The sequence below is a fragment of the Ranitomeya imitator genome, chromosome 3 (genome assembly GCF_032444005.1).
Source record: "Ranitomeya imitator isolate aRanImi1 chromosome 3, aRanImi1.pri, whole genome shotgun sequence".
NCBI lineage: Eukaryota > Metazoa > Chordata > Amphibia > Anura > Dendrobatidae > Ranitomeya > Ranitomeya imitator.
Window position 1 is genome coordinate 728,373,719 of NC_091284.1, and position 144,179 is coordinate 728,517,897.

The following is a 144,179-nucleotide window of genomic DNA, read 5'->3' on the forward strand; positions in this document are numbered from 1 at the left end:
GCTTAGGTCAGGAAAACTTTGGATTCTTGCCCTTTTACATTGACCACTGTGCCTATTCTAGACTGTGCAAATTGCCTCTTTTGAGAAAAAGAGGACTTAAGCTCTATAGCGCCACCTGTTGGAAGTAGCGATCCTACAAGTCACAATCAACCCTTTAAACGACTCGTTTAAAGGGTTGATTGTGACTTGAAGGATCGCTACTTCCAACAGGTGACGCTATAGAGTTTAAGTCCTCTTTTTCTCAAAAGAGGCAATTTGCATATTATATTTCCCAGAGGAGCATTGCACGGCGAATAAGCCTCCTTACCTTGACAAGCCAGAGATGGTATGTCACTCTCCATAAGGAGAAACGATATTCTAGACTGTTAGTTCTGCTCATTCAGGAAATCCTCGTGCACATTAGCAGCAGATAGTCTCAGAACTCATTTTTCGTATTGAAGCATCTAGTAATCCAGTCAATGATGATATTGAGGCTGCTGAAAAGTCTTCTGTATAAAATAAGAAGTATGGCCCATATTCATCAAGACTGGCATTCTTCGCGTTGATCTTGATGAGGGGGCAAGGTGGAGTGCGAGGTTCCCGATTCATTAAGAGGCGTGTACCTCTTCAGCTTGTGGTGAATCAGGAGTATGTGACAAGTGACGTGATTCTCAACACAAATCTTATTCCAGTCCCTGTTGGAGTAAGATTTGTACTGCGTCATTAGTTTGACAAGACTCGTCACCACGTGTTTACTCCAGAGATGACTATGCTAAAAGTCATAAAATTTTAGCAGCACCTAGAGTTGAGCCAAAATTGTAATACTTTTCAAAGCCATTTACTTCAGAATTCTAACATAAAATCAGCTGTGATGCATCGGCCCAGAGAGTGTAAAACAGCCCAGTGGCCATAATACAGAATAACATAAATAAAAGACAAAACTTTGTTACAAAATTTATTTAAACCACAAAAAACCTTAATCAATGTCATTTTCTGAGAATACGTTCCCTGGAATGCATCCATGGCATACTGTATGTACCCACCTATGTCTCAACTCCCTGAACCATTCCATGAAGTATCCAGAATATTTCTCGTCTTTCACAACAATTGGTTATCAGAAATGTTATTGTCATGATACATTTTCTACATCGCTGTAAAACAGGAGGAATATCCAGTGTAATGTCATCAATTTAGGCTTTCAGATCTCAGTTAAATTGGAGTAAACGTTCCTAAATCAGGAAATACAGGTTATAAGAACAGTCTGTGGTCTTCACAATCCAGACATTTGGAGATAGAGATTCTGCACATTTCCAGCAACTTCCCAAGTCTCTCCAATCACAAAGGACATGACCATGAGCGCGGGGTGATCAGTCCCCAGAATGTTTTCTGCAAAAACAGAAAAAACAGGTTGTAAAATATAGTTGAATGGTTTGTGTAATGAAAGTGACCTCCATCCATATGCTCTATGAAGTGCAAAAACCTTAGTAGAGGGAGGCCCAAAGCAGGAGACATCGCTCCCCTATATAGGGTTATAAGGGACAGTCGACGTGGTGCAGGGGTGCCACATCGAATTATAGGGTGCCACATCGAATTATAGGGTGCCAACCTCCACTGTCAGTAAGGTGAACAGTGTAACAGGGACCTACTAGGGTTAGTATAGGATTGTGATACTATACCGCCAAACTGTCCCATCCCTGGAGTATTCCCCTATGTGGAAAAGACCCGAGAGGTGTTTGCAATATTTTGTAATTTTTAAAAAATATATATATATTTTTGAGATTTTTAATGAGAAATAGTAAGGTTAATTTTAAGGGTTGTTTTTTTTTTCTCTGTTGGTTGGCAAATCGAAGTACACCCTATCTATATTGCTTTGTGGTTTGTTACTAGGTTGTATTCTGAAATACTTTGACAACTCAGACAAAACATAGTTGCAGACTGTAACAACCCTGCCGGCATCACTGCATGGCCTTTCATTCCCCACCTGCCTGTCACATCAACTCACTCACCCAGTGCCATGCTGTGAGATCTGTCTGCTGCCGGCTCCATGCCATGTGGTCCATGGCCGCTTGCTCTGTGTACACTTCCTGGCTGTGTGCATAGGGGGGGTGGCGCCAGCAACTCCGGATTCTTATTGAGACTGTGTGCACCTCCCTAAGGTGTCCCCGGCCAATGGCCTAGAGGCCCCTGATACTTAAGGCATCCTCACCCATTGGAGGATGCCTGAGCAAACTATTTCCCTCAGACATGACCTGGCAGCTCAGTAGCAAGTGCTGTTTCCTATCTCTGAGGGCTGCAATTTGCAGGCCTTTATCTGTGTTCCGTTACTTCTGTGTCTGTACTCTGGTCTATGTCCGTTCCTGTTCCTTCTTTGTTTGTTTACCATTCTCACTCAGCTGTGTTTTCCTCTGCGTTACCTCTCTGCTCTGTTTGCCACTATCAGTGGCTCTGCACCTCTCTGCTCTGTTCGCCACTACCTGTGGCTCTGTGCTTTTCTGCTCAGTTCTGCCACAACCTGTGGTTCTGTGCCTCTCAGCTTTGCTCGCCACAATCTGTGGCTCTGCACCTTCTCTGCTCTTATCTCTACCTTCTCCTTCTCTGCTCTTAGCTCCACCTCCTGCTCTTACTCCGCCTCCTGTGATCCTGGTTTGCATTCGCTCTTGCTCTACCTCTGTTCAGCAACTTGCCGTACAGGTCTCTACCTGTTTATTTATGTTCTCCAGTCTGAACAGGTTCTTACCTGTTTCCATACACCCGCCTGTATATCAGTTCCTACCAGATTATCAGCCCTGTCTGCCAGAGTGCCAGCCAGAGTGCCAGCCGTGCCCGTCTGCTTTCCTGTATCTCCAGTAAGCCAGTCTGCCCGTCAGGGCCTCTGCCGTACCCGTCCTTCAGCCAGTGTCACAACCGTGCCTGCCTGCCCATGTCTTGTCCCCGGTGGGATCAGCATCCACAGTCCGACTCCACCCTGGAGTGGTACCTGGTAGCTTCCTACTGCACAAGTCTGACCTCACCATCAGAGGCTCCAGCGAACACCTAGGAAGTTACGTAGTTACGCCCCTTCCAGGGAAGGTTTGTCTGTGGTCCAGTGGGGCCACACCCTCAGACGCCCGCGCCAACCAGTCTCGGCATGAGCGTTACAGAGACGGTAACAAGGATGACTAATCCCATAGGTACAGTATGTTTTTGACAACCTTTCCCTGACCGGTCGCACCGTATACACACAGGGAGAGACTTGTCAATCTAGGCAAGTGGTGGACACTAGACGAGAGCGCGGCCCTGCTTCTTGGATAAAGAAAAAAGAAAAGTAACATCGCTTCCCAATTGTTATTGATGGAAGAGTTTCTTTTTTCTATATCTCATGTCCAAGCAATATTTCAACAGACATGAAGATCCTATCAAACTCACCGTCGCCTCGTTCCCTTCCGCCATTTCAAACTATGTTTTCTCGGAAAAGCACCAAAGTTTTACAGTAGAACATACAGGTCTACAATAACAGAGCCCGACTGATGATCTGAATCCTAATTCGGTCATCTCGAATCTCCTAATAGGTTCCAGATTTACCTCTGTGAGGGGGCAGTGGATCTGGGCGTACCACTCCTGACAGTACAAGCACAGCTGGATTCCCTGGCCAATGAAGAGGAAGGTCCACATCATCACGTTCCACACCGGGCTGGTCCGACTATCATTCATCATGAAATTAAAACATACTGGAAAGATACAAGAAGCATGAGAGAAGTCTGTAATAAAAGCACCGCCACTGGTTCCCATAAACATGCATGCTAACATGGACTGAGCATGCCCGCTTGCTTCAATGGGAAAGAATAGATAAATGGCTTTCAAATACCGAGATCACAATGAAATTAAATGTCTGCTATTGAGGCTGCCTTCTTATACATTAGTTGGGGATAGATCATACCAAAACTGACAATGTTTACCTAAATTGTGTGGCCTAAAGAGGGATCCATCATATGCACAGAACTACTGAGAGCATGAAAAGCTCCATATTTCACAGAGCTAGTTTATTCTGAAACTTTGTAGTATTTCAGATAAAATATACTGAAGTTTGAAAAACTAGGTGGGAACAAGACAAAAGGGTGCGTGCTTCTCATGTATGGCACCTGGCTGACCATGGAAGGTGCCTCCTGACTGTGGGGTGGGAGCTGCAGGCACCTGGTTGTGTGATGCTCACAATGCATTGCCCCACCTGGCTCAGTTTGACCGAGCTGGTTATAACTTATAAGTAAAGGGAAAAAGTGAGACATGATGAATATTATATAAAGTGGAAGATGTCTAATAATAATAATAAGAGTCTTACAGAAACGGTTAGGTGCCTTCCTCCTGAAAGACGATGTTTCCCAAAATGTGAGGTTACTGTATTTTAATAGGTGTGATGACGTGGTTTTATTGTATTATATGAGTAATGTAATTGTGAAAATACATAGGATTTCATAGGCACTAATGTAAGTTATTGTGGATGTAAAATCCATTTCATGCAAGACATTTAAGGATAAGTTTAGGTATGGCATAGAATATAGGACCTAAGGTATAGCAGAAGTTTGATTGTTAGATTTAAGAAAGGAAAAGTGCAGTTTTGAGCACACTAGATATAGGAAGTTATACAGGTTTAGGATCAGTTAAATGTTTGGGAACAGCCCTAATATGGGAGGGGGCAGGGTTTAGATAAAAGATGGTTATAATACTTCCTGATTAGAGACAGACTAGAGAGATACACAGTAGTGTAATTATGCTGTGCGGGAATTCACTGTGTGGGTATCAGTGTTTTGTGGGCACTTTTGTTGGCATCATACTTTATGGGGGCAATGAAAGGAGAATCTATAGGAGAAAAAATACCCTGTAAGGGCGGCAAAGTTATGAAATCTGCTCTTCTGTGCCACATCAATTTTATTTTTTTGAGCAGATGTTATTAGAGCTCCTGATATGGAGCCTCATGACTTATGTATGACCCTGCACGTCCATGGTATTTATTATTGATTGACCGTCCATTGCATCTGAACATACTGTAATAGCAGCCAAAGGGAAACTGTGAAATTTAGGTGTAAGTAATACCTAAACATTGAAGATTACAGTTTAGCAAAACGATTGGCAGGACACAGGTCCAGAGACCATGTCAGTAGTCCATGGCATGATGGTGTGGTGGCCTGTCAATCAGAAGAGACACCCAGAATGCCGGAAAGTAGTAAAAAGTTCAAAGTGCTCTGACCCATCAGCGACAGAGAACTGAGATGGTCACTGGATCAGGGTCTTGTGGGAAGTTTTGCTCAACTCTACGAAACAAAGAACGGATAGTATTTTTAGCTAACCATAAGCATATAACATAAAAGCAGATCATCCCACTAGTTCGCTGCTCTTGGAAAGAGGAACCTGGCCCTGGTTGGTCCCATTGTGTTTGCTATTGGGTTGTGAGAATCTCCAAGGAGAATAGCAATGATTGTGAATAAGTGAGTGAGAGGAAGGGTAACCCTGGCTGCCCGCTCACCTCCTCTTCATGCCCAATTTGTCCGAAGCCGGGGAGAGTGAAGCCAGCACTGATTATGTCACGTGATCCCTGTGCCCAATGTGAATCGAGCCTCAGGAGAGCCAGTGATGATTGGGCACAGAGATCACGTGACATAATGTGAATTAAGCCTCGGGACAGCCAGTGATGATTGGGTACAGAGATCACGTGACATAATGTGAATCAAGCCTCGGGAGAGCCAGTGATGATTGGGCACAGAGATCACGTGACATAATGTGAATCGAGCCTCGGGAGAGGCAGTGATGATTGGGCACAGAGATCACGTGACATAATGTGAATCGAGCTTCGGGAGAGCCAGTGCCGACACCACTGGAATGGAGCCAGCACCGGCGGTGAGAAGAGGAGTTTTTTTTACTGTTGGCAAGCATACAGATTCAGATGGGGGTTGTCTCAGCAGTGGAAAACCCCTTTAATAGGGTCATGCGTTCATGTGTGCCCCCTTTCTTCTCTTTATACAACTGCAGCTAACACCACAATTATGAAGGAAAAACAAACAAACATGGATTTATATACCTCCAAAAATAGCAAAAAGGCAGAACATGACTGGGTAAAAGAAACCAAGCGACAATGTCAAAACAAATTCATGTACAGAGGCGGAGATGAGGAACACTGACAGCATCACTGCTGTGCGGAAACGCTTCTTCAACAGCTGAAAAACAGGAATCCGTCACTTGCTGAGTACAGGCTCACATCTCCAGACGTTCCTAATAGTCCCATGCTATAGTCCTTACCCACAGCAGATCCTGATAGACATAGCAATACAGCCAGTCATGGACGACCACATTCCACGTGCGGTAGTAGTTAGAGAAGGATGTGGAGTTCCACCAGTCCTGCAGAAAAAGAGAACAGGAGCTTTATCATAAGGCCATACCATGCACAAACCACTGCGTCCGAAGAAAAGTGCAGTCACCTTATAAAACATACGATCTGCAAAGCGGAGCATCTCGGCGAAGGCGTTCAGCCAACAGTGCAGAAATGCAAAGAAGGTGATTAGCAGCACAAAGGTGCCTGAAAAACAGAACCATGACGGTAAAATCTGCGTGAGGCTGCTGAATATTATACTGCATACATTTCATTGTGTCCATATCTATTATTGTATGTATCGTAAGTTAACTACTGTCATCATCATGAAAGTAATTGGGAGATGGTCACAGTCCTTATATTGTCATCACCATCAAATAATAGGCTTTTACTTACGGTCCAATCATAGAACAGTTTAGAATTTAAAGGGAATATTTCATCAGAAAATTACCTACTTTTTAAATCAGGTTTAGTGTTCTATATTTGTTTTTTTTTCATATTCAGCTTTATAATAAAATTCTTTAGAAATACCCTGGTTTAGCGAAAGAGGCGGCGCTTCACCTGAGCATAATACGTTTTAACAATAGTAAAAAAAATCTATTTTAGTTGTGGTTATTCTCACCTTCATTCGGTAAGAAATGCACTTCCAGATTCTCAAGGAATCAATTCTTTAGGCAACTCTTCCCTGTATCTTGTATAATCCAATAAAGTGTGCAGCTCACTTTGGAGAACTATATGTGTTGATCCTGCTTCGGATCCACGTGAATTCAAAGGGAAAATAAACTCCAAGCAAATGTGGCACTAAGCACCTTAGGATTTTATGAATATATCCACTTCCATTGAAAAAATGTTAATAAAAGTTCATTTATTTTCTCAAAACAAAAAAAAGGAAAAAAATATATTTTATATATATATTTTTTAAATACAGCAACACACGTTTCGGATGCTATTTTTACAGTGCAGCCTTCATTAGGTGCAAAAAAAAACAAACAAACATACAAAAGCACTATAAAGTGATGTGATTATAGTGCTTTTGTATGTTTGTTTATTTTGTTTTTTTTTTTCAAAAAATCCTAATCCTAAAGTGATTAGCGCCACATTCGCTTGGAGTTTATTTTCCCTTTGAATTATAATAAAATTGCAAGATATCTAAATTTCTTTTCTCAGGTTCAAGTTCTCCCAAGATGACGAACAAAAACTAAATCAAAATGTTCTTAAAAAAAGAAAATTTATATTATATATATATATATATATATATATATATATATATATATATACACTAGATGGTATTCTAGAATTCTAGAATATGTATGTATGTATATAGCGCCCACATAGTATATAGCACAGGCCACGACATATTCTTGAATACCCGATGCGTTAATAAAGGCCATGCAGTATATAACACAACCCAAACAGTATATAACACAGCCCACGCAGTATATAACACAGCCCACGCAGTATATAACACTGCCCACGCAGTATATAACACTGCCCAAACAGTATACAACACTGCCCACGCAGTATATAACATTGCCCACATAGTATATAACACAGCCCACGTAGTATATAGCAGCCATGCAGTATATAACTCAGCCCACACAGTATATAACATTGCCCACATAGTATATAATACTGCCCACGTAGTATATAGCAGCCATGTAGTATATAACGCAGCCCACGCAGTTTATAACACAGCCCACGTAGTATACAGCAGTGTGGGCACCATATCCCTGTTAACAATAATTAAAATAAAAAATAGTTATATACTCACCCTCCGGCGTCCAGCGAAGCTGTGTCCATGCGCGCGCGGCTGCCGCCAGCTTCCGTTCCCAGGATGCATTGCGAAATTACCCAGATGGTGTAGTTTTCCATGAAATCTCATACTTTTATTAATCAAAAGAGTTTCCAAATGAATTGACCTTTGGCATTCTAGCACTTAATTTGCTGAGGTAATCTGGAGAAATTTTGCCCCATGCTTCCAGAAGCCCCTCCCACAAGTTGGTTTGGTTGATGGGCACTTTTTGCACCATACGGTCAAGCTGCTCCCACAACAGCTCAATGGGGTTGAGATCTGGTGACTGCGCTGGCCACTCCATTAAAGATAGAATACCAGCTGCTTGCTTCTTCCCTAAATAGTTCTTGCATAATTTGGAGGTGTGCTTTGGGTCATTGTCCTGTTGTAGGATGAAATTGGCTCCAGTCAAGCGCTGTCCACAGGGTATGGCATGGCATTGCAAAATGGAGTGATAGCCTTCCTTATTCAACATCCCTTTTACCTTGTACAAATCTCCAACTTTACCAGCACCAAAGCAACTCCAGACCATCACATTACCTCCACCATGCTTGACAGATGGCGTCACGCACTCTTCCAGCATCTTTTCAGTTGTTCTGCATCTCACAAATGTTCTTCTGTGTGATCCAAACACCTCAAACTTGGATTTGTCTGTCCATAACACATTTTTACAACCTTCCTCTGTCCAATGCCCGTGTTCTTTTGCCCATATTAATATTTTTCTTTTATTAGCCTGTCTCAGATATGGCTTTTTCTTTACCACTCTGCCTTGAAGGCCAGCATCCCAGAGTCACCTCTTCACTGTAGACGTTGACACTGATATTTTGCGTGTACTATTTAATGAAGCTGCCAGTTGAGGACCTGTGAGGCGTCCATTTCTCAAACTACAGATTCTAATGGACTTGTCTGGTTGCTCAGTTGTGCAGCGGGGCCTCCCACTTCTCTTTCTACTCTAGTTAGAGCCGGTTTGTGCTCTCCTCTGAAGGGAGTAGTACACACCGTTGTAGGAAATCTTCAGTTTCTTGGCAATTTCTCACATGTAATATCCTTCATTTCTAAGAACAAGAATAGACTGTCGAGTTTCACATTGTAGCAATATGTTATATGTTCATGTGGCCTCTAGGGGTCTCACTACTTTTATGTGTGTTCTATATTCTTTGTTTGGAACTTGTTGGATGTTGTTGTACTCGGATTTCATGTAATGGAGGTTGAGACATGATGTGAATAAAGAGCTTGGAGAGTGTGATTTATGACAGGATTCATCAAACAGAACATGGTGGCAGCCGGGCACAGAACCTGCAAATTCTTAGAGCTTATATGAGGCTGGAACTGCACAGATCACTGCAACTGTAAGTACAGATTCCTTGACAGTACAGAAAAATGGAGACTGGTCTGAAGCCCCCTCAGAGACTGGATGTCACTTCATGTAATCTGTCCCAGACTTGGAGACATTGGAAGGAAGAGTTTACACTGTATGTGGATCTGACTGTGGGCCCCACTGATGACAAACGGAAAGTAAAGCTGTTTTATTACCTAATTGGGGAAAATGGCAGAGAATTAGCCCACACCTTGCTCCCAGACACAGACAACCTCCTCCTAGCAGACATTGTGCAGGCATTTGATAAACACTGTGACCCAAAGAAGAATGAGACAGTGGAAAGATATAAGTTTTTCACAAGACATCAGGAGGATGGTGAAAATGTGGATAGATATCTGACAGAGCTGAGGAGACTTGCAGAAACATGTGGCTTTGGAGAGATCAGGGACAGTCTAATCAAGGACAGAATGGTGTGTGGCATAAAGGACAGTCATCTCAAAGAAAGATTACTGAGAGAGGAAGGCATGACTTTAGAGAAATGTATGCAAATCTGCAGGGCTGCTGAGCTCACAAAGCACAGCCTGAAGATGATGGCAGGCACCAGTGAGAATGATGATGACAAGGTACATGCAGTATCTATGAAAGGAAAGACAGGACCAGACTACCCTATAAACACTGTCCACTGCAAGTATTGTGGGAAAAGACATGAGAGAGACAAAACCAAGTTTCCAGCATATGGGGAAACCTGCAGGTCATGTGGCAAGAAGAATCATTCCTCTGCTGTCTGCAGGCAAGGAAGAGGCAAACAGTACAGACAGCTCCACACTGTGACACCAGACACTGACACTGCAGAGGACATTACATAGCTACAAATGCAGTCTACAACAGAGAAAGTCAATGTAGTCGGGCAATCAGTAGTGAAGGATGCCAAGCAGCTTTATGCAACATTCTTGTTGGATGAGAAGCCCATTTCAGCTGGATTGTGGAGCAAGCTGCAATGTAATTTCATTTGATCTGCTAAACAAACAGGTTTCTGTTGAGCCAACTGACAAGGTACTGGTGATGTACAACAAAAGTGTTCTGAAACCAATGGGGACATGTAAGCTAAAAATACGAAACCCATGTAACAGAAAGAGTTATAGAGTTGAATTTACCATGTTACGGGGTGGTAACCATGTACCATTACTGGGAGTAAAAGCAGTTCAGGCAATGGACTTAATAAAAGTACAGTCTCAGAACATTATGTCTGTTGAAGTTGCCCAGGATATACAAAATCCAAAACTAGGGGGCGTGTCCTGGCTGCTGCAATGTGAGGAAGCAGGAGTCTTAAGCTCTCACAGAAACCCTGACAACAAAGCGTCAAGTGACTTTGAGACCTTTTTTTGCCAAGATTTTGCCTTCAATCAAAAGCCTAACTTCTAAAGCTTAAAATGAGACCAAAACCAGGTCTCTAGGCAAAGCAGAAACCGAGATAGGAACATCTGAACTTTCTGTGCTAGAAGCACCTCATGGTGACACTGCCATTGTGAGAAGTCTTTGTCTCCCCTCCTGAAGGATTACAACATCTACAGGCTCTCACACACTGGAGCTGAGCAGTGACAAGCAGCTGAAGAAAGAGCCTGTTGCTGGGGATATCCCCAGACACCTCCGGCTGCCAGGAGGATTGCAGTTCGATTATTGCGGCGCAGGACCGTGGGGGCCGCTCCAGAGCCCCCCTCATCACAGCTGAGGGGCCGCTCCGGACCGCTGCAGCGGCAGGAGGGAGACCTTTTGCCGCTGCGGCCGTCGCTGGAGAGGACACCTCCGCGCCAGATGTGAAGCCGCGACCTGCCGCTAATTACTAGAGGACACAGCAAACTAGGACGCGAGCACCGCAGCACCGCCTTCTCAGGCCAGGATCCGGAGATCTACAGCTGGTCCAGGAGCAACCGTCACCGCAGCCTGAGAGGACGGCACACTGTAGCAGAACCCCTGCAAAAGTATCACAGCATTACAGTAGCGGCCGCAGGAACTGGTGCCGGGGACACAGCAGCACCGCCTTAATAGGCAGAAGGTAAGACTGCTACAGAAATCACCCCTAGTACCGACGAGCATATTTAAAGCTGGGAGCACGCAGCTATGGAACACTGATAACTTTATTAGCGGAAGCCGCGCTGTGGTATAAATCTGTGTACTGTTTGCCGGAAAATACTGCAATAATGTGCGGGTAGCAAAGCTGTGGAATATAAATGATTATCTCTGCTGGCAAGGAGCAGCGCGCTGTTAAAGAATTGTGCACTGTGATCCGGAAGGTACTGCAATAGTGAGCGGGCAGTAAAGCTGTGGAATAAACAACTGCTTTCATATAAAGTAAGGGGTATAAATCCTGAGAGGCTAAGACTATATAACAGAGGGGACTTTGGAGCTGTGTACCACCAAAATAACATCAATTAGTGTGCATATAGGCACAAACAAGTTAGAGTGATTATCACATACTGTGGCAGAGCTGGGCAGTGGCAGCAGAGCGGGGAGGTGCACTTAGCCTTGCATAGTGGTAACCTGAGTACAGAAACCTAACATATGTGAAGATACTATTATCACTGTACAAAATAATTCTGGGGAGATCCCACAAAAAGTAACCTATAAAGGGATTGTGGTCACATTATAATCGTAATACTTATTAAATGGAGCAAAGAACCGGAATAAAAAAACACGCTTCCAGATCATATGTGGACATACCTAATTTGCTGAGCCCAGACAAGTCTAGTTGCCCACAAAAAGGGGACGATTATAAATCAAATAAAGCAACAGGGTTGCAATCAAATAACATAAAAATGGCTTTGCAAAAAAGTGTGCCTGCAACACGGTCCAACAGCACAAAAACAAACACAGAAGTGAAAGTTAAAGGTGCCCCTTCTCCACCTGTTGTTATCCCAGCTGGGGTACAGGCGATGGATACTTCCTTGTCAGCAAAAAGATCCGCTTCTGAGGAGCCATTAGTACCTATAGGTAACACTAAAAGGGATCGTCCGGACTCGGACATAGGGGCAGTTAAACCAAATATTCAAGAAGAATTTTTTCAAACCATCATATCATTAATAGATGACAAACTAAACGCCGGATTTGCTAAACACAATTCAATATTTGAAGAAGTATGTGAAGGTTTTGCAAAAAAACTGGAACTGCAAGACTCTAGAATATTCGAATTAGAACAGAAAACGGAGTCCCTAACTACCCAAAACATGGCACTAAAAAAGGAAATAAATGACATGAGGCTTAAAATAGCGGACATTGAAGATAGGAGTCGCAGGAATAATCTAAAAATAAGGGGTATACCGGAGGAAGTAAAACAGTCAGACCTTCCGGACTTTGTAAAAACAGTGTTCAAAAAAGCTTTGCCCGATATCTCAAATCTGGAACTTTGCATTGACAGAGCCCATAGATTGCCTAAACCAAAAGGAATATCAGAGGAGAAGCCTAGGGACACTATTCTCCGCTTACATTTTTACGGGACTAAAGAAAAAATACAGAATTTTGTCAAAGATAAGGGATCCCTACCGGAACCTTATGATAGGTTGAAAATCTTCATAGACCTTTCTAAACATACATTGGATACGCGCAGGTCCATTAAACCTCTGACTGATATTCTCAAGGAGGAACATATCCAATACAAGTGGGGTTTCCCTACAAAGCTTATATTCCATTATAAGGACAAATTCAAGATCATTAACTCAGTAGAGGAGGGTCTGAACCTCTTTAGATCTCAAAATTGACAGAACTGGGTAGTTTTTCTAACCTTTTCTCTCCTTTATAATAGGCTTTAGTTAAAAGATGGTCTCTAATTAAGGGGGTATTGTGGGAGTTTTATAATACACAAACTTTTCCCCCATTGGATCAAAGGTCCCTTTACGGACGAAGATCGGTCGATTGAACTGGATTATTTGAAGTTAAACAACACAACTGGTTTTTCTTTTCTTTTTTTTCTCTTTTATTTTCTATATTTCTAGTTCAATCTTGATATTCTTTAGGTATTAAATTTGTTTAAAGTTTTTTCTTGCAGCATCGTCAACGGTCCACAACATGCAACTGAAATTCATGTCCTACAACGTCAGGGGACTCAACAGTCCGTGGAAGAGGTGTGCCGTCTGGAAGGAGATTAAACAACTGCAGGCAGAAATTGTATGCCTGCAGGAAACAAAGCTCCGAGAAGGTAATCACCCCACATTCTCAAATAAAAACTTCTCACACTGCTTTTCTTCATTGACCAAAGGAAGGAAGGCAGGAGTGATTACATTGGTTAAAAACACTGTTCCATTCCAACTTATAGAAGAGGTTAAAGACACAAATGGCAGATTTCATATTTTAATTTGTCAAATTAACGCGGTAATTTGTACCATCGTAAATATATATGCCCCTAATACAAAACAACTAAGCTTCCTAAATAAGGTTATGAGGAAAATCCATAAATGTAAACAAGGAGAATTATACATTATGGGAGATTTTAATATGGTCCCCGATGGGAAACTTGACTCTACTTCTGCCTCACGTAGTTCCTCTATTAATCTCGACAAATGGATTACCAGTAACGAGTTATTTGACACTTTCAGATGTTTAAACTCTACCTCGAGGGAGTTTTCCTTCTTCTCACTGGTACATAAAACGGAGTCCAGGATTGACCTGTTTCTAACAGAAATATATACTATAACTAAAATAAAAAAAGCCACTATTCTGGACAGGTCAATATCTGATCACTCACCCATAGTAACTGAAGTCATGATTGGACCATATCTTAAAAATTCTGCTTTGTGGAAATGCAATAGTTACCTGCTGAACGTTCCAGAATACAGAGAGGAAATTAAAACCTCATTGCAAAATTATTTCAAAGAAAACATAAATGGTGAAACACACCCATTTGTGATATGGAACGCCCACAAAGCAGTAATTAGGGGAAAATTAATTCAGATCTCAGCGAGACATAACGCAAAACAAAGAGAAAAAATTATGAATATTCAGAAAAAAATCAGAGAAAAAGAAAATAATCTTAATAACCCAAATAATGACGCACAAAGCGTTTACAAAGACATACTCGCACTGAGACAACAATTAAATAAAGCTATTATGGAGGACTATGAAAAAATAATTAAGGCATCAAAATTTAAGAACTATTCCGAGACTAATAAACCGACGAAATACATGCTAGCCAAACTTAAAAGAGACAGGATAAATAAAAGAGTAAATAAAATAAAAAATAGTTCGGGGGATATGATCCACCATCCAACAAACATAGCAGAAGAATTTGCTACATTCTACCACAAATTATATAACTTAAAGGATGATCCTTTAACCCCCATTTCAGATCCAAAAGAAATTAGGTCATTTCTTAGTAAATTACACCTTCCAACAGTGGAATCATCAGATCTAGATAATTTAACAAAGGCCATCACAGTATCTGAAGTCAGAGATACAATAAAATCCCTTAAACTCCAAAAATCACCAGGACCAGATGGGTTGGTTAATGAATATTACAGGATCTTCTCAGATCTATTGGCCCCTCACATGACTAATATTTTCAACACTGCATCAAGCTTAGGTGTTTTTCCCAAAGAAATGCTGGAGGCAACTTTGATAATGATCCCAAAACCACAGAGCAACATCGACGAAATAAAAAACTATAGGCCTATTTCGCTTATAAACACAGACGTTAAAGTTTATTCGAAAATCTTAGCTAATAGGTTAAAAGAAATCTTACCAAAAGTGATAAAACATGACCAATCTGGGTTTATCGAGGGGAGACAAACCTCCGATGCCACCAGGAGATTACTCAACATTCTCAGCAAAATTAACGCCAATGGTACTTCATCTGTCCTGTTGACACTTGATGCCGAAAAGGCGTTTGATCGAATAAATTGGCAGTATCTTAAAATGGTGATGGAGAAATTCGGTTTTGATGATAAATGGCTCACATCGGTATTTGCGCTTTACTCGATACCCAGTGCAAAAATATACATTAACAACAACTTATCAAAATCCTTCCCAATAAGTAATGGAACTAGACAGGGTTGCCCACTGTCCCCCCTGTTGTTTGCCCTGGCAATTGAACCCTTAGCAGAAATGATTCGTATTAACAAGAATGTTCTAGGAGTGGACATCGGTAACAACCAATATAAAATATCCCTGTTTGCAGACGATATGTTACTAACTCTAACAGACCCCCACAATTCCATTAAAAACCTCCTGGAAATACTTGAGGAATTTTCTAAAATTTCTCTATTTAAGATAAACAATATTAAATCAAAGATACTCCAACTCAACTTACAAGAAGAAACCATTAATTCAATAAAACAAATGGTAGATTTTACCTGGGAGGAGGAACAGATTTCATATTTAGGAATTACTTTTTCAAAAAGGGTTAGCGAATTGGCCAAGACTAATGGGGAGAACATTCTTTCAGTAATTAATAAAGATTTTCAATCATGGGGTAAAGTGGGGTTATCGTTGATGGGTAGGGTTCTAGCAGTCAAATCAATGATACTTCCAAAAATTCTGTACATCTTTAGAACATTACCTTTGAAGTTTTCTTCAGAATTTTTCAAAAACTGTCAAAAAAAAATACTGTCTTTTGTCTGGAGGGGGAAAAAAGCCAGAATATCTAGGGACATCCTTTACAAAAGTAAAAGAAATGGTGGATTAGGTCTCCCGAACTTACAAGCATACCACAAAATTAATTTAATAAAACATAGCCAGGGATGGTTCAATAAAAAAGATAACCCGGTGTGGCTCGATATGGAGTTGTCTTTAAATAAATCTGATTCTTTGGGAAACCTTCTCATTAAACATACCCTAAATTTAGACAAATATAAACGTAGTCATCCGATTATCTCAGCCATTCTTCAAGCATGGGATAAATTAGCTAAAATCCCAGGGGGAAAAAATAAAACAACAATTGGGGAAATTCTACCAATTTCATTAATAACCTCTCTATTCGGACAAAAATTTCCAACATTATGGGAACAAAAGGGAGTAAAAAAATTAGGAGACTTGTTGGCAAACAATAAACTACTAAATTTCTCAGAAATCAAACAAAAATTTAATATCCCTTCATCAGAATTTAATCAGTACCTCATTGTTAAAGAATGCCTTCAGATCTTCATTTCTAAGGCTTCTCCTAAATTCGAACCAATATATTTATTGCTTAGAAATCTTGATCATAAAGTTTTCTGGAGCACTAAGTTCCTATATAATATTTTCAATAAAGACTATACATTTAAAAAGAACAAATACATGAAAAAAATGGGGGAAAACACTAGGCCTACAAATAGATGACGAGCAGTGCGAAGAAGCATTAAAAAACACTTATGCCTCTAATATCTCGCTTCCACTCCACGAGACATATTACAAATTAGTTACAAGGTGGTATCTTACACCAGATAGAATTACTCATTTCGGCGGAAGCTCCTCACCGTTGTGTTGGAGGGGATGTGGAAACAAGGGGGACTTACTTCACATATTTTGGTCATGTCCAAAATTAACAAACCTGTGGAAGCAGGTCTCCAAATACATTAGTAGTCTGCTCAATGAGGACTTTGTCCTGACTCCCCAGACGGCTCTTCTGTCAGTGGACATCGAAAAATTACATTACTCAATGAGGTTTGTAATAATCCATATCTTGTTGATAGTTAAAAACAAAATTGCAGCGATGTGGAAGAGCTCTGAGGCTCCGAGTTTCCCTGACGTTGTGGACAATCTTAATCTTCACAATTCCTTAGATCTTAAATTCGCTATAGCGAATGGATGTTTACAAAAATATGAAAAAAAATGGAATAAATGGAACTTCAGATTCCAAAATCAGTAATCTTTTCTGTGGATTGTGGTGTTGTTGACGATCAAATTAAGACGAGTAACTAAGTTAAAAGTTTTCTTTCTTTATTAGGGCAATTTGTTTCTGGCCTAACTAGGTCAGTGGCCCAAAAAGCAAGGTTATTGCTTATCTGTTAGTTTTGTTCTTTCTTGTTTTGTTATTATGTTTCCCCTGTCCCTTCCTCTTCCCCTCCTGTTCCCCTTTTCCCCTTCCCCCCTTCTCCCAACCACTTCCTTTTCTTTAATGTAGATGCATACTAATATTTCACAAATGCATTATATTGGTTTTGTTTAAAAAAAAAAAATTGTTAATAAATATTATTTGAAAAAAAAAAAAAAAATCCAAAACTAATTGCAGAGCACAACTTGGACATGCAGAAAATAAAAGCAGAGTATGCTGATGTATTTGAAGGTGATGGATGCTTTGAAGGTAAATATAGGCTAGAAATTGACAACACAGTGCAGCCCACCAGATTACCTACAAGAAGAGTGCCTGTAGCGTTAATGCAACCGCTGAAAGTAGAACTGCAAGATCTACAGAGAAGAGGCATGATAGCACCAATCCATAAGAGCACAGATTGGATCAGCAGTTTGGTCATAGTGCAGAAACCATCGGGCAAGTTAAGAATACGTATTGATCCTAAGCCACTCAACAAGGCGCTGAAACTAAATCATTACCCAATGCCAACATTAGATGATGTTCTACCAGATTTATCAAAGGCTAAAATATTTTCTGTATGTGATGTAAAAAATGGATTCTGGCATGTGGCCCTGACTGAAGATTCAAGTTTATTGACAACATTTTCTTCACCATTTGGACGCTTTAAATGGCTGAAAATGCCCATGGGACTAAAACCTGCTCCAGAGATATTCCAGCAGAAATTGATGCAGGATTTGGAAGGACTTACTGGAGTGAAGACAATAGCGGATGATATCCTAGTAGTGGGAGAAGGTGAAAATATGGAATCTGCAATCAAGGATCACGATCAGAAGATGATACAATTTTTGGACAGATGCAGAGAAAAAAACATAAAGCTGAATTTGGACAAATTCAAATTGAAAATGACAGAAGTGGCCTATTGTCATGCCCTCAGCCGCAGGTTCGGTCTCCGCTGTGCAGGGAGACCGGCACCTATCACACAGCCTTACTCACCCTGTCCGTGGCTCCAGACGATCTGCGGCTTTCTCTGCTAAGAACCTGCATCCTCTTGGCAGGTCTCCTGGAAATGCTCTTAGGAGCCGCGCCCCGCTTCCTGCACATGCTTGAAACAGCAAGACACCTGTTCGCTATTAGGGCGGTCTGTGTTATGATGCTCTGTGCATAAAAAGCACCCTCCCCTTTAGGGAGGTGCCTGGGCTATGTGTTCATTCTTTGGATTGTTGCCGCAGCTTCAGGCCACGCTCTGCTGTGCTCTGCACTTTACTTATATCTCTATTTCCACAGAGTCCTCTTCTGGTGAATCCCATTCTGGACTTCTCTGGTCTCTCCGGTTCTCACTCCAGGTTGTCTTGCCTCTCCTCACGGAATCCTCCAGACCCTGCTACCAGTGGAAACTACCTTGCTGGATTTCATGGAGCTTCTGGGATTGTCCCCACCAGCTAGCTCAAGTATTCTACTGTGTTGCTAGTTTGTCAGTATGGGTCGTCCTCTGGTCCTGGATTCGTAGCATTCAGGCCACCTGGTGTTGTGATGGGGGAATCCCTGTATAGGGGTACACCTTGCCCGGTGCTCCACTACGTGGTACAGTGCTGTGATCCAGAGGTTCTCTCCCTCTGACACCTGTTTCCTTTTTGTTAATAAATATCTTTTGGTTTATGAGATCTACTCTCCTGTCTTTTGAGTATCGGGTATACAGCCGCCACTGCACCATCAGTGGTCTAGTGAGTCCACTTTACCTTGTCACACCCTGTGGGCGTAACAGTTAGCCCAGGCCATGGACTCCGCTGATACCCGATTCTCAGTCCAGAGAGAGCTAGCTGCGCTTTGTCAAAGCCAGGATCAGCTAGTTTCCTTCATGCAAACTCTGGATACCCGCTTATCTACTCTACAGGCTACCGAGTCCACCAACGTGACCCAGCTAGCAGAGCTCCGTCTGGAATTCAATCGCCAACATGAGACGCAGGCCCGCTTGTTGGATTACATGACCTCTGTGGATGACCGGTTAACTAAGGTACAGCATCCTACGCTTGAGCCCACCATGAGAGACTATCCTCCTCGTCTCTGCAAGCCTCCTCGTTACTATGGTGACCCCAAGTTGTGCAGAGGATTTCTTAACCTATGCTTGCTGCATTTTCGTTTTTTGCCTCAGCATTTTCAGACAGACATGGCCAAGGTGGCTTTCCTTGCCGCTCATCTGGAGGGACAGGGTTTAGCTTGGTTCAACCCCCTAATGGAGCGGAATGATCCCATTGTGTCTGATCTGCAGGTATTCTTGGACACGTTCCGCAAGATATTTGATGAACCTGGTCGTGTCACATCTGCCATGGAGTCTCTCTTTGATTTGCAACAGGGCTCTCTCTCTGTCGGTCAGTATGCCATCCGTTTCCGTACCTTGGCTTCGGAGCTCCAGTGGACCACTGATCCCCTGGTCGGAGTCTTCCGGCGAGGGTTGTCTGGAAGAGTCAAGGACGAATTGGCAGGCAGGGACCTACCCGAGACCCTGGATGATCTCATATCCCTCGCCATTCGGATTGACATGCGTCTTCAGCAGCGCTCCAGAGAGAGGCTTCTCGAGAAGCAATTTCCTCATCCAGCGTCTTCTTCACCGAAACCTCGGTTTCCGTGTCCTGCTCCGGTCTTTAAGGATGTGCCCATGGAGCTTGACCGCGTGAGGGTGAAGAGGAATCAGCAGGAGGAAATTCCCACTAGGAATCCATATCGTTATGGTGGACACTCCACTTTCGGTCAATGCAGTGGAACTGAGAGGTCAGAAGAACTCTTCCGCCTAGGACAGGTAAAGGAGACCTCCCTAGGTGAAAATGACTCTTCTCTCCCGCTAACCATATCCATACAGGTAATCTTCGGGAAGGTGCGGTTCTCCGAGACGGCCTATCTGGACTCTGGATCTGGTGGAAATTTCATCCAGCAAGCTGTGGCCAGGCAGTTCGGGATTCCAATTGTTCCACTGCAGCGGTCCTGGCGCATCATCTCCGTAGATGATAGACCCCTGAAAGATGCCATTATCGGTATCACCGAAGAGGTGGAGCTTCAAATCGGAGCACTACACAGGGAAAAGATTACCTTCTATGTGTTACCGAATCTTTCTCCATCATTCCTTCTAGGTCTTCCGTGGCTGCGCCTCCACGAACCTGTTCTGGATTGGCGGTCTGGAGATGTCCTTCGATGGGGTCAGTCTTGTCACGAACACTGCCTCATACCAGTACGGCCTGGTTCTACCCCACGGCCTCCGGCAGCTTTACCCGGGCTACCGTCTGCCTACTGGTCCTTCGCAGATGTATTCAACAAGAGGGAAGCCGAGACACTTCCACCGCACAGGCCTTACGATTGCCCCATCGATCTTATCCCTGGAACTACTCCGCCTCGAGGTAGGATCTACCCTCTTTCTCCTACTGAGACTCAAGCCATGTCCGATTACATCAAGGAGAATTTGGCTCGAGGGTTTATCCAGAAGTCCTCCTCCCCAGCTGGAGCTGGGTTCTTTTTCGTCAAGAAGAAAGATGGGTCTCTTCGCCCATGCATCGACTACCATGGTCTCAACCTAATAACGGTAAAGAACAGATACCCACTTCCCTTAATTCCTGAGCTCTTTGATCGGCTTCGAGGTTCCAGGATTTTCACCAAGTTGGATCTCAGTGGGGCTTACAACCGCGTCAGGATACGATCCGGGGATGAGTGGAAAACCGCCTTCAACACGCGAGATGGTCATTACGAATATCTAGTCATGCCTTTCGGGTTAAGCAATGCTCCCGCCATTTTTCAGGAGTTTGTCAATGATGTATTTCGTGACCTGCTCTATGTTTGTGTGGTGGTGTATCTGGATGACATCCTGGTGTTTTCTCCTGACTTACCAACTCACAGGAGGAATGTTCGTCTCGTTCTTCAAAGATTGAGGGAGAATCGTCTCTACGCGAAGTTTGAGAAATGTCTGTTTGAACGGAGGTCTTTACCCTTTCTTGGCTATATTATTTCCGATACAGGTCTCGAGATGGATCCAGAGAAGGTTTCTGCCGTGTTAAAGTGGCCAAAACCTGAGGGAATCAAGGCCATTCAGCGGTTCCTAGGATTCGCCAACTACTATCGGCAATTCATTCCACAATTCTCCTCTCTGGTAAGACCACTCACTGCCCTGACTTGTAAAGGAGGCAAACTGTTATGTTTGCTAATGACAGGTGTTATGAAGGCAATCCAGAAACACAGTGTGCTTAGCGATCAGAGCGCACACAGTGATCTGACAAATACCCAAAAATACAAGAACGAGCTCTGAGACGTGGAAACTCTGTAGACTGCACACCTGATCCTATCCTAAACACAACTAAAAGCGGCTGTGGATTGCGCCTAACAACTACCTAGGCAACTCGGCACAGCCTAAGAAACTAGCTAGCCTGAAGATAGAAAAATAGGCCTGACTTGCCCCAGAGAAATTCCCCAAAGGAAAAGGCAGCCCCCCACATATAATGACTGTGAGTAAGATGAAAAGACAAAACGTAGGGATGAAATAGATTCAGCAAAGTGGGGCCCGATATTCTAGGACAGAGCGAGGATAGTAAAGCGAACTTTGCAGTCTACAAAAAACCCTAAAGCAAAACCACGCAAAGGGGGCAAAAAAAACCCCACCGTGCCGAACTAACGGCACGGCGGTACACCCTTTGCGTCTCAGAGCTTCCAGCAAAACAAAAGACAAGCTGGACAGAAAAAAAGCAACAAAAAAGCAAAAAGCACTTAGCTATACAGAGCAGCAGGTCACAGGAACAATCAGGAGAAGCTCAGATCCAACACTGAAACATTGACAAGGAGCAAGGATAGCAGCATCAGGCGGAGTTAAGTAATGAAGCAGTTAACGAGCTCACCAGAACACCTGAGGGAGGAAGCTCAGAAGCTGCAGTACCACTTGTGACCACAGGAGTGAATTCAGCCACAGAATTCACAACAGTACCCCCCCATTGAGGAGGGGTCACCGAACCCTCACCAGAGCCCCCAGGCCGACCAGGATGAGCCGCATGAAAGGCACGAACAAGATCGGAAGCATGAACATCAGAGGCAAAAACCCAGGAATTATCTTCCTGAGCATAACCCTTCCATTTAACCAGATACTGGAGTTTCCGTCTAGAAACACGAGAATCCAAAATCTTCTCCACAATATACTCCAATTCCCCCTCCACCAAAACCGGGGCAGGAGGCTCAACAGATGGAACCATAGGTGCCACGTATCTCCGCAACAACGACCTATGGAATACATTATGTATGGAAAAGGAGTCTGGGAGGGTCAAACGAAAAGACACAGGATTGAGAACCTCAGAAATCCTATACGGACCAATAAAACGAGGTTTAAATTTAGGAGAGGAAACCTTCATAGGAATATGACGAGAAGATAACCAAACCAGATCCCCAACACGAAGTCGGGGACCCACACGGCGTCTGCGATTAGCGAAAAGTTGAGCTTTCTCCTGGGACAAGATCAAATTGTCCACTACCTGAGTCCAGATCTGCTGCAACCTATCCACCACAGAATCCACACCAGGACAGTCCGAAGACTCAACCTGTCCTGAAGAGAAACGAGGATGGAACCCAGAATTGCAAAAAAATGGAGAAACCAAGGTAGCCGAGCTGGCCCGATTATTAAGGGCGAACTCAGCCAACGGCAAAAAGGACACCCAATCATCCTGGTCAGCAGAAACAAAACATCTCAGATATGTTTCCAAGGTCTGATTGGTTTGTTCGGTCTGGCCATTAGTCTGAGGATGGAAAGCCGAGGAAAAGGATAGGTCAATGCCCATCCTACCACAAAAGGCTCGCCAAAACCTTGAAACAAACTGGGAACCTCTGTCAGAAACAATATTCTCAGGAATGCCATGCAACCGAACCACATGCTGAAATAACAAAGGTACCAAATCAGATGAGGAAGGCAATTTAGCCAAGGGCACCAGATGGACCATCTTAGAAAAGCGATCACAGACCACCCAAATGACTGACATCTTTTGAGAAACGGGAAGGTCAGAAATGAAATCCATCGAAATATGTGTCCAAGGCCTCTTTGGGACCGGCAAGGGCAAAAGCAACCCACTGGCACGAGAACAGCAGGGCTTAGCCCTAGCACAAATCCCACAGGACTGCACAAAAGTACGTACATCCCGTGACAGAGATGGCCACCAGAAGGATCTAGCCACTAACTCTCTGGTACCAAAGATTCCAGGATGACCAGCCAACACCGAACAATGAAGTTCAGAGATAAGTTTATTAGTCCACCTATCAGGGACGAACAGTTTCTCTGCTGGACAACGATCAGGTTTATTCGCCTGAAATTTTTGCAGCACCCGCCGCAAATCAGGGGAGATGGCAGACACAATGACTCCTTCCTTGAGGATACCCGCTGGCTCAGATAAACCCGGAGAGTCGGGCACAAAACTCCTAGACAGAGCATCCGCCTTCACATTTTTAGAGCCCGGAAGGTACGAAATCACAAAGTCGAAGCGGGCAAAAAATAACGACCAACGGGCCTGTCTAGGATTCAAGCGCTTGGCAGACTCGAGATAAGTCAAGTTCTTATGATCAGTCAATACCACCACGCGATGCTTAGCTCCTTCAAGCCAATGACGCCACTCCTCGAATGCCCACTTCATGGCCAGCAACTCTCGATTGCCCACATCATAATTACGCTCAGCGGGCGAAAACTTCCTGGAAAAGAAAGCACGGTTTCATCACTGAGCAATCAGAACCTCTCTGTGACAAAACCGCCCCTGCTCCAATCTCAGAAGCATCAACCTCGACCTGGAACGGAAGAGAAACATCTGGCTGACAACACAGGGGCAGAACAAAAACGACGCTTCAACTCCTGAAAAGCTTCCACAGCAGCAGAAGACCAATTAACCAAATCAGCACCCTTCTTGGTCAAATCGGTCAATGGTTTGGCAATGCTAGAAAAATTACAGATGAAGCGACGATAAAAATTAGCAAAGCCCAGGAACTTTTGCAGACTTTTCAGAGATGTCGGCTGAATCCAATCCTGGATGGCTTGGACCTTAACTGGATCCATCTCGATAGTAGAAGGGGTAAAGATGAACCCCAAAAATGAAACTTTCTGCACACCGAAGAGACACTTTGATCCCTTCACAAACAAAGAGTTAGCACGCAGGACCTGAAAAACCATTCTGACCTGCTTCACATGAGACTCCCAATCATCTGAGAAGATCAAAATGTCATCCAAGTAAACAATCAGGAATTTATCCAGATACTCACGGAAGATGTCATGCATAAAAGACTGAAACACAGATGGAGCATTGGCAAGTCCGAACGGCATCACTAGATACTCAAAATGACCCTCGGGCGTATTGAATGCAGTTTTCCATTCATCTCCTTGCCTGATTCTCACCAGATTATACGCACCACGAAGATCTATCTTAGTGAACCAACTAGCCCCCTTAATCCGAGCAAACAAGTCAGATAACAATGGCAAGGGATACTGAAATTTAACAGTGATCTCATTAAGAAGGCGGTAATCAATACACGGTCTCAGCGAACCATCCTTCTTGGCTACAAAGAAGAACCCTGCTCCCAGTGGTGATGACGATGGGCGAATATGTCCCTTCTCCAGGGATTCCTTCACATAACTGCGCATAGCGGCGTGTTCGGGCACGGATAAATTAAATAATCGACCTTTAGGGAATTTACTACCAGGAATCAAATTGATAGCACAATCACAATCCCTATGCGGAGGTAGAGCATCGGACTTGGGCTCTTCAAATACATCCTGATAATCAGACAAGAACTCTGGGACCTCAGAAGGGGTGGATGACGAAATCGACAAAAATGGAACATCACCATGTACCCCCTGACAACCCCAGCTGGATACCGACATGGAATTCCAATCCAATACTGGATTATGGGTTTGTAGCCATGGCAACCCCAACACGACCACATCATGCAGATTATGCAACACCAGAAAGCGAATAACTTCCTGATGTGCAGGAGCCATGCACATGGTCAGCTGGGCCCAGTATTGAGGTTTGTTCTTGGCCAAAGGTGTAGCATCAATTCCTCTCAATGGAATAGGACACCGCAAAGGCTCCAAGAAAAACCCACAACGTTTAGCATAATCCAAATCCATCAGATTCAGGGCAGCGCCCGAATCCACAAACGCCATGACAGAAAACGACGACAAAGAGCATATCAAGGTAATGGACAGAAGGAATTTGGACTGTACAGTACCAATGACGGCAGACCTAGCGGACCGCTTAGTGCGCTTAGGACAATCAGAAATAGCATGAGTGGAATCACCACAGTAGAAACACAGACCATTCAGACGTCTGTATTCCTGCCGTTCAACTCTAGTCATAGTCCTATCGCACTGCATAGGCTCAGGTTTAACCTCAGGCAGTACCGCCAAATGGTGCACAGATTTACGCTCGCGCAAGCGTCGACCGATCTGAATGGCCAAAGACAAAGACTCACTCAAACCAGCAGGCATAGGAAATCCCACCATGACATCCTTAAGAGCCTCAGAGAGACCCTTTCTGAACAAAGCTGCCAGCGCAGATTCATTCCACTGAGTGAGTACTGACCATTTCCTAAATTTCTGACAATATACTTCTATATCATCCTGACCCTGGCACAAAGCCAGCAAATTTTTCTCAGCCTGATCCACTGAATTAGGCTCATCGTACAGCAATCCGAGCGCCAGGAAAAACGCATCGACACTACTCAATGCAGGGTCTCCTGGCGCAAGAGAAAATGCCCAGTCTTGAGGGTCGCCGCGCAAAAAAGAAATAATAATCAAAACCTGTTGAATAGGATTACCAGAAGAATGAGGTTTCAAGGCCAGAAATAGCTTACAATTATTTTTGAAACTTAGAAACTTAGTTCTATCTCCAAAAAAACAAATCAGGAATAGGAATTCTTGGTTCTAACATAGATTTCTGATCAATAGTATCTTGAATTTTTTGTATATTTATAACGAGATTATCCATTGAAGAGCACAGACCCTGAATATCCATGTCCACACCTGTGTCCAGAATCACCCAAATGTCTAGGGGGAAAAAAAAAAAGTGAACACAGAGCAGAAAAAAAAAAAAAAAAAAAATTATGTCAGAACTTTTTCTTTCCCTCTATTGAGAATCATTAGTTAGGCTCCTTGTACTGTTATGTTTGCTAATGACAGGTGTTATGAAGGCAATCCAGAAACACAGTGTGCTTAGCGATCAGAGCGCACACAGTGATCTGACAAATACCCAAAAATACAAGAACGAGCTCTGAGACGTGGAAACTCTGTAGACTGCACACCTGATCCTATCCTAAACACAACTAAAAGCGGCTGTGGATTGCGCCTAACAACTACCTAGGCAACTCGGCACAGCCTAAGAAACTAGCTAGCCTGAAGATAGAAAAATAGGCCTGACTTGCCCCAGAGAAATTCCCCAAAGGAAAAGGCAGCCCCCCACATATAATGACTGTGAGTAAGATGAAAAGACAAAACGTAGGGATGAAATAGATTCAGCAAAGTGGGGCCCGATATTCTAGGACAGAGCGAGGATAGTAAAGCGAACTTTGCAGTCTACAAAAAACCCTAAAGCAAAACCACGCAAAGGGGGCAAAAAAAAAACCCACCGTGCCGAACTAACGGCACGGCGGTACACCCTTTGCGTCTCAGAGCTTCCAGCAAAACAAAAGACAAGCTGGACAGAAAAAAAGCAACAAAAAAGCAAAAAGCACTTAGCTATACAGAGCAGCAGGTCACAGGAACAATCAGGAGAAGCTCAGATCCAACACTGAAACATTGACAAGGAGCAAGGATAGCAGCATCAGGCGGAGTTAAGTAATGAAGCAGTTAACGAGCTCACCAGAACACCTGAGGGAGGAAGCTCAGAAGCTGCAGTACCACTTGTGACCACAGGAGTGAATTCAGCCACAGAATTCACAACAGCAAACCAATGGATTGGACTCCGGAGGCCGAATCAGCTTTCGCCTCCCTCAAACAAGCCTTCTCAACCGCACCAGCTCTTCATCGGCCTATGATCAACAAACAGTTTTTCCTTGAAGTGGACGCTTCGTCATCTGGATCCGGAGCAGTCCTCACACAAAAACTGCCTACTGGTAAGATGGTGACCTGTGGTTTCTTCTCCAAGGCATTTACACCCTGTGAACGTAACTACTCAATTGGTGATAGAGAGTTACTAGCAATTAAGCTAGCCTTAGAGGAATGGCGATATCTGCTTGAAGGCGCAGTTCATCCAGTCATCATTTACACTGATCATAAGAATCTGTCCTATCTTCAGTCTGCTCAAAGACTCAATCCTCGCCAGGCTCGTTGGTCATTGTTCTTTGCTCGGTTCCATTTCTCTCTCCATTTCCGTCCTGCAGAGAAGAATATCAAAGCCGATGCACTTTCCAGGTCCTTCTTGTCTGACGACCTTGAAGAGGAGCTTCAGCATATCATTGAACCGTCCAAGATGATCACGGTGGCTACAGTCAGGCTGTCGCAACTCCCTCCCGGTAAGACCCTTGTAACTGAAAGAGACAAGAAGCGAGTTTTACACTGGGGTCATTCTTCTAAGCTTGCCGGACACGCTGGTGAAAAGAAGACGTTACAATTAATTTCTCGACACTACTGGTGGTACACTTTGCGCCAAGATGTTCTGAACTTTGTTGCAGCCTGTTCCTCCTGTGCTCGTAATAAAACACCCAAGAAACTGCCAGCCGGTCACCTCCTCCCTCTCCCGATTCCGTCTGCTCCCTGGCAACACATTGCCATGGATTTCATCACAGATCTGCCAGCATCATCCAGTTGTACAGTAATCTGGGTTGTTGTAGACCGGTTCTCCAAGATGGGACATTTCACTCCACTGTCTGGTGTTCCTTCCTCTCCTAAACTCGCAAAGCTCTTCATTCAGCATGTCCTTCGGCTTCACGTACTTCCACTCCACATTGTTTCCGACAGAGGAGTCCAATTCATTTCCCGATTCTGGCGGTCCCTCTGTAAACTGTTGGATGTCACTCTGGACTTCTCCTCGGCCTATCACCCACAATCTAATGGCCAAGTGGAGAGAGTGAATCAAGTCCTCACCAACTATCTGCGACACTTCGTGAATGGTCACCACAGCGACTGGGCCGACCTGCTGCCATGGGCTGAGTTTTCCTACAATAATCATGTCGGTGAGTCCTCCTCTAACTCCCCATTTTTTATTGTTTATGGACAGCATCCTAAGATCCCGACTCCACTGCCTCTTGCTTCCAGCAATCCAGCAGCTGAGTCCCTGGCCAAGGACTTCACAAAAGTCTGGACCGAGACGAGGACCTCACTGGAGCAGGCATCTGTTCGAACCAAGGAACATGCGGATAAGAGACGTCTGGATCCTCCACCTTTCCATCCCGGAGATAAGGTATGGCTGTCTTCCAGGCACATCTGACTTAAAGTCCCTTCTTATAAGCTGGCTCCTCGTTTCATCGGTCCTTTTGAAGTACTCCACCGAATCAACGATGTGTGCTATCGTTTGAAATTGCCTGCCTCCTTACGGATCCATAACTCCTTCCATGTATCCCTGCTGAAACCAGTTGTCCTCAGCCGCTTCACTCAGGATCCTGGTAATTTTCCTCCTCCTGTCGGTTCCGGGGACGTTTATGAAGTGAAGGACATCCTGGCCATGAAGAAAAGAGGGGGCAGGTCCCTCTTTCTGGTTGACTGGAAGGGATACGGTCCTGAGGAGAGATCCTGGGAGCCTGTGGAGAACTTTAGTGCCCCAGTTCTTCTTAGAAGGTTCCTGACAGGTTTGAAGAAGGGGGGGCGTAAGGCGGGGGGTACTGTCATGCCCTCAGCCGCAGGTTCGGTCTCCGCTGTGCAGGGAGACCGGCACCTATCACACAGCCTTACTCACCCTGTCCGTGGCTCCAGACAATCTGCGGCTTTCTCTGCTAAGAACCTGCATCCTCTTGGCAGGTCTCCTGGAAATGCTCTTAGGAGCCGCGCCCCGCATCCTGCACATACTTGAAACAGCAGGACACCTGTTTGCTATTAGGGCGGTCTGTGTTATGATGCTCTGTGCATAAAAAGCACCCTCCCCTTTAGGGAGGTGCCTGGGCTATGTGTTCATTCTTTGGATTGTTGCCGCAGCTTCAGGCCACGCTCTGCTGTGCTCTGCACTTTACTTATATCTCTATTTCCACAGAGTCCTCTTCTGGTGAATCCCATTCTGGACTTCTCTGGTCTCTCCGGTTCTCACTCCAAGTTGTCTTGCCTCTCCTCACGGAATCCTCCAGACCCTGCTACCAGTGGAAACTACCTTGCTGGATTTCATGGAGCTTCTGGGATTGTCCCCACCAGCTGGCTCAAGTATTCTACTGTGTTGCTAGTTTGTCAGTATGGGTCGTCCTCTGGTCCTGGATTCGTAGCATTCAGGCCACCTTGTGTTGTGACGGGGGAATCCCTGTATAGGGGTACACCTTGCCCGGTGCTCCACTACGTGGTACAGTGCTGTGATCCAGAGGTTCTCTCCCTCTGACACCTGTTTCCTTTTTGTTAATAAATATCTTTTGGTTTATGAGATCTACTCTCCTGTCTTTTGAGTATCGGGTATACAGCCGCCACTGCACCATCAGTGGTTTAGTGAGTCCACTTTACCTTGTCACACCCTGTGGGCGTAACACCTATATTGGTCATCGACTGACTTCAACTGGGGTCAAAGTGGATCCTGAAAAGGTGAGAGCAATACAAGATTTGCCTACCCCTACTGATGTTTCTGGAGTACAACGATTTTTGGGCATGGTGAATTATCTCTCAAAATTTTGCAGACATCTGTCAGACATGTGTGAGCCACTGAGACAGCTAACCCACAAAGATGTGCGCTGGGAATGGACAGAAAGCCAGGAGACGGCTTTCCGAGCAGTAAAGAATGCCATTGCAGATACAGCAACCCTAAAATATTTCGATCCAGATCGAGAAGTGGTGGTACAATGTGATGCTTCGGAAAAAGGCCTTGGAGCCACATTAATGCAGAACAAACAGCCAATTACATTTGCAAGCAGAGCCCTTACAACAACAGAGCAGGGATATGCGCAGATTGAGAAGGAACTACTGGCTGTGGTATTTGGGATGGAGAAGTTTCACCAGTACACCTACGGTCGACGGGTAATAGTGCAGTCGGATCACAAACCATTGGAGAGCATTACAAAGAAACCATTACTAAATGCCCCAAAGAGACTACAGCGCATGCTGTTGCGACTTCAGAAATATGATGTTGACGTGGGGTACTGTCCAGGAAGAGACTTACTGATTGCAGATACGCTAAGCAGAGCTTACCTTCCTATCACAAATGATGAGGAGGAAGACATTGAAACCATCAATATGTGTAACTACCTTGCAGTGTCAAAAGAAAAGGTCAAGCAAATCCAGACTTTTACAGAGAAGGATAAAAGTCTCCAGAGTTTAAAGACTGTCATCTTGCAGGGCTGGCCAAAATACAAGCAGCATGCTCGAGGGAAGTCTCACCATTCTTCCACATAAGAGATGAATTGTCAGTGCAGCAAGGAATCATCTTTAAAGGAGACAGGGCTGTTATACCTGAAGTTCTCAGAAGAGGCATATTGAAGACATTGCACTCTTCTCACTTAGGCATGGAAGGATGCCTACGTCGTGCACGAGAATCAGTTTATTGGCCAGGAATGAATGACCACATAAAAAATTACATAGCACAATGTGAAATATGTGCATCCTGCAATGATAAGCAACCAAAGGAGACATTGCAACCTCATGAAATTCCACATAGGCCTTGGTCAAAAATAGGAACAGACTTGTTCACATGGAATGACAAAGAATACCTGATTACAGTGGACTATTTCTCTAACTTCTGGGAGGTTGATTTGGTGCAGGACACAAGGGCGAGAACAGTGATTAAAAAACTCAAGGCCCATTTTGCCAGGTATGGCATTCCAGATATCGTTTTCTCTGACAATGCGGCACAGTTTACGTCGGAAGAATTCAAAACTTTCAGTAAGAAATGGGAATTTGAACACCAGACGTCTTCTCCAAGATATCCTCAGAGTAATGGAAAAGCAGAGTCAGCAGTAAAAACAGCCAAAAGACTCATGCAAAAAGCAAACCAGGCGGGTGCTGATGTATATCTGTCTATACTGGATCATAGAAACACACCCACCCAAGGCCTAGACAGCAGTCCGGCACAGAGGCTCATGAGTAGGCGTACAAAGACACTAGTACCAACTGCGTGTCATCTGTTAGAGCCAAAGCTGCTGGGAAACATCGAAGCTAAATTACAGAAGAATCAAGCTAGGCAAGCTTTCTATTACAATAAATCTGCAAAGGATCTGCCTGAGCTCCAGAGAAATGACAACATTCGGCTGCAGCCAAGCACCACATTTGACAAACACTGGCAAAAGGCAAAGGTTGTCCAGAAACTGGGACCTCGGTCTTACAAAATTCTAACAGACAACGGAAGAAGACTAAGGAGGAATCGAAGATATTTGAGGAAAACGCAAGAAAGAGATGATTCATGGCCTTTTGAACAGTATCCAGACACCCAAGACAACGAGGCAGCAAGTACAAGTCAGGAACCAACAGTGACAGCTGACCATCAGGGTGAGGACTCTGGCCAGAGACAGACAATATCAGAAGAACTACCAGATGTACCAGATGTAGAAAGTGACACATCTTATATTACCAGAGCTGGCAGAATTAGCAAAAAGCCGGCGCACCTCAAAGATTATATCTAACTGGACGTACTAGGTTAATTTCTAACTTTGTCATAGTATACATTAGTTTAGTATCTTTTATTGTTCCTCTAGTTAAAAGAGAAAGGATGTAGCAATATGTTATATGTTCATGTGGCCTCTAGGGGTCTCACTACTTTTATGTGTGTTCTATATTCTTTGTTTGGAACTTGTTGGATGTTGTTGTACTCGGATTTCATGTAATGGAGGTTGAGACATGATGTGAATAAAGAGCCTGGAGATACTCACAGAGTGTGATTTATGACAGGATTCATCAAACAGAACACACATGAAAGTTCTTTTTTTCCGGGCATTTTGAATGTTTAATGGAACCAACAAATGTAATGCTCCAGATTCTCAACTAGCTCAAAGGAAGGTCAGGTTTATAGGTTCTCTAATCAGCCAAACTGTTTTCAGCTGTACTAACATACTTGCACAAGGGTTTTCAAGGGTATTCTAACCATCCATTAGCCTTCTTACACAGTCAGCAAAGACAAACATAAAAACATTGGGGTGATGGTTGATGGTTGTTCATACACCTATGAAGACATTGCATTACAAACCAGACATTTGCAGCTAGAATAGTGATTTACCACATTAACAATGTATAGAGTGTATTTTTGAATCATTTAATGTTATCTTCATTGGAAAAAACTGTGCTTTTCTTTCAAAAATGAGACATTTGAAAGGTAGTGTATATATGTTTTATATATGAGAATATATATATATATATATATATATATATATATATATATATATATATATATTTATACAGTGCAGACCAAAAGTTTGGACACACCTTCTCATTTAAAGATTTTTCTGTATTTTCATGACTCTGAAAATTGTAAATTCACACTGAAGGCATCAAAAATGTGAATTAACACATGTGGAATTATATATTTAACAAAAAAGTGTGAAACAACTGAAAATATGTCTTATATTCTAGGTTCTTCAAAGTAGCCACCTTTTGCTTTGATGACTGCTTTGCACACTCTTGGCATTCTCTTGATGCCAAGCACCTTGTGCTTTTTGTTACTCCAGTAACGTTGCAGCTCTGAAATATGGCAAAACTGGTGGCAAATGGCATCTTTGCAGCTTCACGCTTGATTTTCCTCAATTCATGGGCAGTTATATTGCGCCTTTTTTGCCCAACATGAGTCTTGCAACCCTGTTGGCTATTTGCCATCAAACGCTTGATTGTTCGGTGATCACGCTTCAAAAGTTTGGCAATTTCAAGACTGCTGCATCCCTCTGCAAGACATCTCACAATTTTGGACTTTTCAGAGCCCGTCAAATCTTTCTTCTGACCCATTTTGCCAAAGGAAAGAAAGTTGCCTAATAATTAAGCACACCTTATATAGGGTTTTGATGTCATTAGACAACACCCCTCCTCATTACAGAGATGCACATCACCTGATTTACTTGATTGGTAGTTGGCTCTCAAGCCTGAACAGCTTGGAGTTGGACAACATGTATAAAAAAGTATCATGTGATCCAAAAAACAACTTGCCTAATAATTCTGCACGCAGTGTATATATATAGTATATAGTAGTGTGGCTAATGGTCGCATAGTCGATGGGAGGTATGTGTCACAGAGATAGCTTGTCTCTGTGTTGTAACCCAGAGTATTTTCTGTAGTGCACATAAGCACTTAGGCTTCTTTCACACCTCCGTCTTTTTAGATCCGTCACAATGCGTCATTTTGGGAAAAAAACGCATCCTGCAAATGTGCCCGCAGGATGCGATTTTTTTCCTATAGATTTGTATTGCCGACGGATCGCGACGTATGGCCACACGTCGCGTCCGTCGTGCACTGGATGCGTCGGTATTTGGCGGACCGTCACAGCGAAAAAACGTTCAAGGGAATGTTTTTTCGTACTTCGTGTCCTGCATTTTAAACTGCGCATGCCCAGCCATAACTCCACTCCCTCCTCCCTGGGAGTTTACTATGGGCAGCGGACGCGTTGAAACACTGCGTCCGCTGCCCACATTGGGCAGAAAATCACCGCTGTCTGTCAGTACGTTGCGCCGACGCTTTGGGACAGCCCTGTACGGACGGAAGTGTGAAAGAAGCCTAAGAGGTTCGTTTCTTGCACCTGGGACCAGGTTGCGGGTAGTTATGAGAGGTGGGCGGGTCTAGCTACCCACATACCTCACCTCTGGTTTGGTTACAGCCTTTATAATGGAGGCTGTTTGGCACGTGGTCTGTGTATTGGGAGAGAGAAGGTCTCCTGTGTGTTTGGCTCCAGACCGAGCCTGAATATTGCATACTAACCCAGCCTGTGAGCCCACAGGCCTGGAGGAGCAGAGCCCTGCTAGGGACATTTGTACTTTATTTTTGCCTGATCGAAAGGCTGTTTACTTTCTGTTTGTGCTTCTGGGGTTTATGAAGCAATAAATTAAAGGAACGAGCCTCCTGTTATCCTCCTGTCGCACCCGAGTGAGTACAACCCCTACAATATAGATATTCAAATTATCCCCTTTCTGCCAAACCTATAAAAAATAAAAAAAATAAAATGTCCATTCTAAAAAAAAAAAAAAAAAAAAAAAAAAAGATGCATTCAAAACGTCATATGTGCCAAAATATGGAGAATCATACTGCCAGGTCATTTTTACTGCACAAAAAAATCATATAAAAACAAAATTAAAAACACAGTTTCAGAGCTGTAGGGGGGTTTTATTTGCAGTTTTGTTAAAATTGTTGGCAAAGTTCAAAACTACAACTCATCCTACAAAAAAAAGTAAAATCAAGCCCTCAGCTTGTCTGAAAGTGGAAAAAAGATGATGGGCCACGGAACGGGAAGTATAGAAAGCAAGCCCACCTCAGAGGTCATTTAGAGATTACTGTGGCACATTGTAATGTCTAGTAAAGTAATCTCCTGCCATAGTCACAATCCAGAAGCACAACTTCACCTGACATGTAACATTGAGCCTGGAGTTGAAGCACATCTCCAACATGTGTGCAAGACTGAGGGAAATATGGTAATCTTAACCCCATAATGTGCACCTAATGAATCAGACAACTACCACTAACTTTGTATCTTTGTATAAAATAAGTTAAATTATAAAAAGTATAATAAATTAAAAATCTCAAAATTATATATATATATATATATATATATATATATATATATATATATATATATATACACACACACATATATACACAGTACAGACCAAAAGTTTGGACACACCTTCTCATTTAAAGATTTTTCTGTATTTTCATGACTATGAAAATTGTACATTCACACTGAAGGCATCAAAACTATGAATTAACACATGTGGAATTATATACTTAACAAAAAATTGTGAAGCAACTGAAATTATGTCTTATATTCTAGGTTCTTCAAAGTAGCCACTTTTTGCTTTGATGTCTGCTTTGCACACTTTTCATAGTCATGGAAATACAGAAAAATCTTTACATGAGAAGGTGTGTCCAAACTTTTGGTCTGTACTGTATATATATATATATATACACACATACATGTACATACATGTTTACATTGTAAACATTACAAAAAGGGAAAATGGGCCACTGCAAAAGTTTGGGCATCCTTGGAGATTTGTGTACTCAGATAACTTTGACCAAGGTTTCACACCTTAGGTAACCTGTCACTTGTTCTCTATCATCATTAGGAAAAGGCCAGGTGATGCAAATTGCCTAGCTTCATAAAAACCCCGCCTCCTAACCTTGTGACAAAAAACATCTGCCTAGCACTCTGAAAATGGTGGAGACCCACAAAGCAGGTGGGATAAATGCTAGAATTTGTTTTGTTTTTGACCATCCGCCATCTTGTTGTGGTTTCTGGCTGCTGGTCTTTTTCCCCTGGTGCTGGGTTGTCTTAAGGTACTGTCACACTAGACGATATCGCTAGCGATCCGTGACGTTGCAGCGTCCTCGCTAGCGATATCGTCCAGTGTGACAGGCAGCAGCGATCAGGCCCCTGCTGTGCTGTCGCTGGTCGGGGAAGAAAGTCCAGAACTTTATTTCGTCGCTGGACTCCCCGTAGACATCGCTGAATCGGCGTGTGTGACACCGATTCAGCGATGTCTTTGCTGGTAACCAGGGTAAACATCGGGTAACTAAGCGCAGGGCCGCGCTTAGTAACCCGATGTTTACCCTGGTTACCATCGTTAAAGTAAAAAAACAAACAGTACATACTTACCTACAGCCGTCTGTCCTCCAGCGCTGCGCTCTGCTCTCCTCCTGCTCTGGCTGTGAGCGTCGGTCAGCCGGAAAGCAGAGCGGTGACGTCACCACTCTGCTTTCTGGCTGCCCGGCGCTCACAGCCAGACCAGAGAAGCAGAGCGCCGAGGACAGACAGCAGAAGGTAAGTATGTAGCGTTTGTTTTTTTACTTTTTAGGATGGTAACCAGGGTAAACATCGGGTTACTAAGCGCGGCCCTGCGCTTAGTTACCCGATGTTTACCCTGGTTACCGGGGACCTCGGATCGTTGGTCGCTGGAGAGCTGTCTGTGTGACAGCTCTCCAGCGACCAAACAGCGACGCTGCAGCGATCCGGATCGTTGTCGGTATCGCTGCAGCGTCGCTATGTGTGACGGTACCTTTAGGTCAGGTGATTGTATCACCCTTTATTATCCAGCACCTGCCTCCCAGTACTTGCTGGACAACAGTGTTAATCCACTAGAGTTCTGGCTAGGTGCTTTGATAGCTTTCTGTGTTTGATATTGTGTAGTTCTGGGACCTCCAGTTCTGCTATCCTTAGTTTCTGTTTTCGTTTTGGTTTCTGCAGCCTTCTCTGTATTTTCTATTAGGAGGTGACCTGTTTTTATACCCAGTCCTTAGATCTTTTAGGGACCTCCTTCCCCCTATCTATAGGTCTTCACTTGAGATTAACCTAGGATCGTCGGTGGGTCTATTCGCAAGGAATGGGTCGCCCACTCCATAGTAGGGTATCAGCCTAGTCTCAGTGCAGGGTCAGTTTTCCCCCCTTCTATTATAGTTCTGTGTTGCAGTTCCGTAACAAGAAGTCAATAAGAAGATAGCAAAGCGTTTTCAAGCTGCCCTTTCCTCAGTTCAAAACATAATTAAAAAAATGTCAGTTAACAGGAACAGTGGAGGTCAAAATAAGGTCCGGAAGACCAAGCAAAATTTCAGTCAGCTGCTCACAGGATTGCTAGAGAGGCAAATCAGAACCTTTGCTTGACTGCAAAAGATCTTCAGAAAGATTTAGCAGTCTCTGGAGTTGTGGTACATTGTCCTACTGTTCAGACACCTGCACAAATATGGCTTCCATGGAAGAGTCATCAGAATAAAACCTCTCCTCTGTCCTCACCATAAAAATTCAAGTCAGAAGTATGCAAAAAAAATCTCAAAATTAAACAATTTAACATCTAACAAAGTAGATACTAGCTACCAACTTTTGATAAAATAAGGCCTCAAATTTTATTAAAAGGAACCTGTCACCCCCCCCTCCCCCCCAGAGCATTTTTAAGTAAAAGAGCCACTTTCAGCAGCACTAAGGCTGCATTCTGTGAAGGTGGCTCTTATGTTTAGCATCTCTAGGAATGCGGAAATAATCAGTTTTATAAATTTGGCACCATACCTCTATTGAGTCAGGGAGGTATGATTTCTCTCTGACTCAAGCACCTCGCAACCGTCCATCATCCCACCGGGCGCCGCCTCCTCTCTGTCGTGACATCACTGGCGCCTTCGTGTAGCCGAGGCCCCAGATCCCGCCCCGGAGTGTGTTATGATGTATTCACCCTGCAGGGCTGGGAATCTGGCACCCGCGCAGTGGAGCGGGTCACTGTGCTCCATTGAAGATAGTGCCGAAGTCTCGCAAGATTTGTGTAATCCATAATAAGCCCAGTGGAGGTGGTCTAAAAGCAGTGAATGGAGGAGACCTAAATGGACCAGCAACCCTAACAGCATCCTTCCATAATTTTTCCCTACCTACATCAATAAACAAACTGACTTTGGTTAATAATCTAGACAGCAACCCGAACCTTAACTTCTTCCCGACATAGGACGTACCAGTATGTCATATCTTGTGGTATTTCCTGCAAAAGGATGTACAGGTACAGTACATCATGGTGATTGTGTTGGCAAAGGAGCTGTGTCAGCATGATCGCCGTCGGAAGATTGGCTTTAGAGATACAGCCGGAGCTTTGCTAAGAGCCCACACTGCACTGGCTCTTTAATCCTGTTTACTCAGGAGAACTTGTATAAAATGTCTCATTCATTTTCTCTTATCACTCCTTTTGAAAATTAAAAGCTTGGGGCCAAGGTAACATTGAGGGAGGGGGAATATGTTTTTAGAAAATTAATTCCAACGTTATACAATTCTGTGAATCACCTCAGTGTTAAACATGCTCATTACTCCGCTAGATGAATTCTGGAGAGGTGTAGATTTCAAAATAAGGTCCTTTGTGGGGAATTCTGCTGTTGTGGTATGGTTAGGGGCTCTTCGAACGTGACATGGTGTCCACAATCTATTCCAGACAAAATGGCACTCCAAAAATTCACATGGCGCACCTTCCCCTCCGAGCCTTGCAGTGCGACCAAACAGTAGTTTCCTCCACATATGGGGAATAGTCGTACACAGGAGCAATTGCACAACAAATTGTATGGCACAAATACTCCTATTTCTCTTGTAAAAAAAGGAAAAATTTGGTACTAAAGCAACATTTTTGTGGGAAAAAAATGTAATTTTTCATTTTCATCACATCCCACTTAGTCTTACCGGGCAGTGTAGCATGGAAGAAGGAAAGCACCAACATCTTCGTACTGAATGGCTCCTTGCTCATGTTTTTGAATACAGGGAAGCACAGCGTAACCAAGGTAAAGTACATAAAAAAGATACAGCCAAGAAACTAATGATAGAGAAAAAAAACAGATTAAACAGATTGCACTTGAAACCATAGATCAATTATCTTAGCACTTCTTAAACACCAATTGACATTGATGTGTTTAATGTACAAAAATAAATAAATCAAAACACCAACAGTTATATTTATACATAGGAGTAAATGAAAAAGAAAACCTGAAGCTCGAGACTGGAATCACAAGGGCAGTTTTTTGTGAAGTCTTTAAAACCAGCATCAATGTGCTATTATATGAATGGGAGATGTAAAGGAGCGCCCTGCTGGATTCACTTCTCGTGTTGGATCAATAAAGACTGCATCAAACTGCAGCTGTAATCTCAGAGTTTCCAACATCTAGTTTAGTTTTTCAGCTGTCGAACGCACTTACTTTTAAAGTGGATCTTTCACCAGACTTCAAAAAACAAACTACATACATACAACTACATACATAGTAACATAGTAACATAGTAACATAGTTAGTAAGGCCGAAAAAAGACATTTGTCCATCCAGTTCAGCCTATATTCCATCATAATAAATACCCAGATCTACGTCCTTCTACAGAACCTAGTAATTGTATGATACAATATTGTTCTGCTCCAGGAAGACATCCAGGCCTCTCTTGAACCCCTCGACTGAGTTCGCCATCACCACCTCCTCAGGCAAGCAATTCCAGATTCTCACTGCCCTAACAGTAAAGAATCCTCTTCTATGTTGGTGGAAAAACCTTCTCTCCTCCAGACGCAAAGAATGCCCCCTTGTGCCCGTCACCTTCCTTGGTATAAACAGATCCTCAGCGAGATATTTGTATTGTCCCCTTATATACTTATACATGGTTATTAGATCGCCCCTCAGTCGTCTTTTTTCTAGACTAAATAATCCTAATTTCGCTAATCTATCTGGGTATTGTAGTTCTCCCATCCCCTTTATTAATTTTGTTGCCCTCCTTTGTACTCTCTCTAGTTCCATTATATCCTTCCTGAGCACCGGTGCCCAAAACTGGACACAGTACTCCATGTGCGGTCTAACTAGGGATTTGTACAGAGGCAGTATAATGCTCTCATCATGTGTATCCAGACCTCTTTTAATGCACCCCATGATCCTGTTTGCCTTGGCAGCTGCTGCCTGGCACTGGCTGCTCCAGGTAAGTTTATCATTAACTAGGATCCCCAAGTCCTTCTCCCTGTCAGATTTACCCAGTGGTTTCCCGTTCAGTGTGTAATGGTGATATTGATTCCCTCTTCCCATGTGTATAACCTTACATTTATCATTGTTAAACCTCATCTGCCACCTTTCAGCCCAAGTTTCCAACTTATCCAGATCCATCTGTAGCAGAATACTATCTTCTCTTGTATTAACTGCTTTACATAGTTTTGTATCATCTGCAAATATCGATATTTTACTGTGTAAACCTTCTACCAGATCATTAATGAATATGTTGAACAATATTAACCACTTCCCGACATTTGACATACTGGTCCATCCTTTTTAGGAAGTTGTTTCTGGTTTTGGAAATACCAATACGTCATGATTAGTGTGCGATCACCACGATAGCTCGGCTTCACCAACAACCAAGCTCCTGAAGCAACCGCCAAGGTCAGTTGCAGTAGTGATCCTGGCAGTTTAGCCCTCTGGATGCTGCAGTAAATAGAAACCCCGGCATCTAGATTGTTGTTACAGTGAGGATGCTCCCTCTTTAACCATATTGGCTTCTCCGTGCTGTGATTACAGGATTCCGACAGTCATGACGACTAAGGCTACTTTCACACTTGCGTTGTGTGATGTACGTCGCAATGCGTAGTTTTGGGGAAAAAACCTCATCCTGCAAAGTTGCCCGCAGGATGCGTTTTTTCTCCATGGACTTGCATGACGGATGCGTCGTGTTTTGGCGGAACGTCGGCACAAAAAAAGTTACATGTAGCGTTATTTTGTGCGTCACATCTGCCATTTTTGACCGTGCATGCGCGGCCGAAACTCCGCCCCCTCCTCCCCGGACATTACAATGGGGCAGCGGATGTGTTGAAAAACTGCATCCGCTGCTCCCGTTGTTCATTTATTTCACAACGTGCGTCGGTACGTCGGCCCGACGCATAGCGACGGGCCTGTACCGACCGACGCAAGTGTCAAAGTAGCCTAACGGTCAATGAGCTTGTGGTCTAATACAAGAGTATAGCAGTGTATTACACCAGCAATCAGACTATTGAGTATTCAAGCCCCATAAAGGAACAAAGTAAAAAGAAAAAAAAGCCCTTTCTGGGTCCAGCACAGTCTCCACCGCTGCTTCCAGTCTCTGTTATTCTATGCAGTGCTGATGTCATGTTGACAGCACTGCAGCCAGTCTATGGGCTCAGCGTCTTGGAGCAGATCGTGCTGTCTATTTGGGCAGAGCTGCTGAGCTCAGTTATTGGCTGCAGAGCTGGCGATGTGACATCAGAGCTGCAGACAATAACAACATCAGGAGTCGCATAGGAGACTCAGCGCTGGCACCAAATAAGGGGGAATAAAGCACAGTGTCACAATTTGATTTTTTTTTTTTAAAACAAACTGCATTCTGGGGACAGGAGTTTTTGCAAGTGAGAAACCCCCTTAATTTTCAGTTATAAATGCGCTGGTAGACATCAGATCACAAGTACTAAAAGCCCCTTTCACACGTCAGTTTTTTGCCATCAGTCGCAATCCGTCGAATTTTGAAAAAAACGGATCCGGTGACTGATGCTGCCGGATCCGTTTATTTTTCTAATAGACTTGTATTAGCGACGGATGGCCTCACGTTTCATCCGTCGTTCACTGGATCCGTCAAAAATTGTTTGTCCGGCAGCCGGAGACAACGGATGTAGTAATGTTTTTTGTGTACGTCGAAAAAACGGACAGCGACGGATCTGTCGCCGTCTGTCGTTTGCTAGAATGGAAGCCTATGGTGCGGGATCCGTCAAATGACGAAATGCGGCAACGGATTCCATTTTTTTAAACTGAGCATGCTCCGATTTTTTTTTTGGATCCAATTAGCCGGATTAGGTAGTTGGATCCCGTGAAAAAATGGATCCGTCGCATCAGTTATTTACAATCTGCGACGGATCCGTTGTTTTCAAAATTCGACAGATTGCGACTGATGGCAAAAAACTGATGTGTGAAAGGGGCCAAAGAGAACTGCTTTAAAAAAAAAAATTAAAAAAACAACTGCTGATTTTAGAAAGGGGGAGAAAAATCTGAGTAAGGCCTCAACACACCAATAATCCACCCTAAGAAGCACTAGACTCTAGGGGAGAACACCAAGCGCATCCAGAGCATCATGGAGCGCGGCAGGGTGGCAGGTAGTAGCGAGCCGCAACATCGGACTGTCCTATCATTTTAATAATAAAAGCGTTCTTGTCAGAGGACAGAAGCTTTCTAAATACAGCCATCTACTACAAGCCGTATCTCATGTAAACAATATTTGGAGCAGTGGAAGGAATTGTTTCATATGAAAAAATCATTATCTTTGTATATGCCTATAGCAGCCAGTGTAACAGGCCAAATTAACCCCTGTTCAGATTAAACCCGGGTAAAGTTTGGCCCAGGCCAGAGCGTACGTCGGGGAATAACTGTCTTATGCCAAAACTATCTCCAGGGGTGTAAAATAGCCTCAGCCAAACTACACCCCTCCAGGCCACAATATACCCCTCTATGTTATGAGCCCTTGTAAATGAGAGAGATTTTAGGTGCCATTTTTTAATCATCTAAAACTGACTCACACGTAATGATGTAGGGAGATAGACCAGACCTCGGGTACCTGCATGCCGGGTCCGGAACTAGAAAGGCTGCATCCTCTGTTCCCGGGGGACAGCTTCGCCTGAGGGAAGCCTGAGTGGGAGGGACCTTCCTGCAGAGTAACCCAGAGAGGCGGGGAGAGCCAGAAAAGGGCGCGCAGCTAGTGAAGAGAAAGCGCGTGCAAGAGGAGAGTTGCAGGCCAGAGCAGAGCAGTGAGTGGCGCGCTCGGACTTCCTTGCCCTCAGAGAGTACTGGCGCTGTAGCAGGCTGCATAGAGGGGACCCCTTCACCTGTAGAACCAAGTGTGCCCAGCAGCACTGCGGAGCAAGGGAGGCTGCAGAGCCATGCAGAGTGGAGCAGAGCCATGGGGGACAGAGGTATGCAGAGCCGTTCACACAGAGCGGAGCCGAGTCGGGTGCCACAGCAGACATAGAAAGGAGTATCAGTGCTAAAGAGATCGGTGTCGCCTGCCACCAACAGTGAGGACCAGGGAGAGCGGGACATGCGGTGTGTGCCTAGTGATAGCCAGAGAGTACCAAGTGCTGGACACGAGGTGACCGTGAGTACCGCATACGCATACTGCCCCCAAGAGAGATCACACACAGGACTGAGACTTGCACCCTGACGTGGGAAGAGAATAGTCCTGACCGTCTGGAACATGAATACCTCCCATTTGAGATAGTTAATGAGCCACGTTAGGCTTGCACCGGACTGTGCCCGGTGCCTTTAATAGCCACATTAGTATATGGACTAGGCCCAGTGGAAGGTACAGGAGACCGACCACTGCCACCAGAAGACAGAACAGTGACTATAGTACCCTCCAGGAGGAGGTGCTGCACCCGCCGTTGCCAGTGCTATTTAGTGCACAGCAGGAGCTGCAATGTGAGAATTTCCATATTCTCTTGCTTCCTAATTGTTGTGTTTGAACTGTTGCATGTTACCGTGCCTTTAATACCATTAACTCTTTACCTCCCTGCGTGGAGTATCTCCCCTCTAAATAAACCTGTTAACCCTTGTTCTGCCTCCCGTCCGTCACTCCATCCCGCATTCCTGCTTGATATCTTACAGTGACATGAGAAGGTATTTGTGTTGTTAAAGGGAACCGGTCACCCCGTTTTTTTCAAGAAGAGCTAAAAATAGCGTTAAATAGGGGCAGAGCTGTGCTTTACATTAGTGTGTTTTGGAGCCTTTATTCCCCACCTATGCTGCCGAAATACCTTTGTAAAGTCGCCGTTTTGGGCTGTCACTCACGCTGGTCAGGTCATATGGGCGTAGTGACAGCGCTGTTTCTCCCCCAGATCTCCGTTGGTGGCGTAGTGGTTTGCGCATGTCCAAGTGACAAATCCACTGCGCAGCTTCAAGGAAAATAGCGCGATCTGCGCTATTCAGGCGTTTATCGGTGGGCGCGGCCATCTTTGTGAGGCCGCGCGCGCGCAGATGGTTCTTCTCGGCTTCCCGGGGCTTCAGGAAAATGACCGCGGGATGCCGCGCGTGCGCAGATGGAGATCGTGGTGGCCATTTTCCTGCAGCCGAGATGCGAACTCGGCTTCAGGAAAATGGCCGCCGCGATCGCCATCTGCGCACGCGCGGCATCCCGCGGCCATTTTCCTGAAGCCCCGGGAAGCCGAGAAGTACCATCTGCGCACGCACGGCCTCACAAAGATGGCCGCGCCCACCGATAAACGCCTGAATAGCACAGATCGCGCTATTTTCCTTGAAGCTGCGCAGTGGACATGCGCACACCACTACGCCACCAACGGAGATCTGGGGGAGAAACAGCGCTGTCACCACGCCCATATGACCTGACCAGCGTGAGTGACAGCCCAAAACGGCGACTTTACAAAGGTATTTCGGCAGCATAGGTGGGGAATAAAGGCTCACAAAATACACTAATGTAAAGCACAGCTCTGCCCCTATTTAACGCTATTTTTAGCTCTTCTTGAAAAAACGAGGTGACAGGTTCCCTTTAATCACATGATGAAGATTGATCTTATAATACAATGTGACTGGTAACGGACAGCATTCATTATATCTGAGATTACACTGCTGTCCAGTATGATCACTGCTTTCACCTTAGGATGCTATTGTAACTTGATTCTGGTTTTCTCACCCTGTCTTTGATTGGTTGAAAAGTGTGCAGATCTATTTCTATCATCCTCAGACACACAGCTGCATTTAATGTGTGACTACTGAGAAGTGCGGTAGATTCTTTACCTCATTATGTCTTTGTGGAAGTCTAATATTTTACTGATTGAAGTTTTTCTGGTTCAAGTAATAAAAGTCTGTGTTTAGAACTTTAAGATTTAAGTCAGTTATCTTCTCACATAACTTGCCTGACAACCCTGAACTCCCAATAAGATGTTGAAAAATTAAGTAATTCTTATGTATATCACTCAACACTGCCAATAGCAAAGGGGGTATAATCTGGCATGAGGGGGTATGAAATGTCTTAAGCCAATTTATACCCCTAGGCTATAATATACCAGGGCATAATCAAGCAAAGGCCGCTTTATCCCCGTGTAAAGTCTGGACTCGGGGTATACTATGGCCTGTTACAACGGAATCCCAATTCCTAAATACAGTGGGGCAAAAAAGTATTTAGTCAGTCAGCAATAGTGCATGTTCCACCACTTAAAAAGATGAGAGGCGTCTGTAATTTACATCATAGGTAGACCTCAACTATGGGAGACAAACTGAGAAAAAAAAAAAATCCAGAAAATCACATTGTCTGTTTTTTTAACATTTTATTTGCATATTATGGTGGAAAATAAGTATTTGGTCAGAAACAAACAATCAAGATTTCTGGCTCTCACAGACCTGTAACTTCTTCTTTAAGAGTCTCCTCTTTCCTCCACTCATTACCTGTAGTAATGGCACCTGTTTAAACTTGTTATCAGTATAAAAAGACACCTGTGCACACCCTCAAACAGTCTGACTCCAAACTCCACTATGGTGAAGACCAAAGAGCTGTCAAAGGACACCAGAAACAAAATTGTAGCCCTGCACCAGGCTGGGAAGACTGAATCTGCAATAGCCAACCAGCTTGGAGTGAAGAAATCAACAGTGGGAGCAATAATTAGAAAATGGAAGACATACAAGACCACTGATAATCTCCCTCGATCTGGGGCTCCACGCAAAATCCCACCCCGTGGGGTCAGAATGATCACAAGAACGGTGAGCAAAAATCCCAGAACCACGCGGGGGGACCTAGTGAATGAACTGCAGAGAGCTGGGACCAATGTAACAAGGCCTACCATAAGTAACACACTACGCCACCATGGACTCAGATCCTGCAGTGCCAGACGTGTCCCACTGCTTAAGCCAGTACATGTCCGGGCCCGTCTGAAGTTTGCTAGAGAGCATTTGGATGATCCAGAGGAGTTTTGGGAGAATGTCCTATGGTCTGATGAAACCAAACTGGAACTGTTTGGTAGAAACACAACTTGTCGTGTTTGGAGGAAAAAGAATACTGAGTTGCATCCATCAAACACCATACCTACTGAAAAGCATGGTGGTGGAAACATCATGCTTTGGGGCTGTTTCTCTGCAAAGGGGCCAGGACGACTGATCCGGGTACATGAAAGAATGAATGGGGCCATGTATCGTGAGATTTTGAGTGCAAACCTCCTTCCATCAGCAAGGGCATTGAAGATGAAACGTGGCTGGGTCTTTTAACATGACAATGATCCAAAGCACACCGCCAGGGCAACGAAGGAGTGGCTTCGTAAGAAGCATTTCAAGGTCCTGGAGTGGCCTAGCCAGTCTCCAGATCTCAACCCTATAGAAAACCTTTGGAGGGAGTTGAAAGTCCGTGTTGCCAAGCGAAAAGCCAAAAACATCACTGCTCTAGAGGAGATCTGCATGGAGGAATGGGCCAACATACCAACAACAGTGTGTGGCAACCTTGTGAAGACTTACAGAAATCGTTTGACCTGTCATTGCCAACAAAGGATATATAACAAAATATTGAGATGAAATTTTGTTTCTGACCAAATACTTATTTTCCACCATAATATGCAAATAAATTGTTAAAAAAACAGACAATGTGATTTTCTGGATTTTTTTTTCTCAGTTTGTCTCCCATAGTTGAGGTCTACCTATGATGTAAATTACAGACGCCTCTCATCTTTTTAAGTGGTGGAACTTGCACTATTGCTGACTGACTAAATACTTTTTTGCCCCACTGTATATAATAGCACTCACTGGAATGGAGGCAGATCTTCCCACTTATGCACATTCTTAACTTTCATCCTACCTGGGCAAAGTTCTTAGCTACATATTTCCATCTGATGTACGGTGTCCTGTAGGGAGAAGAAATACATTAAAAGATCACCTTGGTCCTAATCTACATCTACCATAGAGAATACACTTCTATCTCAGACTTTTACAAGCTTTCCTGACTGCTCATAATATGAGATAACTAGATAAAATGTATAGTATCTAGATTATACATTATGCATAAGTTTATGCTTTATTAGTTGTTGGCTTATCAAAGTAGAGTTAAAGTTTTCACTAAGCAGGTGTTGATTCAATAAAATCACATTAGTATATATAATGACCTATACTGTAGTGACTTAAACAGAACGTATCTTGGGGGGTACCTTGGATAACTTTCTCTGTAAATCAGAGTTGGGCAGAAGAGAAAGTATAAATAACTGGAAAGCGCAGGAATTGGGGCATTTTTATCTGCAAAACAAAGAAAGATGTTAAGCCATAAATCATAAAATTACATGCAAGTAGAAAAATTCTGTAATTTACATCTTAATGCGAATCTGTCGGCAGGCTTTTGCTACCCCATCTGAGAGCAGCATAATGTAGGGGCAGAAACCCCGATTATAGCGATATACAGTGCCTTGCGAAAGTATTCGGCCCCCTGGAACTTTTCAACCTTTTCCCACATATCATGCTTCAAACATAAAGATACCAAATGTAAATTTTTGGTGAAGAATCAACAACAAGTGGAACACAATTGTGAAGTTGAACGAAATGTATTGGTTATTTGAAATTTTTGTGGAAATTCAAAAACTGAAAAGTGGGGCGTGCAATATTATTCGGCCCCTATAACTTAATACTTTGTTGCGCCACTGGGAAGGGGATAATATATATATGGATCTTACCAGGCTATAAATATCAGCCCATAGCTGCCTACTAAGTGTTTACTAGTTATTAAAATGGGGGGGGGGAACCCCCCCAAAAATGACGTAGGGTCCCCCTATGATTAATTACCAGCAAACGCTAGGCAGACAGCTGCAGGCTGATATTAATAGGCTAGGAAGGGGCCATGGATATTGGCCCCATTCCAGACTAAAAACATCAGCTCTCAGCCACCCCAGAAACGGCGCATCCATAAGATATGCCAATTCTGGTGCTTAGCCCTCATTCTTCAAACTTGCCCTGGTGCATTGGCAATATCAATGGCCTCTTCCTATCATACTAATATCAGCCAACAGCTGTTCGCCTAGCCTTTGCTGGTTATTTATTTTATTTTATTTTTTTGGGAGGGGGGGGGGGGGGGCTAGTTTAACCCCTTAACGACCAGAGGCACTTTTGTTTTTGCATTTTCATATTTTGCTCCCCTTCTTCCCAAAGCCATAACTTTTTTATTTTTCTGTCAAAATGGCCATGTGAGAGCTTGTTATTTGTGGGACGAGTTGAACTCGTAATGTAATTGTAATCAAACAGTTGGGGTTTTTTTTTTTTTTACCATGTTCACCAAATGCTAAAACTGACCTTCCATTATGATTCTCCAGGTCATTACGAGTTCATAGACACCAAATATTCTCCATTTTTTGTGATCTCGGGTTGGGTAAGGGCTTATTTTTTGCGTGCTGAGCTGACATTTTTAATGATATCATTTTGGTGCAGATACGTTCTTTTGATCGCCCGTTATTGCATTTTAATGCAATGTAGCGGCAACCCAAAAAAAACGTAATTCTGGAGTTCTGACTTTTTTTTTCATTACGCCGTTTAGCAATCCAGTTAATTTTTTTTTATATTTATGGATTCTGAATGCGGCGATACCAAATATGTGTATGTTTGATTTTTTTATTGTTTTATTTTGAATGGGGGAAAAGGGGTGGTGATTTGAACTTTTATATTTTGATTTTTTTTTATATTTTTAAAAACATTTTTTTTTACTATTTGCATGCTTCAATAGTCTCCATGGGAGACTAGAAGCTGCTGTTGTCCCATCAGCTCTGCAAAAAACAGGCAATGATCAAATCACCTGTATGTAGCAGAAATGCTTACTTGCTATGAGCGCTGACCACCGGGCAGCGCTCATAGAAATTTAAATGAAAAAGAGTGGTATTCACCTGCGCTGTCTACAAAAACGAACAATAAAATTAAAAATAGATGAATAAATGAATAAGAGAGCACTTACTTAATGAGTAATCATTGGTTATGCAGTGGATGTTGTAATAGGTCCTTAAAGTACTACCAGAATCTTAGGGGATTGAGGATCAAAAGAAAAAAAATAGCAATTTGGCTATGACAACCATAGAGGTCTGCTGGAGACCTTTGGTTGTCATGCCAACCCATCGTAACCTGCGATCACATGTCAGGGTCACCGATGGGTGGGATTTCCAGCACATTTATTGGAAACGAGGGTTAAATGCCGCAGTTGGATTGCGATTCCACTCACAACTGTTGCGGGCACATGTCAGCTGTATATATTATTAGTATTGTTATTATTATTACTTATTGTAGCACCATTTATTCTATGGCGCTTTACATGTGACGAGGGGTATATATAATAAAAAACAAGTACAATAATCTTAATCAATACAAAACGCGACTGGTACAGGAGGAGAGAGGACCCTGCCCGTGAGGGCTCACAATCTACAAGGGATGGGTGAGGGTACAGTAGGTGAGGGCAGAGCTAGTCGTGCAGCGGTTTGGTCAATGACAGCTGTCATGAGCCCTGAAAGGTACGGGCTCAGCACCTAAGCCTGCACCAAATGGGGAGTCCAACATCGGCATACTATTACGCCCGATGTCAGAAAGGGGTTAATAACCATTAAAGACTTCGTAAACAGTTGTGAGTTGATATTACCAGCCGGGAAAGCTATAAATGTAGCAATGGAGGAGGCTGGTGGTTTGCTCGCTGAAACTCCAAGGGATAAATGCATATGATGTTTATGTATGTATGATATCCACTGGAGCTGCAGTTATCTTAGACAGGGTTGTTGGGAGGGGGTAACTGAAAGCTAGTGGAAAGGCCAGGAAGTGACAGGGCCAGTGAGAGTGTGGAGATCAGTGTGTGAAGTAGAAGGCTTAAGTCATGAGGCTGCTAAGGACAACGTGGGCCTAATACTCGGGGCAGTGGATTGCTGAAAATACCCTTTCATGTGATTCCGTTTAATGGCCTAATGCAACCTCGAGATGGAAGTCAGGGGCCCAGGACGAACAGCCTGTGAATCTACAGGGATAAATGGACTACATGGGGCAGAATGGATTGCAATCCAAATATACTTCTAGTGGTGGAGAAGGCTCCCCAGGGATAGAAAAGCCAGTAAGAGGGACACTCTACCTATAAGGAGAACAAGGGCTGAAGTTGTATTTGGTAGCTGTGGGAAAGATGACAACCCATTGGGCCTTATCCTCTACGTTTGCCTGTAAATACTGCTATTCACCAAGTAAACATTTATGAACCTCTTGTCTCCTGGATTAATTGGTGACCTGGTTCCAAAAGACGGACTCCTGGACTCAGAAAAAGAGGCCTGCAGCCCTAAAGTAAGTGTGATGCACCTCACACACAGCAGCACACCGGGAAATGAGACACAAGATGTCTGTAGGATGCCAAAGCGAGTGGGAACAGAAAACGATCCACGATTACCTCGATCACGCATCTTAGGCTACGTTCACATTAGCGTTTTGCGTGTTTGCGTCGGGCAACGCAGCGGCGACGCATGCGTCCCTATATTTAACATGGGGGACGCATGGACATGCGTTGTGCTGCCTTGTGCGACGCATGCGTTTTTTTGCCGCAAGCGTCGGGCGCAGAAAACGCAACAAGTTGCATTTTTCTTGCATCCAAATTTCAGCAAAAAAGGACGCATGCGTCGCAAAACGCAGCGTTTTTGCATGTGTTTTGGTGCGTTTTTATTTGCGTTGTGCGTTGCGTCGCCGACGCAGCGGCGCACAACGCAAATGTGAACGTAGCCTTACACATAGGTATTACCCGGTTCCTAAGCTATAAACATCTGCCCCCACTTGTCCGCTTTCCCTCTGCTGGTTAATAAAATGTTCAGGAATACCACGCCATTTATTCAGAAAATTATATTTATTAAGTAAAAACCATGTACAGTAATCTACACACACAGTGTAATAATGTCACTGACACGTTGCGATTTTACTGTACACCGCTGTTAAAATGTCAGGTTTTCAAGGACATGGGTGTGTTAAAATCAAATGGCATTCGCATGGTCCAGGGATCATGTGATTTTTTTTTTATCACAACCATTGACTTGTATTGGTGAGTTTCATCCTATGACAGTTGCAGCCAACTGATATAAGCAAAAAAAAAAAACTCAGATGAACAGTGACTCAGATTAACATTGATCAGTGTGCAATCCGAGTTTTTATCGGATTGCACTCATCCTTTTTCTCACAAATTAGTATTTTTCATGGTCTTCTATTTAGTCCTTTGTATTGTGGCACCTGATTTAATAGGTTTAAATATGTTACATAGCAGTTCTTTTTCTAAAGTCTGCCGTTTCCCATTTACTATTGTAGAGACATTGTTTTATGTTTTGTTGAATAGAAAAATATTAAAAATAAAGAATTACGTATATTTGTATTTTGATATATTTAGGTTTGTCTCATTTTCCTTTTTTGCTTACGTACTGTACATATTAGTCTGTTAGAAAAGTCGTTGGAGAAGTTGTTTTACATGATGATAATATGGTTCCAAATACCTTTTATATGGAATTTTACTCCTATGTATAACAAGCAAAAAGGGAAGGAGAAAAAGAATAACCTTTGTCTTTTCCCATGATAAAATACTGTTGTAGGTTCCCAAGGAAGCTGGAAAATTGCAATTTCCAATAATTGATCTCTAAAATTCAAAATAAACTTTAACTCATGTTTGGAATATCGAAATGAGTCTCACTTTGCCAGGCACAGGAGGTCTTGCTTTGTTTTTTTTCTCAATCCATCGTAAGCCCTCTCTCGGAGGACAAGGGCCCGCAACAAGTCTTTCCCCATCCCTATGGATCAGAAGGTCACAGCGAACGTCTGGTATACGTTGCCGGACCTCGCTGAAGCTTGGGTTCAGCCCATTGTCTCCCAACATCTCTCGTCTGCTGCCCCAGTGGAACAGAGAGCTCAATCTGGGAGGCAAACGAAGGGATGTGGAATTTGATGGCCATATCCCCCCTCCCCAAACATCCAAACAAACATACATGCCAAAGTTGTCACTTATGTGTTAAGAAGAATAAACTAAATAAATACATTTACAGTGTAGTCCAGAGATATGGCCACAAATTAAAATAATCCTTTATCTTGCCAGAATCCTTGGAACAGAAGTGTGTGCTTAACTGTGTGAAACAAGATGTGCAGTTCAAATAAGCCAGAACTCAAGTGGAATCCCCACTCCTAGTGAGTTTTGGAACCACAGAGTCACCACTCCTGGGGAACTTCAGCACCTTGGCTTTTGATCATTTTGACTTCTTGGCATTGATCCTGGAGGTCAAGATTGCCTAGAGTTGCCTTTATAATTCAACCTGTGTACAACCAGAAGCTTCCTCCCTTCTGTAATGATGTATCCATCCTACATCAATGCCCCTTGTCATGTCCTCTGATAAGAACAAATGCAACACTTTGATTTTAGCCCCCCAAAAAAGAGAGAGGAGTGCTAAGCTAACACATGCCCCAATCTACAACTAGGCGGGCATGATCTACAGACATCTTGCTATACAGACAGACTGTCCTGAGTGGTGAAGTTGGGTTCAGAGATTTCAAAATGAAGTGTAGAAAGAGTTACCCCAAACTTTTTTTTAACATATACCTGCCAGACACTATTAACCTACTGCGCTCCAATCACAAGGAGACTATGCATCTAATGATAGTCTTCAAAACAGCAGAAATGTCTGATATAGTGTCCACATTTCTATAGTGACCTCTTCTATGCCACCACATTGAAGCGGTCACCAACAAGGACACAGGGTGGTAGTCACATGCCAGCTGCAGCCTTCCACATGACCATTTCTGACAGTATCTATAGGATAATCCAAAAAATTCAGGATCAAACAACAGTATAACTACTAATTGTCTTCCTGATGAAGGCTCATGCCTGAGCCGAAACGTTGTTTGGAAACTAATTTTTTTGTACAAGATAAACTAATTAAAATTTTGAAAGCAACAAGTTCTCTCTTCACTTTTTGGAGTGTGCCGGGGTTTGATCTTTTGCATTCTCTTATTGTTTTCATCCCTGAGCACCTAACAGTGGTTGAGCTTGATCCTATCAGTTTGCAGCACATTTCTAGACTGGATATAATGAATTGTGAGGAAGGCTAACCAACACTACAGAAAATTACCTTTTCTTCCATCTTGCAGCACAACTGGAATGGTCTCTCTAAGAAAAGAGTAAGTCTTCATGAATAAACGAACCTACAAAACGACAAAGAAAAAAAAAGCATCAGTTTATCCAGGATTCTCTTCTTACCATAAGTGAAAGAATAAATTGTCCCACCATTGTGTCAAAAAAAAAGTGCAAAACAAAGTTCAGGACAGATCAGTGACTCAAAGGCATTTACTTGGCTACTGAACTCACCTGTTCCAGTGAAATAATGAAGCTGGATGCTGGAGGCAGCTGGTAGTGTTTTATGACATAAACGGGGAAAATGCAGAGGACACACGTCTGGCTCACAAGTAGGAACGTCCCGACAAAAGCCGACAGCAGGAGCTTGTGCTTTGACTTTGGATACAACGAACCCCAGAAAGAGAAGACTTTGTATGGCACCAGAAGTGTATATATAAAAAGGAAGATCCATGACCAGACCACTGTCCCCAACTGCCCAAACGTATAGAATAGAAGGTCAAACTCCAGAACCAACCTGCAGATAACAAGGACTCTCAGACGTAAGATAGAAGTCATGAAAATTGGCAAATTGGCAGACATTAAAGAAAAAAAATGACAATAGTGATGTCATCTTATTTAGAGATGCCTAAGCTTAAGAGGATTGTAGTTGTCATGGCTTACCTTCACTACCATGTCTGGTGACTTTAAATTGGGAATCTGGCATGTTAGATCTTTATAATGAACAGCTTTGAGGCAATAACCATAGGAAAGGGCAAGTTCACAATAGAGTTAATAAATCGTTTCTAACTAATCCAGTTAAAGATTCCAAACAAACAGTAACAGAATCCAAAGTTTCTATTTTTAAGGAGAAACTGTTACATCCCCAAACGATATTAACCTGCAGATGTGTGGTTAAGATGCAGGTTAATAGTGTACTGAAGATGCCTAGTGCCCCTAGTGAGAGCCCCGCTGCCAGGAGGAAATTAACTTTATTTTTCCCGGCAGCCTTCAGCTTTAAGTCAGAGATGCAGCTTCAGTTACTGCTCAGTACATAGTGAGCAGTGGCTATAACCACGTCGGGCACTGAATGACAGCCTGACTGAAAACACACTGGCCTACTTCTAGGACTGAAAGCTCAAGGCTGTCGGGGGGAATAAAGTTAATTTCTTCCCGGCAGTGGGGCTCTCAGTGCTGGTGCTGAACTGTGTCAGAACAGTATTAACCGGCAGAGTAACCCTATATCTGTTACGCTCACGCCCTGACTGGTGGGCGTGAGCTCGGGGGTTTTGTGGCCCCACTGTGCCACAAACCAGACTACCCTGGAAGGGGCGTGACTATGACAGCTGCCTGGGTTTTCACTGGAGCCTCTGATGGTGAGGACAGGCTTGTGCAGCAGGCAGCTGCCAGGTGCTACTCCAGGGTGGTGTCTGGCTGTGGCTGCTGATCCCACTTGGGAGACAGGAACACCAGGATTGGTGCGGGCATTAGGCAGGACTGGCAGAAGAGCACGGCTGGAACACAGACGAGTAGGCTGGCACGGCTAAGACAGGGCTGGCAGAAACACGGCAGAGAACACAGGGCTGGCAGAGACACGGCAGGAAATAGGACTGGCTAGGACAGCAGGAACACAGGACTGGAAGGCAGGGCAGGAACGGCAGGACTGGCAGGAACACAGGATTGGGAGGCACGGCAGAGAACACAGGACTGGTTGATGTGGTATATGAAGGAACAGGTAAGGGCCTGTTCACACTGGACGTGCAGGTACAGATATGTAGTTTGGAACACAGGGCTGGCAGAGACACGGCAGAGAACACAGGGCTTGCTAGGACGGCAGGAGACACAGGACTGACTTAGGACGGCAGGAGACAGGACTGGTTAGGACGGCAGGAAACACAGGACTAGCTGATGAGATATTAGAATCAGGCTGCACTCAGAAGACACCCGAGTGCAGTCCAATTGTGAGTGAGATGAAGGAACAGGTAGGGATATATAGTTTGGAGGAACAGGTAGGGACCTGTTCACACAGGAGAGGAGTGAAAGACTGCAGATAGGAATGGAAAAGCAGCAAGCGGTAGCGTAGCGACAAAAGCTGAGCAGAGCCACAAAGAATGTGGAGAGAAGCTGCAGCAAGAGATACTGCAGAAGCTAAGCAAAGTGGAACCGCAAGGATTGCAGAGGGGAACTGCAGCAAGAGGTTTCTGCAACAACGGGAGCGGAGCAGAGTAAGACGGAGCAGAAGTGCGGAGCAGCGGTAAAGCCACCAAGATGCAGAGCAGGCAGAGCCGCAAGAGTGCGGAGTGTAAGCAGACTGGGAACAGAAGGAAAGACACAGCAGGGAAGGACGCCACACACAAGGAGACCAAGATAAGACTAAGTACAGACAAGGCAATGGAACAAGACACAAGGACAAAGACACAGGGACAAAGACACAGGGACCAGGATATTCTGCCTCCTGGAGGGCGGACAAAGATAAAGGCAATAGCACAGAGAAAAGCCTCCAGAGAGGGAGCAACACAGAGCTAGACCTGGCAAACTCAGAAGCAAAACACTAACTGAGCAAACACATTGCACAGGCCCAGACCACAGGGTGGAGCTGCACTATATACAGGAGGCCTCTTGGTAATTGGTCAGGAACTGATTGGACAGGTGCACCTGATTCCTATAAGAACCAGAGAGTTCAGGCGCCGGCCCCCTATACACATAGCCATGAAGCATGCAGAGAGCAGAGACACAGAACATGGAGCTGGCATTAAAGAGAAAGCACATCATGGCCTGGAGCAGTGGGTAAGATTGTGTGAGAGATGTGAGGCCATGCTGTGATGCCAGCAGAGATGTTACAATATCCACAGGTTAATAGCATTCAGGGACGCGACAGATTACCTTTAGAAGGGATTCAATTGAAGGCGCTATTACAAAAATATTAACTTTAGTTTCCATTTTTGTACTGATTCATTTCTATAAGCGTTTCTGAACACCTGTAGTGTCCTGGGCATACACAGTGCTAAATAGAAAAAAATAATTATTAAAACAGAAAATGTCACAGATCACCATCCATTATGATCCTTTTTCATAGACTATAATGTAAAAGAATATAACAAAATGGTTCTTACATCCACTATCCATGTTTTTGACTATTAATGTACGTAGACTGCATTTTCCTGTCTATATGCAGATGTAATGGATCCAAACTGATGACTTATGAAATTAAAACTTAATATGATTGTGCCTTATAACTGAACATTTTGTTTCTGGTTTTCTGCTCCGCTGATGGAAGAATATAGTGGAAATAAAATGATGATGGTGTGAACAGGGTCAAACTAGAATAGATTGACATTTTATTTTTAGATGACACTTCCCCTTGGCTTACATTAGGTCATTCATTTGTTTCTAAAAATTGGCACACGCCAATAATAAATGTGGCACGTCTTTTTACTCATTGAACAGTGTCTAGTGAGCGGAACACGTTTGTTCTTTTCGGTGCAAATCACTAATAAATGTGATAACTCGATAAGCGATTTGTGAATAGTAAATGTGGCCCCTCCATCTTCCACAATGCAGGACACTTATCCAGCAGCGGGCTACATGAGGATGTATGAATGTGGTGTGGATAGCGGCTTAGATTGCCAATCTTCACTTACCTCCCTTGGTCAATAATATCGATAGCAGCTGTGCTGATCACAAACACACAGAGACCCGCAAGAAACATGTGGTAGATGGTTCGGAAGTGTTCCACCTCCAATAAATCACTGGAATCAGGGGAGTACATCAAATTAGATACAGTACATACAGTCACCGAGTGGTAACTACACCCCCTCCAAATCAACCTTATGGGAATTAATGCCTCGTCATACCAAAGGGGTCGTACATTTTATCATTATTTGAACAAATGTGTTGGGGACATAAGTATGGCAAATAGCAAAAAACTGACTGGCAATTCCAAATCAGAAAACTGGTGTGTGCAGGTGCAAACTAGGAGCAGCCGCCTCCATATACAACAAAGTTGCACGCTGTAGTGCTAAAGCATGTAGATATGTAATATATGAAATATGAATAGCATTATTGCTGTGGATAATAAGAAAAATTGAGACGCTTAGCACATAATTCGGACAATTCAGTAGCCCAGCAGCCAACGACAATGCAGTCTCAGCAGTACAGAGACCGCCTTGTGGGGACATGAAGCACATCGAGTAACAAGAGGAAGAAAAGCAGAGGCCACGATGGACAGGAATTGGCACGCCATAGGGAACAGCAGTGTTATGACAGTTCTGCAAAAATCCAACATAGATCACAGACTGGAGCAAAAGCAGTAAAAACATGCACAATACATTGTATATGCTAAGGGGTGCACAACCTGCAGCCAGGGAGTAGAGATGAATGAATATTTGAATATTCGGTTCAGATTACGATGGCTGATTTTGCAATATTTGCAGATTTTTTGGTTGAATATTCATAGAACATAGCCGAACGCCATTGGAGTAAATGGAAGGCAAAAGCAAACACATACACAACACCTTCAAAACGGGCCCAAAGCTGCCAAAACACATCAAGTTAGGGGCAATCACCAGGAAAGTGGCTTCAAATGTCCCACAATACAAATTTTACAATGGCATGGCAGCAATCAGCCAGGCATGAGGTATCAAGGTATGGGCCAACATTTACAGCTTTGAATTGAACTTCAAATTAAGATGAGGTGGGTGAGGCATCAGTGTAGGCCTCCGGTGCTGGGAGCCCTGATACCACATGCAACAGCTCAACCTGCTTTTATGCTCAGCCACACTCAGGTGGCACAATATCAGTTTTGTAGACTACTTTTGTCAGAAAAATGTAAGGTTAGTAACACGTCTATTTGACTGAAAGTGGAGGCCTACTACTACAGGCAACCCACATGAAGGAGACCCAACAAGGAGTCTACACATTTCCAAAAAGTAAAAGAGGTCGTGCTCATAGCATGGTAAGGCCAAGAAACCATTCACAGCAGAGGATATGAATAATTAAATATTTATTTATTTATTAAATGGTATAGATCAATTTATAAAAATTCTATATTAAAAACTAAAAATATAATTCAATATACATGTATGTAATAATTATACTAGTGCCCATACCCATTTGGCTGCCATCGTATATATATTATATGTATGTTCATACCCGTAAGGACTTAAAATTACTTACTATGATTAAAAAATAGTGTAAAAAAATGCATGCATTTTTTACACTATTTTTTAATCATAGTAAGTAATTTAGGTATGGGCACTAGTATAATTATTACAAACATGTATATTGAATGATATTTTTGGTTTTTAATATTGAATTTTTATAAAATTGATCTATACCATTTAATAAATATTTAATTATTCATATCCTCTGCTGTGAATGGTTTCTTGGCCTTACCATGCTATGAGCACAACCTCTTTTAGCTCTTTGTAGTGTTATACTACGCTATTGACACATTTGGTGTTCCTGGGTATCTTGATTTTACTACATATGGTTTTATATTTTATATCTATTTTTATCCTATATGATACCTCCGTATAACTAGTGTGTTTAACTAACTACATTTCCAAAAAGTAGTAGCAGACACCAACAAAGTGGCATAAATTTCACTACAGTAGAACAAGCATAATAGGGACCAACACGTTTTCCATTACAATTACAGCCAACCCAGCAGATGGATACCCAACCAGGAGTGTTCACATTTCCAAAAAGTAGTGTTAGCATCTGCAGGAGCAGCAACAGCAGGCACAGAAGCCACACTAAAGACATCACAGACTGCAATTATGCAGCACACTAAAAACAAACGCATCGCCTAGTCTGTACAGTCTATAATTGGGATGCAAAAGTCCTTGGAGATCCATGATTTGTTCATCTTGATAAAAGTTAGGCGGTCTGCACTTTCCGGAGACAGCCGACTGCGGTTATCAGTCAGGACACCACCAGCAGTGCTGAAGACACTTTCTAAGAGAATGCTGGCTGCCGAGCACGATAAAACCTCCAAGGCATGACAGGCGAGCTTAGGCTACTCATCCATTTTTGGAGATCAAAATGTGTCAGACTTGGACTCTGTTGTGCTCGCGCACGAGCTGGTCTAAAAAATGTGTCACTCACAGAAATTGCTTCTACCACTTACACTGCTGCTAATGTTTTGGTATTGACGAATTGACGTGTCAGAGTTGGAAGACTAGAGCTGCGATGCACACTGTGTGCCTCACTGCTGTCTTGGGGAAAACCTTTGTTAAGGTTGTTTAAAGCATTTTTCGATATTCCAGCATTCGCGGAACCCTTTCCAGGGCGTGAGGCATCTGGCAAAATTTACTTTTATAACGTGGATCTAACAGAGTGGCAACCCAGTAGTTAGCACTATTTCGAATTATAACTATTCATGGATCATGTTGTAGATAGTGCAGCAAGAAGCACTTATATGTCAGCCTTTTCCATAAGGTTCAAGCCCATGCTGAGTTGGTGGCTGGGTAACACTGATGATTGTTTCCTCCGTCCCCTCCCTCCATCCACGAACAACAAAGAGGGGATGTTATCCTCTTCATATCCTGACAGTTGCTGGCCCATCACCTCTTTCTTCTCCATTTGTTTTTTGGCTCTTGCACCTTCACTAACAGTTTGTCTGGTATCATTAGCACCCCTCGATTGCAGTAATCCACCCTCCCTTGGCAATCGCCTGTGTGATGACAGTCTGGAACTTAGAGACAATGATATTCCTTCTGCATCTTCCTCAGCTTCTTCCTCTTCTTGGGAGACCACCACCTCCTCCCGCAGGCTATTCAAAGTCTGCTCCAGCATGTAGATGACCCGTATAGTGAGGCTGATGACTGCATCGTCAGCTCTAACCATCTTAGTAGCCATTTTGAAACTGTGCAGAAGGGTGCAGGGGTCCTTAATCTGTGCCCACTCCGTAAATGTGATATGCCCCACGTCCTTACTGCGTTGGCCCATTCTATATGGCATGATATACTGCTGTAATGACCAGAGGTCCTAATAAGATCCAGTGGGTCACAAACTGAGGCGGAGATGGAAATACCAAAACTCCCTTTTACTGGAAAAGGAATTGAAATGAAACGAAGATTATCTGAATCAAATGGCTTTCAGTATCACCTCTATGCTGATGACACACAGATCTACATCTCTGGACCAGATATCACCTCCCTACTAACCAGAATCCCTCAATGTCTGTCCACTATTTCATCCTTCTTCTCCGCTAGATTTCTGAAACTTAACATGGACAAAACAGAATTCATCATCTTTCCCCCATCTCACGCGACCCCCCCCCCCCAATGAACCTATCCATTACAGTAAATGGCTGTCCACTCTCCCCAGTCCCACAAGCTCGCTGCCTCGGGGTAGCCCTTGACGCTGATCTCTCCTTCAAACCACATATCCAAGCTCTTTCCACAGCCAGAGCTGAAATCAACATGCCAATCCCAAAATCTCCAAATTATGTGTATTACACTGAAGTGACAAAAGAAATTTCCCTAACCACTAGGTTAAACAAAGTCTTTTAGTGAACTATCTGAAAAGCAGGTGTAAATCTGATGGAGAGGTGTTATGGGAGACTTTGGGATCACACACTGACTAGAACTTATCAAATTATAACAATATGAATATATTTATGTAAATATAACAACCATTTTTATACAGTTAATCTAGGGATACCCGGGTATCTATTACTATGGTACTGTTAAGGCTACGTTCACATTAGCATTTTGCGGGGTTGCGTCGGGCGCAGCCACGGCGACGCATGCGTCATGCGCCCCTATATTTAACATGGGGGGCGCATGGACATGCGTTGTGCTGCGTTTTGCGACGCATGCGGTTTTTTTTGCCGCAAGTGTAGGGCGCAGAGGACGCAGCAAGTTGCATTTTTTTGCGTCCAAAATTCGGCAAAAAAGGACGCATGCGTCGCAAAACGCTGCGTTTTAGCATGCGTTTTGTTGCGTTTTTGTTTGCGTTGTGCGTTGCGTCTCCGACACAACATCGAACAATGCAAATGTGAACGTAGCCTAACCTGAGGTGAGTCTTCACTTAGGTATTTATCTTGCTTCAGCTGCAGCCAGTCCCAAAATCTTCGGTGCCAAACAGTTACAGCAAAACAAAGCTCTGCATCTTGCCGAGCCCACACGCTGAGGACTTACAGTTCTGAAGCCTCAAGATGCGATCCGGTACAGCAATTCAACAGGGCTTGTGGGGATCCCTCTCAATGTGGATGATACAGGATACCGTCTCTCTTTTAACAGTCACTACCAGTTTTCCCTGGGAGCTGACCGCCTGAATCTGCACAGGAAGAAGGTCTTCAGTCCTTTTTCATCTCAGCAGAGCAGGGATTGAGCTCCACAGTCACACAACTCTCAGAAATGCTTTGTCCTTGTTTTCCAGCAGAACCACGATTCACAAGCAAAAGGGGTTAACACTTTCACAAAATGTTGGCAGCAAACAGTCTTTACAGAGTCTAGACTTCTCACTTCTCATCAGCTGCCTCACGGCTTATTGTCACATGGCAGTCTCTCTGCTTCTCTAGCATTAGGTCCCAGCATTCTATACAGCAGAGACTAGACCCCACCCTCCAGCACACACACTTTCCCTGGCTTTCACACACAGCCCAGATATGCAGCAGCAGGGTCCTATGCACTCCTGATGTCATCACAGTTTACCCTCTTACACTGTCATGGGTCGTTGCTGCTGCCGCAGTCAATGCAACATGTGCATATTAACCTGTTAACTGGCATGGACAAAGACCTCTGTATGCAAGTCGATGACCTGAGGGGTGCAAACAGTAGAACAGAGCACACAGCTTCCGTGCTTTCTGCAGCAGCTCATGTAGGCCAGGATAGTGGCGGAGAAATCACTGTACCACCAGGTTAAGAACGTGATCCATGCAAAGGACATGTGTGAGCTTTTCTCGGCGTAGGGTCGCCACCAGGTTTGCACAGTTATCAGACACGGCCTTCCTTGGATGCAAGTTCAGCAGAGACAGCCATTGCTCAATCTCGGCTTGGAGAGCTGTCCACAACTCTTCAGCTGTATGATTCAAGGCATATTAATTTTAACACTGCCTGATTGCAGTGAGCCCTGGCTGTGCAGCACAGAGGTGGTGGGGATTCGCTATGCATTGTAGGAAAGCGTGTCTTATTACGGAAGAGGTTGATAGTGCAGGTGAAGGCCCTAGAGGAGCTAGAGGGGGCAGAAGCTGTGGAGGAAGTTTGAAATACAAAGGTTTGTCCTGCAAGCCTTGAGGATTTCAAGACTTATATAAAAGGCAGAATTTCCATGGCCAACAGATTGGAGATGGTGGAGTTCAACATCTTAGCTTTGTGATGTGTAGGAGGAAACAATCTATGACGTGACCACAAGTGCGGGATCGTGGGCAGGCTGCAGTGCTGAGAGAGGGCGGAGAACAGTGAATCGGGCAAAGAGCTAGTCCATGAGTGAGGTGCAGACAGATGTTACAGTGGATTGATAAATTTGTGGAGTGCTCGTTCTCTGAGATCAGTCAAAAACAGCAGGCGTTTTCGCTTCTGTTACAGCTGACGGGCTCTCACTCAGCCTGACTGAAGAGGGTAAAGAGGAGGTTATGCGGTCAGAGACCTGCGTGACAATACTTGGCATGGTAACAGAGGAGGAGGAGGAAGAATCAATAGATGCGGTGGATTGGGTGGCTGATGGTTGTTGAGGTCCGCTGGTCCGCATTTTAGCACTCAGTTTGCCAGAGTAATGCATGTTGATTGCGCATGTGAAGGCTCATGCATGTAGTAGCCAAATTACTGCACTTTTTCCCTCTACTTAGTTTTTTTCTTTTGCAAAGTTGTCAGATAATGTGAGTTGGCTCATCCTTTGGGGTATCAAAAAAGGTCCAGGCTAGGCAACCCCAGCTGAGGATGCAATACTCGTCTTGGTTGCATCACTCGTGTCTGCGCTATATATGGCACAACGCAACCTCCTTGTCTTCCTCCTCCTCCACCTCCTCAGATGATCTACTTAGCTGCGTGCCTCTAGGTGCACACCAAGTGGGATCTACAACCTCCTCATCATCCTCTGTGTTATCCCTTTGCTCATCCTGAGAGTCACTCTCCTCCTCTTCCTGCCTGACAATACAGTACAGTCCGCGTGAACCTCAGATATCTGAGTCTTATCAGGATCACTTCTCCCCCCGGGGGTTAACGTCTGGTGATGAGGGTCAGGTTGTTGCTCGGACCCGACATCATCCTGCCCCGGATCCAAGTTAACATAAAATTTGTTCATTAGTGCAGATGATTTCCTCCTCTTGACTCTGTGAAGCTTTTGAGTATATTTCTAATGCCCACGGCATGGAATGTGTGAACAGCTCTGCAGACTCGCCCATCTGTGGTTCTCTACAGTTAGTTGGGAGGTTGGAGTTTTGTGACGCAGGGGAAAGCAAGGGGAATTTGGGTACCACCCATGTGGACTGTACTGGGTGTGATGGTGAGGTGGAGGATGAGGAGGAGAGGTAACTTGAAGCTGCAATTGCTATCCACTGGAGTACATGCTCTTTCTGGCCCTCATTATTATTATTATTTATTTATATAGCACCATTGATTCCATGAGAAGGGGTTACATAGCAGTTACAGATATCACTTACAGTAAACAAACTAACAATGACAGACTGATACAGAGGGGCGAGGACCCTGCCCTTGCGGGCTTACATTCTACAGGATTATGGGGAAGGAGACAGTAGGTTAAGGGTTGCAGGAGCTCCGGTGATGGTGAGGCTGTAGCTTCGGTAGTGATGAGGAGGCAGCGGGGTCAGTGCAGGCTGTAGGCTTTCCTGAAGAGATGGGTTTTCAGGTTCCATCTGAAGGATCCGAATGTGATTAATAGTCGGACGTGTTGGGGCAAACAATTCCAGAGGATGGGGGATATTCGGGAGAAGTCTTGGAGGCGATTGGATGAGGAGCAAATAAGTGTGGAGGAGAGAAGGAGGTCTTGGGAGGACCGGAGATTACGTGAGGGAAGATATCGGGAGATTAGTTCAGAGATATATGGAGGAGACAGGTTATGGATGGCTTTGTAGGTCAGTATTAGTAATTTGAACTGGATATGCTGAGGGAATGGGAGCCAGTGAAGAGATTTGCAGAGGGGGGGAGATGAATTAGTCAGGCAGCAGAGTTAAGGATAGACTGGAGAGGTGCAAGGGGGTTAGCAGGGAGGCCGCAGAAAAGGATGTTACAGTAGTCAAGGCGGAAGATGGTGATGGCATGCACAAGCATTTTAGTAGATTGACGGTTGAGGAAAGGATGGATTCTGGAGATATTTTTGAGCTGGAGGCGACAGGAGGTCGAGAGAGCTTAGATGTGCGGTTTGAAGGACAGGGCAGAGTCTAACATATTAAACACCTTCTTCTCCACGGTATTCACGGTGGAAAATGAAATGCTAGGTGAAATCCCAAGAAACAATGAAAACCCTATATTAAGGGTCACCAATCTAACCCAAGAAGAGGTGCGAAATCGGCTAAATGAGATCAAAATAGATAAATCTCCGGGTCCGGATGGCATACACCCACGAGTACTAAGAGAACTAAGTAATGTAATAGATAAACCATTATTTCTTATTTTTAGGGACTCTATAGCGACGGGGTCTGTTCCGCAGGACTGGCGCATAGCAAATGTGGTGCCAATATTCAAAAAGGGCTCTAAAAGTGAACCTGGAAATTATAGGCCAGTAAATCTAACCTCTATTGTTGGTAAAATATTTGAAGGGTTTCTGAGGGATGTTATTCTGGATTATCTCAATGAGAATAACTGTTTAACTCCATATCAGCATGGGTTTATGAGAAATCTCTCCTGTCAAACCAATCTAATCAGTTTTTATGAAGAGGTAAGCTATTGGCTGGACAACGGTGAGTCATTGGACGTGGTATATCTCGATTTTTCCAAAGCGTTTGATACTGTGCCGCACAAGAGGTTGGTACACAAAATGAGAATGCTTGGCCTGGGGGAAAATGTGTGTAAATGGGTTAGTAACTGGCTTAGTGATAGAAAGCAGAGGGTCTAACTGGGTCGCTGTGACCAGTGGGGTATCGCAGGGGTCGGTATTGGGACCTGTTCTCTTCAACATATTCATTAATGATCTGGTAGAAGGTTTACACAGTAAAATATCGATATTTGCAGATGATACAAAACTATGTAAAGCAGTTAATACAAGAGAAGATAGTATTCTGCTACAGATGGATCTGGATAGGTTGGAAACTTGGGCTGAAAGGTGGCAGATGAGGTTTAACAATGATAAATGTAAGGTTATACACATGGGAAGAAGGAATCAATATCACCATTACACACTGAACGGGAAACCACTGGGTAAATCTGACAGGGAGAAGGACTTGGGGATCCTAGTTAATGATAAACTTACCTGGAGCAGCCAGTGACAGGCAGCAGCTGCCAAGGCAAACAGGATCATGGGGTGCATTAAAAGAGGTCTGGATACACATGATGAGAGCATTATACTGCCTCTGTACAAATCCCTAGTTAGACTGCACATGGAGTACTGTGTCCAGTTTTGGGCACCGGTGCTCAGGAAGGATATAATGGAACTAGAGAGAGTACAAAGGAGGGCAACAAAGTTAATAAAGGGGATGGGAGAACTACAATACCCAGATAGATTAGCGAAATTAGGATTATTTAGTCTAGAAAAAAGACGACTGAGGGGCGATCTAATAACCATGTATAAGTATATAAGGGGACAATACAAATATCTTTTACTAGCACTTGCGGATTACTGCAACATTTTTTCAAACTGAGTGTTTTTGGTTTTCCGATACAGACCAAAAATTCCAAATCTCATAATATCTATATAGATAGATATCTAAATGTAGATAGCTGCACCACCGTGCTGATCCCCTATCCTTGTAGCGCTACAAGGATAGGGGATCGGCCCGGTGGTGCAGCTATCTACATTTGAAATGCTGAATTTATACATGAGCTAAGTAACCCTTTGTTATCTGAATATACTCCTGATGAACCTCTTAGAATTAGAAGGGGAGAAACGCGTTGAGTTTAAAGGGACATTAATTCTGTATAAAGATATTATGAGATTTGGAATTTTTGGTCTGTATCGGATTTGTAAAAAATAATGATGTCACTAATGAATGGGGTAAATTATGGCTGTCTAGGCACTTATTGTAAATCTAATGCTGCAGCGTGGTAATAAGATATCAGAAGGTGGCATGGGGTATGTCTGATACTACAACACATACATTTCCCTATTTTGTATGACTACCCCACTACATGTAAAAACAGACCAGAAATATATATGTGTTCAGCCCTAGGTTTTAGTTCCTATCTGCCGTTACAATATTTAAGCTGGCTAGAAATGGTATATGAAGTGAGCGAAGGGACACAGATTACCAAGCCAGTTTAGAACCCTAGATTTAGCTAGTTAGCTATACTGACATATTTATGTCCCTTCAAGCTATCCACATTTTACATTGTACGTGTGATATATTTCTCCCCCTGTCCTATTAGGGCGTTGTAGGGATAGCAGGGATAGCCGGCGTGGAGCGGGGGCGCCACGGCGTAGGCAAATAGGGTGCCAACCTCCGCAGGCAGGTAGGGGACACATAGAGAACGTAGGGCTTGGCACTATTCCGGCCTTTCCTATAGTACGCTTGTATTTACTGGTGCTGGTTTTTGTCAAGTGCACACGTATGTTTTTAATATATTAAATAAAAGTTATATTTTATGGTTATCTTGGAAATTGCCTTTTGGGGATTTTTCTGTGAGTTGAGTTTCAAGCTACCCTAAGCGTTTATATTATAGACTGTGAGAGATTGCTATAAGCGCCACCCTGTGGTCGGTGTTCATAGCAATGCAGTAATTATATTACATACAGGCAATCTGAGCATCGCCTGTATGTTGCAAAGGCGATCAAGTTGTGGCAGCTTCTAGCCTCACATAGTTTTAAAAATATTAAAAAAAATATAAAAAGTTTAAATCACCTGCCTTTCACCCCATTCAAAATAAAACAATAAGAAAAAAAAAAAAATCACACATACATATGTTTGGTATCGCCGCATTCAAAATCACCCGATCTATCAATAAAAAAAAGCATTAACCTGACTGCTAAACGGCATAGCGATAAAAAAAAATCAAAATGCCAGAATTACCTTTTTGTTGGTCTTCGCGACATTGCATTAAAATTTAATAACGGGTGATCAAAAGAACATACAGTGGGGCAAAAAAGTATTTAGTCAGTCAGCAATAGTGCAAGTTCCACCACTTAAAAAGATGAGAGGCGTCTGTAATTTACTTCATAGGTAGACCTCAACTATGGGAGACAAACTGAGAAAAAAAATCCAGAAAATCACATTGTCTGTTTTTTTAACATTTTTTTTGCATATTATGGTGGAAAATAAGTATTTGGTCAGAAACAAACAATCAAGATTTCTGGCTCTCACAGACCTGTAACTTCTTCTTTAAGAGTCTCCTCTTTCCTCCACTCATTACCTGTAGTAATGGCACCTGTTTAAACTTGTTATCAGTATAAAAAGACACCTGTGCACACCCTCAAACAGTCTGACTCCAAACTCCACTATGGTGAAGACCAAAGAGCTGTCAAAGGACACCAGAAACAAAATTGTAGCCCTGCACCAGGCTGGGAAGACTGAATCTGCAATAGCCAACCAGCTTGGAGTGAAGAAATCAACAGTGGGAGCAATAATTAGAAAATGGAAGACATACAAGACCACTGATAATCTCCCTCGATCTGGGGCTCCACGCAAAATCCCACCCCGTGGGGTCAGAATGATCACAAGAACGGTGAGCAAAAATCCCAGAACCATGCGGGGGGACCTAGTGAATGAACTGCAGAGAGCTGGGACCAATGTAACAAGGCCTACCATAAGTAACACACTACGCTACCAGGGACTCAGATCCTGCAGTGCCAGACGTGTCCCACTGCTTAAGCCAGTACATGTCCGGGCCCGTCTGAAGTTTGCTATAGAGCATTTGGATGATCCAGAGGAGTTTTGGGAGAATGCCCTATGGTCTGATGAAACCAAACTGGAACTGTTTGGTAGAAACACAACTTGTCGTGTTTGGAGGAAAAAGAATACTGAGTTGCATCCATCAAACACCATACCTACTGTAAAGCATGGTGGTGGAAACATCATGCTTTGGGGCTGTTTCTCTGCAAAGGGGCCAGGACGACTGATCCGGGTACATGAAAGAATGAATGGGGCCATGTATCGTGAGATTTTGAGTGCAAACCTCCTTCCATCAGCAAGGGCATTGAAGATGAAACGTGGCTGGGTCTTTCAACAAGACAATGATCCAAAGCACACCGCCAGGGCAACGAAGGAGTGGCTTCGTAAGAAGCATTTCAAGGTCCTGGAGTGGCCTAGCCAGTCTCCAGATCTCAACCCTATAGAAAACCTTTGGAGGGAGTTGAAAGTCCGTGTTGCTAAGCGAAAAGCCAAAAACATCACTGCTCTAGAGGAGATCTGCATGGAGGAATGGGCCAACATACCAACAACAGTGTGTGGCAACCTTGTGAAGACTTACAGAAAACGTTTGACCTCTGTCATTGCCAACAAAGGATATATTACAAAGTATTGAGATGAAATTTTGTTTCTGACCAAATACTTATTTTCCACCATAATATGCAAATAAAATGTTAAAAAAACAGACAATGTGATTTTCTGGATTTTTTTTTCTCAGTTTGTCTCCCATAGTTGAGGTCTACCTATGATGTAAATTACAGACGCCTCTCATCTTTTTAAGTGGTGGAACTTGCACTATTGCTGACTGACTAAATACTTTTTTGCCCCACTGTATCTGCACAAATGCGGTATCATTAAAAACATCAGCTCGGTGCGCAAAAAAATAAGTTCGCACTCAACCCGAGATCACGAAAAATTGAGACGCTCTAGGTCTCCTAAAATTATGCAATTTTTTTTTAGCAAACTTTGGAATTTTTTTCCACCACTTAGATAAAAAAGACATGTTTGGTGTCAATTAACTCATAAAGATCTGGAGAATCATAATGGCAGGTCAGTTTTAGCATTTAGTGAACCTAGCAAAAAAGCCAAACAAAAAACAAGTGTGGGATTGCACTTTTTTGCAATTTCACCACACTTGGAAATTTTTTCCTATTTTCGAGTACATGGCATGCTAAAACCAATTGTGTCGTTCAAAGGTTCAACTCGTCCCACAAAAAATAAGCCCTTACATGACCATATTGACGGAAAAATAAAAACGTTATGGCTCTGGAAAGAAGGGGAGCAAAAAACGAAAACGCAAAACCAAAAAACTCCGGGGGTTAAAAAAAATTGCTGGTCTTTATGATCATAAATCCGGTTGTGCCATATTCGTGCCGAATTTATGTTTGTCTATTGTTTCCTGAACATATTCGCTCATCTCTGCACGGGATCCACATGCCGCCCTCCATGCTGTTTAGTGCTGTACCCAACCTTCTGTACACAGTAGTTTATATGTCAGAGAGAAGAAGAGTAAAGGTACCGTCACACATAACGATATCGTTAACGATATCGTTGCAACGTCACGCTTTTGGTGACGTATCAATGATCCCGCTAACGATCTCGTTATGTGTGACAGCGACCAACGATCAGGCCCCTGCTGGGAGATCGTTGGTAGTTGAGGAATGATCAGGACCATTTTTTGGTCGCTGATCACCCACTGTCATCGCTGGATCGGTGTGTGTGACGCCGATCCAGCGATGTGTTCACTTGTAACCAGGGTAAATATCGGGTTACTAAGTGCAGGGCCACGCTTAGTAACCCGATATTTACCCTGGTTACCATTGTAAAAGTAAAGAAAAAAAAAAACAGTACATACTCACATTCTGATGTCTGTCACGTCCCCCGGCGTCCACAGGGTTAAAACTGCTTCCGGCAGGAGCGCTGCTAATGTGTCAGCGCCGGCCATAAAGCAGAGCACAGCGGTGACGTCACACAGTCAGTACAGGGAAGCTCTCGGCAGCAGCGCGTGCATTAGCAGCGCTCTTGCCAAAAGCAGTTTTAACCCTGTGGACGCCGGCGGGGGACGTGACAGACATCAGAATGTAAGTATGTAGTGTTTTTGTTTTTTTTACTTTTACAATGGTAACCAGGGTAAATATCGGGTTACTAAGCGCGGCCCTGCACTTAGTAACCCGATGTTTACCCTGGTTACCCGGGTGCTGCAGGGGGACTTCGGCATCGTTGAAGACAGTTTCAACAATGCCGAAGTCGTTCCCCTGATTGTTGGTCGCTGGAGAGCTGTCTGTGTGACAGGTCCCCAGCGACCACACAACAACTTACCAACGATCACGGCCAGGTCGTATCGCTGGTCGTGATCGTTGGTAAGTCGTTTAGTGTGACTAAAGCTTTACACAATGCTCGGGAGCAGGGATGGGCAAGCACGAATATTGCACTGTGTATCCACATTTGGGTCCCCCAGTCATAAAGAAACCAAGGTTCTCGACCCCTGTTTAGCACTACAGACAGCCATATGTGAGTTAGTGGTGGCCTACTCAAGCCACTCTCAACACTTATTTCAAGGGGATTGTGGTGAAATGCAACCAGCTACCACAACATCCATAATCTACTACAGGGGGAGTTACATGCATGCAGGGTCTTCTCTACAGTACTGACTGGGGGAAAAGAACGCCCCCATTCTTCAGGTATGCAGGAGTCCTGGTAGTGGAGCATGCATCTGACATTACATTAGTTCTCTCCAAGGTAAAAGCCCTTTAAGGTTAATTGCGGCCCTTGGAAGTCATTCAATAGGACATTGTTATCCTTGGACTAGAAAAGATTGGTTTCCATTCCCTAGAATAAAGTTATGCAAAGCATATGGTGTTGCTGGGTCATTTAGCAGGGTAACATGTGCAGCACTCTTAACAAAAATGTATTAGCAGACCTAAAAAGATGATTATAGAGAAAAGCGTAATAGAAGATGGTAAACCAATAACATAACACTTACTCCAGCATTGATGCCCGATGAAGAAAAACTTTCTTTCTTTCCATTACTGAATCATTGGGTCTGAGAAAACATTTGAAGCAATGTAATTTAATATTTACTGACTTATAACTGTGCTAAAGACCTGACATAAAAGCCACGAAAACTACATTTTGCATCACTAGGATAGGTTGCCCTTTCTGATCAGTGGGGGCCTCTGGGAGGCTCACCGATCAGGGAGTGAATGAGGCCACAACTGTTTTTCTCTGCAGACAGAGCTCCAGGCAACTAACAAGTGAAACCGTGCCGCAGCTCGCTCCACGGCCAGTATCTAAAGAGGCCATGGAGGAAAAAAACTTTAGTTAGGACTCAATGCCCAGGACTACTCAAGGCTTGCAACCAGTAAGAGTCTTGCCAGACAAAATCTCAAAAGTCAGAAAGTGATTTCATTGCAGTTTTTGTAGGGTTATCCATTTTAGGGCAGCTGGTCCACTTCTGAAGGCAATATGACCAGGCAAAGCCAACACCATTTCTCTCCTTTAGGGCTTGTTTTCACTTGCGAGGAACACGTCCTTGTCTCGCATGTGGAAACGAAGCTCTGGTGCCGGCACTCCGGAGCGGAGCGTGCGGCTGCATGTGTTGCTATGCGGCCGCACGCTCCGCTCCACAATTACCATGAGTGATAAACAGTTATGTCCATAAATATTGGGCCAGCAGGAATGTTTTATTGTCCTCTGATTAGGGTCTCTGTTGTGATGACCCCTCATAGTCTGAGGGTATGTGCACACGTCCGGATTTTTAGCGTTTTTTTTGCGGAATTTCGCTATAAAAACGCTATAATTCCGCATCAAAAACGCTAAAAATATGCATCCTATCATTTAGAATGCATTCCGGATTTTTTGTTCAGATGGATGCGTTTTTTACCGCAAAAAAAACGCATTCCGCAAAAAAAATGGACATGCTCATTCTTTTTGCGGATTTTTTGCGGATTTATAAGCCAAAATTACTTTCAAGAAAAAAAAAAACGCAAAAAATCCACAAAAAATCCGCGCAAAAACCGCGAAAAATCAGCGCGGAAAAAAACGCGATTTTCTGCCAGAATTCTCCGGATTTTGTCAGGAAAAAAACCTGACGTGTGCACATACCCTGAGGGGCAAGTTCCTTAGTTGATGTAAAAAGACATAAATCCGTGCGACACATTCTTTCCTGCAGTGAGACTGTCAAAGGTCGTCATCAGTTTATATTCCCAGACTCGTCTGTCTCTCTGAGATTTGAAGCTACCTTTTAACACAAGTAATTTCATGTCCATAATGTTATGATTTGGGAGACAAAAATGTATTGCCACAGGTAGATCCATTCTTTTTTCTCTTATTTTGTGGCAATGAGAGTTCATCCTTGTTCTCAGTTTCTGCCCTGTCTCCCCGACATACAGACCCCCAGTTGGTACAAATAATTAGGTACACCACATTAGAAGTGACGCAGCTGAAAGTACCTGGGATCTTGTAGTCCTGATGTGAATTGGGGATCTTTATCTTGTCCGTGGTCATTATAAATGGACAGGTTTTACATTTTTTCTGATTGCAAGGAAAGGTTCCTGCAGCTGTTGGAGAGGACAGGGAGCTGTTGACAATGATGCTTCTTAGATTTAGGGGCTGCCTAAAACACAGTAGTGGGGGGTCTGGAAAAATGGATTGTAAGCGGGCATCTTTTTGTAGTAAAGGTTGTAATTTCCATGCAGCTCCCCTTAGCACCTCCAGATTTATTTCATTTATTATTATCATTTCATTTCATGTTTTATTACATGTTTATCTTGCTATGTATATTTTTGTAGTAACTGACGAAGGTCAGGATTGACCGAAACACTTGCTGTACGGTGGACCGAATAAAACTCCTCTTTATTTGCATTTAAGTTGAGTGCCGGGTTCTTATATTTATTACTATACGGTGTGGGATCCTACCTAGGCACCATTCACAGTAGTGCTCACGTCTTTCTCCATTGTGGATAGACAGAGTTACATCACTTTTGATAAGTTGAGGAAGCTGTCTCAATAAAAATGTTTCAATCTGAAACCCCCCAAAATTGAGCAGTTAAAAATAAATTTAAGAAATAAATAAATTTATTTAATAAGTAAAAACACATAAACAATACAAATATGATGGCCATCGCCTCTCAAAAGGAAAAAAGTGATCAAAGAGACTAATGCAGCCGAACATGGTACCAATAAAACTAGGGCCAAGAAACAAGCCCTTACACAGCTCCATGAAAAAAATATAAATATCTCAAAAATAAAATTTTGTAGAAAAAAAAAAAAAAGCACAACTAAAAACTATATGATTGCGGTAACACAATAATTGCCCTGTCTCGCAGAGTACATTTAGCCTGTCGTTTTTTTTACTGCACAGAACACATTTATCACATGCTGGGAGATGCCATAAACCTGATGTTGAAGATTAAAATAGAGCTACTAATTACAATAAAAAGCTAAATGATTTTTGCACCCTAGGACAACTTACCTTTCTTTTAACCCAGTAGTTACAGCCTTATCCCCCCTTTTGTAGGACTCCACAGCCTCTGTCACAGCTTTGTCCAGGAGAATTTTCATGTGACTGCTCATGTCCTCCAAAAGTTCAGCTTTAACTCCCTGAAGCCAACAAGATATCACTTTAGACAGGAATACACACATTTTAAAATTTTTTTAAAAAAAAATCACATGAAAAACTTATGACATGCATTCACCACAAAGCACATTTCCTAGATTCCTGCTTAAAACCTTTGTGTCATCTAAAACAGTAAATCGATGTTTCCCAGTACAGCAAACTAAGTACTGTATACACACAACGTCTTTAAAGCTCAACCGAACAAAGAAAAAGTTGGTTTTTATTCCCCTAAAGCATCAGTGTTTTTGTTTTTTCCTGCTGCCTGCGTTTCCTTTTCAGGTTTTTCCCATGGTTAAAGTGACTTTTTTTGTGTGGTTTTTACTGTTACTTTCTGGTTGTTGTTTTTTTTTTTTTTAACTTCATTAAATAATGAAAAAAACGCTAGTGGATTGGGGGTTTTTTTGTGTTTTTTTTTTTTTTTAAGCAAAAATTATGGCAAAATGCTCCAAAAGATGTCCGTCTTCCTGGCGCCATTTGAGCTTTCCTATTGACTTGTATTGGAAAAGTACAAGGCATCTTCTGAGCGAAAAACACCAGAAGAATGGCCCCTTGGCATTTTTAGAAACATCAAACGGTTAAAAGACATTCAGAAGTTTGACAATAGGCACAACAAGTCCATTTTACATAGAAATGCACCTGTTCGTTCTTTGGAGCATTTATTGATAAATATTTTGGGCATGCCAGGAATTGTTCACAGATTTTTTTTCATGTTTTCAGCATGGAATCTGCAGCAAAATCCATGTTCCAAATCTGTTTGTATTTGAATGAGAAAACGTGTCTCTACTGCTTGTGGTTTTGTGCGTTTCCTACACGTGTTTTTAACACGTTGGAAAGAATTGGTATGCAAATTCAAATATAACAATGCAAATTTTGGTGCCAAAAAAGCAAATTTTTTGGCACCAAAAGCAAATTTTTGTGAATTTTATGGTGAATTCAGTGTGTAATTTTGATTAACCCGCATGAGATTGGTATTGTCGACCACCAGGTAGCAAGTGCCTTCCCGAGGGTCACCGACCCTCTCCCCAACCCCGAATAACGACATGACTCCCAAATTGGATATAATTGGCCACAGCGGCCTTTATTATAACAAACAAAACATATAACAGTACAATAAGCTGGGAATGGGTCCTTGAAGCTAAAATTCTGGTGTTAACCATAGGATAAACTAGTGGACAGAAAAAACAACCATAGTTTTACTCTCAGCCGTTACACCACTGGCTCGAGAGCACCAAGGGTTACCATTGTCCACTTCCAACTTAGAAATCTGGCCCACCGTTGCCAAGATTCCCCCAAATCACCAGACCCGAAACCAAAACTTATACCAACTGAAGAATCCATATCCCGACGGATCCCCCAGGCCAATTTAGCACCAACTTCAAGGACCCCTCCCACTGCCACAACGAGGGTACTTGACCCCCTCAAGTACCCGAGACCCCACCACCCTTAACCGCTATGGCTCTTTCTATTCCACTTTGCAGCCCCAGGGCCCATAGATCAATGCCCACTGCATTCAGATGAACACCATCACCCAGAAGAAATTTGTCACCCCCATGTTCTAACTCAAAATGACGAACTGCCAGTCCCCCATTCCAAACACCAAACCCCGACACTGCCCGTTTCACCTTGATGCGGGCCTTATTAATCCTGGCCACCAACCTAGCATGTCTCCGAGACTTCCGCGGAACAATATCCGAACAAACTATGGACATTTCCCAAAAGGAAAACCACAATCTAAGCAAGTCGTCAAATCAACTCACGACAAGGGCCAACTCCCAAGTCACTTCCCCCAACATGCAACACCAAGATATCCGGCGGCCTGTCTAAGCGAACTCCATTATGCACCTCCTGCATGACTCTGTTCCAGCCCAAGCCCCGAAAACCCAACCACCTGATAACGGCCACGTCCCTGAAAAAACCGAGCTGTCTTCCATCCTGTCGGACGTCCGCGCGCTTCACGTCCCAATAAGTGTAGGAGTGGCCGACAATCCAAACCAACAACGAGGTTGAACCTGGAAAATATAAACAACTTAAAAACGTGCAAACAAAACAAACATGTCAACCGATAAGCCAACACCTCTCATAGCCTAACATAACTTTGATAGCGGCCAGACTCCCACCGTCCTATCCTCTGTACCACTGCAGAAGCCAAACCGCCCATCGCTGCCTCCGTAGCGGCCCCAATCCGAAAGGAATGAGAGGCAAACTTGGAAGAGTCTACACCAATGGCCGCCAATGCTTGCCGAAAAACCGCCACAAATTGATATCGGGAAAGAAAAGACCCGTCCTCGTGACGCAACAAAGGCCCGTCTCTACGCGGTTGAAAGCTCTCAAAAACCTGCCAACAACAGATAGGACACATAACCGAACCCAGGACAGGGCCCAATACCACCCTTTTACCCCATCCCTCTTGATCCGTCTTAGACCGCCAAATCCAAAATTGCAAAGACCCCCCCCGGTAACGAAAACGTCCCCAGCCCAAAGCCCCCCTTGTCAGACAGTAGTCGGCGACACGAGCTCCCCAACTCTCAAAGCTCCGAAAAATGCCAGGGAAAATGCTAGCCAAAATAAGGCAGCTTCGAAACTGGAAACACAGATATCAGTCAGCCAAGCGCCTAAGCGCTCCAACAACTCAAAAGAAACCGGGCGCCTACGATAACCTCTCCTACATGCTCTCCTAAACCCCTTAGCCGACTGCTTCACCAAAAAGGGCTTAGTCAAATCCTGAAGACCCCGAAGCCGAAAACCAAACGCCAAAGCCGCTATTATCCTGTCAACCTTCGCCGCCGACCATCCTTGATCTGCCCCATGTCTCAACCTTAACAACAAGGCACCAACTTGATCATGACTATCAGAAACCCCGCACGACGCCAACCAAATTTCCCAAGAACTCCATACCGACCGATAAGCCGACCACGTACTAGGAGCCAATGATGCCTGAATTAAAGGTTCCGCAGCCCGGACACCACACTCCAAAGCTCCGCCGGACATTCCAGCCCTGTCTCCTCGGCCTCCAGAGCCAGCGACCGAAAACGCTCCCACTGAAAGCGAGACAAAGAGTCGGCAATGCAATTTTGAACACCGGGCACATGAGATGCCGTAACATAAGCATTCAATGACAAACAAGACAGAACCAGCTGACGAAGAACCCTAATGACCGGGGGCAAGGACATCGTCAAACTGTTAATAGCACAAACAACTGCCATATTATCGCAATTAAAACGCACCCGTTTGTTTCGTAAATCATTGTTCCATAGATGCACCGCCACTAAAATCGGGAAAATCTCCAGCAAAGTAATGTTCCTTACCAACCTGTTCACAAACCATTCCTCCGGCCATCTAGCAGCGCACCATCGGCCCCCGAAAAAGGCCCCAAAACTAATACCGCCCGACGCATCAGTAAAGAGATCCAGGTCAGCGTTATCCACCACTTCTTCCATTAACAATGAACGCCCATTGTAACAAGCCAAAAAACGGTCCCAAACCTCCAAATCGGCCTTGTGTTCAGCTGATAAACGAACAAAATGATGAGGGGCCCTAACCCCAGCCATGGCTCTGGCCAACCTCCGTGAAAAAACTCTCCCCATTGGGATAATCCTGCATGCAAAATTTAGTTTTCCAAGAAGCGACTGGACTTCGCGCAACAGCAATTTCTTCAAGCGTCTGGCCCGAGCCACCTCGGTCCTCAAACCAAGCACCTTGTCAACAGGCAACCTAAATTCCCATTTCACTGAATCGATAACAATGCCTAAGAAAGATAAACTCGTACACGGACCTTCAGTTTTGTCCGGCGCCAATGGAAACCCAAACCGCTCAGCTAACCAAACAACCGTCCTCAAAAAGACCTCGCCACATTGAGACTGATTTGGGCCTACGCACAGGAAGTCGTCTAGGTAATGAATCACGGAATCCAAACTAGACACGTCCCGTACCGCCCATTCCAAAAAGGAACTAAAGGCTTCAAAATAAGCGCACGACAACGAGCAGCCCATCGGCAAACATCTGTCAACGTAAAACCCGCCGTCCCAATAACAGCCTAACAACCTTACGCTGTCAGGGTGAACCGGCAATAAACGGAAGGCAGACTCAATGTCGGTCTTAGCCAGCAATGCCCCCCTGCCACAACTACGCACCCACCTAGCTGCCTCATCAAACGACGTATGAACCACGGAACAGAGCTCTGGGTCGATCCCATCATTTACCGACCTCCCTTTTGGATACGATAAATGCTGAATCAGCCTCAACTTGTTGGGCTCCTTCTTGGGAACCACACCCAAAGGCGATACGACCAAGTCATCCAACGGAGGAATGGGAAAAGGTCCAGACATCCTACCTAAAACGACCTCTTTCTTCAATTTTTCCGACACAACCGATGCATGCAACTCAGCCGATCTAAGGTTTTTCAAACTCTGCGGTATGATGAAAGCAGGGGCGGATATGCAAAAACCAACACTAAAACCTGCCCGCAGCAGCTCCGCCCTCTCCCTATCAGGGAACCTATTTAGATAGGGGACCATCACGTCCAACCTCACCGGCGTTGCCCCCTTTGGATTTACCATCTGGCTTCCCTTTTTTCTTGAAGCATCTGGACGCTCCATGGGAAGAACCATTGCAGTGTGAGCACAAGTGCTTGAACTTGCAAGTTGTTCCGAACTTACACTGGCCCTCATTGAACATCCAGCATATGCCATGTTTTTGACCACCAGATTGTCCCGCCTGCCCCCCGCTTCCTGAGGAGCAACCTTGTGAAGCATTTTGGCCGGAAGCTCCGGCCCCGCTTTGAAAGGAATGTCCAAACTTCGTTGGTGCCATAACACGCAACCACAAGCCAATGTCCTTCTGGTCCCACCGGATTGCAGGACGAACCGCCTTCTGCTGCCTAAACTGTTCGTCGTATCGCAACCAAGCTTGGCCCCCATAGGCCCTATGGGCCTCTCCTATAGAATCCATGTAGCAAAACAAAGCGGAGCAATTCTCGAGGGCCTTCTCACCATTAACACTCACCAAGATCGCAAAAGTCTGAAGCCAATTCACAAAAGTCTGAGGAATAAGGCGCCATCTCCGTTTTTCCTCATCTTCCTTCTTACTATCTTCCTTCTTATTCTTATCCAAGTTAAATTTCTCCAATGGCAAAAGCGAAAAAATCTCCACATACTCATTTTTCCAAATCTTTTCCCGCACCTCCTTCTTCAAATGCGCCCCTAACGACCCCTCAAAACAGACATGTACCTCACCACGCGCCTTATCATCCAAGCGAATGCCCCCTTCCTTCTCTCTCAGTCTGAACAGAGACTGATACAGGCTCAGCCGACCTGTTCCGCACCATAGAACTGCTGCCCGACGACTCAAGCCCCACATCAGAAGAACCCACCCATGCTGACAAAGAGGACGGCCCTGACCTAACACAACCCAATCGTGACTACAGCTCTCGAACACCCGACAAAAGCTCCCCCACCCCTTCGCAATGCGCAGCAGCCTGCCCACTAACTCCCTCACCCCGGTCTACAGACCCCCCAACCCGATCCACTATAACCGATGTAGGCGTCGAAAACGCCGGCGACAAACAAGACACAGACTGATTCTCACCAGGCTGCAGGGGAGCTGTGATTCCCCCCAGCCGCAGATGACGTGGTCGTCCAGCCATCTCTTGACCCCGATGCCGTCCTCAGGCCCTCCTGGATGCGAAGTTCGCCTCTTGACGCAGGTCCCGCCGTCCCGGCCACTGTAGAGGGCGCTGTCATGGAGCCGTCCATCACGGTTGTAGACTGGTGCAATGGAGTCCCGAACCCAGGCCGACTATCGGCTGCTCTGTCGCTGTCTGACCCCGCCGAACGATAAGGTGCCGACCCGGTCGCAGGTAGGATAAGGGAACCGGGATCCCTGCTAGAGTCTAGCAGCCCCGCCGAGTCTGGGGCGCTGCCTGCCGCTGCCTCTGGGATACTCCCACGCCGTCTCGTGTTGTTAGAAGTAGCAGGCCATCCGGCCTGTGCCGCGCTACAGCGGCCTGCCGTGACATCGCTCCGAACAACAGCAGGTCTGGCGCGTGCAGGCCCCGCCCCTCGGAGCGAGAAGGGAGAAGGCCTGACTGCCGCTGCAGGCCCCAGCTCGGCTGTCGGATTCCTCTCAGACCGCAGCCTGCTTGGGCATTTGCGGGCAGGCACGCGGTCCGGAGGGTCCCTGGAGGGGCTCCTGCGCCGCCGCTGGGGTGCCTGGGGCAAGTCGGGGGATAGGCGCTCGGGAGGCCTTACCTGCCGGGACCGCCACTTGCTGGAACTGCCCGCCATGGGACCACTGCTATTTCCACCCAGGATGCTGGCCAACTGAGCCTCTAGCCAGCCGGGGGGCTGGGATACTGCAGCCGCCTGCAGCTGGGACAGCAAGTGTTCCACGGAGCTCATCTCTAGTGAGTGTCTGCATCCTGCTAAACTGCTTCCAGAGCGGGAAGTGACAGGCTCCACCCCCCTATTAGAGCTAAGGTCCCCTTTCCCACGAATTCCCTCCCCCTTACAGCAATAACCCCCTCCCCAATACCTGGCTCCAAACCTCCTGTCATGGCGGCTTCCACGTACACCGCCCGTGGGAGGGGGTGGGGCGGCTCGCTCCAGCCTGTTCTGTACTAGTACGGCGCATGTCGTGTCTCCCCTTTCGATGTGGGCTCCGGCTCTGAGCCCACATCAAAGTCGCGGCATATCAGCTATTTTATATCGCGATTAACTAGTTAAATGCCGCTGTCAAACACTGACAGCGGCATTTAACTACCGCTTCCAGCCATCGGGCTAGAAATGCACATGATCGGGGGTCAGCGATGCATCGGCATTACAACCTGAGGTCTCCTTGAGACCTCTATGGCTGTTGATGCCGGCTTGCTGTGAGCGCCATCCTGTGGTCGGCGCTCATAGCAAGCCTGTAATTCAGCTACATAGGAGCGATCTGAGCTTCGCTCCTATGTATCAGAGCTGATCAGGCTATGCCAGCTTCTAGCCTCCCATGGAGGCTATTGAAGCATGGCAAAAGTTAAAAAAAATGTTTTAAAAAAATATGAAAAAAAAAAAAAAAAGTTTAAATCACCCCCCCATTCAAAATAAAATAAAACAATAAAAAAAATCAAACATACACATATTTAGTATCGCCGCGTTCAGAATCGCCCGATCTATCAATTAAAAAAAAGATTAACCTGATCGCTAAACGGCGTAGCGAGAAATAAATTCAAAATGCCAGAATTATGTTTTTTTGGTCGCCGCGACATTGAATTAAAATGCAATAACGGGCGATCAAAAGAATGTATGTGCATAAAAGTGGTATCATTAAAAACGTCAGCTCGGTACGCAAAAAATAAGCCATCACCCGACCCCAGATCATGAAAAATGGAGACGCTACGGGTATCGGAAAATAGTGTTGTTTTTTTTTTGTTTTTTTTTAGCAAAGTTTGGATTTTGTTTTACCACTTAGATAAAAAATAACTTAGACATGTTTGGCTTCTATGAACTCGTAATGACGTGGAGAATCACAATGGCAGGTCAGTTTTAACATGTAGTGAACCTAGCAAAAAGGCCAATCTCAAGTGTGGGATTGCATCTTTTTTGCAATTTCACCACACTTGGAATTTTTTTCCCGTTTTCTAGTACACGACATGGTAAAGCCAATGGTGTTTTTAAAAAGTACAACTCATCCCGCAAAAAATAAGCCCTCACATGGCCATATTGATGGAAAAATATAAAAGTTATAGCTTTGGGAAGGAGGCGAGCGAAAAATGAAAATGCAAAAACGAAAAAGGGCTGCGTCTTGAAGGGGTTATAGAAAGAGACAAAGAATACTAATGATGAATCCGGACCAATGTGTCTTTTAAAAGTGAATTTTCAACCATAAAAATTCTTGCCTGGAGAACTATATACCTCCACACAGAACAAACTTTTCTTCTATATTTCCTGTTGCTTGTATAGCACAAAAATATTCTGCAGTGATGTACCGAGATCAGCTGTCACATAAGTCCTTCAGCTCAGGGTCTCAAAAAAAGAGAAAAAAAAAATCTGTATTTCACTCACATGCATAATCTGGCTACTTACTATCCTGTTTTTCAATTAATGGAGGAAAGAGGAGTATGCCGAGACAAGGGGTTCAGCCATTGTGATCCTGCACTGCATTACGGTTTCTGATGCCTTAAGGTACCTTCACACATAACGATATTGTTAACGATATCGTTGCAATGTCACGCTTTTTTGTGACGTAGCAACGATCTCGCTACGATCTCCTTATATGTGACAGTGACCAACGATCAGGCCCCTGCTGGGAGATCGTTGGTCGTGGGGAATGATCAGGACCTTTTTTTGGTCGCTGATCACCCGCTGTCATCGCTGGATCGGCGTGTATGACGCCGATCCAGCGATGCAGGGCCGCGCTTAGTAACCCGATATTTACCCTGGTTACCATTGTAAAAGTAAAAAAAAACAAAAAAACACTACATACTTACATTCCGATATCTGTCACGTCCCCCGGCGTCAGCTTCCCTCCCTGCACTGACTGTCAGCGCCGCCAGCTGTAAAGCCGACTAAAAAATCGTTTAGTGTAACGGTACCTTTACCCATTCTCCTATATCCGCAATGTCATCATGTAATATATGCACTTACATATATCCAGTATACAAGGTACAACCGCTCACCTACCTCCATGTGTCTCTTCCATTCTATCAAACCACTGATGTGATTGGACACACCACCTGTGGTGATGATATGAGAAGGGTCAGTGTATGACAATTTCCATTTACATCAAACTTTCAAGATTGGTTTACAGTTTACACCCAACAGAAATATTTTATTAACGCGCCTCAAAAACGCTTGAAATATATATATTTTTTTAACAATGCGTCACCCCAGTCGGCCTCCATGGACCCATAGAGCACAACGTAATTAGGACCCATGGAGCACAATGTAATTAGGCCTTGATTGTCTTTGTTTCTCTCTGCAGGGGGCCTTCCTGATGCATAACATTACAGACCAGCCAGAGACAAGACTTCATAGAACTTCTTTGACATTAATGCACCAAGTTTTTAAAAGGGTGGGGTGTGAGTATCTCTATCCAACCAGGGGGCTGATTTCAAGAAGAAAGAAAAAATTACATGTTTGAGGGTTCTTGTTGGTGCCTTGTCTTGGAAGGGTTAGGCCGGTGTCACACTCAGTGTAGGGAAATACGGTCTAATTATATATATATATATATATATATATATATATATATATATACTAGATGGTGGCCCGATTCTAACGCATCGGGTATTCTAGAATATGTACAGTTATATGATAAAGTTTGGGCACCCCTATTAATCTTAAGCTTAATGTTTTATAAAAACTGTTTTTTTGCAACAGCTATTTCAGGTTCATATATCAAATAACTGTTGGACACAGTAATGTTTCTGCCTTGAAATGGTTTATTGTACTAACAGAAAATGTGCAATCTGCATTCAAACAAAGTGACCCTTAGACAAATTACACAGGTCAACAAAAAAAAAAATTTTTTCTGGTGTCCAAAATATTTTAATGAATTTGGGGTATTTTTGGGGTGCTGATTCTGAATATGCTATCAGTTTTGCCAGATTGGCTCAAGTTTTTGAGATTTTTGGTATCTTATTTATAGAACTTGTTGGTAAATGCGACGCATCATCTCATTAATTTCTTTGGATTAGTACTTGAACTGAGCAGTTCTCAATATAGTTTTGTGTTAATTAGTGTTCTAAAAGTTTGTTCATAGCTTGATTTTTGCACTAACTTTATGTTGTTGTCTGTTTTCCAGTGAAAAGCATGAACTCATCAAGAAGAAGTTGTCTTAACGATCCAGACTCATTCTGTTACATTTGTGGTGAATACACACTGCCAATACACACTTCATCATCATCAGGTGGGGGAAGGTCAGGTAACATGGTAACCACAGGTACAGGCACATCTTCACAATGAGGGACAGGCCTTCTTGCAGATTCCATGTTAGGTTACTCCCATTTTCATTTCTGATGCTTATTGAATCCTTGCACTTGCACTGCACAGAAATAACAGTCATCATGATGATTTTTTTGCTCTCTCCACACCATTGGAACACCAAATTTGAAGCTTTTTCTTTGTCCTTTGCTCCATTTTCGTAATAATTCGATACATGCTTTGCACACTATTTGTGGTGCCCAAAACTTGTCTTGGTCCCCAAGCATAACCCCAAAATAGGCAAAATACACTTTTTTTACGAAGTCTGTTATGTTTCTTCTATGTTTTGGCAGTGTGTATTCACCACAAATGTAACAGAATGAGTCTGGATCGTTAAGACAACTTCTTCTTGATGAGTTCATGCTTTTCACTGGAAAACAGACAACAACATAAAGTTAGTGCAAAAATCAAGCTATGAACAAACTTTTAGAACACTAATTAACACAAAACTATATTGAGAACTGCTCAGTTCAAGTACTAATCCAAAGAAATTAATGAGATGATGCGTCGCATTTACCAACAAGTGCTATAAATAAGATACCAAAAATCTCAAAAACTTGAGCCAATCTGGCAAAACTGATGACATATTCAGAATCAGCAGCCCAAAGTTACCCTAAATTCGATGAAATATCTTTGGCACCAAAAATGCTGTTGACCAGTGTTATATATATATATATATATATATATATATATATATATATATATATCTATATATATATATCCGTCTGAAGGGGTTAACCCTGCTGTTCTGTTCGGTCTGGGGAGACCTATTTTGAACTTTGGTATTTTTTGGGGTGTTCAAGATGCGGTTCTGAAACTTGTGGTTGATTGACTTAAATGAGGATGGGTCGGTCGGCCACGGGTTTCAGAGCCGCATCTTGAATATTTTAAAGAATATTGAAGTTCAAAGTCGGTCATTTTTGACCAACAGAACAGCAGGGTTAAACCTCAGATGAACTCAAGCGTCAGAAAATATTCTGAAAAATTCCCACGCTCGAGTTCATATGAGTTTATGCCAGCAGGGGGAGCAGTACCGTGAGTCTAGGTAGCTACGTTCCCCTTTTTCCCATTCATTCCCCAGTTTTTACAGGCAGGGGCGGCTGAATTAGCAGGTTCCTGCTTGTAAAATTATTTAACCCCTTCAGATGGATTTACAGCGTGGGACATGACTGTAACAGCGGAAAGGTATGGGATATTGTTGTTTTTTTTATTTTTCCTTTTTTACAGAACGAGGGTCATCATTTGGATTGAGAATATAATAAACTATTACAACACCATGTGTCTTTATTTCAATAAAATACTTTTTTCCTAATGTGTGTGTGTTTTATTAACCATTTACTACTATTGGATTAATAATGGATAGGTGTCTTATTGACACCTCTCCATTATTAACCTGGCTTAATGTCACCTTACAATAGCAAGGTGACATTAACCCTTTATTACCCCATATCCCACTGCTACTCAGGAGTCGGAAGAGAGTGGCCAAGTGCCGGAATAGGCGCTTCTTCCAGATATGCCTTTTCTGGGGTGGCTGGGGGCAGATGTTTTTTAGCCAGGGGGGTCCTATAACCATGGTCCCTCTCTTGGCTATTAATATCTGCCCTCAGTCACTGGCTTTCCTACTCTGGTGGAGAAAATTGCGCAGGAGCCTACGCCAATTTGTTCCGTGATTTAACCCTTTATTTTAACAGCTAGAGCCCCCAAATTTTGCACACAGACACTTGGAACATTATTAGTGAGGAATATGTAAAAAAAAATACATAGGGTAAAAAAAAATCACCAAAAACTCATCATGGAAACCTAGCTCAAGGAATCATATCTATGTTTGGTGGAATATTCTACTGGTCCCAATAAAAACAATTTTGGATTGTTTACCAGCATGTTGTCCCTGCGTGCTCTGTCACACACCGTGCTACTTTTCGTATTAATTTCTATGGGAAATCCACTTTGCTGCTCATGGGAAATTTTTTTTATTTCTTTTTTCCCCAGCAGAAGCTTTGAAAAATGCATGGTGAAAAAAAATGCATGTCACTTCTTTCAAGAGGTTCTGAAACAAAACCTCTCCAAATTAGGAATTGTTAAATCCAAAGGTTTAAAGAAAAATAATTGCAGGTAAAGACCACAATTTTTCTGGACATGATTCAGGAAATGAAAAACTCCTGTAGACACTTACCCTCCAAAAAGGTTATGTTCACAAGGCACCTTACAGACACCGTTATACCTGCACAGTTTGTGAAGCAGAAGATGCTCCAGGAATGGCCGGTTGTGTTTTTTTTTCTGAACAGACTTCTTTGCCAATGTCATATCATTTTGTTCTTATGTAGCCTGCACTGACCCCGCTGCCTCCTCATCACTACCGAAGCTACCGCCTCACCAACACCGGAGCTCCAGCAACCCTCAACCTACTGTCTCCTGCCCCACCATCCTGTAGAATGTAAGTCCGCAAGGGCAGGGTCCTCGCCCCCTCTATATCAGTCTGTCATTGTTAGTTTGCTTACTGTAAGTGATATCTGTAACTTGTATGTAACCCCTTCTTATGTACAGCACCATGGAATCAATGGTGCTATATAAATAAATAATAATAATAATAATGTATAAGATAGTGGTGGCCTTTAGAAGAATGGACAGGTCACTTCTTATCCTTTTACGGCTTTTGAAACCTGAAGCGGTTCAAAGAACTTAAAAGACTGAGCATATAAACAACAAGTCGTTCTCGCTTTAACATCTTTTTTTTTTTTACCTAAAAAAGATGTTCCTATCTTAGCCATTTATGATTCACAGGATATGAAATAAATGGCCTAGAGGTTAAAGTTCCAGAGATGGGACCTGCATTTATCTCAAGGATACAGTAGTGCACTAAATGGAGAAGAGGCCGAGCATGCAGATCTCACTCCATACACTTCTGTAGGAGCTGGGAAAATGGCTGAGGAAGTGCAAATTTTGGAACTTCTACAGGAGTGAATAGAGAGTGCCAGAAACCGCAATTTTCAGAACTCCCATGTAAGACTTCTTTTACACATACCGGGTTTTTTGCACCCCGTTATTGCTGGCCTTTTTGTGGGTCGTATTGCTGCAATTTGCAAGGTCTGCCACAATAAGGCTAGGTTCACATTGCGTCAAGTACATGGCGTTAAACGGATGCGTTAAACGCATGTACAGAAACGGAGCCAAAATATGTGAAATTCGTCGTCACGGTAACGCTAGCGTTAACGCATGTGATCGCGTTTTTTCATTTTGATGTCCGTTTACGAAGTATCCGTTTGTCTGCGTTTGTCACTGTCAATAAAGTTGTTTTTTGTTTTTTTTTTTCCCTTTTGTCATTGTCGGGTGTGGGCACAGACTCATTCTCCATTTTGAAAGCATTGAGTGAACTTCTGCTAGCAAGATGTTTGTGTCTGAGCTCGTCAGATTTCGCTTGATGCGGTTGCGACTTCGGCAGAGAAAGCGTAGTTCGCAAAGGAGATATTGGATCCACAAAGTGAATTTCTTGCGGAGTACATATGGTGCCTTTCACACCCTGTATGTGCAGCTTCGGGATCATCCCTTCAAATTCCAACGCTATCTACGGATGTCCATTGAGACCTTTAATGTTCTGCTCTCACATGTGAAGGATGAGATACATCATCATCGCAGCACTTTTCGTGAAAGCATCAGTGCGGAGCAACGTTTAGTAGTGACTGTGAGGTAATTATACATTTTTTTTATCATTCTATTGACAAAGACTAGATCTCGGTATCGTGTGGCCTAATGTTCATTTTGCAATTGTATATTATATTGTAAACTAGCCTTTAGATGATCATTAAAATCCTATTTTTTTTTTGTTTTTGAATGTCAACAGATATCTGGCTACCGGAGAAACTTTTGCGTCACTGCATTACCAGTTTCGACTTGGGAAGTCAACAATTTGTCAACTGGTTCGGGAAACTTGTGATGCCATTTGGAACAACTTGCAACCACTTGTGCTACCAACACCAACATCAGAAATGTGGCTAGCAATTTCCCAACAGTTCGAGGATGTGGCTAATTTCCCCAATTGTATTGGTGCCGTGGACGGAAAGCACATTCGGATTCAGAAACCTGCACATAGTGGTTCCCTCTACTATAACTATAAGAAATACTTTTCTATAGTATTGATGGCGATTGCGGATGCCAGGTACCGTTTTGTTGCTGTGGATATTGGAGCTTATGGCCGGACTAACGATTCCAGAGTATTCAGAGACTCCAACATGGGCCAATGTTTGTACAGCCAAAGTTTAAACATACCGTCATCACGACCTCTTCCGGGGACCGAAGGCCCAAGTTTGCCCTATGTTTTAGTTGGTGATGAGGCCTTCCAACTAGGACAAAATCTCCTCAAGCCCTACTCAAGCCGTAGTCTAGACTCCAGCAGGCGCATTTTTAATTATCGCTTGAGCCGGGCTAGACGTTATGTGGAGTGTGCATTTGGGATTTTGACATTAAAATGGCGGATTTTACTAACCTGCATGCAACTGCAACCAGACAATGTGGACCGTGTTGTGAAGGCATGCATCTGTCTGCACAATTTTGTGGCGAGACATGAACCCCAGTTGGTAGACCCCAATGATTGTGAGTCGAACCTCAGTAGCATTGAATCTACTACAGTTCGTTCTGCATCACAAATAATGAGGATTCGTGATCAATTTGCACACTACTTCACACATGAAGGCCAGGTTCCATGGCAAGACAGACACGTGTGAAAATAATTTAAAGTCTTCCTGATGTCGTGTAAAAAGTTACGTAGTGTAAAAAGTTATGTTGTTTAACCTGATGTCGTGTAAAAAGTTACCTTATGTCGTGTAAAAAGTTAAAGTTAAAGTCATACAAGAATCTGAAATTTGAAACAGTTTACTAAATGTTTTTGTATTTTCCCAACAAACTGTTGGTACACAGGTGTAACATATGATATCCCATAGGGATGAAAAAAAAAAGGAAAATAGAAATTAACAACAAAAAAACCCCCCCAAAAAAAAATTGCAACGCGGTAATTGCACCTGGCTGTGGACAGTGAACTGTACTAAAGACTTTGGTACTGCACGGGAGTATTGTCTGCCCAACTATATGATGGACTGCTACATTGTCTTTGAGGTTCCACGCTCGTTTCACCCCGGCCTCTATATTGAGGGTTGTAGGGCGGCATGTCCAGTCTTCTTCCCGATGGAGCGGGTTCCTTGGTGCCCACAAATTCCTCTACAAGCTCGTTAAGTCTTTGTCGAAACATAAGGTTTCTATATGCCGGGATATTTTGTACTACAGGCACATAGGATAATAAAAGTAGCTTCCACTCATTAGCAGTGTAGACAGACTCGCGTGCTTGCAGCTCGGTAATTTCTCGTCTCAGGTCTTTGAGCTCACTGCGACACATGTCCTCTACCCGTTGGAGTCCATCCACGATAATTGCATCTGCTTCATCTTTTTGAGATGCTCGCTTGCGTCCACGCTGTGATTGCAACCGGGCACTCACACCTGCAGCAACAGTGCTTCTATCCGCAGATCGTGGCTCGCTGATGCCAGACACATCTTCAGGTTGCGTTGGTTCCACTGAAGAAGGCTCAAGTTCCTCTGCTGGTCTAGGAGCAGCGGTACTGCATATCGTGCTGTAACCCAAAAAAAAAAAAATTACTTATTTTCCTTTAAACAATTTAGTCTCGCACACAGACCTTCTTGTACTTACGAGCGCTGAGACACTGTTTTCTGAAGAAAGAGCAGTTGGTCATAATGCACATACGGTGTCACCCGTTTGCCACTTGATCCGCTTGGTACATTCTGACTGTTCCGGTAGTCACGGACAAAGCGATCGCGGATGGACTTCCAACGGGTATGGACAGCATCGGCTTTACATTAAAAAAAAATAAAATAAAAATAGTAGATTGTGTTAAGATATAGGAAAAATTGTTCATAGTTTGCTACGATAGTTGATATATAAATAGTAGATAGATAGTTGTTAGATAAGAAATAGTGTAGAAATAGTGTATAGATAGATAGATATATAGTGTACAGATAGTTGATAATTGAGAGATAGATAGCAGACAACAAGTGGATAGGTTGATAGGATAGAAAATTTTTTTTTTTTTAAACATTTTCCGATGTTACGTCACCAATATTTACCAATTTTTTTCTTTGAGGTTGTCGACTTCTCCATGTATCGGGGATCAAAGTGACAGATTATTTGATCCCACAACTTCCGGTTCTTCACGATGTCATGGTGGGAGCTGTCGCTCTGGTCCCATATGGAGGGGTTGGCTTCCACAAGGTTAATAAGTGTCTCATTGTGGATAGTCAATGGCTCTTTGTCAACGACAATCCTTTTTTTTTTTGTCGCTGACTTGGACTATGTAAACACAAAACGTTATGTTGATAGTGTCAATTTCACTGGATGGCCATATTCATATATACAGAGATAGATAGATACATAGATATAGCAATATATAGATATATAGATAGATAGATAGATAGATAGATAGATGTAGATAGATAGATATAGATAGATAGATACATAGATATTGATAGATATATAGATAGATAGATACATAGATATTGATAGATAGATATATAGATACATAGATAGATAGATATAGATTGATAGATAGATATTGATAGATAGATATATAGATAGATAGATACATAGATATAGATAGATAGATATAGATAGATAGATAGATAGATAGATATTGATAGATAGATACATAGATATAGATAGACAAATAGATGGAGCGATAGATAGTTGATAGATAGTTTATAGATATAGTAGATAGAAAGTGAATAGATAGAATAGATTGTTGGTAAATATTGGATAGAATATTTCTAGTTTTATATTTACCACTGGCAGTTGTGGCGACGACAGACGTCTAGGGACCTTTTTTCTTTTTTGTCCTCCTTGTGCCACAACCTATTGTGTATGTAAAATGTAAAAAAAATTATTTTAACATTAAATAATGTTAACATTCATTGGATCAATAAATTTATGCATGAAAAATTCAACATGTGTGCTATGTACCTTTGTGGTTTTTGCATGTTTTTTGGGGGGAGGTCTAGCAGCCTCGGGCTCAGAAGACTCCTATTCACAAAAACAATAAACAGGATTTTTATGCCTAGCTCAATACAATGGAGTTTCACACAACATTATTGTGGTTTTTTAAAGTGCAAGCCTACCGACTGAGACGAAAAAATCGCAGACACGCTGCTGCTGCTGCTGACATCTGTATCCGACATCTGTGTGCAACAAAACAATACATTTTTAGTACACACACATCCGACGGACATTACAGACTCCCATGATGTATACAGAGATATATAATATATAGAAATGTACTTACATTTTAGCTACGGCAAAACACTCTGTCACGTGCAGGAGACTTTGTGTGAGTGGGATATTTTAATGGCCGAAATCACATTTCCTGTCACATGACCACATGTGACCACCCTCAAACGCTATTAAAACGTGTGGTCCTATTTGGAAATTTTTCATGATTTGCGTCTGACTGCGTTTGCCATAGCCTTCTATGGCAGAATGAACGCTCCCGTTAGTAGTGCGTTAGCTTGGCCGGACCCGAAAACGCTGCAAGCCGCGTTGAAGGTCCATCAGAAAAAAAACGTTATGTGACAAACGCATACCAATTTAGGGATGCGTCACGATGCGTCAGACAATGCAAGTCTATGGGCGCGTTAGTATGTGCGTTACATTGCGTTTTTACTACTTAAAAACGAGTCCGTTAGACGGACACACCTAGCGCAATGTGAACCCAGCCTAACAGACCGCAAAAACTTGCGGATCGCCATTTTTAGGGTTCACAATACTATAGCAAAAGTATTGGGAAAAAATGGCGGTCCACAAAGCCAGAAGTCACGGCGCACCTCAAAAATAACCTTTCGTTGTTTTTCCAGCCCCATTGATTTTCATGGCCATACGGTGCACGACGCGCCATGGAATTATTGCGGCCCCATAGAAATCTATTGGGGCCACAAAAGTGGGCCGTAAAATCACGGCAAGTGTAAAAGAAGCCTAACTGGAAGGAGAAAGCGGTACTTGGCTATTGTTAGAAAACACTTCTAGAAAGTAATACATACAGAAGTCTTTGGCAACTTTCTAAACTTCTAAAGAAATTAATTTGGCCTTGCTAACCTTGAAATATAGTAAAGCTACTAGCATAATTGGTTTCTTTGGCAAAGGAACAGCAAGGAGATTCTGAAAGGCGAAGTATGAAGTTACACACCCCTTGTTTGCCTATTTTTATTGGACATGCCTCCAATCTACAGGATTTAAATAACAAGTAGTGCAGTTCACTCATATTTTATAAGCCAAACTAAACAGACCCTTGACCAGACGCCCCAAACAAATAAGGACCCCAGAACCTTGTAATGTAATACAGACTCCATACTACACTCCAAACTAAACTCCCTAAGCCAACAGAACCACAGCCAGAGCGCCTAAAATATTACAGTCCCTTAATTAGAATCACTAAACAGATACTAACCCCCAAATCAGGCCCCGCTTGATGTAATAGAGACCCCAGACCAAACCTCATTCTTGCATCCAGTAATCTTCCTCCTTACCACTCACTGCCACCAGCATCATTTCCATTGTCATGAGTCGGAGGATGTAAAAGGGAAAAAAAAAGTGCAATTTCAAAAAAGTTGTATTGTGCTCCTCAAGGGCATCGTACTGGACAATTTTGGCTCGGACATTGGACTGTAGTACCAAACTCATACTATGCTGACAATATGACATAGGAAAAGTGATTAACCCTATATAACATTCCCTGTAGGTTGCACAAGCCACATCTTCTATGCACACTGAACAGGCTCCGGTAGTTACCATTGTGCTTGTCATCAGCTCCATCCTCAGTGTGATTGGACTTTCTATGGCGCACGGTGGGTTCTGCCGTCTCTCCATTAGATGCCATGGTGTCTCACTGCAGAGATGGTGCCCACATCCACACTGTCATACTTAGAGACCGGACAAAGTCCCTTGTACTCCCTTTTAAGTGCCAAATAACCCTTGTCCTGTGTGTGTTCACCGGGATCTCCTTCTCCCCTGCCCCCAAACAGTTAAGACTTCTAATGGACTAAAACATGTGGTTAAGTCTCCCATGTAACCTTTGGAGCCCAGGAGAACTTTGTTCCATCTGTCCAAATTATCTGATTGAAAGGGAAATACCGGTATGTGCTGGTGGATCATGGCTACCTATAAAGCCATATCTTATCTGATCCTTGGAGATATACCACTTTCTAAACCAATGAGGCATTAATTAACCTAGAGCAGTAATTCTGTAAACCTCTTGTCCTCCAGCTGTTGTGAAACAGACTAGCTGCCAGGACTTGATGGGAGTTGTAGTTTCACAGAGGATTTTAGTTATATCTACGTTTATTTTACAAGAAATATTATGAATTAGCACCCCCAACCAAAAGTCAGGCTCAGGATACGTCTGTGGATCTCTGTCCGATCATGGACCTCAATGTATGGTGTAGTTGTGGGTCTCTTGACCCGAGCAAGACAGCCTCACAGAAATATATGAAGCTGTCAGCTTCCAAATGGAAGATCCTCATGATCAGACCGTGATCCACTGATGTCTGCATGAACCCTTACATAACAAAAAACAAGATCCCAAGCTTCTGCCACCCATTTGTCCGTGTTCCTATGAGCAGAAACGCTGCTTTTTTTCCTGCTTAGTTTTCCTGCAGGTTCTCAGACCGAAATTCTCAATAACAATTTGCTCTGATTATTGCGTTTTTTGCGTTGCTCTTTTGATGCAATTTACTTTTTTATGCATTTTTGGTGCAGATTTGAAGCAGCATCGTTTTAGGTGTTTTTTTCGTTGAGAAACGCTTGGATTCTACACTTGAAAACACACTTGAGTTTTATAAATGCTTTTTATTAGGCTCCCCATAGAAGTCTAGAGAAGAAATCAAGCACCAAAAATGCACAATTGGCATGAGGTTTTGTGACACCACATCAACTTTGCCTGAATTGCAGTGGATGTTCTGCAAAAAAAGCCACAGTGGAAAAAGCAGCACTTGCGCTGCGTGAGAACATGGTGATTTTACGGTGTTTAAAAAAAGAAAGAAATAGTGACAACAACAGTACCTGAAAAGAAAAAGAGAAAAATTGATGCCACACTAATGTTAAAAATGCACACATGGGCCCAAAAACAGATGACAATTGAATAAAAAACACTTAGAAAAATGGTCCTTTTATATACACAAAACAAACTCAGATGTCTAATGCCTAAAACAGATCTTAGTTAAATAAATAGGGCAGCACACTGCAGCGCCAAAACATGCAAACTTGAAAAAACGAAATTTGAACTGCATTACTGCACTAGAAATATGAAAAATGAGAGCTTTTAGCGCACAAAAATGGCCAATTTTATGTGTACCTCGTAGCCACGTTAAGGCATCTCTCTTATACGAGGTCCTACGCTTGACCTACCTCACTGAGAATAAACGTCTCCATCTGAATGGGTACATGTGAAACCTCTTCTTGGACTCAAATTCTCTCTCTATGTGGAGGGGTATTGGACCTACTATAATTAAAACACCTGAAGCTAGGAGGCGGGGAGTGCACGATCAGAAGGCTAGAGAATACATTTCAAAAACCTGACCTGCACATCCAAACATAGACTGAGTGTGAACAGGTGCTGAACCCAGAGTCGCCAACTCGTATATAGTTAAATAAATAGGGCAGCACACTGCAGCGCCAAAACATGCAAACTTGAAAAAACGAAATTTGAACTGCATTACTGCACTAGAAATATGAAAAATGAGAGCTTTTAGCGCACAAAAATGGCCAATTTTATGTGTACCTCGTAGCCAGTGCAGTAATGCAGTTCAAATTTCGTTTTTTCAAGTTTGCATGTTTTGGCGCTGCAGTGTGCTGCCCTATTTATTTAACTATATACGAGTTGGCGACTCTGGGTTCAGCACCTGTTCACACTCAGTCTATGTTTGGATGTGCAGGTCAGGTTTTTGAAATGTATTCTCTAGCCTTCTGATCGTGCACTCCCCGCCTCCTAGCTTCAGGTGTTTTAATTATAGTAGGTCCAATACCCCTCCACATAGAGAGAGAATTTGAGTCCAAGAAGAGGTTTCACATGTACCCATTCAGATGGAGACGTTTATTCTCAGTGAGGTAGGTCAAGCGTAGGACCTCGTATAAGAGAGATGCCTTAACGTGGCTACGAGGTACACATAAAATTGGCCATTTTTGTGCGCTAAAAGCTCTCATTTTTCATATTTCTAGTGCAGTAATGCAGTTCAAATTTCGTTTTTTCAAGTTTGCATGTTTTGGCGCTGCAGTGTGCTGCCCTATTTATTTAACTATATACGAGTTGGCGACTCTGGGTTCAGCACCTGTTCACACTCAGTCTATGTTTGGATGTGCAGGTCAGGTTTTTGAAATGTATTCTCTAGCCTTCTGATCGTGCACTCCCCGCCTCCTAGCTTCAGGTGTTTTAATTATAGTAGGTCCAATACCCCTCCACATAGAGAGAGAATTTGAGTCCAAGAAGAGGTTTCACATGTACCCATTCAGATGGAGACGTTTATTCTCAGTGAGGTAGGTCAAGCGTAGGACCTCGTATAAGAGAGATGCCTTAACGTGGCTACGAGGTACACATAAAATTGGCCATTTTTGTGCGCTAAAAGCTCTCATTTTTCATATTTCTAGTGCAGTAATGCAGTTCAAATTTCGTTTTTTCAAGTTTGCATGTTTTGGCGCTGCAGTGTGCTGCCCTATTTATTTAACTATATACGAGTTGGCGACTCTGGGTTCAGCACCTGTTCACACTCAGTCTATGTTTGGATGTGCAGGTCAGGTTTTTGAAATGTAAAACAGATCTTAGACTCGATGAAGACCCCAAGCTCAAACGCTCAAAAATGGTCACTAAAATCAGGCAGAAAAAGTTTCAAAAAAGATTATATAGCTATTCTGAAACTGATGTTCACAGTAAGGGTTCCTACTCACTTGCGCGAGACTTGGATGAGTCTCGCACGGCAATACCCGGCACTGCACCTGGCACAGAGGAGCGGAGTGTGCGACTGCTGTATTCCTATGCGGCCGCACGCTCCGATCTGGGTGCCGGCAGCAGAGCCGGGTTTTAACATGTGAGACTCATCCGAGTTGCTCCCAAGTGAGTAGGAGCCCTAAGTCCTCATTCAGATGTCAGTTTTTATGACGTACAAGAGAAACGGACCGAGTTTCATCAGATTTTCAGCAGACAGTCAATGGAAAAAAAAGTCTCTCCACCTTCCATCAGTCAGTGAAAAAGAGACAGCACATGTATGGCATCCAAATGCTGTCAGATTTTTTCATTGACCTGTAGACTTGAGTTGCCAAGTTTGATCTAACATGTGAATCAATATCGAACATGTCTACATGATTATGCATGGACCACTCGGTCTGCAAAACATCATGTAAACAGCCACATTGTCTGTAAGAGGTACGAGTGCTATCTGTGAAAAACACAGAGCGCACTTGTAATTGAAAAACTGATGTGTGTGAATGAGCCCTTAATATACCAGCCTCATTGGGTTTAAAAGTAAAGGCCGGAGCAAGCCACCCCCTCACCCCACGGCGTAGGCAGAGGCCGGCATGACAGTGGGTTGGAGGGGTTGGAGACAGGTTTAGTGGGGTGGGGGTATGCAAAAGGGGCTTTATATATGGACGGTTAGGGGTGGGAATACTTTAGTTCCCACTCCTAAAAGGTCCAGAGCAGTCCCCTTTTTGCCCTGCTGTGCTTACCATAGCATCGGTAGTGCAGATCCTGGAGAGTCTACGATTGGCAGCGGAGTCGCAGCCACCCGGCTTGCTGGAGATCAAGGTGCCTGGGATCATTGGCAGGGGAGCTGGGACGGTGGCAGCGAAATTCCCACGAGAGCGGCGCCCGTCAGGAGCGGGCCCCTGAGTGCTTTTCACCTGACGCGCCTCCCTGGACCCAGCGCCGGAGCCCCTACAGGGACCTCCAGGCCAGGGTCTGAGCCAAAGGTGCTCTAACAGGCCCTGGTCTGGGAGGAATCCATGAGCCGACTGGGTCCAGCTGCGGTTAGCAGGCCTCCGCCACAGCCTCTGTTGGGGCAGAGCCTGCGCATGCTGGGATTCACAGTTCCTGTGAAGTCATGGCAGGTTGTCAAGGTGATGACCCAGGTGGGCGACCGGCCTCTGCCCCTGCACCTGACCGTGGGATTTTCCAGGATGCCCAGCTTGCGGATGGTATCACTATGCAGCCAGGGCTGCTAGCCCTGTTATAGACCCCAGGAGTTCCATTGACAGCGACAGGAATGACATTGGATGCCCAGCAGCCTCTGTTTTCAGTGGGTGGATCGGGCAGCGGGTTGGTGCCTGGGGGTTATCCTCTCAGGTGCAGCCTGCTGGTCCAAGTGGTTATTATGGAACGGTCTCATCAAGGGTGGAGTGGCCCGCCAGTATCAGGCTCATCGGGATTCGGAGCTCAGGCACCTGAGGGTCCAGTGGACAGGATTGGAGCAGCGGATGGATGGCTGGACGTGGGATCTGCGGCTGGGGGATCACAGCTCCCTCGCAGCCCGGTGAGTATGATTCTATGTCTTGTTCGTTGCCTTCGCTGTTAATGTCTCCAGTGATGGGGGGTAGTCAGGTAGTAAGGTCAGTAGTTTCGGGTCAAGGGGTTGGTGTTCAGTCAGATTTGGTGGGTGATGGGGTTAGAGAGATCCTGAGTAATGTGTGGGATTTACTGACACGATTGGAAGGGGGAAGGTCAACTCCGGTGCATTTAGCTGTGTGGGTGCGCTCGCAGTCTTTGGGACATAGTTTTTCGGGTATGTGTTCGGTGGTACCTAGCAGAATTTCTGATCCGGTGTCAGGGTCAGTGCAGACCGAAAAAGAAAAGGAGTGTAGGATTCATTTAGATGATAGGGCTCATGGGGATGTTTACAATTGTCTTGAGGGTCCGCTTGGGGCTCACCATAAGCAGAGGTGCATGAAAAAATCTGGAAGGATGAATATTTCTAGATTTTTCCTGCTTCCTTTGGAGAAGTTTAATTTGGATAAAGGGAAAAAGGATGATAGTAAGAAGGAGGAGGAGGAAAAACGTAGGTGGTGCCTGATCCCCCAGACATTTGTCAATTGGCTTCAGGCGTTTGTTATTTTGGCAAGTGTTATAGGGGAAAAGGTGCCAGAGAATTTATCTCCTCTGTTTTGCTATATGGACTCTATCAGGGAGGCCGATAGGGTTTATGGAGGTCAAGCATGGCTCTGTTATGACGAATGGTTTCGGCAGAGGAAAGCTATTCGTCCAGCAATTTGTTGGGATCAGAAGGATATAGGTTTGTGGTTGTGGGTTATTGCCCCGACTAGGTTTGGCCATTCCTTTCAAGGGGGGCAGGGTTTGCTGGCCAGTCCACCACCCAGGGGAGTACACAAGGGGCTGGGGAGCAGTCAGGGCAGTGAGAAGTTCAGAAGCCCGGATTATGTAAATTTTACATTATGCATGTGTAAATTTGGAACCAGCTGCAAGTTCAAGCATCTCTGCTCGCACTGCAGTGGTTCCTCACATGGCGCCGCCAGACATGTTAGAAAAATCAAGGCGAAGGTGGAAACTAATAATACCCAAGTGAGAGATGCCAGTGAAGCTGGCCGAGATGGTCCCTTATCTAAATAGGTTTCCAGATAAGGTTAAGGAGTAGATGTTGAGGTTATGTTTTAGGGATGGGTTCAAAATTCCTGCTCCTCCTTTTGAGATACCTCGTGTTCTTAAGAATCTTAGGTCGGCTGAGCAATATGCAGAGGTGGTGGTGGCGAAATTGGGCAAGGAAGTTGCTTTGGGCTGGATGTCCGGACCGTTTAGTGTTCACCCGTTTGATGATTTGGTTGTTTCACCCTTGAGAGTTGTTCCTAAGAAGGAGCCGAATAAATTATGGCTTATTCATCATCTGTCTTATGCTTGTGGGAGGTCGGTGAATGACGGGATTGACCCGGAGCTTTTCTCCATGGTTCATACGTTATTTTTTTTTTCAGTAAATATATTTATTGAAATTTTAAACAGGAAAAACAATAAAACGAATCATTACAATGTCCAGAGCTATACATCACGCCTCTGAGAACACAGCACAAGTGTAGTTGAAGAAGGACTCTGGCACATAAAGGGTACATGCTTCTCATCTTGAGAATCACCTCGGGACATGGATACAGGATACAGAACCTGTAAGAAAAGCAATTGTAGAGATAGGAGAAAAAGAAAGAAAGAGAAGAAGAGAGAGAAAAAAAAAGGGGGGGGGGGAATGGGGAAGAAGGGGGGATTAAGGGAGACCCAGCAATGTATACGCCCACGTATTGAGAATTATGAGTATGTACGCAGCCAAGTCAGGAACCCTCTGCTTTCCTTGAAGGATTGCCAGAGGAACCAGGTGCGTCCCTGGACATATGCAGCATCACCATCACCCGCCACCAGCGACTCTAGACGATGTAATCTATCCATTTCAGCTATCCATTCCTCCGTGGAGGGGACCTCAGTGGACCTCCAATGTCGGGGAATAACTGCCCTAGCAGCTATGAGGCAAAATCTCAGGATCCCCTTTTTAACGGAAGCTATCGAACTGGGTATCAGGGACAGTAGGGCCATTTGGGGGGAGGGCTCGTGGCGGACCCCAGTCATCAAATGAAAGGCATCGAAGACTGAGTTCCAGAAGGGTTGCAGGGGACCACAGGACCACCAAACATGAAGCATAGAGCCCGTGGCGGAGCCACATCTCCAGCAGGCGTCCGAGATCTCCGGGTTAATCCTGTGGAGAAGGACGGGACACCTATACCAGCGTATCAGTAATTTATAATTCCTCTCCTGCGCCTGACTGGACATCGTCATCTTATGTGCAAGAGTGAAGATTTTTAGACTATCCGCCTTAGAGAAGGTGATCCCCAGGTCCCTCTCCCAAGCCTCCATAAATCCAAGCGTAGTAGGGGGAAGTGAATTCAAGACCAGGCCATAGAGCACCGAAACCACGTGGGAGGGACCCTCGGTAGGGGGCATCAGGGACTCAAATGGTGTCAACGCCCATCGGCACACTGGAAAGAAAGCTCCGCAATTGCAGAAACTCCAGCCAGGACAGCGGTGTCGTAAGATCAGAACCTCGTAACCCCCGCATGCCGGAGAGCCCCGCAAGCTTATCCTTCACCTGACCCAGTCCCACCCCGTCAAGTCGTGACCAACACAGATACGTAGATCTATTCATTGCTGGGGGAAAGGCCAGATTGTCAAAAAGGGGACTCAGTCTGCTCAATCGGGAGGTCAGGCGTAATTTCACATAGGATCTATCCCAGAACCTCAAAACAATCTGTGTGAGTGGAGCAAAACTCGACACAGGTGGGTGCCCGGTCCCCCCCAGCCAAGGCAGCCAGTACAAAGAAGAGGGCGATAAAAGTTTCTCCAGGAGCACCCACTGTTTATGAGCATCACCGAACCTCCAGTCGACAATCCTAGAGAGCAAGACTGCCTGATAATAACGTTTAAAATCAGGAAGGCCTACCCCCCCTTTAGTCTTGGGTCTCAGTAACACTGAGAATCGAGTCCGCGGCTTCTTAGTTCCCCAAATAAAGCTATTGATAGCTGACTGCAGGCGCCTGAAAAAGCAATCCGGAACCTGCACTGGAGCAGTCTGAAAAAGATAGAGGAATCGGGGTAAAATATCCATTTTGACCACTCCCCCCCGTCCAAACCAAGATAGCTGAGGTCTGCCATACAGTTTAAGGTCCGAGATAGTTTTCTGCAGGAGCGGGACGTAGTTCAGAGCATATGTTGCGCTAATGTCAGCAGGTATTAAGACTCCTAAATATTTTAAGGCATCGGTCTTCCACTTAAAAGAGAAGGACGCCTGAAGCTGAGAGACTAGATCATCAGGCAGGGAGATATTGAGCGCCTCCGTCTTGGAGTAGTTGACTTTAAAGTTTGAAACCTCCCCGAACCTACGGAACACAGGAAAAGCCACGGTCGGGTTGGTAATGTACAGCAATAAATCATCCGCATACAGGGATATCTTAAACTCATGTTGGCCAATCCGCAGACCCTCAATATCAGGAGTCTTCCGTAATGCCACTGCCAGATGCTCCATTGCAAGGATATAAAGTAAGGGGGAAAGGGGGCAACCCTGACGGGTCCCGTTTCTTATGTCAATGGGCGGGGAAAGGGTACCGTTCACTCTAAGACGGGCCGTAGGCCTATGATACAGAGCAAAAATCCTCTCCAACATGTTAGGTCCCACTCCCAGTTGCTTCAGGGAGGCACGTAGAAAGGTCCAGCCTAGGCGATCAAACGCCTTCTCAGCGTCAATAGATAATATACATGCTGGTACCTTTCCTGTGCGCATGTACGAGGTCAGAAGCAACGTCTTCACCGTGTTATCCTTGGCCTCCCTGTGCGGCACAAAGCCCACCTGATCACTATGGATGGACCCAGGGAGAATAGGGTTCAGTCTACCAGCTAACACTTTCGCGAACACCTTCACATCCACATTAATGAGGGATATGGGCCTATAGCTTGCACACAATAGGGGATCTTTTCCCGGTTTAGGAATCACGGTGATTGTGGCCATCAGCGTTTGGGGGGCAAAGGGGCAGCTGGCCGAGATGGAGTTAAACAGTTTGGTCATGAAGGGGACCAGGGAATTCGCATATAACTTATAGAAGGCGGCGGAGAATCCGTCAGGACCAGGGCTTTTACCATTAGCCAAAGATTTTATCGTGTCTAAAACCTCCTGTTCCGAGAGAGGACTCTCCAGGGCCTCAGACTCCTCCACCGACATAGGCGGGAGCTCAGTGTCCCGGATGTAGTCGTCCACCCGTGCTTGAAACTCGAAAGGGGACATATCAGACAGCGGGCCGCCTAAATTGTAGAGAGAGTCATAATATGCTCTGAATGAGTCCACAATCTCCTCAGGAAAATGGACCAGTTCACCCGTAGCAGACCTCATAGTAGGGATATAAGTGGTGGGGGCACGGGGGTGCAAAAACCTCGCTAGAGCTCTCCCGGGTTTATCAGAGTACTTATACAGAAATTTATGAAAGCGGTCCCTCTGTCGTGCTAACGTCGTGTCCAACAAGGCACTCAACTCACAGCGTGCCCGGAGGAGATCAGCCAGCACCCCAGCATCTCCAGTCCGTTTATGATCCAACTCCAGAGTTTGGATACGAGTCAACAAACCCATAATGTTAGTCTCCCTCTCTCTCTTCAGTCGGGCCCCCTGTTGTATAAATACTCCCCGTATTACTCCCTTCAGAGCCTCCCATTGGTATGAGATGGCCGTGGGGTCATGCTTGTGAAAATCTAGAAAGTCTGAGATTGCTGTTCGCACGGCCGCCTGACATGTTAGATCTCCAAGGAGACCAGGGTTTAAGGACCAGGTCCATTCTCTCGGAGAAAGGCTCGGCAGCCGAAGGGAGAGCAAAACTGGGGCATGGTCTGACCACAACATTGTGTCAATGTCAGACTTTGGGTCAAGAGACAGGAGCCCGTGGCTGATCAAAAAATAATCCAATCTACTATAGGAATTATGTACATAAGAAGTAGGTATAATCTCGGGTAGTGGGGTGTAGTAACCTCCAAACATCCACCAACCTTGAGTCCGTCAGGGCCCGCCGCAGTCTCTCCAGCTGTGAGAGGGACACCGATGACTTGCCCGAAGAGGAATCCACAGCGCGGTCCAACACCATATTGAAGTCCCCTCCCATAATCACATAGCCTTCCGCAAAGGCCGAGAGGTCCCGTAGGTACTTTCTGCACGCTCGGACCTGGTCTTGATTGGGGAGATAAATGTTAGCTATGGTGAACAGATCATGGGCAATTTTGAGCTTTAAAAACATATATCGACCATTAGAATCCGCTTTAGAGGCAACTACCTGAGCCTGTAAAGACTTGTGCAATGCAATGCTGACACCTTTAGACTTGGAGTCAGAGTTACTGCCATGGAACCACTGTGTGTAGTATTTATGGTTAAGCTTAGGGATTCTGTCTGCTCGGAAATGTGTCTCCTGCAGCAGAAGTATGTCAACCCGTTTCTTATGCATACCGTATAAAACCTTTGATCGCTTTTCAGGGACATTAAACCCCCTGACATTAAGCGAGCAGAGTTGTAGAGACGCCATAGGAACCATCGGGCCTGCGGGTGGTACAATCGGGTCGGAAAGGAGTAGGAGGGGTGGAAAGTGGGGAAAAATAGAAACAGAGAAAGTAAAGCACCAAGGAAAGAGAGTAGTTCAGCCGGAAGACAGGGTTCCGACCAGAAAAAAAAGAGAAAAACCAAGAAGCCAGTAGGCCTCAAGGGTACAGCACAATATCAGAGAAAACTCTGAGAAGTAGTGTCAGAGACACACCCTAGTGGGGAGGTGATTGAGCAGAGAGCAACCAGCCGAGCCCCTGCAGCAAAAAGAAAATAAAAAAAAAATCCAACTCTACCCAGTAGGCCCATGACCTTGGTAACAAACATTGTTAATGAACATAACAGCGGATCATGGGCCAAGTACATTTGTCGAAATGAGCAGAGTCATAACAAGCCCCCGAAGGGGTATCATCAAAAGTCACATTTCAGGAGAAAGAGCAGCATTAGCCAACATAAAATAACATTAACACATTAATGCGGTAGTGCAACAGTTGAGCACAGTACATGAGGAGTCAATTGACGTAGGTGGACATTCATAAATAGTGCAAAATGAACCATGTTAGGAACCCCGCTCAGGAGTCCCAGGTAGAATCAAATAGGAATGTCACCGCTACAAAACATGTGGCTCCAATCCATCCACAATTAACAGGCTAAAGCAAAGTCACGACCAAGCCCCCCGTGGGGGTTCATACGTTATTTGATGAAGCAGCGCGTTGGGTTCGGAGTTGTGGGAGGGGGACACTTTTGGCAAAAATGGACATTGAACCTGCTTTTAGATTGTTACTGGTTCATCCGGAGAGCATTAGATTGTTGGTTGTTATTGGGGAGGGGAGTTTTTTGTGGATAGATGTTTGCTGATGGGTTGCTCCTTGTCTTGTGCGTTTTTTGAGGCCTTCAGTTCTTTTCTTGAATGGGTTGTCCATGATGTGTCAGGTTATGACTTGCTGATACATTATTTGAACGATTTTTTGTGTATCGGTCCTGGTCAGTCCTGGTGCTGTGAAGTCATTCTGAGGGCAGTTGAATGGGTGGCAGAGCGTTTTGAGGTACCACTAGCTCCGGGAAAAATGGAAGGGCCCTGTACAAGCCTTTTGTTTTTTGGGAATTGTGATTCACTGGGTCAATTGGGAGTTCAGATTCCCAGAGGAGAAGGTGGTAGCGTTGTGGGAAGAGGTGGCGAGACGTCAAAAAAAGCTGTCATTGTGGGAAGTTCAGTTGCTTCTCAGTAAGCTGAATTTTGCTTGCCACATTATCCCAATGAGGAGGGTTTTTTCTCATGGCCTGGCCTGTGCCACTGCGGCAGTTCGAGCTCCTCATCATTTTGTTCAGCTATCTAGGGAGCACAAGCTGATTTGGAGCTTTGGATAGGTTCTTAGAGCAATATAAAGGCCATTCCTTGCTCATGGAAGAGTTAGTGGGAAACGGTGATTTGGATTTGTTAACAGATGCTTGGTTTTGGGGCATACTTTAGAGGTCAGTGGTCTGCCGCTACGTGGCCGGAAGATTGATTTTTGTCGGGCCTAGTCAAGAATATAGCATTGTTGGAGATATTTCCAATTCTGGTAGCTGTGCATTTATGGGGGAGGGATTTTCAAGACAGGGGGTAAGTGTGTGCGATTAACAGTTTGACAGCATCTTCACCTCCGGTGATTCGTGCAATTCGGCAGTTAGTTTTGACTTGCCTGTTCATAAATGCGTACGTTTCCGCTTCTCATATGCCGGGAGTAAGGAATTCTATTGCTGACTCGCTATCTCGTTTGCAGTTATTGGCCCCGGATGCGGAGGACAAAGGTTTGGAGTGCTCGGCGGAGCTTTAGAGCGTGCTCTCCGGGCTGAGAATCTTTGATTCAGTCGTCTCTGGCAGCCAGCATGTGGCAATTGATATGGTGTTCCTGAGAAGATTGGTTAGCGTCATGTGCTGGTAGCAGCTCTGTGGCAGATCAGGTGGGAGCCCTGTTGTGGTTGAGTCGGGGGGGGGGGTAGGGGCTGCAGAAGGCTGATCATCGGTGAAGGTCTCGCGGATTAGCGCGGCTTTGGCCTTTGGTTTCATGCTTCGGGGTCAGAGGGATTTGACAAAAGTGTTTCTGGTAAAGCAGGCATTAAAAGGGTTTAGACAAAGTGGTATTAGAGGTGACTGCAGGCACCCGGTTTCTTTTAGTGTGCTGGAACAGTTAGGTGGGACTCGCAGTAGCGTAGCTACTGGGGGGCAGAGGGGGCCGTTGCCCCGGGCCCAGTGTCATGAAGGGGCCCACCAACACCCGCTTCTGTTATCAGGCAGCACTGAGGGAGAGCACGGTAAATTGCCTACTCCCCCATCTTCCTGAGACACTGCATGCTGTCTGGCACAGTGGCAGAGTCCTCAGTGCAGTGTACTGTGCGGCAGGAGCTGCGCAGGCTCGGAGCCCCATTTTTTTTCCTTTCACTTTCACCAGTCTCTCTCTCCTCTCTCCCCCCTCTCTCACCTCTCTCTCCTCTCTTCTGCCCCAGAAGTCAGAATTTGACATTTCCAAACAAATCCTGATCAGGATGCAGTTCCTGCGTTTGCAGAATAAATATGGATGCAGAAAAATCTTATCCAAGAAGGAATGACTACAGCAATGTACAAGAAAAGCCACATATTAGAAAGTAATACATGTTAAGACTACAACCGAGTAGCAGAGGGGCCCTGTTCACAAGAGCGAACAATCTGAGGAAATAGCAATGCTGAAACCAGTCTGTACTGCTTCACTAGAGACTTATCCAGGTGTATAATGAGGCCCTCACTGTGCAGGCAAAGACCTGGAACCATGACTGTGTAAAACGCATTTTTATTTTAAAAAAAGAGCCGGTTCGTGAGCCAAAAGAGTCGGCTCTTTATGGTGAGCGGAGCCAAATGAACCGGATCACGAAAAAGAGCCGGACTGCCCATCACTAGAGCTCACTAGATAAGATTCTGACAGGCTCCACACCACTCCTGTGTGCTCTCCTTCATGTACCCGGGAGCTCCACCGGGTTCTAGTGCTCACCACTGATTTACCTCAGACACTGCCTGGCCATGTCTGACCTCACCTCATGCTCTCTGCCTGCAGCACTTGGTGAGACATTGCAGTGCCATCCATGAATTAGCTGCAGTGCCTGCAAACTCCATCTGAGGGCTGCCACAGTGTAGGCTAATTAAATTCAGGTAAAGGTCACTGTGGGGTGAATGTGAGAGGATGGGGGCAGGGTGGGCACTGAAGGGGTGGTGGCGGGAGGACAGGGCAGGGGCCTTATTATTATACTTACTATAATAGTGTTTAGTGCTCTGCATCACATCACATGTAATAAGTGCTGTTTGGGGGGCTGATGGGGCAATAGGGGGCTTATTATTCTTACAGCCGGGGTGTTATTATAAGCCTGTGCCTGTTAGTATAACAAGTCCCCATACAGTAACCATGTTACTGCATGATATGTAATGCTGTCATAGTAAGTGACTTATTATTGTTATAAAGTTATTAAAGGGAGCCTGAGCGGTGTTACATGCCGCTCACGGTTTGTACAGCTTCTATCAGCATCAGCTGTAGTGTACCAGGCGGACATATTTGTCTCTGTGAGGGTAGGTGCACACGGTCAGTAAACGCTGCGGGTTTGACGCTGTGTACTTGTTCCTCGTGCAGATGTTACAGCATAGCGGATGGGATTTCAAGAAATTCCATGTCCACTATGCGTCCATAGACGCCCGCGGTTTACCTGTGGAGACAGATACGCGGCGCGTCTTTCCAGCGCACACCATGTCTATTTATAAAAGATAATTATCACCCGTACAATGCATTGGATGCGATGAATTGGCACGGTTCAGTGAACACATGCGGAATTACCTACGTTCAATAGTGTCAGCACTTTGGACACATCGAACATGTGCTGCATCCAAAGCGCTGCCAATTACTGTAACTTCTGCACATACCCTAAAGCTGCAGTGTTTCATAGAAAAACATACTAATAGCTGCTAAGGAGCGAGTGGCGCTGTGCACTAGTCCTACAGGCAGGTCCCCGGCAGCTTCTCCCCACACGCTGATAGTGCGGTGCTGTGCACTAGTCCTACAGACAGATCCCCGGCGGCTTCTCCTCTCCCGCTGACAGTGCGGTGCTGTGCACTAGTCCTACAGACAGGTCCCTGGTGGCTTCTCCCCACCCGCTGACAGTGCGGTGCTGTGCACTAGTCCTGCAGACAGGTCCCTGGTGGCTTCTCCCTGCCCACTGACAGTGAGGTGCTGTGCACTAGTCCTATAGATAGGTCCCTGAAGGCTTCTCCCCACCCGCTGACAGTGACTGAAAAGTGTCTTCCTGTGTGCGCATATAGCAGAGAGTTGTCAGTCATTGTCAGAAGGCAGGGAAGTGCCAGATGGGAGGTGTCAGATGGGCCAGGAGACCAGCGATCTCCTGCCCTCCGGTTCTAGTTGCTGGGCCGTTAGTACCCGTGCAACCACGGACTCCGGTGTCCGGTTTCTTTTGCGCTTAATCCTGGGGAGAGCTCAGTCACAGCTCCACTCCCAGTCTCTCTCCTCACATGCTTCCTCTCCCTTCACTGTCTTACACTAAACTCACTAACCCTGCCTCCAGACCAGAACTTATAGGGAAATTCCCCTGAAACCGGGTTTAGAGCTCCCCCTTCTGGTCTGGAGTCAGGAAGTTGTATGTTTGTGTTACCTGCCAAGGGGATCCCTCCTCACTTCCAGGCATGACATCACCCCCCGTGAGGAAGGCAATGCCATTGTGGCAACCGGTCTCCTGGGGTGCCACATTACCCCCTAGTACAAGTCAGTACTCTCGCACTGAGGAAACAAAAACAGGTTAAACAAGTGAACAATTGTAACAGTTTACAGGGTTTCAAAAATATAAAAATTACAAAAACTAAAACAAAACAGTAAGAATTGGCCAAATAAGTTTCTGGGGGCAACACTGGTCCATTAGTGTTACCCTCTGGACTTTTGAGTTTCCTCGGTGGGAACCACCCCAACCCACCTTTACTTCGTTCCCAGGAGTGGCTACGGGACTCTATACCTGACTTTATTTGGCTCTTGGGCCACAACGACAGTTTCTATTTACGTCAGGTTGGGGAACTATATGCACAGAAGGTCCTGACCACACATAGTCCTGTTACCCAATTGTCCTTTAGCAGGTTATTATGCATGTTTAAAAGTTCATACAGTAGTCTCTGTAGGTACCCATGCTTTAACGGTTGCAAATTTATACATTGTAACTTATTTATATTAGTACTACAGTGACATTTTAGTCCCTATAATGGGCTGGAATCTGACCTCTGGTACTACGGGTAGATCTTCATAGCACTGGTACTGGTAGTGACCTAACCGGATTCACTATGCTTGCTACCACTGGAGTAGTGTGCTCTCTATTGGCTACACTACGGGTGATTCTACGTAGCACACGTATACCTGATTTTCTATGACTGCTCCTGCTCACTGTGGGCATGACAGATTCACCTCTGGCAGGTGGTGGATTCTCTTGCTCCGCTGCTGGTGTGGCATCTGCTGCTTAAGCCCGCTGGTCTTCGGGTTGGTCTTGAGTCACATCTCCTTCTGGTACTACTAGCTGGGGAAAGGTCAAAACAGGCACGACTATGGCCTGGTTCACTCTTGTCCAATTTTGAGGGAACTCGCCGAGTACTGTGCGGATTTTTTCCTTCAGATGATCCCTTGATACTGCCGCTGAGGTTTCTCCTCCATCTTTACTGATGAGACATACCTTGGTGTTATCAAAGTTTGAAGGCATGACGGTGTATGGTTCAGTTTCCCACTGATCATCCAGTTTGTGCATTCTTCTCTTTCTTTTGAGAACTTGTTCTCCACGTGACAAGGGAACTGCAGGGGCATGCTGATTATAGGTAGGCCGGAGTGCAGTTGGTGGAGTTCACTGGGATATGGTTGTATAGCTCCACCAAGTCCGGCAACTTCTCTGGTCACAGGTTTCTCTTTTCCAGGGGAAAAGTCTTCAATAGGTCAATTACCACCTGGTTCATTTTCTCGCACATGCCATTTATCTGCAGATGGTACAGCGTTGTTCTGATTTTCTTGCATCCATACAGGTTACAGAACTCCTGGAACACTTCTGCCTCAAAGGCTGGGCCTTGGTTGGTGAGTACCTTTTCAGGGTAACTGTGTGGTCAGCAAAAGTGTTGTTGAAATGCCTTGGCTGCCGTCTTCGCTATTTGGTCCTTGACAGGCACGACTACTAGGAAACTTGGGTAATGGTCCACTGTGGTCAGAGCGTAGGTGTAGCCAGTCCTACTCAGGGTTAACTTGACGTGATCCAAAGCTACCAGTTCAAGCGGTTGTTTGGTGACTATGGGCTGTAGTGGGGCTCGCTGGCTGTTGCGGTCTTTCCTGCGCAGGTTGAATGGGCCACATTCTCGGCACCACTTCTCAATGGCTTTCCTCATGCCAATCCAGTAGAATCTTTCACGTAGTAGGACCTCCAACTTCTTCCACCTGAAGTGTCCTGCTCCATCGTGGTACGCTTCCAAGACCATTGGTGCATCCCGCTTCGGGACTACCACCTGCCAGACCAGTTCATGTGTGCGCGAGTTGATGTTCGTCCGACACAATTTACCCTCATAGATGAGCAGCTTGCCTTTTTCTTTCCACAACTGTTGGGTCTCTTGTGGAGCATCTGGACCAGGGTGTGAATCAGCCTGTGTCAGCAGTTCCTTTACCAGATGGACTGCCGAGTCACTATCCTGTGTCTCTGCCCATCCATGGTGGGGCAAGGGGTTCAGCGTGGCTTCTTGCCTGCCACAGCACTTGTTCCTCATGCAGTGGGAGCACTGGGCCGCCTCGGAGCGGTGGAAGGCTGGTAACTCGATTTCTCCTAGCTCTTCCGGGTCTTCTCCCACATGTGGTAAATTGGGCATCCTGGACAGAGCATCAGCATTAGCGTTCTTATGCCCCGCTCAGTACTTGATGGTAAACTCCTAGTTGGACAACCGGGCCATCCATCACTGTTCCAATACGCCTAGCTTTACGGTTTTCTAGGTCAGTCAATGGATTATTGTCCGTGAAGACGGTAAACTTCACTGAAGCTAGGTAGTGTTTGAATTGCTCGGTCACATCACAGACTATGGCGAGAAACTCCTACTTAAAGCAACTATAGTTGTCGGGGTTCCTTTCAGTGGGGCGAAGCTTCCTGCTGGCATAGGCAATCACTCTCTCTCTGCTTCTCTGCACTTGGGACAGCACTGCTCTCAGTCCCACGTTGCTGGCATCAGTGTAAAGTATGAATGGTTGGTCATAGTCAGGATAGGCCAGGACTTCATCTTCCATGAGAGCCAACTTCAACCGAGTGAAGGATTCTTCTAACCTGTCATTCCACTCAAACAGAGGATTCTTGTTCTTAGCCTTCTTGGACTGGCCCACCAGAAGATCTTGCAGGGGTGCGGCTAACTTGGTGAAACCCTTGATGAATCTCCGGTAGTAGCCTACCAACCTGAGGAACTGTGGTACTTCATGAATGGTGCTGGGTTTTGGCCAGTCCCTGATCATGGTGACTTTGTCAGGGTCTGGTGCCACACGTTTGGCACTTACCACATGGCCTAGGTACTGCATCTTGGGCTTCAACAGGTGGCATTTAGGCGGCTTCACTTTCAGGCCAAAGTTGGACAGGGCTTCCAACACCTCTGCCAGGTGCTTCAAGTGGTCTTCATAGGTTTTGGAGAAGACGATGTTGTCATACAGGTACAACAGAACAGTTTCAAGTTCTTGTGCCAGAGGCAACACTACATCATCCTCTGGAACTTCCCTGGTGCGTTGCAAAGTCCGAATGGCATGTAGTTGAACTCGGAGAGGCCCATTGGTGTCATGAAGGCAGTCTTCTCTTTATCCGCCTTTGCCACGGGAACCTGCCAATACCCGCTGGTGGAATCTAAGGTGGAGAAATTGCAGATTTCAGTGCAGCTAATGATTCCTCTATGCTGGGTAACGGGTAGGCATCCTTATGTGTAATGTGGTTAATCTGCCTGTAGTCAACACACATCCTCATTGTACCATCTTTCTTTCTAATGAGGACTAACAGAGCTGCCCAGGGGCTACAACTGTCTCTTATCACCCCAGCCTTCATCTCCCATAGCATACCCTTGGCACATTGATAGTGAGCTGGAGGTACAGGCCGGTACCTCTCTTTAATGGGCGGATGATCTCCAGTGGGGATATGATGTTGGACCCCTTTTACCACCCAAAGTCTAGTGGGTGTTTGCTGAATATCTGCTCATTTTCTTGGACCACCCGGTAAGCCCCATGCTTTTGGTGCAAAGGAGTGAAGTCAGTGCCTACGTGTAACTTCTGACACCAATCCTCCAACTTTCCTGCAGAGCCATTGTCCTCCACCTGGTCGGCCGGGACCAAGGGTTCTGTTGCTTGCATTGCATTGTTACTGACAGTGAACAGTTTAGCAAGGGTGGCATATCGGGGTAAATGGACCTCTTTTTCTCCACAATTCAGGATGCACATTGGTACCCTCCCCTTTGGGGACATCGACTACCCCTCTGACTGTCAAGATAGTGGGCCTACTATCAGAATACATGGGTTCTACCAGGGCTTGGTAGTCTTGACCCCTGAGGCCTATTGCTGCTCGACACCAGATTAACATTTCACTCATGGGGAGTATTGCAATGGGGATTGGATCACTCACTCGGACACTGCCGACTTCTCCACCAGACAGTTCTACCTGTTGTCTCTGCATCAGGGCTTTGATCTCTTTTTGCAGGACATGCTGCTCACTGGAACCGGCAGTTTCGGCTACCTGCTGCAACAAAACAATAACCTCACCAAGACAGTTTTCTATCACATTAGTACCTAAGGTCATCATTGGGTTACATTCTCGACGATCAATATCTACAATTTCCAGACCTTGGGCTTTCAACGCTACCTGCCCCACCTTCATGGTCACCTCCTTGTACCCCACGTGTGGCAAAGGCTGACCATTGCTGGCTACTATTCTCAGATCATTATCTGGGCCACGGTAATATCAGAGTCGGCCCAGTACGGTTTGTAAAGAATATATGGCATAGTCGTCACCTGGGAGCCGGTGTCCAGTAAAGCGTTCATTGGAATGCCGTCAATCACAATTGGATGGACCGGTCGTCCTCCGACGTACTTGGCTCGCCAGCTTTGTGGGCCTGGTTGTCCTACTCCTGGTGGTTGGCCTACTCCTGGTGGTTGGCCCTCTGCCCCAGGGGTTGCTTGTTTAAATTGCAGAATCTTGCGATGCATCCCGCCTTGCTGCAGCGGCGACAAATGGGTCGTCCGTCCTGTTCATAGCGGTCGCTGTCTCTCCCTCTGGTTGGTGGGATCCTCTTCTGCCGTTGCCGCGGGACATCATCTGGACTGGAAGCCAACTGGATCTTCTCCTTTGGGGTCACTTGCATGGACTGCGCGGTTTTGTCTAGTGCAGCCACACTTTTGGTCCTATCCTGGACCTGGAGGCGCAGTCCTGCAGCAGGGTCATTATCTAGGGTCTGCGCGTCGGCCTCAACAAGGGCCTGAGGAAAGGGTGCTGCTTCTTGATGGTATGTAATTGCTGGCCACCTAGGGGGCGCTGTGCGGCTGGAATTTGGTTCATGCAGCACCCGGATGGCCCTATCTTTAAAGTGTGCAAAGTCCAGGTCAGGGTTCTGTAGGGACAAGATGCGCAGCTGTGTCCTATGGGTGCTGGACAGGAGTCCCTCAAAAAATTGCTGCTTTAACAATCTGTCCCCATCCTGCACGCTGTCAGGGTCAACCTGGACCTCAGTGCCTCCTGGAGATTAACGGCATAGTCCCTTATACTGTCCTGCACCCTTTGTTTACACCCAAAGAATCTCATATTTATCTCTGCTGCAGTGAGGGTGTCAAAGGTGTCCTTCAGCCTGGCCAAGATTTGTTTAACAGCTCTTTTATCAGTGTCCAGCCAGGACTTTACCTCCCTCTGAGCTGCACCAGTTAACTGGCTAGTGAGGATGCTGACCTTTTGATTTTCAGACAGGGGGTATACTTCAAACAAACTGCAGAATCTCTCCTTAAAATCGCTCAGGGTGTGCGACTCCCCTGAGTACTGTGGCAACCAGGCTGCTCCCGATATGTATGGCATTGATGACAGCATTATGGGAGCTGTGGCTGTGGCAGCTGCTGGATCCGGCCAGCTTATGGGGCTGCGGGCGCCGCTGGATCTGGCTGCATCATGGTGGCTGTGGCCGCCGCTGAATCTCCACCTGGATTGGACAGGTTCCTCCCCCCCAGTTAACCACAGCCAGGCCCAGCGTTTTGTTACTGGAGTCAGCGGCTGCTCTACCAGCAGCCTGGACGGTGCTCCTTCCGGTTCTCAAGTCTGGGGCCTCCTGCTTTTTCATCCACGCACCGCAGAGCACGGAGCGCAGCTTCCCTTCGCGCTCTTTGTTTTGCTCCACCCACGAAGGCACACCTCCTCTGCTCTTCTCACGCCGTGTGGCGTGACGATGGCGGCGATCAAACAGTTTAATTAAGTCTATGACGCACAGGACCCAGTTTGCTGGGTCAGTCCATCCTGTTTGTGATGCTAGAAATGGAGCACCTGCTAGGGCCGTGGTGTCCCAATGATGGCGCACTGTTATGATTAGGTAATTCAGAACCACAATGGACCTTGAAGTTCAGAGCACACAAAGTGACCTGATAATAACCAAAAGACATAGGACGAGCTCTGAGACGTGGGAACTCTGCTGACCGCAATCCCTAATCCTATCCAACCACACTAGAGGCAGCCGTGGATTGCGCCTAACGCTCCCTATGCAACTCGGCACAGCCTGAGACACTAGCTAGGCCTAAGATAGAAAAATAAGCCTACCTTGCCTTAGAGAAATACCCCAAAGGAAAAGGCAGCCCCCCACATATAATGACTGTGAGTAGAGATGAAAATACAAACGCAGAGATGAAATAGATTTAGCAAAGTGAGGCCCAACTTACTGAACAGACCGAAGATAGGAAAGATAACTTTGCGGTCAACACAAAACCCTACAAACAACCACGCAGAGGGGCAAAAAGACCCTCCGCACCGACTAACGGTACGGAGGTGCTCCCTCTGCGTCCCAGAGCTTCCAGCAAGCAAGAAAAATCAATTAAGCAAGCTGGACAGAAAAAATAGCAAACAAAAATAACACAAGCTAAACTTAGCTTATGAAGAGCAGACAGGCCACAGGAACGATCCAGGAGGAAGCAAGACCAACACTAGAACATTGCCTGGAGGCCAGGAGCAAAGCACTAGGTGGAGTTAAATAGAGCAGCACCTAACGACTTCACCACATCACCTGAGGAAGGAAACTCAGAAGCCGCAGTACCACTCACATCCACCAACGGAAACTCATAGACAGAATCAGCCGAAGTACCACTTGTGACCACAGGAGGGAGCTCTGCCACAGAATTCACAACAGTACCCCCCCCCCTTGAGGAGGGGTCACCGAACCCTCACCAGAGCCTCCAGGCCGACCAGGATGAGCCATATGAAATGCACGAACAAGATCAGCAGCATGGACATCAGAGGCAAAGACCCAGGAATTATCTTCCTGACCATAACCCTTCCACTTAACCAGATACTGGAGTTTCCGTCTCGAAACACGAGAATCCAAAATCTTCTCCACAATATACTCCAACTCCCCCTCCACCAAAACCGGGGCAGGAGGATCAACAGATGGAACCATAGGTGCCACGTATCTCCGCAACAATGACCTATGGAATACGTTATGGATGGAAAAAGAATCTGGAAGGGTCAAACGAAAAGACACAGGATTAAGAACCTCAGAAATCCTATACGGACCAATGAAACGAGGCTTAAACTTAGGAGAGGAAACCTTCATAGGAATATGACGAGATGACAACCAAACCAAATCCCCAACACGAAGTCGGGGACCCACACAGCGTCTGCGATTAGCGAAACGTTGAGCCTTCTCCTGGGACAAGGTCAAATTGTCCACTACATGAGTCCAAATCTGCTGTAACCTGTCCACCACCGTATCCACACCAGGACAGTCCGAAGACTCAACCTGCCCTGAAGAGAAACGAGGATGGAACCCAGAGTTGCAGAAAAACGGCGAAACCAAAGTAGCCGAGCTGGCCCGATTATTAAGGGCGAACTCAGCCAAAGGCAAGAAGGACACCCAATCATCCTGATCAGCAGAAACAAAGCATCTCAGATAAGTTTCCAAGGTCTGATTGGTTCGTTCGGTCTGGCCATTAGTCTGAGGATGGAAAGCCGAGGAAAAAGACAAATCAATGCCCATCCTAGCACAAAAAGCTCGCCAAAACCTCGAAACAAACTGGGAACCTATGTCAGAAACGATGTTCTCTGGAATGCCATGTAAACGAACCACATGCTGGAAGAACAATGGCACCAAATCAGAGGAGGAAGGTAATTTAGACAAGGGTACCAAATGGATCATCTTAGAGAAGCGATCACAAACCACCCAAATGACCGACATTTTTTGAGAGACGGGGAGATCCGAAATAAAATCCATAGAGATATGTGTCCAAGGCCTCTTCGGGACCGGCAAGGGCAAAAGCAACCCACTGGCACGAGAACAGCAGGGCTTAGCCCGAGCACAAATCCCACAGGACTGCACAAAAGAACGCACATCCCGCGACAGAGACGGCCACCAAAAGGATCTAGCCACTAAATCTCTGGTACCAAAGATTCCAGGATGACCAGCCAACACCGAACAATGAACCTCAGAGATAACTTTATTCGTCCACCTATCAGGGACAAACAGTTTCTCCGCTGGGCAACGATCAGGTTTCTTAGCCTGAAATTTTTGCAGCACCCGCCGCAAATCAGGGGAGATGGCAGACAAAATTACTCCCTCTTTGAGAATACCCGCCGGCTCAGACAAACCCGGAGAGTCGGGCACAAAACTCCTAGACAGGGCATCCGCCTTCACATTTTTAGAGCCCGGAAGGTACGAAACCACAAAGTCAAAACGGGAGAAAAACAGCGACCAACGAGCCTGTCTAGGATTCAACCGTTTGGCAGACTCGAGATAAGTCAAGTTCTTGTGATCAGTCAAGACCACCACGCGATGCTTAGCTCCTTCAAGCCAATGACGCCACTCCTCGAATGCCCACTTCATGGCCAGCAACTCTCGATTGCCAACATCATAATTTCGCTCAGCAGGCGAAAACTTCCTGGAAAAGAAGGCGCATGGTTTCATCACCGAGCAATCAGAACTTCTCTGCCACAAAACAGCCCCCGCTCCAATTTCAGAAGCATCAACCTCGACCTGGAACGGAAGCGAAACATCTGGTTGACACAACACAGGGGCAGAAGAAAAACGACGCTTTAACTCTTGAAAAGCTTCCACAGCAGCAGAAGACCAATTGACCACATCAGCACCCTTCTTGTTCAAATCGGTCAATGGTTTAGCAATACTAGAAAAATTACAGATGAAGCGACGATAAAAATTAGCAAAGCCCAGGAACTTTTGCAGACTCTTCAGAGATGTCGGCTGAGTCCAATCATAGATGGCCTGGACCTTAACAGGGTCCATCTCGATAGTAGAAGGGGAAAAAATGAACCCCAAAAATGAAACCTTCTGAACACCAAAGAGAGACTTTGATCCCTTCACAAACAAAGAATTAGCACGCAGGACCTGGAACACCATTCTGACCTGCTTCACATGAGACTCCCAATCATCCGAGAAGACCAAAATATCATCCAAGTATACAATCTGGAATTTATCCAGGTACTCTCGGAAGATGTCATGCATAAAGGACTGAAACACCGATGGAGCATTGGCAAGTCCGAAAGGCTAGGTACTCAAAATGGCCCTCGGGCGTATTAAATGCAGTTTTCCATTCATCGCCCCTCTTAATACGCACAAGATTATACGCACCACGAAGATCTATCTTGGTGAACCAACTAGCCCCCTTGATCCGAGCAAACAAATCAGATAGCAGCGGCAAGGGGTACTGAAATTTGACCGTGATTTTATTTAGAAGGCGGTAATCTATACAAGGTCTCAGCGAACCATCCTTCTTGGCCACAAAAAAGAACCCCGCTCCCAATGGCGACGATGACGGGCGAATATGACCTTTCTCCAAGGACTCCTTCACGTAACTCCGCATAGCGGCGTGCTCAGGTACAGATAAATTAAACAGTCGACCTTTAGGAAACTTACTACCAGGAATCAAATCGATAGCACAATCACAATCCCTATGCGGAGGTAGGGCATTGGACTTGGGCTCATCAAATACATCAGACACGAACTCTGGGACCTCAGAAGGGGTGGATGACGAAATAGACAGAAATGGAACATCACCATGTACCCCCTAACAACCCCAGCTGGACACAGACATTGATTTCCAATCTAATACTGGGTTATGGACTTGTAGCCATGGCAACCCCAACACGACCACATCATGCAGATTATGCAACACCAGAAAGCGAATATCCTCCTGATGTGCAGGAGCCATGCACATGGTCAGCTGGGTCCAGTACTGAGGCTTATTCTTGGCCAAAGGCGTAGCATCAATTCCTCTCAATGGAATAGGACACTGCAAGGGCTCCAAGAAAAACCCACAACGCCTAGCATACTCCAAGTCCATCAAATTCAGGGCTGCGCCTGAATCCACAAATGCCATGACAGAATAAGATGACAAAGAGCAGATCAAAGTAACGGACAAAAGAAATTTTGACTGTACCGTACCAATGGTGGCAGACCTAGCGACAATTGGAGATAGCATGAGTGGAATCACCACAGTAGAAACACAGCCCATTCTGACGTCTGTGTTCTTGCCGTTCAACTCTGGTCAAAGTCCTATCGCACTGCATAGGCTCAGGTTTATGCTCGGATAATACCGCCAAATGGTGCACAGATTTACGCTCACGCAAGCGTCGACCGATCTGAATGGCCAAAGACATAGACTCATTCAGACCAGCAGGCATGGGAAATCCCACCATGACATCCTTAAGGGCTTCAGAGAGACCCTTTCTGAAAATAGCTGCCAGCGCACCTTCATTCCATTGAGTGAGCTTGGACCACTTTCTAAACTTCTGACAATAAATCTCTATCTCATCCTGACCCTGACACAGAGCCAGCAAATTTTTCTCTGCCTGATCCACCGAATTAGGTTCATCGTACAGCAATCCGAGCGCCAGGAAAAACGCATCAATATTACATAATGCAGGATCTCCTGGCGCAAGGGAAAATGCCCAGTCTTGAGGGTCGCCACGTAATAAAGAAATAATGATCCTAACTTGTTGAACTGGGTCACCAGAGGAGCGAGGTTTCAAAGCCAGAAACAGTTTACAATTATTTTTGAAACTCAGAAATTTAGCTCTATCTCCAGAAAACAAATCAGGAATAGGAATTCTTGGTTCTAACATAGAATTCTGAACCACAAAGTCTTGAATATTTTGTACTCTTGCAGGGAGATGATCCACACATGAAGACAGACCTTTAATGTCCATCACTACACCTGTGTCCTGAACCACCCAAATGTCTAGGGGAAAAAAAGGCAAAACACAGTGCAAAGAAAAAAAAATGGTCTCAGAACTTCTTTTTTCCCTCTATTGAGAAGCATTAGTACTTTGGGCCTCCAGTACTGTTATGATTAGGTAATTCAGAACCACAATGGACCTTGAAGTTCAGAGCACACAAAGTGACCTGATAATAACCAAAAGACATAGGACGAGCTCTGAGACGTGGGAACTCTGCTGACCGCAATCCCTAATCCTATCCAACCACACTAGAGGCAGCCGTGGATTGCGCCTAACGCTCCCTATGCAACTCGGCACAGCCTGAGAAACTAGCTAGGCCTAAGATAGAAAAATAAGCCTACCTTGCCTCAGAGAAATACCCCAAAGCAAAAGGCAGCCCCCCACATATAATGACTGTGAGTAGAGATGAAAATACAAACGCAGAGATGAAATAGATTTAGCAAAGTGAGGCCCAACTTACTGAACAGACCGAAGATAGGAAAGATAACTTTGCGGTCAACACAAAACCCTACAAACAACCACGCAGAGGGGCAAAAAGACCCTCCGCACCGACTAACGGTACGGAGGTGCTCCCTCTGCGTCCCAGAGCTTCCAGCAAGCAAGAAAAACCAATTAAGCAAGCTGGACAGAAAAAATAGCAAACAAAAATGACACAAGCAAAACTTAGCTTATGAAGAGCAGACAGGCCACAGGAACGATCCAGGAGGAAGCAAGACCAACACTAGAACATTGACTGGAGGCCAGGAGCAAAGCACTAGGTGGAGTTAAATAGAGCAGCACCTAACGACTTCACCACATCACCTGAGGAAGGAAACTCAGAAGCCGCAGTACCACTCACATCCACCAACGGAAGCTCATAGACAGAATCAGCCGAAGTACCACTTGTGACCACAGGAGGGAGCTCTGCCACAGAATTCACAACAGCGCACACCACCGCCAATCCTCCTGCCTCTGGACCCACAGGTACTGTATGCCGGTCACAGCTACTCTCATACCTTTCAGCGCTATTGGCACCACCATTCCCATACTTTTCAATACCCTGACTTGGCGCCTTTTTTCCTTAGTGTTTGTAGGGATCTCATCCCCTGTCCGTGCCATTCCGGATCCCGTATTTTCCTCTTTATTCCAGCAGTAGGTGTTGCATGTACCCCTGGCTCCTTTAGGGTTACTCAGTGTCAGGATTCCCCTGACCGCTGCCACCAATTTGTCACGATTCACACCGTGACCGTCACCCCTACGTCATGGATCGAGGTGACTTTAGGCCAACAGACGGCTATCACATGTGCAGGGGGGTTTATCTTAGTTATCCCTCCACTCCACGATGTGATGAAAAACCGCACACAAGGCTATTGACCTCTTAGTTTACAGCAGGGGCTTATTTTAGGTATCCCACTGCTTTTCTATATACCACGAACTGCAGGGATTTATGTATATCCCGCTCACAGTTCCACTTAACACTTGCAGCTCTCTGGCACCCCCCTTACTCTCAAGTCAGATTAGGTACTGCACCCTGGGTAATTAGTCGCCAGAAAGGCTGCCTGCTATGTACTGGCTATTGGGCATGCTGCAGCGACGCGATAAACTACTCCCACTCAGGCAGGAACAATAATTATCAACCCCGCAGTCGCTGTAACATAACCCAATAGTCTGCACACTCTCGCTGCCACCAGCTTCGATTAAACAGGTCCGAAGCTAACCCAACACAACAGTAGTGTATTTCCCTTCAGAAGACTTAGGGTACGGTTTAGAACAGGAGAATGAACTAATATTAAATATTATATTCCATAAAAATTAGGCAGTGCTTTATCAAAAATATTTTATAAAGATGTTACAAATGAGACAATTGCAAATATGTACACGGGTAATTATAACATAAAGGGAATAAAGGAGAAAAGATAACACTCACATGTTCAAAGCATGGCAGGCACCCAGGCTAGTGCAGTTTTCCATACGTCCCAGTTCATGGGATGTGCTCAGCTCTTCCAGGAAAAAAGGACAAGAAAAACTGAGCTGGGGATGTGGGCAGACAGTTATAGCTAAGCCTGTAATATCCCAGAAAGGGGTTGGATCTCGTCCCTCCTACCTCTTCAGTTAACTCATTTTATCCTAATCTATATCTACTTTTGATAACTCCGCTACAAAACATGTCATAGTCATAACAAACCCATAATTCATCTCGGATTAACGTGGGCATTCTAATGATATCAAATATGTCCTATCTGGGATACATATTTACAGAGAAAACCCTACTTCTTTACCAGATGGAGTTAGAAGCTAGTGCTTATAGGGGCCGATAGATCTGCCGAAGCAGGTTAGCAATAGGTACTTTTTATTTTCCTATCCTAAATTGTTGGCCCAATATCTTGCTATAACAGAACAAAGAGCCGCATATCTCAGACCAGTTACAACTGGAGGGTGCTTTGGGCTGCCACAGCGTGATAGACCTTCCTGGCTTGGGGGAGGGGTAGAGCATTGGAAGAAAGCTCCATTCACACCTTGAAACAAAGAGAGCCAGAGAGAGAAGGGGGGTTACAGCCACCATGTGTTTCTCAGCACCATGGTTAGGAGTGCAGAATTCCCTCAGCTATGGTGCTAAAAGGCAGAGAAACTACTACTTATTTGATATTCCATACCATCTCGTGACACCTCCCCCTTTTGGTGTGCGCTAGGGAGGTAGAACCCGACGGTATGCCTCCATGAGCACCTCAGTAGGTTCACCCTGGCGGGACAGTCCATCTGCATTCCCATGCTCCCTGCCCGTTTTGTGTTCAATGGTGAAATCAAACTGCTGAAGGGCAAGGGTCCAGCGTAGCAACCTGCCGTTGGTTCGACACATGGTGTTTAGCCAGCGCAGAGGGTCGTGGTCGGTCACCACAGTGAAGGTGCGACCGTACAAGTAGGGCTGCAAGCGCTGCAGGGCCCAGACTATGGCCAGGCACTCCTTCTCGATGGTGGAGTAAGCCACTTCCCTCGGCAAAAGTTTCCGGCTCAGGTATAACACGGGGTGCTCTTGGTCCTCCGAGTCAACCTGGCTGAGTACAGCACCAAGGCCAAACTCGCTGGCGTCGGTTAGCACCAAGAATGGTCGACTGCTGTCGACTGCTTTCAACACAGGGGCGTTGCACAGTGCGGTTTTCAACGCCTGGAAGGCCCCCTCACAGCCCTTTGTCCAGTTGACGATGTGGGGTAGCTTCTTCCTGGTGAGGTCCGTCAAAGGTTTTGCCAGGCTACTATAGTGCTGTACGAAGCGCCTATAGTACCCTGCAGTGCCCAAGAAGGACATCACCTGTTTCTTGGTCACGGGAGTGGGCCAGTTCACGATCACTCCCACTTTGTCAGGCTCTGGCTTCAGGGTGTTCCCGCCTACCCGGTGCCCCAGGTAGTGAACCTCCCTCATGCCCATCTGGCACTTTCCCGGCTTGATAGTCAGTCCTGCTTGATGAATTCGCCTGAGCACCTCCTCGAGATGCTGCACGTGTTCCTCCCAGGAGGGACTGAAGATGGCAATGTCATCCAAGTACGCCACGGTGTACTTCTCCAGTCCCTGAAGCAGGAGGTTGACCATCCGCTGGAAAGTGGCAGGGGCATTCTTCATGCCAAAGGGCATGACCGTGGACTCGTACAGTCCAAAGGGTGTGATAAAGGCGGACTTCTCCTGTGCCTCAGGGCTCAGGGGAATCTGCCAGTATCCTCGACTCAGATCCGTTATTGTTAGGTAATTTGCGCCAGCTAACTTCTCAAGCAGCTCCTCGATGCGCGGCATTGGGGGTGCGTCGGAGGCTGTGATGGCGTTGAGCTCCCTGTAGTCCATGCAGAACCAGGTGGTCCGGTCCTTCTTTGGCACGAGAACTACAGGTGATGCCCACGCGCTCTTTGACCATCGAATCACCCCCAGTTGTAACATCTCATCGATCTCTTGGCGCATAATCTGCTGCACCTGGTCAGAGATTCGATAGGGTGTTCGCCGTAGTGGGGCGTGATTCGCGGTGTCCACCTCGTGGACTGCTAACTGAGTCCTCCCAGGTCGGTTGGAGAACACGACCCGGAAGGGTTCCAGTGTGGTTTGCAACTGCAACCGCTGGGGTTCAGTTAACGAGGCGCTTACCTCCACGTCCTCGATGGACCCATTGGCCTTGGCTTGGGCCAGCAAGTCCAGGAGGGTGTCTTCCTCACCGTCTTCGGGCAAGCTGCAGACCGGTAGGATGAAAGGTTCACGTTCGTGATGAGCCTTCATCATGTTGACGTGAAAGGCCTTTCGCCTACCCCGAGCGTGGTCAAGCGTGACCACGTAAGTGACCGGGTTGAGCTGTTGGTGGACGACGTACGGGCCCTCCCAGGCTGCCTGAAGCTTATCTGTTGGTACGGGGACCAGCACCCACACCTTTTGACCCACATGGTAGGTCCGCTCCTGGGCGTTCTGGTCGTACCAGTGCTTCTGGTCAGCCTGAGCCTGCGTCATGTTGTCATGCACCAACTGCGTCAAGGTCTGCATCTTGTCACGGAAGCGCATGACATATTCCACTATGGACACTTCAGAAGGGTTCGGCTCCTCTTCCCAGGATTCTCTTACCAACCCAAGGGGTCCCCGAACTCGCCTGCCGTACAGGAGCTCGAAGGGGGAGAACCCCGTCGAGGCCTGCGGAGCCTCTCGGTAAGCGAACAGCAGGTGTGGGAGGTACCGCTCCAAGTCGCGCCCTTGAGTCTCAACCAGCATGCGTAGCATCTGTTTGAGGGTACCATTGAAGCGTTCACACAAGCCATTGGTCTGTGGGTGATACGCACTCGATACCAGGTGCTTCACCTGCATTCTCTTACAGAGAGCCTCCATTAGGCGAGACATAAATTGGGTCCCTTGATCAGTAAGCATTTCCCTGGGAAATCCTACACGCGAAAAGATAGCCAACAGGGCATCCGCCACCTTATCTGCCCTAGTTGACGACAGAGCTACTGCCTCTGGGTACCGGGTAGCGTAGTCTACCACAGTAAGGATATATTGCTTTCCAGAGCTGCTGGGGACGGCCAGCGGGCCCACAATGTCCACTGCGATCCTCTGGAAAGGCTCCTCTATCACTGGCAACGGGATCAGGGGAGCCTTAAGAGCAGGCCCCGCCTTCCCCACTCTTTGACAGGTGACACAGGAGCGGCAGTAGTTTGACACATCTGTCCCCATCTTAGGCCAATAGAAGTGTTGAGACAGCCGGGCCTTAGTTTTGCTGATCCCCAAGTGTCCAGCTAGCGGGATCTCATGGGCAATCCGCAACAACTCACCCCGGAATTGCTGTGGGACGACCAGCTGTCTTTCCCTCAACCACTCCTTTTGTGATTCTCCGGGTACTGTCTCCCGGTACAACCTTCCTCGTTCCCAGAACACCTTCTCCTTATCAGTCTCGGAGAAGAGCGTCCCGGCAAGTTGTCTCAAACTCTCTAGGCTCGCATCTGTGTGCAGAGCGGCCTGAAACTCCTGGCTAGGGGAAGCCAAAAGCGACGTCAGGGTCCCTTCCCTACGGGAACCCTCTTGGACCTGCTCTGGGTCCACCTCTGGTTCAGTCACAGTGATGACTGAGGAGGGTCCGGAAGGCAGACAGTTATCTGCGTTCCGGGAACTCTGACTGCGGGTGACAGCAGCTACGTAGGCTGTCTCCCCGGGGATTTCTAAAGACCCATCAGCCGGCACTGCTATGGGCTCTACCTCCCCATCCACCCCCAACACTCCAGGGGCAGTGCTACTTATGGGCCAGTTACCTTCCTTGGTGACACTGGTCACTTTCATGGCGTCACCTTCCTCACGGTTCCCATGCATCTCCCCATTTCCTGTAGCACCGACACTTGCCCCGGTTAGGGGTTCCTCAGCCGTCTCACTCCGCAGAGCGACGTGGCTGGGCACGCCTGTACCTATGGACACATTAACCTTCACAGAAAAATCATTATCAGGTTCAGCTTGCACAGGTACAACATTTTCACCATCAATCCTAGGAAAAAAATGGTTATTAGATGCATCATTACAAGATAAAGCATGGTCAGGTAACACATGCGATTTCCCATCATCATCATCATCAGGGTTAACTTTACCCTCATTAGTAGATTGGGGAGGGGTGTCAGGGACGTAGTATGCAACCATCCTCCCCAAATCAGTCCCCAACAAAACATCAGTGGGCAAATTATCAGACAGCCCCACTTCCTTCACCGCGCTCCCGGCACCCCAATCAATAAAAACCCGGGCCATCGGTAAGGGACAGCTGATGCCCCCAATCCCAGTGACAGTTAGGGTTTTCCCCGGAATGATTTCTTCAGGGGCCGCCAGTTCGGGTCGGATGAGGGTTCGTTCAGCCCCGGTGTCCTTGAGGCCTGTAGCAACATGGCCTCCCACAGTGACGTGCTGTACGTTGTCACACACCCTCCTAACCACACCACCCACCAAAAGAACTGCTGCATTAGGCCCTGGGGCCTTGGCTGGGGTGTTCTTTTGCTTGGCTGGGCAGTAGGTACTGATATGAGCAGTCTGATTGCAGTGGTAACACTTGCGAGGTTCGATGGTAGGTCTGGTGCTGTTGGCTACGGGGACAAAACCTCTGGTGTGCTGGCTGGCAGGGGTACTGGCGTTGGTTGCAGGCTTACCCCCTCTCCAGCTGGTGGTGACTGGCTTCCGCACTTCCGATCTACGGTTGGCCTCATAGGCATCGGCAATCTGCGCTGCTTTCGTCACGTCTTTGGGTTCTCTGTCCATCACGAACTGTCGCACCTCAGCTGGGCAAAGATGAAAGAACTGGTCTTTGATCATCAGGTCTCGCAGCTGTGCAAAGGTGGTCACTGAGAGTCCTTGGGTCCACTGGTCAAAGTGGGTCCCCAGTCCATGCACCACATCACTGTAACTGTCGTGTGGGCCACGTTGGAGGGTCTGGAACTTTCTACGGTACACCTCGGGTGTAAGCTGGTACTTGGCTATCAGAGCCTGCTTGATGGTCTCATAGTCACCATCTTGTTCTTGAGGGAGGGCAGCAAACGCCTCCAGAGCTTTGCCTCTCAGCCCTGGTGTCAGGTATCATGCCCATTCATTTGTAGGCAGCCGGTACTGTCTGCAGGCTTTCTCAAAGGCCCGCAGAAACGTGTCCAAGTCTCCATCCTTCTCCATAACAGGAAAGTGATCGGGCCGGGGCTTAGGTGTTGTGGATTCTGTTTTTGGGCTCCCTCTGGTGGTTACAGATGGTACTGGGTGACTTGTGTTCTCTGCGGTCTCTGGTGTCCACCTGTTCTATCAGGATATGGGAGTTTCCTATTTAACCTGGCTTTCTTGTCATTTCCTCGCCGGCGATCAATGTAATCAGTGTGTCTTGTTACCTCTGCTTTCCGCTTCTGTAATCTTCAGGACAAGCTAAGTTTTTGATTTTCCTGTTCCACGTTTTGCTTTATTTTTGTTTTAGTCCAGCTTGCAGTTATGTGATTCCTTGTTGCTGGTTGCTCTAGTGGGCTGATATTACTCCTCATGTTCCATGAGTTGGCACATGAGTTCAGGTAATTTCAGGATGGTTTTTTGTAGGGTTTTTCGCTGACCGCGCAGTTCACTTTTGTATCCTCTGCTATCTAGTTTTAGCGGGCCTCATTTTGCTGAATCTGTTTTCATTACTACGTATGTGCTTTCCTCTCATTTCACCGTCATTACATGTGGGGGGCTGCTATTTCTGTGGGGTGTTTCTCTGGAGGCAAGAGAGGTCTTTGTTTCTTCTAATAGGGGAAGCTAGTCCTTCGGCTGGCGTGAGACGTCTAGAATCATCGTAGGCACGTTCCCCGGCTACTGCTAGTGTTGTGAATTAGGTTCAGGATCGCGGTCAGCTCAGTTTCCATCACCCTAGAGCGTGTTCTGTTTTTTGTGTGCTTGTCCTTTTGTGATCTCCTGCCATTGGGATCATGACAGTATCGCCGGCCCGAAAAGTGGTAATCATATTGGCTGAAGTAGGAGGAAAAGTAGTCTGAGGAAGTTTTTTTTTTTTTTCCTTCCCTCAGAGTTTGCTGCGTCTTACCTCCTCTTAATCCTTGAATGGCTCTGACCTCAGCTGTTTATCATGGACGTCCAGAGTTTGGCTTCCAGCCTGAATAATCTTGCTGCTAAGGTTCAAAATATACAAGATTTTGTTGTACATGCTCCTATGTCTGAACCTAGAATTCCTATCCCAGAGTTTTTTTCTGGAGATAGATCTAGTTTTCTGAATTTTAGGAACAATTGCAAGTTGTTTCTTTCTTTGAAATCTCGCTCCTCTGGAGACCCTGCTCAGCAAGTCAAGATTGTGATATCTTTCCTGCGGGGTGACCCTCAGAATTGGGCATTTGCATTGGCACCAGGGGATCCTGCGTTGCTCAATGTGGATGCGTTTTTTCTGGCATTGGGTTTGCTCTATGAGGAACCTAACCTAGAGATTCAGGCTGAAAAAGCTTTATTGGCTCTCTCTCAGGGGCAAGATGAAGCAGAATTATATTGTCAGAAATTTCGGAAATGGTCGGTGCTTACTCAGTGGAATGAGTGCGCCCTGGCTGCAAGATTCAGAGATGGCCTTTCTGAGGCTATTAAAGATGTTATGGTGGGGTTCCCTGCGCCTGCAGGTCTGAATGAGTCTATGACTATGGCTATTCAGATTGATCGGCGTTTACGGGAGTGCAAACCTGTGCACCATTTGGCGGTGTCTTTTGAACAGGCACCTGAGACAATGCAATGTGATAGAATTCAGTCCAGAAGTGAACGGCAAAACTATAGGCGGAAAAATGGGTTGTGTTTTTATTGTGGTGATTCAGCTCATGTTATATCAGCATGCTCTAAACGCACAAAAAAGGTTGATAAGTCTGTTGCCATTAGTACTTTGCAGTCTAAGTTCATTCTGTCTGTGACTCTGATTTGTTCATTATCTGCCATTTCCGTCGATGCCTATGTGGATTCAGGCGCTGCCCTGAGTCTTATGGATTGGTCATTTGCCAACCGCTGTGGGTTTAGTCTGGAGCCTCTGGAAGTCCCTATTCCTTTGAAAGGAATTGACTCTACACCTTTGGCTATGAATAGACCTCAGTACTGGACACACGTGACCATGCGTATGACTCCCGTTCATCAGGAGGTGATTCGCTTCCTGGTACTGTATAATTTACATGATGTCTTAGTGCTTGGTCTGCCATGGTTACAAACTCATAACCCAGTCTTGGACTGGAAAACGATGTCTGTGTTAAGCTGGGGATGTCAGGGGGTTCATGATGATGCACCTCCGATTTCTATCGCTTCATTTACTCCTTCTGAGGTTCCTGTATTTTTGTCTGATTATCGGGATGTTTTTGAGGAGCCTAAGCTCAATTCGCTTCCTCCTCACAGGGATTGCGATTGTGCTATAGATTTGATTCCTGGCAGTAAATTTCCTAAAGGTCGTTTGTTCAATCTGTCAGTGCCAGAGCATACTGCTATGCGGGATTATGTTAAGGATTCCTTGTAAAAGGGACATATCCGTCCATCTTCGTCTCCTTTGGGAGCAGGTTTTTTTTTCGTGGCCAAAAAAGATGGTTCCTTGAGGCCTTGTATAGATTACCGTCTTTTGAATAAGATTACGGTCAAATATCAGTATCCTTTGCCATTGTTGACTGATTTGTTCGCTCGCATTAAGGGGGCTAAATGGTTCACTAAGATTGATCTTCGGGGTGCGTATAATCTTGTGCGGATTAAGCAGGGTGATGAGTGGAAAACCGCATTTAATACGCCTGAGGGCCATTTTGAGTATTTGGTGATGCCTTTTGGACTTTCTAATGCTCCTTCTGTCTTCCAGTCCTTTATGCACGATATTTTCCGTGAATATCTGGATAAATTTATGATTGTGTATTTGGATGATGGTTTGGTTTTTTCTGATGACTGGGAGTCCCATGTTCAGCAGGTCAGGAAGGTGTTTCAGGTCCTGCGGGCCAATTCTTTGTTTGTAAAAGGTTCAAAGTGTCTCTTTGGAGTCCAGAAGATTTCTTTTTTGGGGTATATTTTTTCCCCTTCTACTATTGAGATGGATCCCGTCAAGGTTCAAGCTATTTGTGACTGGACGCAGCCTACATCTCTTAAGAGTCTACAGAAGTTCTTGGGCTTTGCTAATTTTTATCGTCGTTTCATAACTAATTTTTCTAGTGTTGTTAAGCCTTTGACGGATCTGACTAAGAAGGGTGCTGATGTTGCTGATTGGTCTCCTGCGGCTGTGGAGGCCTTTCAGGAACTTAAGCGCCGGTTTTCTTCTGCTCCTGTGTTGCGTCAGCCAGATGTTTTGCTTCCTTTTCAGGTTGAGGTTGATGCTTCTGAGATTGGAGCGGGGGCGGTTTTGTCGCAGAGAGGCTCCGATTGCTCGGTGATGAAGCCATGTGCGTTCTTTTCTAGAAAGTTTTCGCCCACTGAGCGGAATTATGATGTTGGTAATCGGGAGCTTTTGGCCATGAAGTGGGCATTTGAGGAGTGGCGTCATTGGCTTGAGGGTGCTAGACATCGTGTGGTGGTCTTGACTGATCACAAAAATCTGATTTACCTTGAGTCTGCCAAGCGTCTGAATCCTAGACAGGCTCGTTGGTCACTGTTTTTCTCCCGTTTCGATTTTGTGGTTTCATACCTGCCAGGTTCAAAGAATGTGAAGGCGGATGCTCTTTCTAGGAGTTTTGTGCCTGATTCCCCTGGAAATTCTGAGCCCACTGGTATCCTTAGGGATGGGGTGATTTTGTCGGCTGTCTTCCCAGACTTGCGACGTGCTTTGCAGGAGTTTCAGGCGGATAAACCTGATCGTTGTCCGCCTGAAAGACTGTTTGTTCCGGATAATTGGACCAGTAGAGTCATCTCCGAGGTCCATTCTTCTGCGTTGGCAGGTCATCCTGGAATATTTGGTACTAGAGACTTGGTGGCCAGGTCTTTTTGGTGGCCTTCCTTGTCGAGGGATGTGCGTTCTTTTGTGCAGTCTTGTGAAGTTTGCGCTCGGGCTAAGCCTTGCTGTTCTCGGGCCAGTGGATTGTTGTCACCTTTGCCTATCCCGAAGAGGCCTTGGACGCACATTTCCATGGACTTTATTTCGGATCTCCCTGTCTCTCAAAAAATGTCCGTCATCTGGGTTGTGTGTGACCGCTTTTCTAAGATGGTTCATCTGGTACCCTTGCCTAAGTTACCTTCCTCCTCTGAGTTGGTCCCTCTGTTTTTTCAGAACGTGGTTCGTTTGCATGGGATTCCGGAGAACATTGTTTCTGACAGGGGATCCCAGTTTGTGTCTAGATTTTGGCGGACGTTCTGTGCTAAGATGGGCATTGATTTGTCCTTTTCATCTGCATTCCATCCTCAGACGAATGGCCAGACGGAACGAACTAATCAGACATTGGAAACTTATTTAAGGTGTTTTGTTTCTGCTGATCAAGATGACTGGGTTACCTTTTTGCCGCTTGCCGAATTTGCCCTTAATAATCGGGCTAGTTCTGCTACCTTGGTTTCTCCTTTCTTTTGTAATTCGGGGTTTCATCCTCGTTTTTCCTCTGGTCAGGTGGAGCCTTCTGATTGTCCTGGAGTGGACATGGTGGTGGATAGGTTGCATCAGATTTGGAGTCATGTGGTGAACAATTTGAAGTTGTCCCAGGAGAGGGCTCAGCAGTTTGCTAATCGCCGTCGCCGCATTGGTCCTCGACTTCGTGTTGGGGACTTGGTGTGGTTGTCTTCTCGTTTTGTTCCTATGAAGGTCTCTTCTCCTAAGTTCAAGCCTCGGTTCATCGGTCCCTATAGGATCTTGGAAATTCTTAACCCTGTGTCGTTTCGTTTGGATCTCCCGGCATCGTTTGCTATTCATAATGTGTTCCATCGGTCGTTGTTGCGGAGGTATGAGGTACCTGTTGTTCCTTCGCTTGAGCCTCCTGCTCCGGTGCTGGTGGAGGGAGAATTGGAGTATGTTGTGGAGAAGATCTTGGATTCTCGTGTTTCCAGACGGAAACTTCAGTATTTGGTCAAGTGGAAGGGTTATGGTCAGGAGGATAATTCTTGGGTGGTTGCCTCTGATGTTCATGCTGCTGATTTGGTCCGTGCATTTCATAGGGCTCATCCTGGTCGCCCTGGTGGTTCTCGTGAGGGTTCGGTGACCCCTCCTCAGGGGGGGGGGTACTGTTGTGGATTCTGTTTTTGGGCTCCCTCTGGTGGTTACAGATGGTACTGGGTGACTTGTGTTCTCTGCGGTCTCTGGTGTCCACCTGTTCTATCAGGATATGGGAGTTTCCTATTTAACCTGGCTTTCTTGTTATTTCCTCGCCGGTGATCAATGTAATCAGTGTGTCTTGTTACCTCTGCTTTCCGCTTCAGTAATCTTCAGGACAAGCTAAGTTTTTGATTTTCCTGTTTCACGTTTTGCTTTATTTTTGTTTTAGTCCAGCTTGCAGTTATGTGATTCCTTGTTGCTGGCTGCTCTAGTGGGCTGATATTACTCCTCATGTTCCATGAGTTGGCACATGAGTTCAGGTAATTTCAGGATGGTTTTTTGTAGGGTTTTTCGCTGACCGCGCAGTTCACTTTTGTATCCTCTGCTATCTAGTTTTAGCGGGCCTCATTTTGCTGAATCTGTTTTCATTACTACGTATGTGCTTTCCTCTCATTTCACCGTCATTACATGTGGGGGGCTGCTATTTCTGTGGGGTGTTTCTCTGGAGGCAAGAGAGGTCTTTGTTTCTTCTAATAGGGGAAGCTAGTCCTTCGGCTGGCGCGAGACGTCTAGAATCATCGTAGGCACGTTCCCCGTCTACTGCTAGTGTTGTGAATTAGGTTCAGGATCGCGGTCAGCTCAGTTTCCATCACCCTAGAGCTTGTTCTGTTTTTTGTGTGCTTGTCCTTTTGTGATCCCCTGCCATTGGGATCATGACACTTAGGTATCTGAGCGCTGCTGGGCTCACGGCTCTGGGACGACCCCTGCATTTGCAGTCGGGCTAACTGCAGCTGGTACTCCGGCTCCTGGTATTGCTGGATCAGCTGCAGACGTCTCTTTAGGTAATCTGCGGTGCCTTGCTGCAGAGCCAGCTGCAGGAGGAGGTCTGCGCCCCCCTGGTTGCCAGTAGGGCCCGTATTCAGTGGTTGGACCTCTGCTGCAGCACCATGTTCACTTGTGCTGGCTTCTGTGGCCTCTGGGCTCTGTGGCCTGGCTTGGTCTGCTTCAAATTGCACAAGTTCAGCGACCATTTGAGCCTTGGACTTGTCCTGGGGGTTCAGGCCATGGTACATGCATATTCCAGCAAGAGTGTCCTTCTTCTGCTGGGTGTACCAGGCTTCTTCTTTCGCAGCCATGGTTGCCAAATAAAAGATAGGATAGAAAAACGAAGAGAAAGGGAGGGGATAATTACCAGTACACAATTGTCTCACAACTATAAAACACTGAGTTCGTTCTCCAAACTTATTTGCGCAGAGTCCTCGCAAGAACTTTCTGCAAGTTTTTAGTGAGAGGAATGATTGCTCAAACCAAATCACTAATGCTCTAATATCCCACCGCCTTAACACCAAATGTCAGGATTCCCCTGACCGCTGCCACCAATTTGTCACGATTCACACTGTGACCGTCACCCCTACGTCACGGATCGAGGTGACTTTAGGCCAACAGACGGCTATCACATGTGCAGGGGGGCTTATCTTAGTTATCCCTCCACTTCACGATGTGATGAAAAACCGCACACAAGGCTATTAACCTCTTAGTTTACAGCAGGGGCTTATTTTAGGTATCCCACTGCTTTTCTATATACCACGAACTGCAGGGATTTATGTATATCCCGCTTACAGTTCCACTTAACACTTGCAGCTCTCGGGCGCCCCCCATTACTCTCAGGTCAGATTAGGTACTGCACCCTGGGTAATTAGTCGCCAGAAAGGCTGCCTGCTATGTACTGGCTATTGGGCACGCTGCAGCGACGCGATAAACTACTCCCACTCAGGCAGGAACAATAATTATCAACCCCGCAGTCGCTGTAACATAACCCAATAGTCTGCACACTCTCGCTGCCACCAGCTTCGATTAAACGGGTCCGAAGCTAACCCAACACAACAGTAGCGTATTTCCCTTCAGAAGACTTAGGGTACAGTTTAGAACAGGAGAACGAACTAATATTAAATATTATATTCCATAAAAATTAGGCAGTGCTTTATCAAAAATATTTTATAAAGATATTACAAATGAGACAATTGCAAATATGTACACGGGTAATTATAACATAAAGGGAATAAAGGAGAAAAGATAACACTCACATGTTCAAAGCATGGCAGGCACCCAGGCTAGTGCAGTTTTCCATACGTCCCAATTCATGGGATGTGCTCAGCTCTTCCAGGAAAAAAGGACAAGAAAAACTGAGCTGGGGATGTGGGCAGACAGTTATAGCTAAGCCTGTAACATCCCAGAAAGGGGTTGGATCACCTCGTCCCTCCTACCTCTTCAGTTAACTCATTTTATCCTAATCTATATCTACTTTCGATAACTCCGCTACAAAACATGTCATAGTCATAACAAACCCATCATTCATCTCGGATTAACGTGGGCATTCTAATGATATCAAATATGTCCTATCTGGGATACATATTTACAGCGAAAACCCTACTTCTTTACCAGATGGAGTTAGAAGCTAGTGCTTATAGGGGCCGATAGATCTGCCGAAGCAGGTTAGCAATAGGTACTTTTTATCTTCCTATCCTAAATTGTTGGCACAACATCTTGCTATAACAGAACAAAGAGCCGCATGTCTTATCAGACCAGTTACAACTATAGACCTTCCTGGCTTGGGGGAGGGGTAGAGCATTGGAAGAAAGCTCCATTCACACCTTGAAACAAAGAGAGCCAGAGAGAGAAGGGGGGTTACAGCCACCATGTGTTTCTCAGCACCATGGTTAGGAGTGCAGAATTCCCTCAGCTATGGTGCTAAAAGGCAGAGAAACTACTACTTATTTGATATTCCATACCATCTCATGACACTCAGCATTTTCTCTCATCTATTGTCTCTTCATATCACTTTCTTTTTCTCCCAGGAGCCGCTGTGTCCGTCTTGGACATTGTTTTTCTCTTCTCCCATTGCACTCTTCTCGTAAGGTCAGTTATGTTTTACACTCCGCATGTATGTACTGTAGTAGTATTACTATGTTTCATGTATTGTTCAACAGCGTTGCCTTCCTTCTCTGCTCTTGCCCACCTGCAGCGCTTTATCATTCCATTTAGTACTTATTCTCATTGGGCATCACCTGTACTGTATATACTATATATATTGCCTTCTTGTATACTTTTGTTTGTTAATATGGGTACTCCCTAAACGTTTACATGCCCCTTACTCTGGATGCCCTTTTTGTCGTTGGGCATCATCTGTATATATTGTATATATTGCCTTCTTGTATACTTTTGTTTGTCAATATGGGTACTCCCTAAACTTGTACATGCCCCCTACTCTGGATGCCCTTTTTTGTGTTTTCCAACATCACTGTTTTATTCCACTCTATTTTTGTCTGTATTGTTTATAATTTTTTATGATTTTTTTATGATTCTTGTTCTCTGTATATGATTTCTAATATACTGATTTTCTATGTTTTTACAGTGAGGTTTGATAAAGGCCCAACAAGGGGTCGAAACGTTACCTCAACACTTGATTAAATCACTGTGGTGTTCCCTATTAAAAAAATAAAAATTTCTTTTCACGTTCATGGCGCAAATTGAAATCTGAGTGCGGTTGTTTTCTTCAATTTTTAGGGCCGTGGGGTACTTGGGCTGGGTCTGGCGGTACTTAAAGGGGTGATCATGGAAGCGATGACCTGGTCCGTGGCCCTGGGTGTCCAACAAAAATGATGAAGGGAAGTGGAAAATAAAGTCTATTGGGGATAATTTGTGATGCCACCTGTGGTGTTCTGCCAGGATGGCCGACGCTGCTTAAAGGGACCGCTGAAGAAGATGGTTCTGCTCCCCACAGGTGGAGCGGGGCCCCAGGGCTACTGATGCAGTTGGTAAGGAATGATAGCTGGTGGGTTGCAGGACTGAGAGTACAGGAAATAATTGGAGGACATAGGGGTTGCAGTTTCCTTTACATTTTACTGGTAAATTGCAGGTGCAGTCAGGCACAGATTACAGGTGTTGATGGGGTCCAGGCAGCCTGGGAGTTACTTTGGATCCACCTAGCCAGGTGGGTTCGGAGGCCTTCCTTTTGCACTGTATTCTCTGTCCCTTGCAGCCTGAAGCTTTACACAAGTTCCTCTCAGTGTCTGTTCCTCCTAACCCATATGGTTGACAGCATGAGTGTTAAAATCTGATTTGTTTTTAACCATCTGCCATGTTGTTGTGGTTTTCTGGCTGCTGGTCTTTTTCCCCTGGTGCTGGGGTGCCTTAGGTTAGGTGATTGTATCACCCTTTATTACCAGGCACCTGCCTCCCATTCCTTGCTGGACAACAGTATTAATCTGCTTGAGTTCTGGCTAGGTGCTTTGATAGCTTTCTGTGTTTGTTATTGTGCAGTTCTGGGATCTCTGGTTCTGCTATCTTTAGTTTCTGTTTTCAGTTGGTTTCTGCAGCCGTCTCTGTGTTTTCTATTAGGAGGTGACCTGTTTTTATACCCAGTCCTTAGATCTTTCAGGGACCTCCTTCCCCCTATCTATAGGTCTTCGCTGAGATTAACCTAGGATCATTGGTGGGTCTATTCGCAAGGAATGGGTCGCCCACTCCATCGTAGGGTATCAGCCTAGTCTCAGTGCAGGGTTAGATTTCCCCCTTCTATCCTAGTTCTGTGTTGCAGTTCCGTAACAATGAGCCTTTCTTGGGCACTGTCTTCTCACTGGCAGCCCCAGGCTCCTGACCTGCTGTGGTGCCTCCAGGTGTCAGATGGGCCAGGAGACCTGCAATCTCCTGCGCTCCGGTTCCAGTTGCTGGGCCGTTAGTACCCATGCAACCACGGACTCCGGTGTCCGGTTTCTTTTGCGTTTAATCCTGGGGAGAGCTCAGTCACAGCTCCACTCCCAGTCTCTCTCCTCACATGCTTTCTCTCCCCACACTGTCTCACACTAAACTCACTAACCCGTCTCCAGACCAGAACTCATAGGGATGTTCCCCTGAAATCGTGTTTACAGCTGCCCCTTCTGGTGTGGAGTCAGGAAGGTGTATGTTTGTGTTACCTGCCAAGGGGATCCCTCCTTACTTCCAGGCATGACTTCACCCCCCCCCCCCCCCCCCCCTGTGAGGCAGGAAGTGCCATTGTGGCATCTGGGCTCCTGGTGTGCCACATAATGACCTGGAGGTTCGCCCTTTTTGAGAATTAGTGAAGGACATTAAGCATGATTTACTTCAGTTATGGGTGTCTTTTAGAGGGCTGACTGTTGCATGGTCGGAAATTGCTCCGCAGAAATGCTGGCATAACGTGAGATCAGTGGAAAAGATTATTAAGGTGATAATGAAAATTAACAGGGCTGTGTCCAGTTTTGTGTGTGGGAATGGGGGTGTTGTGGTTTGTCACTTTGAGTTGGAAAAACGGTATGAGGAATTATGGATGTCGGGTGGGGTACATTTGAATGCTGTAGGTTTCGATCTGTGGGCACTTGGTTTACAGGACAGTATCGAAAGGGCAAGAGCATTTCATTGTGGGAGGGTCTCAGGCATTTGAGGTGGTCAAATGCCTTTGCTGTGGCAGTTGGGGGGTCCTTGAAGTTGGTGCTAAATTGATCTGGGGGATCCATGGGTATATGGATTCCTCAATTGGTAATATATTATGGTTTTGGTCTGGTGATTTTGGGGGAATTTTTGGCAGTGCTTTGTCGGATCCCCAACCTTTAAGTGGAACAATGGAATCCCTCGGGGAACTCCCGAGCCAGTGGGGTAACGGCTGGGAGTAATTTATGGTCTGTTATTTTGTCTGCAGTTTTTGTTTGGTTAATCACCAGATTTTGGGTTCTTCAAGGACCCTTCCAGTGTTATTTATATAATTGTTTAATATTTGTATGGTGTATAAATAAAGGTTGCTATGGCCAATATTATCCAATGTATGGTGTCATTGTCTTAATTTTGGGGCCCGGGTTTGGGGGAGGTGATTGGGTATTTGACTGAGGGGGTTAAGTTAAAGAGGGGTTCTCATTGGAACATTGACATTACTAGTGTCAAGATCTAATTAAAGGGAACCTGTCTCCAAGTTTTTCCTATATGAGGTAAGGCCATCCCCTGTAAGCCCTCACATACCGCATTCTCTTCTTGTAATTGCTGTCCTCCTTCTCGCTTCGTATGGATGATGCATCTTAGGTCATCCCCAGTGTCCAGCATCGCGCTCCTGCACAGGCGTACTTTTGTAACCTGTTGAGAACCAAGCAAAGTACTGCAGTGCGCAAGAAAAGGCCAAAGAGCACTGGCACATGCACACTCCAGTACTTTACTCTGCCTGCGCAGAAGCGCGATGATGGACACTGTGTAGATGACTTAGGATGCGTCATCCACACAACGAAGAGAAGGACGGCATTGCTAGAAGAGAGGAGACGCCAGATCAGTACAATCAACGCCCATCAGACTGGACCGCCCCAAAGGTGATTATAATAAAAGGTGTTTTTCTTGTCTTGCAGGCCAGATTGGGGGCAGATATACAGCATGAGACCGGATTCATACGTCCTAATATTTCCGGTCCCGGAAAAAACGGTACTGGAGATATCAGTGTCCGTGTGTCCGTTTGCACATCCGTGTGGCATTCGTGTGCTACCCATGTGTACCATCTGTGTGGCATCAGTGCGCTGTCTGTGTGTCCGTGTATTAAAAATACAAATTAGACCTACCGGTAATTATATTTCCAGGAGTCCATCATGTCAGCACGACAGGAGGTAGTCCCATATATCCTCTAGGGAGAGGAAACACACAAGAGGTTAAAAGCCCCCTCTTCCGCCTCAACCCCAGTGTCTTATACCAATCACTACACCAGGATGAATGCAACTCTATTTTATTTAACTGCTACACACAAATGTTAACTCACATTAGTTTCAAAGTTCAGGGGAGGGAATGTGATGGTGCTGTCATGATGGATTCATGGAAATATAATTACCGGTAGGTTTAATTTGTATTTTCCCAGGACATTCCTCATGACAGCACGACAGGAGAAATACCAAATAAATGGCATTCTAGGATGGGACCACTGCCTGTAGGACCTTTCGTCCGTAGGACAATTGCTGACCTGACATCACATCTAACTTATAATGTCTACAGAAGGCTTGTTATATTAGACCAAGTTGCTGCCCTGCAAATCTTTTCTATGGAAGCCCCTGCTCTTTCGGTCCAGGAAACAGAAATTGCTCTTGTAGAGTGGGCTTTAATTTTAAGCGGGGGATCTTTTTTCTCTCACTCATATGCTAGTGCTATAGTAGACATGATCCACCTAGACAAGGTTAATTTAGAAGCTTTTTTACCCTTATTTTTCCCAGCATATTGCAAGAAGAGATTCGAATCCTGCCTCCAAGAAGCTATGACCTCTAATAGTAATCAATCCTCTAGGATCTGTAAGTAGGGATCCTTGACTGACTGACAATGCCTGTAATTCACCCAAACATTTCACCGAGGTAACTGCTACCAGGAATGCCGTCTTCATAGAGAGGAAGTTGATGCTGAATTCTTCTTGGGGCTCATAGGGAGATCTGCACAGTGTATTTAACACAAGGTTTATGTCCCAAGGAGGCACAGTTTCTCTGACTGTGGGTCTTAATCTGGTAATGGCTCGAGAGAACCTTGCTACCCAAGGGTGGTCGGCTAAAGGAAAGTACATGAAGGCACTAAGGGCAGAGATCTGCACCTTCAGTGTGCTAGGCTTTAGGCCCATCTCAAATCCCTCCTGTAGGAAGTCCAATATTCTGGGAATGTCTGGGCGGGCTGTGCTCGAAGTAGATTGGCCCACATAGGAACAGAACCTTTTCCATATCTTTGGAATAGATCGCTGATGTTATTGGTTTCCTACTCGCCTGCTGTCACCCTGTCTGATAATCCCTTGAATTTAGGATCTTCTGCTCATGATCCAGGCCATCAGGCGCAGAAGACAAGAGTGTTGGTCCCAGAGGGGACCTTGAGACAGCAGATCGGGTCTGTCTGGAAGTGGAACAGGATCTTCCAGAGTCATGCGGTGCAACATTTGAAACCAATTCCTCTTCAGCCAGAAGGGAGCTACCAATATCACTGTGGTCTGATCCTCTTTGTTTTTCCTCAGTATTCTCGGTATGAGGGAAAAAGGAGGAAATGCGTACAGAAGACCTTCTTCACAACTCTTAGATAGGGCATCTATGCCTTCTGGGCTGTCGGCTGAATTTATAGAGAAGAATCTTGCCACCTTTGCATTCTTCCGGGTTGCAAACAGGTCTATACGCAGTGTTTCCCATCTCCGGGTCAGCTGGTGAAATATCTCTGGGTTCAGTTCCCTCTCTGAGGACCAAAGTTTCTCCCTGCTGAGATAATCTGCCGTTAGGTTCTCGGAACCTTTCAAGTGCACGGTGGAGATGGACCGGACGTTTCTTTCCGCCCACTGAAAAATATTTTCGGCTAAGGTCTGCAGGAGTTGGCCTCTTGGACCTCCCTGGCATCACAAGAAGGAAACTGCTGTGATATTGTCCGACAGAACTTTTACATGTCAATCTTGGATTGTGTCCTGACAGCATTGCAGAGCCTCCCATACACCTTTTAGCTCTCTATAACTGGAGGATCTTCTCCGGTCTTCCGGGCCCCATGTGCCCCATAGAAAACGACCCTCTACTTTTGCACCCCATCCGTTCAAACTTGCATTGGTGGATATCTGAATGCAGGGGGAAAGGATCCAAGACACTCCTCTTCCGAGATTGTCTCTGGATGTCCACCATGACAGGGAACGTTTTAGACCGGTGGGGACCGCCATCTCTTTGTCTAGGCCCGAGTGATGCCTGTTCCAGGACGTAATGACTGCACTCTGAAGGCATTGTTGTAGCGCATTGCATTCTGACCCAATGTCAGATATGCCAGATCACCAGTGAGGCCAAATCAGGAGGTTAGGCCCTTCACTGACAAGCGCGCTTGGAGAAAAAGGAAACCACACACAGATTGTGAGCAAGTCACTTTATCTGATATACTCAAACACAAGGCAATATTTTATACCATTTTCAACAAATGTAAATGTAACTCATGTAGCCCCCACCGTTACCCAGGGTCATACTTTATTTCCCATGTACCCAGAACATGTTGTTGCTGACTATTGAAAACATATATGATAAGAAGTATAGTATCCTTGAAGAAGAGACTACCAGACTGCTTGCACGACTAAACACATTCTAGCAATTAAAGGCAAATTAAAGGCAAAACATTAACCCTTCTATATCAGTGTCTTGAGTGGGCCTGACTCCAATGTACACTTGGGATGCAGGATGTCATCAGTCTTAGGATCCTCATGGCGTATCTGAGGTCATCTTCTTCCTCTGTAACTTACAGATCATGCTTCTGATCTCGTCCTGCTTCACGTGGGGCAGTTAGGACATCCTATGATGGGAATCGAGGAGGACCCCTAAAAACACCTTCTGGGTCCCTGGATGTTAATCAGATTTTTCCCAGTTTATTTGCCACCCTAGGTCCTCCAGAACTGCTGTGTGAGGTGTATAGCTGAGTCTGCTACCAGCAGGATGTCGTCCAGGTAGGAGACCACGATAATCCCTTGTTTCCTCAGAAAAGCTGCCACCTCCGTCATTGTTTTTTGTAAAGCTGTGCGGGGCTGAGGATAGGCCAAATGGGAGGCATGTGAACTGGAAATGATGGTCTGAATCGTGATGCTATAGAGCGGACCTCAGATATTGACGGTGGTCTGGGTGAATCGGCACATGATAATACGCATCTCTTAGATCTAAAGTGCACATGGTGTTGTCTCTATCAGTTGGATGGCAGATTTTATTGTCTCCATTTTGAAGCTATTTTAGCTTACCCTCTGATTCAGGGGTTTTAGATTTATGATGGTGCGATATTTGCCCGAAGGCTTTTTTTATGGAGAATAGGGAGGAGTAGTGGCCCTGATCTATTTCTACAATAGGTACCGGCTCGACCACCCCCAATTCTAAGAGATTTCTGACATCTGCCCAGGGCCTGTTTTGCACGGAAAGGTATTGGGGTTTGGTGATGCAAAACCGATGGGGAGGGAGATTGTTAGGTGTCGAGTTCCCACCGCTGCACAGGGGGAATCTCAAACCACGTCCGCTGCGGTCTCCGATTCTCCTCCAGCCGCAGTGGAACCTGCTCAGCAGAGACATCGGTCCCAGCATCTGATTCAAGCTGATACTGTGCGAATGGTTACTGCTGCCTTTCCAGGCTCTGCCTTTGTAGCCAGCACTGATCAGCAGTAAGCACGCCTTTCTGGGACTAAGTCCTGCTTTTCCCATACTGAGCATGCCCCCGGGACGACCTCCCAGGGCTGCCACTAGAAATTTCGGGGCCCCATACTGGCAAATTTTTCGGGGCCCCCTTGAGACTCCGCCCATGCTCCACCCCAGCCCCGCCTCCACGCTCCACCCCTCGAACTGTCCACAGTCCCACCGCTCTCCCTTGGAAAAACTCCACTTCTCACTTATCACACATTAACAGTTCCCATCACCAGATCTCACATATAGCCGGCAGCTTTTGTTTTGGCCAAAAGATTTTTTAAGCCGCCACCATAACACGGTAGACACTTTTGGTCGTTCCCTACTCTGCTGTAACCTATTAAATATTTGTTAAAATATGCAATACAATTTAGGTATATTTTTATTTATTTTACAATTTTAAAAATGACCAATAATACCACATACAAGGAACAAATATCGCTGCACCATGTCCAGACCACATATTACTACAACATAGTGACCAAATAGCACATACAAGGGACAAAGACCACTGCCCCATGTCCAGACCACATATTACCACCAGTGACCGAATAATACCACATACAAGGAACAAATACCACCGCACCACGACCAGACCACATATTACCACCACAAAGGGACCAAATAGCACATACAAGGGACAAATACCGCAACACAATGTCCAGACCACATTTTACCACCACATAGTGACTGAATACTACAATACTGATCAGTAATTAAAAAAAAACAAAATACTGTCACCATAAGTGCCATTATACACAGGAGATCTGTACTTAGTATGCAGTGTCTGTGTACAGGTAATACAGTGATCACTGGTGATATTATACACATGAGCTCTGTATATAATGTATAGGTAATACGGTGATCACTGGTGACATTATACACAGGAGCTCTGTATATAGTATCCAGTGTATAATGTCAGTGTATAGGTAACACCCTGACTCACCAGTGACATCTCTAGGTGAAGTCCTTCATCTTTCATCCAGCACTGACCGCCATCACTTCTTCCAGCCAGGGCTCATCTCTGCTCCTCTTGCACAACACATTACTTAATTTTTCCCAACTTCATTACACCACATGAAGAAAAAAAGGCGACATAGTGTCACTCTGCACAGTAACCGGACCCTATGGTAATAATATTCCCCATCCTAGCCCCCGTGTGTCTCATTCCTGGCTCCAGCCATATGTTCTCCCATCCTGCCCTCATGAGTATCCATTCTGCCCCATATGATCTCCCCATCCTGCCCCATATGATATACCCATGCTGCCCCATATGATCTCCCCATCCTGCCCCATCTATCTCCATCGTATCCATCCTGCTCCATGATCCTGCACGATCAGTCTCCAATCCTGCCCCCAGTGTCTCTAATCATGCCCCCATGTTTTTCATTCTGCCCCGTGTCTCCAATCCTGCCCTGTAGCTCCATTCTGCCCTCTATGTCTCCAGTCTTGCCCCCAGTGTCTCCACCATTCTGCCCCCAGTGTCTCCACCATTCTGCCCCCAGTGTGTCCACCATTCTGCCCCAAGTGTGTCCACCATTCTGCCCCCAGTGTGCCCAGCAGTCTGCCCCCAGCATTCTGCCCCCAGTGTATCCAGCATTCTGCCCCCAGTGTGTCCAGCATTTCTGCCCCCAGCGTGCCCAGCATCTCTGCCCCCAGCGTGTCCAGCATTCTGCCCCCAGTGTGTTCAGCATTCTGCCCCCAGTGTGTTCAGCATTCTTCCCCCAGTGTGTTCAGCATTCAGCCTCCAGCGTGTCCAGCATTCTGCCCCAGTGTGTCCAGCATTCTGCCCCCAGTGCTCCAGTATTTCTGCCCCCAGTGTCTCCAGCATTCAACCCCCAGTGTGTCCAGCATTTCTGCCCCCAGCGTGTCCAGCATTCTGCCCCCAGTGTGTCCAGCATTCAACCCCCAGTGTGTCCAGCATTTCTGCCCCGGGGCCCCCTGGATCGACGCTCTCAAAAAAAACCCAAAACACGAGTTCTTACCTGGCTGCGCTCCTGTGGCGGGCGGCGAAGCTCCCTCCCTCCACGCAGGTGAAGCGCGCACTCGCCAGCGGCTGACAATGACGTAAGACGCCAGCGAAGTGCGTGCTGCGGCTCACGTCAGCTGCCAGCCTCCAATTGGCTGGCGGCTGTTAAAGACGTTGTCCACTACTATAACTTTTTTTTTTTCATAAATCTTGCTATTATGTGCCACTGAAAACATCCACTGTGTTTATTTTAGCAATATTACCTTTTATCATGCTGTAGAGCCAGGGGTAAACCTAGCCTCTCTGCTGCCTGAGGCGAACTGCAAAATGGCGCCCCCCACCCCTGTTGTGAATTTTGCTCTTGGGTTCCCTCTAGTGGTTGTAGGTAGGAATGCAGTTGTCTCTGAGTCACAGTCCTGGCCAGGTGTATCTACTGATTGCAGTTCTGACTGGGATATTTAGGTGTGCAGGATTCATTAGTCCTTTCCAGTTGTCAATGTTTCTTCTGAAGTGTTGGATCACTTTCTGGCTTCTCCTGCTCAGCTGTCAATTCAGCAAAGATAAGTGTCTGGTTTTTGTTTCTGTGGCACACATGCAGTGTGCTTATATTCTGTGCTATTCATTTGTTTTTCTCTTGTCCATCTTAGACTGTGTCAGTGTTTTCTCTGTCTTGTTGGATTCTCTGGAGATGCAGATATACGCTCCACATCTTTAGTTAGATGGTGGAGTTTTTGTATTTTCTGCTGTGGATATTTTTGGAAGGATTTTTAATACTGACCGCTTAGTATTCTGTCCTATCCTTTCCTATTTAGCTAGTGTGTGCCTCATTTGCTAAATCCTGTTTTCTGCCTATGTGTGTCTTTTCCTCTACTACTCACAGTCAATATTTGTGGGGGGCTGCCTATCCTTTGGGGTTCTGCTCTGAGGCAAGGTAGAAATTCCTATTTCCATCTATAGGGGTATTTAGTCCTCTGGCTGTGTCGAGGTGTCTAGGTTTTGTTAGGCACACCCCACGGCTACTTCTAGTTGCGATGATGAGATCAGGGTTTGCGGTCAGTATAGTTACCACCTACTCCAGTGAAAGTTTTCATGCTGCTCCAAGGTCACCTGATCATAACACGCCCCGTCGTAAAATCAGCACAAATAAATCTGGTTTACTCTTTACTAGCATAACCTGCCGCACATGTACAATACATACACTTTTAAATAGGAATATATTTAGGAAATAGGAAAGATTTTTTTAAGCCTCCACCAGGACAAGAAAGACTCTTTTGGCCCAGCTCTACTCTACTCTAACGTATTAAACATTTGTTAAAATATCCAATACAATTTAGGTATATTTTTATTTTTCAATTTTTAAAATGATCAATAATATCACATACAGGGGACAAATACCACCGCACCCTGACCAAACCATATATTACCACCACATAGTGACCTATAATACCACATACAAAGGAACAAATACCACCATACCATGTCCAGACAACATATTAACACCACAT

At 45.2% G+C, this 144,179-nt stretch overlaps 1 protein-coding gene across 4 annotated transcripts; it reads right to left on the reverse strand.

Moving 5' to 3' along the window:
* Positions 1-921: 921 nt before the first annotated feature.
* Positions 922-92,834, reverse strand: SOAT2 (sterol O-acyltransferase 2). 4 transcript variants are annotated; one of them, XM_069758783.1, is made up of 15 exons: positions 92,610-92,834; positions 82,478-82,530; positions 73,677-73,804; positions 71,187-71,246; positions 56,883-56,990; positions 53,497-53,779; positions 53,261-53,333; positions 47,324-47,408; positions 46,978-47,023; positions 38,857-38,986; positions 6,426-6,523; positions 6,247-6,345; positions 6,029-6,164; positions 3,541-3,686; positions 922-1,365 (listed from the first exon to the last, which is right to left on the reverse strand). In XM_069758783.1, exons 1-15 carry the CDS (start codon positions 92,695-92,697, stop codon positions 1,315-1,317), a joined length of 1,584 nt encoding a protein of 527 aa, XP_069614884.1. In that variant the 5' UTR covers positions 92,698-92,834; the 3' UTR covers positions 922-1,314. The 4 variants fall into 4 exon arrangements, with proteins under 4 accessions (XP_069614884.1, XP_069614887.1, XP_069614886.1 ...); XM_069758786.1 differs by having other exon boundaries at positions 82,474-82,530; positions 92,610-92,682; XM_069758784.1 differs by having other exon boundaries at positions 1,170-1,365; positions 53,267-53,333.
* Between the last annotated feature and the right edge of the window lie 51,345 nt (positions 92,835-144,179).

Excerpts from the sequence above, each read along its gene's own strand:
- SOAT2 (XM_069758783.1), bottom strand. The coding sequence starts at position 92,697 with ATGGCATCTAATGGAGAGACGGCAGAACCCACCGTGCGCCATAGAAAG. Across the intron at positions 53,780-56,882 it reads GATATTATTGACCAAGGGAG|GTTGGTTCTGGAGTTTGACC; the intron begins GTAAGTGAAGAT and ends TGTTATCTGCAG. Across the intron at positions 6,346-6,425 it reads CAGATCGTATGTTTTATAAG|GACTGGTGGAACTCCACATC; the intron begins GTGACTGCACTT and ends CTTTTTCTGCAG.